Source organism: Anolis sagrei, chromosome 4 (assembly GCF_037176765.1).
Source record: "Anolis sagrei isolate rAnoSag1 chromosome 4, rAnoSag1.mat, whole genome shotgun sequence".
NCBI lineage: Eukaryota > Metazoa > Chordata > Lepidosauria > Squamata > Dactyloidae > Anolis > Anolis sagrei.
Window position 1 is genome coordinate 64,800,124 of NC_090024.1, and position 102,890 is coordinate 64,903,013.

The 102,890-nt window shown below is 40.2% G+C and overlaps 2 protein-coding genes across 6 annotated transcripts; one reads left to right on the top strand and one right to left on the bottom strand.

Annotated features, from left to right (window-relative positions):
* The first annotated feature begins 647 nt into the window (after positions 1-647).
* RALBP1 (ralA binding protein 1) lies at positions 648-25,832 on the top strand. 2 transcript variants are annotated; one of them, XM_060775042.2, is made up of 10 exons: positions 648-913; positions 7,449-7,745; positions 9,889-10,347; positions 12,665-13,014; positions 17,806-17,967; positions 19,007-19,138; positions 20,391-20,498; positions 21,027-21,148; positions 21,574-21,694; positions 23,081-25,832. In XM_060775042.2, exons 2-10 carry the CDS (start codon positions 7,502-7,504, stop codon positions 23,363-23,365), a joined length of 1,983 nt encoding a protein of 660 aa, XP_060631025.2. In that variant the 5' UTR covers positions 648-913; positions 7,449-7,501; the 3' UTR covers positions 23,366-25,832. The 2 variants fall into 2 exon arrangements, with proteins under 2 accessions (XP_060631025.2, XP_060631026.2); XM_060775043.2 differs by lacking the exon at positions 648-913 and adding an exon at positions 1,106-1,187.
* A 3,541-nt stretch (positions 25,833-29,373) lies between these two features.
* PPP4R1 (protein phosphatase 4 regulatory subunit 1) lies at positions 29,374-73,899 on the bottom strand. 4 transcript variants are annotated; one of them, XM_060775039.2, is made up of 20 exons: positions 73,665-73,899; positions 73,182-73,226; positions 56,801-56,885; positions 56,041-56,147; positions 54,942-55,084; positions 54,035-54,181; positions 52,975-53,082; positions 52,241-52,306; positions 50,521-50,679; positions 48,365-48,495; positions 47,234-47,760; positions 37,437-37,612; positions 37,157-37,255; positions 36,205-36,390; positions 35,409-35,570; positions 34,526-34,626; positions 32,887-33,007; positions 32,655-32,789; positions 31,645-31,786; positions 29,374-30,481 (listed from the first exon to the last, which is right to left on the bottom strand). In XM_060775039.2, the coding sequence occupies exons 1-20, from the start codon at positions 73,669-73,671 to the stop codon at positions 30,318-30,320; spliced, it is 2,811 nt and encodes a 936-aa protein (XP_060631022.2). In that variant the 5' UTR covers positions 73,672-73,899; the 3' UTR covers positions 29,374-30,317. The 4 variants fall into 4 exon arrangements, with proteins under 4 accessions (XP_060631022.2, XP_060631021.2, XP_067323567.1 ...); XM_060775038.2 differs by having other exon boundaries at positions 56,801-56,936; XM_067467466.1 differs by lacking the exon at positions 73,665-73,899 and adding an exon at positions 73,366-73,563 and having other exon boundaries at positions 56,801-56,936.
* Between the last annotated feature and the right edge of the window lie 28,991 nt (positions 73,900-102,890).

Here is a 102,890-nt window from a genome sequence, read left to right on the forward strand (position 1 = left end):
ATTAAATATTTGGTAAATTACATTCAAGCAATAGCCACACTGTAGAACGGATGCAGCCTGGCATTACTTGAACATCTAGGACTCAAGGCTATAGAACCCTGGGAGTTGTAGTTTGTCATCAGCATTCTTTGGCAGAGAAGGAGACTTTAGACCTTTGAAAACTACAAACCTCACGATTCTACAGTATGGCAATTAAAGTGGTGTCAAATGACATTAAAACGTACCCTCTGCCATGTATACATTTCGACAGCTTACTTAGGAATAGACCCCACATATAATAATAATGAGCAAACCTGGGCCCTCCAGGTGCTTTGGACTTCAACTCCCACCATTCCTAACAGCCTCAGGCCCCTTCCAATGGAAGGGGCCTGAGGCTGTTAGGAATGGTGGGAGTTGAAGTCCAAAGCACCTTGGAGAGCCCAAGTTTGCCCCTGCCTATACTTATGGCTCCAACAGAAACCCCACTGCACTCCCTGCCTTGTTAAGACTTCCTTTCCCAAGATGCATCACAAGGGAGAAAGGGGGGGGCGGGGCGTAGGGCAACACGGAGCCACACTTCATTCGTTATGTAAGCATAGGAAGAGCAGGAGGAGGAAGTGCGCATGCGCACTTGTGCCCCCTCCAACCTTTTCTGGCCTCCTCTCGAAGGGCTCACTTCTCGGGTTCTTCCGACAGCTCCTCCCCACGCGCATGCGCCGCCTGATTCCGGCCTCTGCCCGGAAAAGCCGGAAGGAGTCCGCGCATGCGCCTCGGAGCCGCCGCCGCCGCCCCCTGCTCGCCTCGCGCCAGGCTTACTCCACAGGCGACGGCGGGATGGGGCCTGAAGGCGGGCCGCCCTGACGCCGGAAGGGAGCAGAGCCGTCCTGCGTCAGCGACGACGGGACCCCCGCCTCCTCCTCCTCTTCTTCCTCAGGTCGGTGCTAAGGCTCCCCACTTCCCCCCGCCGCTTTCTTTCCCACCGGGGTTTAAACCACTCCCTCCCCTCACTCCCACCCCCCCCCCCCCGAGAATGTGGGCGGCCGTTGATCCGCCGCTGAGGCGCCCCCTGTACTGCGCACGCGCAAGAGGAGGGCCTCGCGCCCTCTAGCGCCCTGGCGGGGAATTGAATCACTCTGAACCCCTCGCAGGGTTTCCATTCCAACTCTTGTCTTTTTCCCACCAACTTCCCAATGTCAGCTGGTTTCATGGTGAGTAGAACATGCAGTGATAATAAATGAAATTTACCAGCCTGCTTCTGTTTCGTAATACACCAATCCTGTTGCCTGCCAATAGGCAATAGTAGGGCTTCAAGGGGGTTAGGATGGCAGTGGTATTGGCCATCATCCCAGCAACCTGTATGTGAACAGAACTAGATGTATTTGGTAGATTTTGAAATTTTGGACAACGGGTATGATATTTTCGGTATGGTTTTTAGCGTTAGTCTCCTTTGGGAGAGAAGATACGTATTTTATATATATTTATTTTATTAATATTTATTTTATTAATATTTATTTATTTATTTATTTTATATATATATTTTATATATATATTTTATATATATATATATTTTATATATATATATAAAATATATATATAAAATAAATAAATTTTATATATATATATATTTTATATATATATATATATATATATATATATATATATATATATATATATATATATATAAAATATATATATATATAAAATTTATTTATTTTATATATATATTTTATATATATATATAAAATATATATATATATAAAATATATATATAAAATATATATATAAAATAAATAAATAAATAAATAAATAAATAAATAAATAAATAAATAAATAAATAAATAAATAAATAAATAAATAAATAAATAAATGTAATGTTCGTTTGTGGGATTAACATAACTCAAAAACCACTGGACGAATTCACACCAAATTTGGACACAATTCACCTATCAGGCCAACAAGTGACCATCACTCATAAAAACACAGCAGAAGGGACTTAAAAAGCCAAAAAAGCAAAAAGGAGAGACTTTAGACCTTAGAAAACTACAAACCTCACGATTCTACAGTATGGCAAGTAAAGTGGTGTCAAATGACATTGCTACAGCACATGCGCAAAAATGACTTCCCCAGCAAACAAAACACACAATAGCATATCCACACTCTCTTCTAGACTACAACTTCCAGCATCCCATAGACCAGGCCCTTTAGGAGAGGAGGATGATCCACATGCACTGCTTCCAAGATGCAAGCAAGATGCAAGCTTTCTTCACCTTGGATCTCAATCCCTGCATATTTCAAATTTTCTATTCCTGGACTGCAACCCCCAGCAATCCTCCAGATAGATTTGATAGAGATAGATAGGTAGGTAGATAGATCGATCAGGAGGACTGCTGGGAGTTGCAATCCAAGAATAAGTAGAGAAGGAAGAACTGGGAGAAAGAGAAAGGGAAAGAAAAGGGAGAGAAGGAAGGGAAGAGGAAGAGAAGAAAGGAAGGAAGGAAGGAAAGAAAAAGGAAGGGAGGAGAGAAAGAAAAAGGAGAGAAAGAGGGAGGGAAGGTTGGCCACAGTAACACGTGCCAGGTACAGCAAGTAATACATATAATAATAATAATAATAGGAGCCCCAGTGACTCAGTGAGTTAAACCGCTGAGCTGCTGAACTTGCTGATCAAAAGATTGTAGGTTCGAATCCAGGTAGCAGCATGAGCTCCCACTGTTAGCCCCAGCTTCTGCCTACCTAGCAGTTCAAAAACATGCAAATGTGAATAGATCAATAGGTACTGCTAAGGCGGGAAGATAACGGCGCTCCATGGAGTCATGCCGGCCACATGAACTTGGAGGTTTCTACGGACAACGCCGGCTCTTCAGCTTAGAAATTGAGATGAGCACCACCCCCCAGAGTTGGAAACTGTTAGATTTAATGTCAAAGAGAAAACTTTACTAATACCAAACTATGCAGAGAACAATATAATGACAAATTGACAACATGGAGAGAAGGAAAACGTACCAGAAAATCATGAGTCAGACACGACTGGACTTAATGTCAGGGGAAAATCTTTACCTTAATAATAATAATAATAATAATAATAATAATAATATACAACTTTCTGGATCCTATTGCCTTCTAGCCTACTTTCACAACTATTTTATTATTGTTATTGTTGCTGTTGTTATTATTATTATTTAATTGTCTCCTTCCACCATCTCCCCGAAGGGACTTGGAGCGGATCACAAAAGCGCTCAATAATATGATAACACAAAATCTAATAGGTATGTATTTTGTATAGATATGCTTTTTTGCAAGAGGCTTTAATATCACTCCATACTACAGGTGAAGGAGTGGGTTTATATCCATGAAAACACATACTAAAATAAAAACCAGATGTTGTCGCACTCTTCTTTTTCTCCCCTGCTTTCTTTTTGTGCTGCAAGAGACTGAGGGATCAACTACACCAGGTATGCACAAACTTTGGCCCTCCAGGTGTTTTGGACTCCCACAATTCCTAACAGCCTATTGGCTATTAGGAATTGTGGGAGTTAAAGTCCAAAACACCTTGAGGGTCGAAGTTTACCCATGCCTGATTTACACTGTGGAATGAATGCAGTTTGACACCACTTTAACTGCCATGGCTCAATGCTATGCAGACAGTGGTGTGGTAGTTTTACAAGGTCTTTCGCCTTCTCTACCAGAGACTGGTGGTGAAAAATACAAATCCCAAGATTCCATAGCTTTAAGCCATAGCAGTTAAATTGATGTCAGATTGCATTAATTCTATAGAATAGATCAGGCATCGGTAAACTTCAGCCTTCCAGGTGTTTTGAACTTCAACTTCCCGAAATTCCAGTCAGCTTACTGGCTGTTGTGGGACCCCTGCATCTAGAGCAGGGGTCCTAAGGCCCGAGGGCCGGATGTGGCCCTCCAAGGTCACTTACCCGGCCCTCGCTCAGGGTCAACCTAAGTGAAACGACTTGAAAGCACACAACAACAACAATCCTATCTCATCAGCCAAGAGCAGGCCCACACTTCCCAATGAAATACTAATAAATTTATATTTGTTAAAATTGTTCTTCATTTTAATTATTGTATTGTTTTTAAGTGTTTTTGCACTACAAATAAGATATGTGTAGTGTGCATAGGAATTCATTCATGCTTTTTCAAAGTTTGAGGTACTTTGACCTGGCCCTCTGTTCAAAAAGTTTGAGGACCCCTGATCTAGAGGGCCAAAGTTCATGATCTGATTCAACATGGTTCTTCAGCATTGGGCGCACAGTTACATGAGAATAAAGCCTCTTTGAATATACATCATCAGTGTACATTCAAGCCACCTCACCCAGTTTTATCTTCTTACTACTGATGCAAAAATAGATCTCTATCCTATGAACACAACACTTTTTGTTTAAAGGGTTAAAGCAGTGGTTCTCAACCTGTGGGCCCCCAGATGTTTTGGCCTTCAATTCCCAAACTTGCTGGGATTTCTGTGAGTTGTAGGCCAAAATACCTGGGGACCCACAGGTTGAGAACCACTGGGTTAAAGGATAATTAATTCATGTTCTTAATGAAGGCTCAAGTCACTGCACATCTGTACAAACTCTATGTATGCAAGGGACATTTGAACTTGCAGAGTGAAAAAGCTTGGTATAAATAAACCTAATAAGAATAATAACAACTGCACAGAAGACATCAGTGGCAGCTTATGTGGCTAGAAATGTGACATGCATTGTTTTTAATTCCTTGCATCAGTGCTGAGGTCTTCCCAGCATTCCAGGTGCAAACAAACAAAAAAACAAAATGGAAAACTTTTAAGCATTGCCTAGTAACTTTGACTCAGACATCTATTTGCCATCATTTATTGTTCTCAAAAATATTGAGGGAAACCATTGTTCTTCACTTGTTTTGTATGTCTGCCTGTGTGTAGGTGTATATTTGAATATGTACTAATACATATGTTATGGATAGACCCCTCTTGGCCTAGAATCTTGCTGTGATCTTCCCCTTAACTTCTGAGAACTCTTCATTTTATTTCACTTTGCTTCTCTGACTAGGAGTGTGAAAAAGACACAAAATAATACAGAGTGCTGGTGCTGCTGTTAATTACATAGTGGAGGTTAATGAACCTTATGTTTACCGGTTGAGTCATGTGGATGAAGTGAAATGGCTGATCATAGAAAAGAGGTGCTTAGGTTGTGAATTTCACAAGCGATTTGGAAGCAGCAAGGAGGAAGCACCTTCCCCAGTTCTCTTATTCTGTCCCTGTTTCTTCTTGCTTAAAATTCCCTACTTAGCATTTCTTAAGTAGGAAACACATATGTATACCCTGGCATGGTCAGGGCTGTGAAGATTTTGGAGGATTTCTAATTATAACCTATGATAGTTATATTTCATGACTACAAATCTCAAAATTCCCCATGCAGGATGTTCCTTACTTCAAATACAATAATATCTTCCTTCTTTTCTTTTTTTCTCTCTCTTGTATGATTTTGACACTTCTCCCTGATGTGGAAGCAAGTGCTTTGAAAGTTTATGTGATGTCTTTTGTGCATTTTTAGTTGGCCCAGTAATGGGCTCTACTTCACAGAGTAAAATGTGACGCAAAGTGAAATGTAAAATGCTGGTTAACGGTGAATTTTGGGGAAAATCCAATTTTTTTGACTGGGAAGTAACCATACATTTACCTGTGCCTATGGGCAATTGGCACAAGTAGGCAGAGGCATTGGCTCCTTCACGTCCCCCGTTTTGCCCCCAAAAGCTATAAAACTGCCTCCTTACCAAGGTGCAAGGCTTGCCTTAGGTCCGTGGTACTGTGAAACGATCCCCATACTATGTAAGGAATTCCCCCCATAGTATTGTTTGTCTGTGCATCATTTCTCAAATTTGCAGGTATTTTAACAATTCTGAAGAAACCTGAATGAACAGGTTTATTCCAGGTTAAAACGGATTATCCTAGTGTGTCACCCATTTTACCACTGGATCTTTTTTTGCTGATCCAAGCTGTTAATTAGGGAAGAAAGCAGATTGGTATCCCTTGTATCACTTCTGGTTTGTTCTACTCGTGTTGCCTTTGACTCTTCAATGGAGAACCTTTGTAAGACTATTATTAAGAACAGACACAGTGGTTCACATAGAAATTGTGAGTGATCATAATTTTCTTGCTTTGATGCTGGCTTTTGAAATGAAAACCTGTTCAACCAGTGTGTAGGTTACGCTTGATATACTTTTCAATTATGAAGACAGTGTACTTCATATAACCACAAATCACATGGAAAGCAGTGATTGCTCAGGCAAGAACTTCCAATGAGTTTTATAGCTTTGCTTAACAATATTCCATTACAGAAATAAACCGTTCTTGTGCAGGAAATTAACAGAGACTAACAACAACCTCTTGTTTTGTATTCAATATAAGAATTTTCCCTGCTTCAGAATTGATGTAAAGGATATGGTAAAATAGAGTAAGAAGCAGCAGAGTTTGGAAAGTTACTTTATTGAATTGGAAGTGCTTGGAGAAAATAATTTTTTAACATCAATCCTTCAGAAAACATGAGGGATGGTTGTAATTTAATATCTCAAATCTCAAGTATTATTTGGAAGTACTAATACCTATGGGAAAGGGCTGAAGCATATAAAATTGGTGGAAATTCCTGTGGTGTGTTTCCCTGTGTTGAGTGCAAGCAACTGTAGCCTTTTCATCCTACTAGTTTCACCAAAAATACAAGTTAAATTTCCTCCTTCTTTACAAAAGCTTTTATGAAATAGTTTTGACAGTTGAGTAAGCTTGGCCTTTTTATGGATTAAACTGCTTGGCAGAGATTTAATTGAGTAAGTTTGATGAGCAGATGCCTGTAAAATGCTTTCACAAATATATCAAGCTATTGCTATTTTCAACAAAGTGTAGGAAAAATATGTTGACTCTCTTTTCCACTTGCAAACTCTAAAGCAATAAAAAAAGGCAGCCATCAGTTCCAAATGCTGGTTGTGGACTGTGAATGTCAGTGTTATAACCTGCTAACAGATCCAAGACAGAGTATATTGCCATGCAAACCATCTCTCTGGTTCTGATACTGCTCGCCTTCACAAGACAGGACGCTCACTTTGTGCCCTTGCATAATTGTTGTTGACAGTGTGCTGCCAACAGAAGACAATACTTGTATTCAAACATGGGGCAAGCAAAACATGAGCAGACTGGTATGTCTGTGTTATCACATGCAGAAAGCTGAGAACCAAGGAGTTTGTGTAATCATATCTAATCCCCTGAAGAAATTGCACAAAGCTGTTTTTAAATCAATTCTCAAGACTTAAATTTTATTGCATAGTTGCAATACATTATCTGTTGCTAAACCTGAAACTGAATGTGTGTGCAAACAGTAGTCGTTTATTATTTGCAAACAAAGTTCACTGCACATAGTTTGGTACTTGAAAGCATCTACTTGCAAAGTAAGAGTATTTTGTATTGACACCATGTTTTCCTCTTTTTACAGGCATGATGGACAGGTAACAGGATCTTGTTTTGCTGTACCATCAGAGAGCAAGAATGACGGAGTGCTTTCTGCCTCCAACCAGCAGCCCAAGTGAGCACCGGAGGGTGGAGCATGGTGGGAGTCTTGCCCGGACCCCAAGCTCCGAAGAGATCAGCCCAACCAAATTTCCTGGTTTATACCGAACTGGCGAACCTTCACCACCTCATGACAACCTGCATGAACCTCCAGATATAGTGTCTGATGATGAGAAGGAACATGGGAAGAAGAAAGGAAAGTTTAAAAAGAAGGAGAAAAGAAGTAGGTAGTTTTCCCCATATGTATGGCAGTAATGTGCTTTTTATTATTTGCTGTGTGCATTTACAGACCCAGTGTCTGTGTGTCCGTATGCAAAAAGTGTTTGTGATGTATATAGAATAGATTTTCACTTAACCGGCACCCATGCTGATTGGTAGATACTGGATAAATGTAGTTTCCGGTTGCTTGAGAGTTACTATCAAAAATAGGCCTAATACTATATCCTATTCTATACTATAGTGTAAACTCTGTATTGATTTGGTATTAATATTTAAATACATAATTAAAAAACAAATAGGACTAACCTAACTTAATGTAACACAATTTTACTGTATTATGAAAAACAGCTTTGTGAATGCAGTATTATTTCTTTGATTTTTTTTTGCCTGTTGCTTGAATTCTGGTTAAGTGAGAGTCTACTATATCTTGATTTAGATTTCAGTATACACCATCAGTGTGAATGCTTTTAGTGCAAACATTTCTTCTTTAAAGGCTTACTATAAAAATCTACAGCAGGATTTGTCATGTGCTTAGTTAAAGGTACCTCACTTTCTTCTCCAGTTAGTTTCGAATTATAAACATGGGAAAGCTTTCATAACATCTACCACTTTCTCTAAACTATTAAAACAACTCATTGATATTTTTCAAAATTTAAAGCAGTAGCTTTCTTGTTTTACTTCTGGCTTCTGAAATTCTGGAGGTAATTCTGGAATCACGAGTTGTAAGAGAGTTAATATAGATCCCAAACTATGACTGTATGAAAGACAGTGACAGTATCTGGCACAACAGAGGCTTTAAATGTTTGCTGAGTAAAACAACAAACATGAAAACAAACGTGAAATTTAAAGCTCTCAATATCTTTTTGCATCCAGACATGTTTCTAAGAGGCTGTACCACAGTCATATATTTCATAGCTATATGTTATTTATTTCCATATCTACGGTCCACACAGACCTGTTATGCCCTCCTTCAGCTGCATGGCAACCACATTTGGAATCTCATCAGCACTATAGATTTTTCTCCACCCAGTTTAGATATTATGATCAGTAAACATATGTAAAATCTTTTCTGAGCCATCCCAGCCTTTGTCTTAACATAGGTATTCTAATTAAGGAAAGGTGTTGGTTTATTTGAATTGATGAATGTCTTGCTCTTGCCTACAGGAAAGGCAGGGTTTGTTGCAGAAGAAATGTAGTTCATTAGACACTTAAGTATTGGTTTCAGAGGCAGTAAAGTGCATGATAATTTGCAGCAAGAGCAAATATTTGTTTATGACTGTGGAATTAAAATCACATATGCTATTTGCATAACGCAGTGAATACAAATACAGTAGTTGACTATGTATAAGGATAGGACATCAAGTTGGAAAGTGGGTTTTTTTCCTTTATAGGAATTGTACCTGAGTGCAGGACATATTTATACATTGCAATATCTGGTTTTTAAAAAGAATGAGAAATAAGTGATTTTTGTAGTCTTTCATTATAGTAGTAGCTTTGAATAAGCAAGGACTGGGAATGAATCTTTTGTTTTTCAGCTTGGTTTTTAAAACTCTGTTTAAAAGGATATTGATATGAGACTGCAGTGTGTGTGTATGTGGCCAACCCTAGGAACATACACCTCTTTGAAATTGAGGAATAATCTAGATAATTCCCTTTATAAAGAGAAGCAGATCTTTCCCTTTCATGCAAGTCATCTCTTTACAGCATCAGTTTTGTGTTTATTTTGATATGACCTATTCCTAAGGAAACAGTTAACTGAAATCACCCAGACTAATTCCGGGCCTGTTTATTATAAAATAACCGCATGTAATTCAGCGAGACTTTGTTCAGGTCACCTCTGCCTAGGTCTGCATTGGACTTTGGAATGAATATAAACTTCATGATGCAATAAATATCTATATGCAACACTGGGCTATTAATTAAGTGATTCTGCTTGTGGATCACTACTGAAAAGTATGTACCTGCATGGATACATTATTTTTTCTGTGAAAAAATATCCATCAGAACTTGCTCTAAGACTTGATATTGTTTAATTATGCAAAAGGTAAAATGTAATATATTAATAAGTACTATATTAGTGCTTAGCATTACATGCATTTTTCTAGGTGGAGTCAGCACTTTGACAGTTTCCTCTTTTCTCCCAACAGCGGAAGGTTATGCAGCTTTCCAAGAAGACAGTTCTGGAGATGAAGCCGAAAGTCCCTCCAAGTTGAAGCGCTCCAAAGGGATTCATGTTTTCAAGAAGCCAAGTTTCTCCAAAAAGAAGGAAAAAGATTTTAAAATCAAAGAAAAACCAAAAGATGAAAAGCATAAGGAAGACAAGCACAAGGAGGAAAAGCACAAAGAGAAGAAATCGAAAGACTTAACAGCTGCAGATGTTGTCAAACAGTGGAAAGAGAAGAAGAAAAAGAAGAAGCCAACTCAAGAGACGGATGTCCCACCAGTGGATATTCCCAGCTATCGACCTGTGTTTGGAATCCCTTTGGCAGATGCCGCTGAAAGGACCATGCTGTATGATGGGATTCGTCTGCCTGCAGTTTTCCGGGAGTGTATTGATTACGTAGAGAAATATGGCATGAAATGTGAAGGCATCTACAGAGTTTCAGGTATAGTGCTTCTCCTCAGGGTAGATTTGCTTTACCTCCTGACTTTGTAGAACAATGACATTATATTATTCTCCATTTTCACTACATCTAAAACCTAGTATCTATAATTCCCTATAATTTTATTTGTGTCTGTGGTTTCTAAAATCAAATGTGGATTCATGGTTATCTCTAAATTTGACAGTGTAAGGATTACTGACACATAATAAGTATGAGATCAAGACTTGGCACCTTATATGGTTTTAATCTGTTTTATTGTTTATGTGTTTCAATTGCTCATATGTTTAATTGTTTTATAATTTGATGGGGTGTATTTTATTGTTATGTCCATGCGGCATTGAATTTTGCTGAGGTTTGTAAGCCTCCCTGACTCCCCTACGAGGTGAGAAAGGCAGGGTAAAAAAAGGAGTAAATAAAAAAAAATTATGACAGTTGGTGAAATTGATCCTATTTATTAAAACTGTATAAGAAATTCCTTTAGCTAACTCTTCAATGCTATCAGAAAGGATTTTCACAGATCCATTAAAGCTGTGTTTTTCTAGACTAGTCCTTTGTTTTTCAAGCAACTTCCTCAGTTATCTTCCAACTCCTTGATGAACAAAGTATTTAAAATACAGAGGTGGCATTGTTCAGTCTTTGTGATGAAAGGGAAAATTAACACATCCCAGTTTCCAAATGCATTCCTCAAACACTTCTGGAGTGTACTCTGGACTTCAGTGGCAAAAAGTTGATACAAGACTGTATGTCTGTGCAACCAGAATGTTAGGAAACCATTATTTTTTCCCTACTGTTATACTGCATGCTTGTATTTACATTAAGTAAAAACATACCATACGCTAATCATTAAAATGGTGGTTTTGTCAAGTGGCACAGTAGGGAGAATATATTCAAGTGCTCCCTCCAACTCCTTTATTTTGATTTTCTTCCAAGAGGAATTAATCCTCTTTAGATTGTATCTTGAGACACAAGGGAAATGTTGAAGAGCATTTTAGTTGGATTTGAAAAAAAACAATTTAGTAATGTCAAGATAATTAACAGTCACAGAAGTTGTGTGACCTCGGCCCACTTAAAGAAACAATTATTTGAGTCACTTGTTTAATTATACAACTGCATTTTGAATTGTGAATGCCACCTGAGAGACACATCATGCCAGCTATCTAAATTCAATGAACAAGTTGCTTTGTTAAAAAGTAAATGCAAATTCAGAGACAGAGCTGAAAGAAAGAAATGTTTTAAATTACATTGTTGCAAGTAAATATTCCAAGATACCTTGCATGTGAATATCATGTTTATGACACAGAGATGTGAAAACAGTTACCATATTTTTGTGGTATTGTATGTCACAGAACTCTGAAGAAGTTTAATAGTTCATTCACTCGTCAAGGACTCTTTGATATTTGATATTCCTAACCTTTTATCCTTTTAAATGTTGATCTGTGCTACTGCACAAGCACAATAGCAAAAGGGAATATAATAATAAGTTTTGAAAGATGGGCAATGCAAGCATAAGGAGTTGTATGGGCAACAGTCATTCTCATAGAAGAAAGCCGCTGTGTTTAGAACATCCTTTTGTAAATAATCCCATGATATTTACTAGGCTGCATTTTTCCATGCTGCTGAGACTAGAAGCCTGTCCTTCCGCACTGGAAGGAGGAATTGACTGTTTCGCTCTCTATGTCTCCAGCGCATGGATCCCTCTCTTGTGAGCTATCTCAAAGAAATCATTGTAGAAGATACCATGTATGCTGGAAGGATTGAATTTGTGTCCTTCTGAAAGGCATATTTAGTTAGCTATTCTACCAACTTCTTTCATATCAATTCTGATTGAAGTTGACATAGAGGCAACTTTTCTTGGCTAGATTTATACAGAGGAAGCTTGCGTTTTCCTTCCTTTAAGACAGAGAAGAGTTAGCTAATTTTTCCATGACTAAACAGAAATTTGAACCCTGATTTCCTGAAGTCCCAATTCAATTCTCAAACCACCACCATACCATCTCTTTCTTTCCACCACACACACTTTCATTCTTTGACTCCTATGATACTTACTTAAGAGCATATATCACTGAATTTGGTGAGACTTATTTCTTCGTAAATAATATTGTGCTGCTCAGTAAGATTTTAGTACATTTTATGTTTTCTTGGAATTAGATTTTTTTTAAGTATCATTCTTTTGGAACCTCTGTTGATACAGTGGGTTACATACATAAAAAGAAATGTAAATTAATTAGTTAAATAAATGATCACAAACCTGTTGTAAACTTGGCTGCTTTTTTTATTCTCAGAGGTTTTTTTAACAAAACCATTCTGAACATTTTTGAAGGCATTAAATCCAAGGTGGATGAACTAAAAGCAGCGTATGACCGGGAGGAATCCCCCAACCTAGAGGAGTATGAGCCCAACACTGTTGCCAGCTTGTTGAAGCAATATCTGCGTGAACTGCCTGAAAACTTGCTTACCAAAGAGCTGATGCCTCGCTTTGAAGACGCCTGCGGGAAGAGTTCAGAGGCTGAGAAGCTGCAGGAATGCCAGCGTCTCCTGAAAGAGCTACCAGAGTGCAACTTTCTCCTGATCTCCTGGCTGGTTGTGCACATGGACCATGTCATTACAAAGGAGCTGGAAACAAAAATGAATATCCAGAACATTTCCATCGTACTCAGTCCAACTGTTCAGGTACAGTACATGTGCCAGCCAACATGTTTGTTAATAGTAAGAATGCATGTTTACTGACTTCTTTGCCTATTAGACTTTTGGCAGAAAAGGCCTGCAACAACACATGACTCTGTGGAATTGAAACATCCCCCCAGTGCATGAATGCTAATACAGTATATGCTGCTCCCTTTGATAATCCAGTAGCAGAGTTGGTCCAAAGAACTGCTTTATTAATAATTTTAAAAGCCTTTGGCTACATATGCACAAGAAACCTATGCAAAAGACAAAGGCTATAAGTGCACTTACTCAAAACTAACCCATTTCATCACAATAGGATCTATCTCATTTAGATCCCACTGTTTTGGAAAAGTTTGGAATCTTAGGGTTTGTAGTCTGATGGTGCACTACAGCTGTCTAGATGAGAATTCTCAATAGCCCTTCCTAAACTGCAAATCCCAGGATGCCTTCAGATGGACTCCTATTACTTAAATTGGAATGATTGATCTATAATTGTGTATTGTGAACAGGCCACAGTGTAAGATAACTGTAATCTGGAAAGGAGAGAGCTTAGTCGTTTTTAAATACCTGTCTACGTCTGTGGTATTCTCTGTCACGCTTGGTTATTATGTGCTTTCAAGTTCTTTTCAACATATGGCAACCCTAAGGCAACCCTTAGCGTTTGTTGTTTCTAAGGTATTGAATAATTGCCTATGTGTAAAGCCGCCTTAGGGGTTGAGAAGGACGGGGTATAAATATGATAAGTAAATAAATAAGCCCCACCACAGGGTTTTCCTGGCAAGATTTGTTTAGAGGCCATTTTTGTTTTGCTCATGTGTAAGTTGAGGGCAGGTTTGGAGGCCAAAATTACAGATTTTGATATCATCTGTGAATTTATTTATTTATTTTTATTTGGTATGCTTGTATACCGCTAATATCTCAGCCTGTGCGGCGACTCATTGCGGTTTACAACATATTAAAATATACAATTCACTTTAAGCATATAAGATTAAAATTAAGAAAATATATAAAAACATACAAAGTATTGGGCCACCAATACAGATCGGGACATCTCATAGTTAAAATCGTAGTCCAATTCGTTATCCTTGATTGCAATCCATGGTCAGACAGACATCACGTCGAGATCAATTGAAGACTTGCTCGAATATCCAAGTTTTTAGTTTTTTCCTAAATGCCATTAGCGAGGTGGCTGATCTTAATTCAGTAGGGAGGGCATTCCAAAGCCGGGGGGCCACCACAGAAAAAGCCCTATCTCTCGTTCCCACAAGCCGCACCTGTGAAGCAGGTGGGATAGAGAGAAGGGCTTCTCCTGAAGATCTTAGGGTCCTGGTGGGCTGATAGGCCGAGATACGTTCGGATAGGTATGTAGGGCCAGAACCGTTTAGGGCTTTAAAGGTCAAAACCAGCACTTTGAATTGGGCTCGGTAGCTAATCGGTAGCCAGTGGAGCTGGTACAGCAGAGGAGTTGTGTGCTCCCTGCGCCCAGCCCCTGTTAATACCATGGCTGCCGCCCGTTGGACTAGTTGGAGCTTCCGGGCCGTCTTCAAAGGCAACCCCACGTAGAGAGCGTTGCAGTAGTCAAGACGGGATGTAACCAGAGCGTGGACTACCGTGGCCAAGTCAGACTTCCCAAGGTACGGTCGCAGTTGGCGCACGAGACTTAACTGTGCGAATGCTCCCCTGGTCACCGCCGAAACCTGGGGCTCCAGGCTCAGCGATGAGTCCAGGATCACACCCAAACTGCGAACCTGTGTCTTCAGGGGGAGTGCGACCCCGTCTAACACAGGCTGTAACCCTATACCCTGTTCGGCCTTGCGACTGACCAGGAGCACCTCTGTCTTGTCTGGATTCAATTTCAATTTGTTCGCCCCCATCCAGACCGTCACAGCGGCCAAGCACCGGTTCAGGACTTCGACAGCCTCCTTAGTAGCGGGTGGGAAGGAGTGACAGAGTTGGACATCATCTGCGTACAGATGACACCGCACCCCGAAACTCCGGATGATCTCACCCAGCGGCTTCATGTAGATGTTAAACAACATGGGGGACAGTATTGAACCCTGCGGAACCCCACAAGACAAAGGTTGTGGGGTAGAGCAGGAGTCCCCCAGTGACACCTTCTGAGACCGACCCTCGAGGAATGACCGGAGCCACCGCAGAGCAGTACCTCCGAGACCCATTCCCGCGAGGCGTCCCAGAAGGATACCGTGGTCGACGGTATCGAAGGCCGCTGAGAGGTCGAGTAGCACCAACAGGGACACACTCCCCCTGTCGAGCTCCCGACGGAGATCATCCACTAAGGCGACCAAGGCTGTCTCGGTACCATGTCCCGGCCTAAAGCCAGACTGTGCCGGATCTAGATAATCCGTGTCTACCAAGAATGCCTGGAGTTGTGAGGCCACCACACGTTCCATGACTTTGCCCAAAAAGGGAAGATTGGAAACAGGCCGATAGTTTACCAATTGAGTGGGGTCTAGTGATGGCTTCTTCAACAGCGGTTTTATCACAGCTTGCTTTAAGCTGGCTGGAAAAATGCCTTCCCGAAGGGAGGCATTAACCACCACCTTAACCCACTCGGCCAATCCCCCTCTGGCCTCCTTTAGAAGCCAGGATGGGCAGGGGTCTAGGATGCATGTGGTAGCTCTCATTCCTCCAAGTACCTTGTCCACATCCTCAGTTTGAACCAATTGAAATGAATCCATCAAAATCGGACAAGCAGATGCTCGTGTTACATCCTCAGAGACTGCCGTTAATGCGGCGTCCAGACCAGAGCGGATCAAAGCGACTTTGTCTGCGAAGAACCGAGCAAAAGCTTCACAGCGAGCAGCCGAGTCATCAGGGCACCCATCATGTTCATTTGGGATCATGTTCATTTGGGATCAGCACTGGAACATGGCAAAGCACATGAAATGAGAACAAAGCAAGAGTTTCCATGGAAATGATGTGGTTTCCTCTCTCAAGGGAGTAATTGTTTACCTTCCACCCAGCTGTGTTTCAGCATTTTGTAAAGTGCTTCAGCACTAGAGATGTCCTGACAAGCACTTTACATTTTTTGGTCTCAGATTTGAAGCCTGCATGGGATTTATTATGATCAACTGGAGTAGATGTGCTTATTCCAGATTTTCTGGTTTAATGCACACTGTAGTGCACAATAGGATGATAGAACCGCCCAATGTTCTCACTCCACTTAGAAAAGTACTGTATAGTACTGTGAATAGGTTAACTCAGGTTTTGGGGGCAATATTTTGATTAAAATGTTTAATAATCATTATCATCATCATCTTTATTTGTACTCCATCACCATCTCCCCAAAGGGACTCGGGGCAGCTAACATGAGACCAAGCCCAAAATTACAGTACAGCAAAATAAAATACAAAGAAGCAAAAATACCATCAAAATAAATACATGAAATAACAAAATAAAGTAAACAGTTAAAAATAACATGATAAAGAAAAAGAACACAGTGGGCAGGCCAAATGTACTAGGATAAAATTGATAAAACACTGGATGAGATAAGTAGTGGGAGAATGTATTTCTGAGGGAGGAGCTCAAAAGGAACGAACAATGGGGTTAGACCTTCATTAAGTGCAGGGGGAAAGTGCATCATGAAAACTGAAATTGTAGTTGGAACAGAAAAAAAAAATGCAATATATGTTGACTCGCCAAAGGCACATTGGAAGAGCCAAGTTTTTAGGTCTTTCTTAAAAGGTACCAGGGTAGAGGCTTGCCTGATCTCACTAGGTAGTGAGTTCCAAAGCTGAGGGGCCACAACAGAGAAGGCTTTCTCCCTCGTCCCCGCAAGTTGTACTTGTGATAAAGGTGGGGGTGAAAGGAGGTCCTCCCCATAGGATCAGAGAGATCGTGCCGGTTTATGGTAGGATATGCGGTCACGAAGGTAGGCAGGTCCCAAACCGTTCAGGGCTTTGTAGGTGATAACCTGGTGCACCTTGAATTGGGACCAGAAGATGAACGTCAACCAGTGGAGCCCCTTAAACAAGGGGGTAGACCGCTTCCTGTAATTTGCTCCCGTTAGCAGTCTGGCTGCCGAACGTTGGACCAATTGAAGTTTCCGGTCTGTCTTCAAGGGTAGCCCCACGTAGAGTGCATTGCAATAGTTCAATCTAGAGGTAACTAGACCTATACTTAAGTATATACTGTAAATGACAATGTTAGAAATAAGAAGGAAAAAGCTGACAGGCATCTTGAAAGTTTCCTGTTTTGATTTACCCCTACTGTGGAATCGTACAAAATGGCCACTTTATTTTTGGCCTGATCAGAGAGTGTTTGTCCACTTGTCATGTGCAGTTGAACCCCCCCCCCCCCCCAAGTGAACAGAAATATTTCAGATCATTTGAACTATACTCTTGGAGGGGATATACTGCAGAAGGCTACATGCAGAGCACTTCAGGTCAAATCAGAAGCTACAGTGGGGAAAACATATGCCTCTTAAAATGGCTTGCTCCAAGTTTAATTGAATTAAAATTTCTTTGCAGTCTTCAAATGTTACTTGATGAGACCTCAAGCTCGAACAGGATACCATAATCGATTAAGGAATTAGACCTTTACACCTGAGGAAATGTATTTCCATCAGAAGTTGTTCATACAACCAATTTGTTGTAACTTATTTCCCGAGTTATTTCCCATTTCACATAAATGAGTAATACAGCAGTGTCACTAAAAAGTTCAAACAGTAAAGAAAATATTTGTACCTTTTATTTGACACTTAAAATATAGTTGTTGGCACAGTATTTGAACGTTCCTCCTTAAAGTGCTGTTGTCATTGTTATCTCTCACCAGATCAGCAACCGTGTCTTGTACATGTTTTTCACTCATGTCCAAGAATTCTTTGGAAATGCAGTTCTAAAACCAGTGACAAAACCACTTCGCTGGTCTAACATGGCTACAATGCCAGCATTGCCAGAAACACCAGAAAGCATCAAAGAAGAAATTAGAAGACAGGTTGGTCATTCCTTAAATTGATTAGTACAATTATGGACTTGCTAGGTGTTTTTTTTTAATTTTTGTGTCATTTATTTAAGGAGCAATAGATTTATCCTAAGAAGTTTAAAGACAATTTGGATTTTAGAAAATAAAGATCTGAAGCTCATTTCTGCTCCAAAAAGCATGGAATGTTTTAAGTTAAGGCTTAACTTCACTTACTTACAATCTAGCTGCCCTGTACCAGGATTTTTCCTTGATCCTTCAACACTAACTGTATTTCTCTGCAGATTTGGAGCAATACCAGAAATTTGAGAGACAAATTCCACAAATGATTTTGGTTTTATAGGGAACAAGTTTTAGTTCTAATGAAAAATGTGAGACACCTTCACTACAGGGCTTCTCCTGCACCATCTATTTTAAAATGAGTGGTGGAGGAAACTTCAAGGCCTGATTACTGGATAAGTAAGAATAAAAAATAAGAATGATGAATTCTGGTTTCCAAAGACATTGTGATCTCTGTATACTTTGAACCTCTTCTTGAAAAGAAAGAAGCTTTAAAAGCACAATTCAAAAAACTGTTTTAATTAAAATATGGCAAAAATAGAATTTACTTCATTTGAGTAAAAAGAAAAGTGTCTTCAATAAATTGAATGGAAGGTGTGCAAAAGAAAAATGACTTCGTTGATTGTGTTTTTGAAGTAAATTTGATTGAATGAATTGAACATCTATAAATCCACCCTCAAATTATTTTTTCTATATTTCCTATTGAGGTTACATCTGTTTCAAAATGTCTACCACATGCATTTTTCAGAGACATTGTCTCCAAGGTTTCCACAAGTAAAATATTTTTCCTAGTGTTACACATGTTGTGGAATCATGAAGTAGGAGAAAGGAGCAGATTTTTCTGGTCTTTTGAACTATCACATACGATCATTGAAGTTCCATGAGATCTAATTCTGTTGTTGAAGTAGGTGTATTCCATGGAAAAGTGAGAGGAGTGTTTCTAAGGCCAACAAGGTGAATGAAAAAGTTAAATACGGTATATATGTTTTACCAGGAGTTCCTTTTGAACTGTTTGCACCGAGACCTTCAGGTGGGGATCAAAGATTTATCCAAAGAGGAGAGATTGTGGGAAGTGCAGAGAATTTTGACTGCTCTTAAAAGGAAACTGAGAGAAGCTAAAAGACAAGTAAGTCTCTGTATTACTCTTTTGTTGCCAGACAGGAAGAAATGTTTCAAGTCAGAGCAGCACATGTGCTTATGCTTCACCTTGCATCAGGCATAAGAAATGTAAAGCCATGAAATAGCACCAGCTGTTGGCAAGGGTTAAATTGAGAGCCATTGCAGTGTATTTGACTGGGACTTGGAAGCGCTAGGTTCAATGTGATGAGACTACATTGTGAAGGAGGAAGGCTGCACTTACCATTGAGTACTTACTAAAAGAAAAGCAGTGTGTACATATGCAAGTTTAACAATACAGATGGTAGCAAAGAAGAAAAGAGTTGGATGCCATCATGTTCTGTCATATATTAATACTGGAATTTTAATTGTTTGTATGTTTGTTTTGGATTGTTCATTCAAGAATGTTGGGCAAGTGGGCTTACTAACAAAATACCCCCCTCATAAATGTACAGCAGCATGACCCAGCAACAGTAGTCAAAAGTGATAAAAAGAACAAAAACACACAGACCAATGTTATCTCTTCCTTAGGAGGCTTTTATTTATAGCAAAATAATATGGTTGTACTATTTACAAGAACAAGGTTTCCATAACACGAACAAAGTTCTTTACACTTCCTTCTTTGCTTCCATTCTGGGCTTCTTTCTCATGCAGATAAACAACTTCACTCTCACAAAGTTACACAGGAGCTTCACACAATAGCTTTTTACACTCAGCCTTCACACAGTATCTTCCTCTCACACAAGCTTCTCACACCGAGGCCTACTAACACTAAGGCCTTTCTCCCACTGAGACCTCTCACAGACTGAGGGCAACTAGGCTACAGGCACGCCTGCTTATATTGAACTGCAGCTTTTGCTGAATCCTTACATCCATTTAACCCTTTCAGCGCTTGACTCGCATTTTTGTAATTGAAAATACCTAGTTAATTTTTAATATTTCTGACAAAGAATTCATTAAACAGCAATTGTCCTCTAAAAATTGTACTTGCAAAAACAATTTTTCAAATCTCCAATAATTTACTGCCCCCAAAATTAAATGTAGATGTACCTGTTTAGCTGCTATTTGTTCTAGAAAGGGCTGTCAATGATGGATCTTATCAGCTAATGCTGCTCAATGAAGTTTGAAATAACCTCAGATCTTTCTTGATATAGTTACTGACTTTAAAAAAAACCCTGTGTGCTGCTTAAATTATCTTTGTTTTAATTATACAATTCTGTATGGTAGCAGCCATTAATCAATGGGTTTTTTTTTTGATACAGGAGTGTGAAACAAAGATTGCACGAGAGATTGCCAGCCTTTCAAAGGAGGATGTTTCCAAAGAAGAAATGAATGAAAATGAAGAAGTTATTAATATTCTTCTCGCTCAGGTAGCCATTGTCATTGATCATCCAGTATGTCCCCAGTTCCACAGGATACATTCCTGTACTGACCATTCAAACAGGAAACTGAATAATAGTGAACAATTTCTGCTAGAAATTACCACAGAGTCACCTTAGAGGACCTAGAACATTCTTAGAGGAGTTTAAAAAAACAGTTGTGTGCATTCAAGAGGCTAAGACTCAGAAGAAGAAATAATAATGCTTTGTAAAAGTTCTGGCTGCATTAAATACATAAAAGAACAAACAGCACAAGGAACTTCCTCATATGTCAAATGAGTACCTTCCATTAGGAAAATACCCAGTGAGTTGTCTTTGTCCAGCAGGAAATCATAGTTTCTTCTCTTTAGAGCAAGAACCTGTCCATCTCTTCACTTCATACTCTTTTTATCCACTCTGCATCACAAACTCTGTTATGTGTTTTCAGTCAAGTAAGAAAGTAATGAGCAGGTGACTGAATGTAGTGTAATGTTATTTGTAGGCAGGACTTGCACAAGTATTCTTAATTGCCTTCTACAGGAGAATGAGATTTTGACAGAGCAAGAAGAACTGTTGGCGATGGAACAGTTTTTGCGCCGACAAATTGCCACTGAGAAGGAAGAGATAGATCGTCTTAGAGCAGAAATAGCAGAAATGCAAAGGTAAGAAGATCTCTGCCTTGCCCAAGTTTCAGAATTTTAAAATAACATTTTAAAAACAATAATTCAGACTCTTATTCCACTGGATCCCAAGGATGATTACCACATAGCCTTGGTCTGTGTCTGCTGCTTAATTTCTAACACATTGCACTTCAGTTTGAACCTACCTATAATTTAATAATTCTTAATAGTCCCACGTGCAGTTGATTGGAGGCCTCTTGTGTTTTGTGGGTCTGCAAGTTAACCCTAACTCCTGGACTAAATGAAATTAGCTTCTTGAAAAGGAAACCACCTTTCTTTATTACCTGAAAGTGTATGAAGTCACACTTCTGCATATCTGTACTTCAGTATGTTCAGTTGTGTGATGCATTTTGTGAAGATTCTCAAAGGACAGACCAGACCAAGAAATGTTTTCTTCTGCCTTTTAGTCGCCAGCACGGTCGAAGTGAAACTGAAGAATATTCTTCTGAGAGTGAAAGTGAGAGTGAGGATGAGGAGGAGCTGCAGATAATCCTGGAAGATTTGCAAAGGCAGAATGAAGAACTGGAGGTGAGAATGCAGTCTTGACACATGTTATCCATTGAACTTTGTCTACAGTGGGAAAGGCCAGAAAATGGGGATTGGCAACCTAGTGACTTCTTGTGTTTTGGAGTGAAACTTATTATACTACTACTATTATTATTATTATTATACTACATTTCTACTCTGCCTTCTCACCCCAATGGGAGACCCAGGGAGGCTTACAGACCATGGCATACAATGCCGCATTACACATATAATAACACACATGACATATCAATTTAAACAATTAACATATTAATTTAAACATACAGTAATAAGCGTAACATATCAGTTGAACAATTCAAATATAAATACAATCAAAAAGCTTAAAAGTAAACATTCAATCCCAACTGAAGTGGGCTGATGACATATCAATTAAACAATCAAACAATTCAAATAGAAATACAATAAAACAGCTTAAAAGTAAAAATTCAATCCCAATTGAAGTAGGCTTCTTTTGCCAGAAGCAGCAGGCAACAGGCGAGGTGGGGGAAACCCAAAACAAGCACCTGCACAGGTGTTCTAATGTCCGGATGATGGGTGGCGTAGCCGTTAAAGTAACCACGTGGTGAGGCCCTGCCATGGAGGCACCCCATGCAGGGGTTTCAGCAGCCAGCAGCCAGGCAATGGGTGGTGTGGCTGTTAAAGTAGCCACGCGGTAAGGCTGCAGGGGCCATGTTCTCTCTTTGGAGACTGCTGGGTCAGCTGGTTGGAATGAGGGTGTAGCTGCAAGTCTCATGAGTAAGCCCAGGGCTGAGCAGGCACCAAAGCTGGATGGCAAATACTCCTGCAGCAGGGCCCAACAAAGCTCTCCCAGTCCTCTAAGTCAGTCCTTTTATGTTCTCCCCTTGGAGGCTGCTTGGTCAGCTGGCTGGAATGGGGGTGTGGCTGCAGGTCTCTTCATGGGTAAGCCTAAGGCTGAGCAGACAGCAAACTCCCATGATTCCCAGCCTTTGGCCCTACTGCCTTTGGATTGTGCTAGTTTGGATGGTTTGGAGAACAACTTGACTGCCTTTTTTGCATTGGGCATGATCGGAATTTACTGTAAACATTAAAATTGCTGAATAAGCTGACTGTTATTAAAAACATCCCTAGAGTATTTTCTAGTAGATATAAGAGTTTTAATATTTCAATTCAAGGATGGATGCAGGAGAGTCTTTGTATTACTGTTTAATCTACTGTTGTCATACATACCCTGTTCCTTCTGTCACTGAATTATTCATTACTATTTTTTTCATGCTCACACAAATTTATTTTATTTCCCTTCCAAGGAATAGTAGCCCTGAATGATATCCTACTAATGATTTATTAGCCCCATAAGCAGCTGTTCGTAACTGAAGTGATCCCCCCCTCTCCTTTTTGTGTTGGATAAAGATTAAGAACAACCATCTGAACCAAGCGATTCATGAGGAGCGAGAGGCCATCATTGAATTGCGAGTGCAGCTTCGGCTCTTGCAGATGCAGCGAGCCAAATCGGAGCAGCAGGTGCAGGAAGAAGAGGAGGTTGAGAAACGGGGGAGCGTGTCTCAGCCGCTGCCGCCACAGCCACCGAGGGATACTGTCCCAGAGACAAAGGCAGCAGCCAAAGAGCAGCCAAAGGCAGCCAAGGAGCCTGTGAAGCCATCGCCAAGCAAGGACAGAAAGGAAACACCAATTTGATTGGATTCCTAAGGTATTCAGGATACCACCTGGGCAAAGCCAGGACTGTGCAGCTTACTGTAAATCTGAGGCTTTGTATATTCTGTAAATATATTTTGTCTTTTACAGCCAGGAGACATTTTGTCTCCTTGTGGCTTTTGCCTCTCAGGCTCAGGTTCCTTGGAAAGACAAAGCAAACTGAGACGGGGCAGGAGCGTGCGTGTGCAGCACAGCAGTTACTTAGCCATGTCAGACACTCTTCAGGTCACCTTCAATGATTTAGCAATGCTAGTTACTCACTCCAGAGCAGTTGTGGAAATTCTCTCAGGCATTTTCTGCTCAGGGCTGCTTCATACATGGTTTTTCACTGTGCAGATGCGAGGGAAAGGGCATTCCCAGCCTTGAGGTTAGCAGCCATTGGCAACTAGGAATTCTTACAAGGTGAGTGAATGACCTTGACAGGGAGGTAGGATGGATGGAGCAAGCACTTTGTCCTTCCTCTACCATTGTGTCCATGGTAGCAATGCAGGAGGGACAGCCTTCTTCTCCAAGCCCAGTGTGGAAGTCAGGCAGGCCAGCCAGGGGAAGGGCAGGTCACTCTTTTCTCTGCCTGTTCATGTCATGGAGGGCTTTTGGAAAAAAACAGCCCACTAAGAGGTTAGAACCAAGATTCTATTTCTTTCAATTTAATGTGGAATGCAAGTTACTAGGCCCTTAGTAGCCTAACTACTTTTGTAGACTACCCTACAAAACTGTGCATATCCATTATATGCAGACTGTGCTAGTGTGCAGTTTTTGGTGAGCATCCTTAAGAGGCTATACTTGCAGCATCTGAATCCGAATGTATGTACCTATGATTTGTCATGGTCATCCTTTCCCTTGTAGAGGTAAAACGTGTGTAGTAGTTAGTGGCTAAGAATTGGGCATTCCTATCCATAATTATACTGCCTGCTTTGGGAATTTCTTTTGCTCCTTTTTTCTTGCTATTTCCGCTTCTATTCACCCTTGCTTGTGCCTTTTGGTAACAGAGGAGCTTTATAAAATAGATTTATCATGAGCATTAAATGTGTCCTGATCTGTTGGATCTTCAAGTGCAAACGTGTTCTCTTTCCCATTTGACATTTTGAAAGGTCAATGAAATGACACGTAAAACTAAGGTGGAGCAGTTGTCAAGTGTATCCCTACAAATGAAAGTTGTCCACAAATCTCTTGGCAATGCTCTTAATTATCAGATTCACCGAAGAGTGTCAATAAATTAGCCATGAGACTATAAGCACTATATAAGTATATAGAAGACAGTCTATTAATGTGTTTCATTTTTAAAAGTAAATCCTCCATTAGTTTAACATCTTTGGGTAATACTTTGGTGACTGTCCTCCAAAAGCCTGGGGTGAACAAGACCTTAGAGGGCAACCAAGCTTGGGAGGGATTGGAAACTCTCTTTTTTGTGCTGTTTTGAAGGTGCCAAGCATACTTCTAGTGTCCAGAAGAACAGCAGAACTCCAGCTTTCCATCCTATATTGGAGCTGAAGTGACTTTATGGGAATTCATAACTTTTCACTGTAGCATGTACTTCTGAGGAACATTTAAATTCTGGGAGAGCACCTCAGGATTGCCCAGAGGCTTTCCTATGTTTTCACATATTTGGGGATGCCTAAGAGGTACCATATGGGGAAAAGAATGGCCAGCCGCAGTCATTTGATGCTTGTGATGACCTGTGTACTATTTCAAAGTGTGGCTGCTGGGACAAGCCCTCACCGCAAGCTCTGGAGGAACATGGTGGCTTGCCTTGCTTTCTAGGAGGCAGAGGTGACAATGAACCATTGTGACAATTTTTCTGATTTTTCTGGATTATTGCGCCTGGAGGCTCATTACATCATGCTTATGGACACCATAAGCATGTAGTACAGGTTTCTGTATACAACAGTTTATTCAGACAATCTCAAAAAACGGCCAAGGATTCCTGAGCAGGTTTCAGCTACCTTGTCCTTACTTTTGCCATTTTTGTTTTTCAGAGACAGATTTTTACATACTTAACTCTCACAGAAATAGTTATCTCAGTAATAATGAACAGAATTCCACAGGTGCTTATAGCTTATTTCATTTCTAACCTAAATATTTATTTGTTGTAGGGGTTATTTTCTTTGCCTATTGCACTGGGGGAAATCATGGGCCGCAATTTAATTTTTGTACAAATAATGCTTTGAGATGTTGCAGAGAACAGCCTATTGTTTTGTCTTGAATCTTGAAGAAAAAAATTATGGAGATGGTCAGACACTTGTATTCAAGAAGCATTTTCTTGGCCTGTTACATAGATTTTATATATTCTGGCAGTATTAAAACCTTTTGTTTTAAATTCACACTAATTTCTATTTGATTGTTAAACATTTATGTAATCAATGTTCCTCAAGCAAGTCACTTGCTGTCAGTTAACTTCTGTTTTGTCAAGACCATGTTAATCAAGTAAATAAATTCAACAGCATCTGTACATTCTTTTATTTCAATGCAGAAAACTCACAAAAAATACTATTTGATCAAGTGGTAAGAGGGTGGAATTGGGTGCCTGGATTTGCTCTATTGCTTTAAAGCCATTTGCTTTTCTTTCTTTCTTTCCATTTTGGGAGCAACGAGAAATTTCAGATTGCTTCTGGTGTGAAAGAATTGGCTGTCTGCAAGGACGTTGCTCAGGGGAGCCCGGATGTTTGATGTTTTACCATCCTTGTGGGAGGTTTCTCTCACTCCTCATGGGGAGCTGGAGTTGACAGAAGGAGGTCAATCTGCTCTCCCCGGATTCGAACTGCTGACCTCTCAGGTCAGCAATCCTGCTAGCACAATCCATTGCGCCACCGGGGGCCATTTGCTGTAATATATAAATGGAAGGAACTGTCTAAATGTGTGGTCTTGTATACACATTTGAAAGGGTTATGGGATTATATTTAGCTGAATTCGCTGATAAAGATCCCCACAATTGGTAACCCTAATTCAGGCAGTCCCTGGTTTACAAACATCCAATTTACATATGACTCCTAGTTACAAACATTGAGAGGAAATCTACCACTTGGAAGGGAAATACACTCCTGAAAGAGTAATCATGGGAAAAGGTGTCACCAATGATTTTTTTTCACCAGTCCGGGTTTCCATGACGATCCCATTTTTTTCAAAATCCAATTGTCACAGAGACAGAAAGTGAGGCGAAATTTTCTGAACCAGGGGCACTGATAGCAGAACAAACACCACTTCCCTATGCTAGTCAAAACTTAAAAGTGGTTCTCAACCTGAGTCTCCAGGTGTTTTGGCCTATAACTTCCAGAAATCTCAGCCAGTTTACCAGCTGTTAGGATTTCTGGGAGTTGAAGGCCAAAACATCTGGAGACCCACAGGTTGAGAATCACTGCTTTTAAATGTACGTGTTCCAACTTACATACAAATGCATCTTAAGCACAAATGGGATATTAGTAACCTAAGGACTGTCTGTACTGTGAGCATGAGTCAGCTTTCCAGCCAGAGACCTTGTAAGCAGAGGATAAGGCCACAGTATGCACACACAAAACATCCATATCTTCTTCTATTGCCTTGTGATTACTGTTCCAAATATCCTTGGGGAAACAGCTGAGTAGGAGCTGCTTTTCATGAGCCACATCTTCATGATCAAGGTACTTCAGATGATAGCTTCCAATAAAGCTAACTCCCATTCCCTTCAGAAAAGGCCTTGATCACATGGTGTCACTTGTGGCTCCTATGGGAGCTGCTCTTACTGCTGGTGAGCTTTTCAAAGTCCATTTCCAGAAAAGCAGTGATGAAATAGGGACAGGAGAAAGAGACAGATGCATGCATGTGTATTAAATAGATCTGCATAGGATTGGGCTACTGAATGCTACCTTTGTAAGGGAGAGTTACATTGAGTTTTGGGGTTTTTTAGATGCAAAGAAGCTTCATGCATACACCTCAGGTTAGGAGATGGAAGAGGAGTCTTTAAAAACATAGGTAGCCCTCCAGATTTTTCTTTTTGGTCTATTACTCCTCAAAAATCTGGAGGATGAAAGGGGCATGATTTTGTTTTTGCAGGTTGAAGTCCATTTGCTGTAGGCAGCTAGTATATAAGTGGTGGAACAGTATTAAAACAATTCCAGAGAAGCTTTCCAAGCATTAATTTCTCAACCCCATTAAAGATATACAGCATGGTGAGGGAAAATATGTGATAAAATACAGCACTTTTCTGTAGAAGACAGGTAATGGGGAAAACAACTTACATGGGAGAGATTCGTCAAACACATGAATACGATAGATGAGCAAATTTATAACTAGTTATTATTCTGGCTTTTCTGGAATACCATTTTTAAAAATTACAGAAAGCTGCATGGAGTTGAAAATTGATAATTAGATCATACTTGTTCATAAGGGAAGCCTAGTGAATGGTTGTGAGCTCTAACACTGTTGTAGAAATGCAGAACCATTGAGTTCCTTGGAGAGGAGACCACTGCAAACCCCATGAAAAAGCAAGTTATAACTGTAATAAACACACATTTGGAAACAGCCAGCTCCATGGCATTCCTGAAGTTTACAGCTAACAGAACCCCACATTTGAAAACACGTTTTAAAACAGAAAACACTGACAGAAGGCAAAGGAAATAGTACACAAGGCCTCTTAAGATATTGCTGGACTACTAAGTCCACTATCCCTGATAAATGGCATACTAGCTGGCATTATTGGGTGAGAGCTATGATTTCTCCACACTACAATAGGGGCTGATACACTGGTTAGAATAGAACCTCAAGTGGTGGATCCACATATAGTCAAACTCAATTGATTTGATGGCTCTGCATTAGTTTGGATTAACAGTAAGGTTCAAGCCTGTGAAGGTGGAATAGATTTCAAGAGAGCTGAGACATCTCATGCCACAATGTCCCTAACATTGTAAAGTACTTCATATTCCAACCTTTGCCACAATCACCTGAGCATGAGCAATATGTTAACTTTCAACCAGGTTTGTTTCTAATGGTGATTATAGTGAGAGCTTATCCTGAAAATTTGCTTCCTATGTCCAGATTTCCAGGATATAATTTAATCCACAGGTTGATTTTTACCCTGCTCAAAGTTTTCCAGACCAATAGTCTGATCTAAAGATTGTATTTGAATCACTGCAGAGATTAAAAGCATATTGTAGAATCGTAGACTTGGAAGAGACCTCGTGGATCATCCAGTCCAACTCCCAGCCAAGAAGCAGGAAAATTGCAGAGTACCCCCGACAGATGGCCATCCAGCCTCCAAAGAAGGAGCCTCCACCACACTCCAGAACAGAGAGTTCCACTGCTGAACAGCCCTCACAGTTAGGAAGTTCTTCCTCATGTTCAGGTGGAATCTCCTTTCTTGTAGTTTGAAGCCATTGTTCCACGTTCTAGTCTCCAGGGCAGCAGAAAATAAACTTGCTTCCTCCTCCCTATGACTTCTCATATATTTATACATGGCCATCATGTATCCTCTTAGCCTTCTCTCTTATGTGCATGCATTTAATTGAGAGTACAGACCAGTGAATAATGACGCCTTATGAACTTATCTGAAAAGGAATAAGGCAATGTGAAGGCCAGACCACAGTCTTAAGGATTCATAGCAAGGCCTAGTTGGCTATTTTTAATCAATATTTTAATCGTTACTTTGTTAATTAGTCATCACCTCTTTGTACCAAGCTTTCAATGTACCTGCCACATGCTTCCTCTTCCCTAAATTCCGACCTCTGGATTGGATTTTCAGCATAGAGAAAATTGGATTTTCTGACAGCTGCATTGCATTTTCAGTATATGCCACTAGTGGCTAAAATACTTCCTCCTTTGCTTTGGGAGGAACCAGAGCCGGCTGTCTTGTTAGGAAAACATGAGCTGACACCAAAACAGAGTGACACCATCAAGCTAATGTAAACACACAATCTTCGGCACACATAGCATCATGCCAACAGGAAAAGGAGAGACTTGATTAAAAAAAATCATATTTGCAAACTTTTATATGGACATTAAGAGAAGAAGATTTCATTCACTCTTATTAAGAATTTTTTTTATTTGGACGACAGAACATTTTAACACAACAGTTTGAAATCGCATGATTAAAGACTGCAGCACTCCTGAGAGTGGCCGCAGATATGTACATTGTATGATGAAAAAGTTGCACCTCGGAGCTGATCATGATCAAGTTAAAAATACCTGACTTGAAGTACATGTGCTAATAAAAGTTTCCTTCAGGTCATGACCAGCATGAAAAAAAACACATTAGGACACAGGTACTCAGCGGAAATTTCTGCGAATGGGTACAGCAATATGCTGTGTATTAAGGATTAAAATCAAGATTCCAGTTTAGTGTTAGCACTGAGCCCTTAAGGTGAAAAAAACAACAACACCAAATCTCTACTTTTCCCTCATTTACACACACCAAACCTATTCACACTTAAGGATGTGCTCAGCTGCACACAAATTAAGTCTTTTTCAAGGATAAAAACTTTAATTTTTAATACTGGAGGTGTCTCTTGCTTCTTGGTACAAATCCATCCTTTACAGGTTGTGAGAATTTCTGCTATTGGTTCCTAAGGAAAAAAAAGCTTTCTAAGTTAACTCCTCAGGAGGTAACAAATGCCGGTCATATCCCTTCTATACTGAAAATGCTCAGCCAATTCAAGTTTCACATATTCAGGAAGACAGAAGATTTAAGGCTCCGGTGGCAAATACAATCCTCTGAGCAAAGTTTTTTCTAGAGTCAAGATTCAACGTGTAATGTTTGTTTATTTATTATTTTCTCTTGACTCTAAATTCTTGGTCTCAGGTTCAGATAAAATTGAAGTGAAGTGAAAAGTCTGGCAAGAGATTCTGCCCTCCATAAAAAAAAAAGAGGTTTCGGTCATCCATTTTGGGAGCACCTGAGGTTTGCCTGTGATTTTGTAATGCTTTTGGGCTTCTTTTATTAAAACGAAAGTAACATTCAGCATCTTCTTTAGTAAGTTGAAGAGGCCGTGCTCATAGCGTCGTCTGCCATTTTGGTACTGGCAGGATGGATGCTTGCAAAGTACTTCACATCATTGTCATTATCCATTTGGAGGGCCACGATTGTCTGTTCCACTGCTTCTTGATGGGAATTGACACAGATTAGGAAATAATCTGGGCAAAAAGAAGGGGGGAGAGGGAGAAAGGAAGCACCACAAGTAAAATTCGTATCTCGCACGTAAACTGTTAATCAGGTGCACAAAACACAGCAAAGCTATACTAAACAAAGTCAAATGGATTGTACAACTAAAATGCAGCTTACATAGCCTATTATTCTGTTTCCTTCCCTTTGCAATATCCAATAACCCACCCACTTTTCAGAAAGTTGGAGGAGGCTTATAAATAGCATGATCTGTGATACAAAATGTCAAGTGAGGGCCAGGCAGGGGGGAAAGACTGTTGAAAAATTGGACAAAGGAATTTTGCACTAAAAAAACTACCACAGGATACTAGAAGAAAAAAACACACCCCTACTCCTTATACTAAAATTATTCATACCTACAGTTTTGTATAAACATTCAAAAACATTTAACCTAGTGATACCTCAATTAATGTAATTTTATTGACATCTATTTTTATTTTGAAATTTACTAGTAGCTACTGCATTTCCGACCCTTGGCTTATACTTGAGTCAATATATTTTCCCAGTTTTTTGGCTTATATTTGGGTCGGCTTATATCCAAGTATATACGGTATATGTTTGTAGTTAAGACTTGCATGCAATTGGAGCAGAGATGGAAGTTGTGTAGTTTGAGACGTAATTCTTAGACATGTCTGTGTTTATGTATGAGTGTTGTTATGGTATGTTTGTATCTTTTTTCTGCTTAAAAATTAACTGAAATATTGGTGTAAAAAACTAAAGGAAGATCACCAATGACAGAGACTTTTAATTCCAGGTACATTTGACAACTGGCGCCTTTTCAAATAAGCACTGTTTTCAAGAAAGGTGGCCAGTTAGGAGAGGCAGTGTAAAAACAGAACCCAACATCTTGATGTACTAAGATTTCCCTTTTTTTCTTTCCACTAAATCTAATTTCTTGAAAATCTCGCCACTGCTTCAACTTCGGGGGGGAAACCCCATTGTGTTTGCACTTTAAATATTATAGACTAGAAGAAAAGATTTAGCCATCAGAAAATACAGGCTTAAGGGAACAATCATGGCATGAAGTACCTACATTGCCTAAATAGGAACATACAGCAAAACACATGAAGAAAATGTAAATAATGGTTCAAGTGTTTGCAAAGTAAAAATATTCAAAGTCTAAGTAACCACCCACCTTTCTCCAGAAGCGTTTGCCTCAAGGTTTTTGCAAGCAGAACTCTAACATTGGGAACTCTATCTGAGGCCAAGTGCAGTAAATGGGGCAGCAGATGCTCCGCAAACATGTCCATTGGCAAACAATCGTCCTCTATAATAGTCTAAAAAGAAAAGAAAAGAAGTTTCAAATTTCTGCAATATGGAACCCAAGAACAGTCCACAGATAATTGCTGATTAAGACAGCTAAGCGGAAAGCAAAGTCTCAAAATAATATGAACAAAATATGTAGCTATAACCCATGCATAAGGATCACTGCCTTTTTTGTTGTTTATCTGAAACTTCCTTTTCTTGTTTCATCAGATAGTCTTGGACTTTGTATAATTGGCTAACTGTCTTAACAGAATATACACTGGAACTAAAGCAGAACCAGTTTTATCTGCGGTGAGGAACATTGTATGAAGAAGACGAATACAATCCAGTCATAAAAACTCCTGCCTCTCATTTCTTATTAAATAGACCTGTTTGGTGGTTTTTTAAATTTTCAGGTATAATGTTGTTTTGAAAGTAAAGGAGCCTTTGTGGGGTGAGTGGGTTTAATAACAAAAGACCTTCCTCATAAATGTAAAGCAGAGTAACTTAGCAGCATGGCCCCAACACCAGTAACCTAAAGTGATAAAAAGAACAAAAATACACAGACCAATGTTATCTCTTCCTTAAGAAGCTCTTCTTTGTAGTAAAATAATATGGTTGCACTATTTACAAAAACTAGGTTTTCATAACACAAATAAACAAATACATAGTAGGTTTACACACAGCAGCCTTCGTACTGGAGCTTTCTCACACGAGGCTTCTCTCACACAGAGGTTTACCTCACACTCCTCACAATGACACAAGCTTTGGCCCAATAACTCATAACAGGCTTCGGCCTACTTACTCTCCTCAGAATGACACTAGCTTAGGCTCACTGATATCAAACTCCTTGATATTAAGCTGCCATTTAAGAAGAGGAAGGACTCATGGGACTCTTACCTGACATATAAAAACAAATGTCTGGCGACCAGACCATTTAGGACATCTGCAGAATCTTTCAACTAATTCATTCATGATGTCGACCACAAATGTTGACGTTGGATCATTATATAGCTTCTTTACCATTTCACTAACCTAGAAAAAGATGCACAGTGCCCAGAACATTGGTAATTTAATTCAAAAAGAAAAATGCATTACATTTCCTTTAAGTGTAAACTGTTAATGCTCATACCAGCTTGTAGGAGATCCAACGAACAGATGAGACCTTGTCTGCACAAAGGCTGAGAGCAATAGGTCGGAGGTAATCATATATGTCTCTGGCACTGTAGAGATCTAGAAGTAAGATCAGTTGCCTACAAGAATAAAATCAACAAAGGGTCAAAACTAAGAATCACAAGGGTGAACCAACCCGGGGGGGGGGGGGGTATTATGCTATGACAATGAATTAACATTGGTGTTATTTCTCCAAACTTACGTCTACATTTTTTTAAAGAAATATAGGAGATAATGAATCTTTTGGAACCACTATAAGTCAATAGCCTCTGTTGCTTTAGTAAAAATTGCATTACTTTGACTTTGTCATACCAAAGCTCTGGCACCACGAGATGCAGAGCTAACCATAAGAAATGGGGCTACAAAGTGGAGTCCACAACATGTAAGAGCAAACCACAGCCACCCTGCCACGTGCACCTTCTCAAGAGTGACATCAGAGGCACTCAAGTGGCCAGTTTCTGGTCAAAGGACATTTAGCATCATAAATCTGAGCTACATTCCCTGTTTCCCTGAATATAAGACAGGGAAATATAAGACAATTTTTGCTCCAAAAGATGTGTTAGGGTTTATTTTCAGGGGAGATCCCATTTTTCCAAATTGACCGATTGGCGGGGATGAGAGACAGGGCCTTCTCGATGGTGGCCCCCCATCTGTGCAACACACTTCCCAGAGAAATTAGATCAGCTCCATCTATCCTTTCCTTTAGGAAATAGCTCAAATCATGGTTCTGGGACCAGGCACTTGGGTAGCAGGCCAACAAGTAATCGCAAGGATTTGTGAGAACTGATAAGGGACAGGCTATGGAGTGGAACTCTGGATGCTGAACTGGACTTGGATGTGATTATATTGCTCTTAGAAATGTTTTTAATTTGATATTTTATATCTTATTGTTTTAATTTGTGTTACATTATTTTGTTGTGTGTATTGGCATCAAATTGCTGCCGGATGTAAGCTGGCCTGAATCCCCCCTCGGGGGTTGAGAAGGGCGGGATATAAATGTTATAAATAAATAAATAAATAAATATGAACTGCAACTGGGGCTTATTTTTGAAGTAAGGCCTATATTTCATAAAACAAACTAATCTTCAAAAACCCTGAAAAATCATGTCAAGTCTTAATTTTGGAGTAGGCCTTATTTCTGGGGAAATGGAACTCTACTATTTTCTTGTAGGTCCCACGTATTACAATTACAGTCGTACAAGATGCAAGTACATTTTTGCTAACCAGGTCACAACATGTGCAAAAGGAGAAAATTCATGTGGCTACCACCCGAAACAGGCTCTAAAACGCTCCTTGGCTTTTCATGAGGCCCTTTCTTTGCTAATCGCCTTACAAACATGAGGGTCAACATAGAATAATGGCTGCAGTGTGCTGTTGTGCTGAAAGTGGATCTGGGAGACAAAAGACCAAAATCCACCCCTCTTAGCAATAAACCTCATTGCATGCCCTTGCCCAATCGCTAATGCTCTTCTACTAACTCTCTCACGTGTTTGTTGCAATCATAAAAGGAGCACTAGCTAACAGTTTTCAGAAAAATATGATGTCATTTTAATGGTGTAAGATTTAAATGCAACAATTTATTTACAGCTAAAACTTACTCTGCAAGCTCGGCTCGGAAACGCCAGTTTCTGCTGTTATCCGTGACTAAGAATTCCTGAAGCTGATAAAGATATTCTCGCCTTTTGTCAGGGTGAAGAAGCTGGAAATATAATAATGAACAATGCCAGAATCATGCAAAACCCAAAGTACAGTAAAAAATCAAATGTTCAAAAAAGCTCAAAACAGACACTACAGCATGGGTGTCAAACTCATTTTCTTCAAGGGTCACATCAGCCTTATGGTTACCTTCAAAGGGTCATTGAAACCATGGACATAGAATCTGTGGATACAGAGGGCTAACTACAATTTTAATACATGGTGGTCAGTACTCTTTATCTTTCACCCAATGTGGGTCCCCATATCTTACTGAACAACTGCCATGTGGGCTGGGGATTATGGGAATTGTAGCCCATCAGCAGTTGTGGCTCTGAGGTTAGGGAAAGGTCGAAGGACATTTTAAAGTCAGGCATCACGTTCACAAGACTTGTATCTAAATTCAAACTGACTAAACATAACAAACTGCAGTCTTCCAGAAATTACTGTATCACAACTGCCATCAGCTCTAGTGATGTCTAATGATGAGGAAATCAGAAATTAGGAGTTAAAATCCAGCATCTGGTGGGGCACATAAAATGGCACAACAGGCTGGGTCTGACCCATGACTCTTGAGTTTGACACATGTCCACTCCAGCAATTTGGAGGAAATAAAATCATGGGAGAAATTAAATATACCCTCAGTTCAATCACAATCATGAAGTTTTCCTGTCCTTTTTGCTTTTGCTTATTTATTTTGTTGATACATTTTATGACCTAGTAATACCAAACAATGCAGAGAACAATATGATGACAAATGGACTCAATACAGAGAGAAGGAAAGTTTACCTTCAGAAAATCATGCAGATGCTTAAGAACACCAATTCTGACTTCATCCAGGTCCTTTAAGAAACCATTAAAGACTGGAACCAGATCCCCAGCTGTAAGCTGGTCTCCAAGGATGACAGCAAGTTCATGTATTGAGAATGCTAGTGTTCTTCGAACTTTCCACTTGTCAATAAATGAGACAAAAGAGTTAGGATTAGAGTTTGGTGCATGAATATTACAAGCAAACCAAAGACAAATTAATTCAGCATGCCCTCTCTCCTTATGCCTGTTTGTCAGAAGACACTTGTGCTCCTACCAATGCCACGGAAAATCTAGCACCAGAGGCAAGCAGAAGCCTCTCTGTTCCAAAGTTGGTGCTTGAAACACAATCCAGCTCTTCACCACTGCACAACAGAACAGAGGAACAGCCTTTCAATCCGATTTTGTAATTTTGGAAATTTAGAAGTACTGCACTTAACCTGTAACACTGGCAAAAAGCCAGCCTTTTACAAATACTGCTAAGAAAGTTCTTGCAATAAAGAGTTGGCACAGAGCGAAATGTTTTTTTTCTAATCCTTGCTTTTAATTCCTTTACTAGCTAAGTGGATTTACTGTTTGCATATTGCAGAGCATTCCAACAGGAAGAGCGCTGGCTGCCTTAAAGAAATTACATCATAGCAAGCTGTTCCATTAAGCAGTTACAGTGCAGGATAAAGGAAAACTCCACTGCATGCTTTACTACCTAGGAAGAAAGATATAGCACACATCCAAAAATTAATGGACTAAGAAGGGGTTCTTTTCAGAGTTACAGCATTACCTGCATATCGGAGGCGAGAGTCTCATAGGTATCTTTGAGACAGTGCCAGTTCTGTCTACCTAGGGTCAGAGCCACACCTGGAAGGCTATAGGCACAGTGTTTTGCAATTTCAGTATCAACAGTCTGGGCTCGAGAGGGATCTGTCATGGATAAATACTGGTCCAGCAAGGCCTGAGGTACAACGTCCTAAAACGGAAAGCAGAATCTTAAAATATGTTCTGAGAGAATTATTTCATTATACAAAATAAATAAAAACACTGAGAATGAAAGGCAGGAATGACAAACAGGCCCTAGAAGTTATGGATGAAGACAAAAATGACTTGAGTCTCATACAGATTGGACTCCTACAGATTCACTTGGGCAGGGGAAAAAACCAACAACTTTCCCCCCATGTTTTTCTATGTGGAAAATTTGTCTTGGTCAGCCTTCCCAATGGCAAAAAGAATAGGACTAGCAGACCTGTCTCCTGCTGTATCTGCTTACTGATAGCTGCTTCAGGAGAGCTGTCACTTGTCTCCCCACTATCCCCATGGTAGGGAAATTCTCAGCAGTTTCTCACAAAAAGTGGGCCAAGAATAGGACTAGTCCCATCATGGCAAATATACATTCTGCATTATTTATGTATTGCCTTTGATTACTGGTATGTAAGGCAAGAGAGAAACAGAAAGGTCTGCCATAAGAAGGGCATTTCATACTCTCGTTCAAAGAACATGTACATTTTTTACTGAACTCACAACTCAAAGGCTCACAACAGGAGATAACAGGAGTGAGAGCACAAAGATATTAAGGGTGTGTTTTAAATTTCAAAGTGATGCATTTTAAGAGAAAACTACACTAGATATTTAAAGGGGAAAGTGATTAAAATACTACAATCCTATGTTTATATCTTATATTATTAAAACGACAGCAGCAAATTACAAGGTGCCACTTCTGTGATGTGAACAGGAAATACCTGAATTTTGGATTTTTTCTCCTCTTCAGGGCTGAAGCTACTGTTAGTACTTAAATCAGAATCATGATGAATGTAACGAAGAGCAGACTCTACAATGTCCTGTTGTGGGAAATAAGACACGTCTTATAATGTTGGCAAAAAATTAACAAATGTGCGCTAGCCTAGTTACTCAACGGCAAACTACTACTGAATACAAAAATGAAATTGTTGATTTTCTGGCAGTAAAAATTCTGATTAAAACAATTCTCAAGTGATAAATCTTTAACAGTCAAGTACTTACCTCAACAGCATCATTGATTAAAGGCACTGCACTATTCTGAATTAACTGACAGTTCAGCTGGTCTTTGATGTTCAATTCACTCTGGCAATCCACTAACTGGACAATGCCTGTGGCAGCTTCCTCCTGAGGATCTAGACTTGAAGCCCGGAGGGCAGCAGAGAGCACCTCCACTTGTGCTGTTTGCAAAAGAAAGGACACATATGTTAGAAGGCTATTCTACCCATGACCATTATATACATACTTTGCAGTTGTCAAGTGCCACTATCCAGAGATGTTCTGAAGACAAAGAGTATTTCTCCATCAGCTCTAATCAACTAAGTTTCATAAACTAATCTTCAAATTCCATCATCACCTCCTGAGAAAAATGCATAATATCACAAAAGATTACCACTTCACCCGCTTCATAGGAAATCTACAAAACAGGGGCTTTTTTGTTAAGTTCCAGGGTCAGAAAAGCAGATGGCAAAAACAGAACAGCCTGCCTCAGGAGGACGTGCTTGCTCCATCAATGTTTAACATCTACACAAATAACCAGCCACAGCCAGAAGGGACAGAGATTTTCATCTATGCTGACGATCATGCCATCACCAATCAAACAGGGGGCTTTACAAAAGTTGAACAGAAGCTCTCCAAAGCTTTAGGTGCTCTTACCGCCTATTACAGGGAAATCCAGCTGATTCCTAACCCATCTAAAATGCAGACGTGTGCTTTTCACCTTAAGAACAAACAAGCATCTTGGGCACTGAGGATCACCTGGGAAGAAATCCCACTGGAGCATTGCAGCACACCAAAATACCTGGGAGTCACTCTGGACCGTGCCCTGACTTAGAAAAAGCGCTGCTTGAATATCAAGCAAAAAAATGGGTGCTAGAAATAATATCATACGAAAGCTGACTGGCACAACCTGGGGATCACAACCAGATACAGTGAAGACCTCTGCCCTTGCGCTTTGCTATTCTGCTCCTGAGTACGTATGCCCAGAGTGGAATACATCTCACCACGTTAAAACATTTGATGTGGCTCTTAATGAGACATACTGCATTATCACAGGATGTCTATGCCCAACACCACTGGAGAAATTATACTGCTTAGCCAGTATTGCACCGCCGGATATCCGCAGGGAAGTAGCAGCCAGTAATGAAAGAATAAAGGCATTGACATCTCCAGCCCATCCTCTGTTCAGATATCAGCCAGCATGCCAATGACTTAAATCAAGAAATAGCTTCCTAAGATCTACAGTGCAGAAGTTGGGAACTTCAACAGACAAAAGGAGAATCCTCGATCAGAATTGATAAAATGCTAGAAAACAAACATCCCTGTTTGACTGTAGATTTGGCACTATCTTTGATTTTAAGATACTTCACAAATTAAGGTGAGGATGAAGTTAGGAGGAGAACCATGTGTCACCCTGGAGGAAAGGGAAAGTATAAATATAATCAGTAAAAGCAATATTTAATACTTTCTGAAAATGTTGTAGCACACTGCAGTTCTGATGGCTTATGATTCAACCAGCAGTTCCAAGAGCTGTACATTTTAAGGGTTAATACAAAATGGGTTTATATTATTTTTTATTGCTTTGAATATTTTATTTTGTTATTTAAAATATTATTTTTATACTAAGTGCAGTGAATTACAGAAAACAAAGAATTAATATTTTAAACACAAGCTAAAGAATAGCACAAGGCACAGTTCTGTTAGGAATTTAGTGCATATCTGAAAGTCTGTCTCTCAAGGATCACCCTCCCTGGGTCCATCTCTGGTTTCTTGTCTTGCGAGATCTCTCCAATCCTTTGCTATTTTACCAGCCCTCTCTATTTCTCTGCACCTAAGTTTTACTGGTCACAAAGAACTGAAAGTATTACCATATCTTTCTGCCCCCCCCCCCCCCCCGGGTACATCATTTTATGAAGCTACTCTATTTCTGTAACTATAAAGAGGGTGATTTTTCCCAATATTTTAAGATGTTCTGCTTCCCAGCTCTATTTTTTTATTTTGCTTAATTGCTGTAATTTTATAATATTTATATGCAATAAATAAAAACAAGTTCATGGTGAAATCCAATTCCTAGATATAGAATTGAATGAAGATGGGTTTTCTGCCCTTACAAAGTTTAGAAAATGTAAAAAAAGGAAACAAGGTTAAAAAGAATCCCACCTCCAACTGATTTTTAATTCTTGGGAATAAAGGTTTTTCTTGACTTTTTAAAGATGTTAGTGTTTTGAAAGCAAAACTTCTAAACTGCAGAAGACATATAGAGTAATTAACTCACTGCTATTCGAGAACAAGCCAAGTTCATGATAATGTTATGCAAATTTTGTTTGTTTATACTTCCAAGCTATGGAGCTTTGCCTCATTGTGCAGTTTGACTTAATTCTTGTTACTGAACAAATTGCCCACCACAGTTTAAGGCATCAGTGGTTGTCAATAGACAAAGCTGACTGTATGATTCCCCCTCCTGCCATTACAGCGAGCTGTATGAGCACTTGTTAAACCCAACAGAAGTGAAAGCAGCAATTTATGCTAGGCAAAAAAAGAGAGAGACTTTCTGGCTATTTGCCAACTGAGACAGGGGTCATTGTGCTTGGTTATGCTCAGCACTAGGTTTTTTGGGATTTCAAAAAGGCTGAGAAGGTACAAAATCTTCTTTTGAAAAACACAACAACAAAATGTTGAATATAACACTGGAGAAACAGAGACATAAACTAATTGCTGAGTGCACTAGGCTTGCTAGGCACAGCGGAAAAAGTCTTGCGGGCGTGCGAGCTGCATGTGTCACAGAGTCACAGAAAGAACAATAACAGCAATTATACAGTAGATTCTGTAATGAGTTTCCCATACATTACTTCAGCAATCTTTACAGCATGCTTCTGAATGGCAGTTGGTATTGTCATTCCTCAATTGTAGAGACGGGGGGGGGGGGGGGTGTCTGAAAGAAAGTGGCTTGCCAAACAGTGTCTGATGAATTCATGAAAGAATTTGTATTTGAATAGGATTTTGCATCTTACACTCCTCTCATTTTGCTATCAAATGGGTCATGTGTCTAAATGCTCTGCAACAACATGAACCCCTAAAGCTAAAGCATGGATAAGTACCTTCCAGAATCCAGAATCCAATATGCACCACCCCCGCCCCACTTGCCGCCACCTTGAAGGGCCATAAATCCCCCGTGTCCTTCATTTCAGTTCTGAAAATGTAAACTAGAACTTGACATCCTCCAGGGAGCATGGGGGAAAGCATTCCTGCAATATCTGCCCATCTCATACATAACCTGGCTTGTTGGGGGGAAAACCAGGAGTAATAGGCCCAGTACACAAGGATGCCCTTTCTCCATTCCTCATCTAAAACATATCCAAGGGGAGGCAAATGAATTCCTACCAATTTATTTTTATACTAGTTTCCTTGCAGTATTATCTCACTAACTTTTACTGGACTTCATTCCTGTCTCTGACTCTGGGCTGCCAATTGATTATCCTTGTGTTGGCACTAGTATTAATATCAAAATGCAATGTTTTGGCTCAAATCAGTACCAAACAAGCTCATTCTTTTGCAACCTTTTCAGAGGTGTGCAGTCGCACCCAAGCTGCTTTAAATGTCTTAACTTTCTATCCGCTTGGGGGATACTGGTTTGCTTTCCTGTTTAAGCAAGGAACCTCACAGAATTAATGTCCACACTATTGCTTTAAAGGAAGAGTAATGATTTATTAATTGGTCTTGGGCCTATCTCCACCCAGGCACTATCTTGATTTCCCCTCAACAAAATACCTACTTAAAGTTCAAAGGTAACTGGTTGTACTTGAAGTCACTGCGAGTGAATGATTCAGGAGATAACGGACAGATCAAAGATTTCCTTGCTCACTTTCTCTAATAAAGGGGTTTCTGGGCCACCCAGTGTCCAAGGTGATCAGGCCGGAGGCTGAGAGAGCAGGCCTCTCCTATTGAGGCCTGACACATTGCTGAAGGTGCTGGAAACTCCACAGGTTGCCACTAACCAGTGGTAGATCAGAATAGTCGAATGAGTTCCCAGAATAGTGGTGGTTATTGGCTTGAAATGGCTTGTTCAAGCCTGGATCTCACTGGGACGAACTATAGACAAGTCTTGCTTCCAAGATTCCCTGGTGGTAATAACTCTAAACTAAAATAGCTCCCTTTCCCCAGACAAAGGGGCGGGCAAACTTATACAAACTAGGAAAGGTTTTCTTAAGCTCCACCCTCCTAAAGCTAACAGGTAAATGGCTACTCTCAAGCTGTAGGTGAGACATTCTAACAAATGAACTGGGATCTATACAGTTCCATTACAAGGGGTGATGGTGGTTTTCATCAAAACAGAGCTTTCCTTCAGTACATATAACTCAGCAGGATTTGCTTGCTGGAGACCTAATCACTGCTGGGGAACATGCCACTCCTATGGTGTGATATACTATGCCACACTGGCTGTGGCAACTCCACTTTTATATAGAGATGCAGCATGGTGTTTTGAACGCTGGCTTAAAATGCTTGGAGATGAGGATTCAAATCCTCATTCAGCCATGAAAATTCACTAGTTCACATTAGGCAACCGTCCTTTGAATAGATCTTGCCAAGAAGCCCTTCTTTAAGTTCATCATAAGTTAGAACAGTCTTAAAGGCACATAACAAGGAGCTGTGTCTTTGTATGATTTCATCACACAAATAATGGTAGTGTTTCACAGAGGAAATCATGTTGGTACCACAACCAGTAAGAATAAAGAAAAAGCATGGACAAAAAAAGGACAGAACAGTGAGGATAAAGAAAGAAGAACCTGGTATGAACAAGAATAGCCTTTAACTATGCATATGTGTAAAAATTAAAAGAGCTGAAATAATAAGTACAGCGATGAGATCATGTTTAGTAGTTTCAATTCCATCCTAACTCAAACTGAAGTCAAATAATCAAATTGTTTAAGTGGCACAAAAAAGGAACATCCAGCAATAGTTAATCATGACTACTGTACACATCAGTACTCATATATAAGTCGATCTCATGTATAAGTCAAGGATAGGTTTCAGGGACAAAGCTATTGATTTTTTATAACCCACAAATCAGTTGAGGGTCATCCCATGAAGAGGGGAAAGCATCAATGTCATCTCAGAGAGGCAGCCACCCCTGGTCTCTGTTGCCATTTCTTCATCCAGGCATTCAAAAACGCCAGAAGTAGCGCCACAGCAGAAAGAGTGAGGAGACCGATGCTTCTTTCAGATTCTCCTGAGATGGAATAAGCTCTCACATTTTGTCCCTCTAGTCCAGTGGTTCCCAACCTGTGATCTGTGGACCACCAGTGGTCCCCAAGAACTAAAATATGACTGCGGCCTCACCGTTACTGAACCATTGAAACGAGACCAACTAGTCTCACAAAAACTTCTCATAGTGCTGAGGCAACAGGGATGTAAGGAGGGGAGAGGCTGACTACCCACGAAAGGTGCGACAGCAAGCCTCCTGGCTGCTGCTTCTCCTCCTCCCTCCACTGAGCAGAGCCGTTCCATGTGGTACCTGGGCACCTTGGCGCCTTTGTTTTTAGGCCTGTTCTTGGGGTTATTTGGGGTGCTGATTCAAACTGAATTTATACTGAATCTAAAGTTGATCAAAAACTGATCTACAACCCTTTTTGGTACTAATGTTGGAGGGTGGTCGCTGGTCAAATCCTGGTTAAAAAAATGTTGGGAACTACTGATCTAGTCATAGAAGGGGATTGGTTCTGTTTTTGATAAGAGTAAAGATACAGTATGGACAGACACTGCCCCATGGATAAGTCGGTTCAGATTTTCTGAGATTGACTTTTTAACTAACATTTCTAAACTCACACATGAGTATATAGAATAAGTCCAATTCAATAAAAAAGAATGAAACAGTTAAGCTTCTTATTTAACAAAACTTACAATAGGACAAAATGTTTGTAGACTGTCTATAAAATTTAGCAGCCATTCAAAGTGGAAGCTTAAGTTCTGAGAAACCAGTGCTGACTTCTTCAGGTTTAAAAATCCATACAAGGATGTTCTGAACTATCACCCTTATTTTATTTAGTCTTACTACAGATAAAGAAAATGGAGTAATACTTTGAGGTACAGATAAATTATCTATCTATCTATCTATCTATCTATCTATCTAATAATCCTTTATGAGTTACTATACTATTTTATTATTTTTGTTCTGCACATTATAGCTTTACTGATCTGTTGCTAAAATAAGATGTCCATAGATACATAACATCCTTTTTTTAATCACTAGCAACTTCTCTTTCCTGCTTTCCTAAAGTGCTTGCATTTCCTCTGCTTGTTTCCTTCCTGCTTCTCACCGCTCTGTGTTTACAGCCATGAGGCATGCAGTTAAATAAAGAAATACCATCCACAACACAGTTGCCTATGGAGCATTTCAAACACCAAATCACATGTTTCAGATGACTCCTAATAAAATTTAAAGAAAGTATCTAAATTAATTTTGAGCTCTTAGAATTCATTTCACCACCAGAAAAACAATTACATAACAAGGAGGCAAGAAGCTCCCCCATGAAACTTCTGTATCTCTCTATCAGCCTTAGAGAAAAGAAAAAGCAAACCCACACTAAACCAAAAAAAATTGCAATAGGGTCACCTTCAGGTCACCTCCATGACTCAAACAGCGACGTCATTCAGACCTAAACAAACTACCCTGAGTTAACAGAAGAGACACTAATATGAGCTGCACAGGTTCACTATCTAGTAATGCTAATAATTATTCAAATACTCTATTTTCTAGTTCATGCCTTCCTTCAAAAGGTACTATTTGTATTGAAATGAAAACAATTTCAAAAGGCAAGGGTGTTTAATTGGCTATACTTGAAATGAATTGATGGATTAACATTTGTAAACTAGCACAACTAGCAAAGAGAGTAATCCAGGATTAAAGAGACATATTTGGAACTGTTGACAACATGGTATGAACTTGATAACTGAACTTAAACAGGACTTGGGGCATCGGGCTAGTCTGTTTACTTATTAAGTTCATAAAGAGATACACTGAAACCAACATAATCCATAAACATCTTGTTAAAAAATATTGACATGTCAATTATAAAGTTTTTGATTGATGCTAAAGTACATGATATAAACAACCAAACAAGATTCACAAATCTCTTTTTAAAACTGCCAAGAGAAGGAAAAGAGGTTTGTAACCCATTTTTGAGGACAGCTATGTCCAGAAGCAGACACAGATTTATGCAAAGAATCATATTATACCAAATTATTTGCTTCTTCGTACCCACAACCTTTAAAACAAAAACTCTGAGAAGCATAGATATAAATGGCATGTTTCAAAATATCAACAGATATCAAAAACCAACATGCTCATCTTTGGAATTACTATTTATCCAATCACATCTCCCTATATAGTCAATCTCATGCACTGCGGTCAGCAGAGGACGCCCTGCTCTCGGTCTCACCCCGTCTCAAGCACTGCTGGTGGGAACGAGAGAGGGGGCCTTCTCCATGATCGCTCCCCATCTCTGGAACTCCCTCCCTAAAGAAATAAAAACGCCCCCTACCTTCCTCTCCTTTAGGAAACCTCTGAAATTGCACTTATGCTCCTTATCGTATGGAGAGGCCGGATACTAAGATACTTTAATCCACCGGAACGTTGGTGAACCATTTGCACTATATGACAGCTACAATATATTTTTAATAAACACCTCTTTTAGCCATTTCAAACGCAATTTATTTAACTGTTTTTAATTATATATGTTTAATTTTCATTTATGTCTTAGTTTTATTGTCTAGGTTTATTGCTACCTGGTTTCCATTTCAATATTTATTTATTTTCATTATAAGTTTACTATTGTTATTGTGCATTATTTTGTATTATTTCTGCTATTGTTTGTACTTTGTAAGGCATTGAATGTTTGCCTGTCTCTATATGTAAACCGCCCTGAGTCACTTTCAGGAGAGTGGGCAGTCTAGAAATAAATTATTATTATTATTATTATTATTATTATTATTATTATTAACAGAAATATACAGCTTTCAGCTTTTGAATACAGCTGATGAATCAGACTGTAGGGGAGTCGTTCTACCTAAAGCTTTTCCACCATAATGTAATGCTGTGTTTTGACCATAGTTTGATTATTTTGTAGAACAGGTCACCCAATGTTTAAAATAATGAATAAAATGACCATGAAAACTGGTCATTAGTCTGATACTGTGATTTAACACAGAGGGAAGGGACAAAATGTAGTACAGGTGGCAAGATAGACAGAAATAGAACAATTAAGCAACAAATGCTATAGATTATTGGTGTCATTAGGACTTATAAACAGAATAATATATATACTAGGCCTGGGCGGTTTCGTTCGTTAATTTTGTAATTCGTTAAATATTCGTTATATTTAACAATTACAAAATGATTTCAAAATATATTTTCAAACCCGGAAGGGTTTTTCAATAACGAAACGGCATCCTCCATACTTTTTACGAGCTTCCGCCCGTTTCGGAAATGGGATGGAGGATGCTGGGTGCCCTGGGAGCCAATCCGGCGCTCCCAAGCACCCAAGCAGTGCACCGTGGCTGATTGTGATTGGGCGGGCAGCCCTTTAAAAGCGGCTCCGCGTGGCCGCATTGCTCATTGTTGCAGAGGCGAGGGAGAAGAGAAGACGGGAGGTCCGGGAGGGCGGCTTGGATTGGCTTGGCTTGGTTGGCTAAGCTTGGATTCATTCCTTGCATTGATTCATTTGCTTTCATTTTTGCATTCCTTAATTCTGTTGTTGGGAGAGCGAGGGCGGTTTTTGTTAATTTGTTAATTTTCCATTTTTAAATATTTTTGAAAAATACCTTTCTTTTATTCTTAAAAAAAATCAAAAAATATTCTAAAAAAAGAAAAGACCCTTCTGTGGCTGTGTGCTATCGTTTGTCCCTGTCTTGTGGCTGTTTGCTCCACAGCAGGGCGAGCATTTTGTTAATTTTCCATTTTTAAATATTTTTGAAAAATACTTTTCTTTTATTCTTAAAAAAAATCAAAAAGTATTCTAAAAAAAGAAAAGACCCTTGTGTGCCTGTGTGTGCGTTTGTCATTTGTGTAGTTCCAACCAGTGCGCTCCTTTTGCCAACAGAAAGCGCTATAATAAAGTGGTCACTCATTTGTGTAGTTCCAACCAGTGCGCTCCTTTTGCCAACACAAAGTGCTACATAATACAGTGCTTGCTCATCATTTGTGTAGTTCCAACCAGTGCGATTCGATTCGTTATTACTGGTTTTACGAATAACGAAATTTCGTTAATGCTTTTGCGCATGCGCTAACGCGGGCGCCTCTTAACGAAACGATTCGTTATTAGCGCAAACTCCAACAAATTACAAAATTTCGTAAATGCTTTGCGCATGCGCTAACGCGGACGCCATCTTTACGAAGCAATTCGTAAATATTTACGAAATTTCGTAAATACCGAACTATTTTAAGGGAAAATTTTGTAATTATTTTAAATATCGAAACAAAAAAAAACCCAAATACAAATCGATTTTAGAAACAAATTTTTCCGTTGTTACCCAGGCCTAATATATACATAAATAAATGCTTTTGTTCAAGGATATGAATCAACGTTCAGGTAATAAAAAAAGTATCTGTCTTCAACCAATTCAATCTCATTCTGTAGCACTCAAACCACAGCTGTTTCCAAAATTATTTAATTATGGCACTTCAAGATAGAGATTTATCAAAAGGAAGGATGAAAAAATAAAAGAAGAACTCTTCATAATGGGTCACAGATCTTCTTATCTGATCACCTACTTCAAACTATACCTGCAACCAAAACGTTATTTAATACCTTTAACGTCAGGATCATCCATATGAGGCTCCAAATTTTCTATCATTTCTTCTAGCTCTTTCCTTGTAGCCATGGTAATGTTTGAAGAAGTGGATGCAACCACCTTTTGTTCTCTTTTCTGAGTTTCTGAATCAAGTACCTTTGCAGGTTCCTGAAGCTCTAAATCAATATCTATTTTAGGAAGTGGAGTCCTCCAAAAATGGAATGAATTATATAGCTCCTGCTCCGAAAGGGCATTTTCCTTGGAACTTAGTGCAGGTGTTGGTAGCTCTGCTATGCTACAGCAATCCAAACACTGTTCATTCACGCGTTCAGTTTCTTTACATGACTCTGGAGACAAAGTGCAATGTAAGAATGCCTCAGCCTGGGAATCAGTCAATGCAGAGTTACTCTCTTCCTTGTCATTTTTAAGGATCTCTGCAGAATCGGTCACTTCATCCTCATCTTCCTCCTCATCTAAAAGCAGCTCTGTCTGGCTTTGTACATCATGGGTTGGAATTTCTTCTGCGCCCACCATTCTTTCATTGCTGGACCAAAAGAGGAAATGAGAATAATAAGGTATCTCCAATATTGATTATACATATGCCTGGCTAGATCAAAGTGGTCATCCCACATCACAGGTGACACAAAGGGTAAAGGACAAGCCTCACCCATTTACAGAAGGATCTTGGGCCACAGTAAACCGCTTCCTTATTGATGGAAACATTTGTGTTATTAAAGTACTTCCCCAACAAAAAACAATACAATACAAACATAGATGAAAACCTTTACCGGGATTGCTTTTTAAAATTACCAGCCCACCAAACTTTAGGATATTGGGGCCAATACCCACTCTCAGTCATAATAATCCTTGTGGAAGTACTTCAATCAAGCAGAAGAAAGATAATTCTCCATCCCTCTGCAACCCCATGTGCTCCATAAAAACCCATTCTGGAGGATTAGAAAATAGCCTTATGAAGCCAAACACCCTGATGTTAGGCAAGTTTGGATGAAACCCAAGGTACCAAAATCCAACAATGATGGTAACATTAGAATTTGGCAAGTTGGTTTCAAGCCAGAATTTCCTTTGTAATTTCCCTTTGTTGTAGGGCAACATTAAGAACATACTTTTAATACATAATCCATCCATACCTATTCTCCTCAGCAAAATTCTGGTCCTCAGTGTTTTTACATTCCTCTTCTTTAAAAAACTGGCCACTGTTGGACGGGTTTGCAAATGTTGATATAAAAGGCCCCAGGGACTGAAAGGCAGCTTGGCGGACCTAGAAAAACATGTTCCAGAAAGCTCCTTTAAATACAGTGTCTTGTAGAGAAAAAGTGCACATTTTGAAGAAATGCTACAGGGGGTCATGCTCTTAGGAACAGGATCAATATGAAATGTGGCAACACACTGCATTACCTAGTTCACCAGTAAGAACAGCAGCTGCCTCCACAATTATGCCAGGAGGAGATGGGTGCATGTACACTTTATAACCATACCAGTATCACAAGGAAACACAAAGTACAATATTTCATTTTCAATTAAAAGACCAGGAGCAATAGGCTAAACTCTTGTGCCAGCAGGACTGCTGACCGAAAGGTCAGTGGTTCGAATCCAGAAAACAGGATGAGTTCCCATCCATCAGCTCCAGCTGGTTAAGCCACTGGACTGTAAGACGTGTAATCATGCTTCAATGCAATGTAATTTTGATATGTTTGAAATGTTTTAATATGTTTTAATAATTTGAAAGACTATTTTAATTTATATATTTGTGTTTCTTACAGTTTTATAATAATGTGTTCTATTGATATTGTTGTTATCTGAATCTGGCATTGAATTGTTGCCATAGTTTGTAAGCCGCCCTGAGTCCCCTTCGGGGTGAGAAGGGCAGGGTATAAGTACAGTAAATAAATAAAATAATAAATAAATGAGGAAACATGAAAGAAGCCTCCCACAGGAAGGCAAAACATCTGGGTGTCCCCTGGGCACTGTCCTTGCAGATGGCCAATTCTCTCACACCAGAAGCGACTTGCAGTTTCTCAAGTCGCTCCTGACACGAAAAACAATTAAAAGATCTATGAACTCTTGAGAAGACATGCACCCTTTGCCTTCTTCAGAGTAATGATTTTATTGAAAAACACAAAATTTCATTAACATCTCCACTTACAATTCACAAGAGTATGCATACCTATAAAAGTAAATCAGCAAACAACCCTTTGAGGAAGCAGCTATATGACAGGTCAGTATGAAATTCAAAAGATATATTAAATTATGAAAATGGAAGCTTTCAAACAAAGAAAGTAATGGACTGGGAGAACCCAAGCCAAACTGCCAGGAATATATGTTGGTCAAGGAAAAAAATACTTCTGTTATAATTTTTGCCTTTTGCACTATTTGATTCATGATGATTTCATGAAAAAACTATTAGTCCTAATAAAAAAAATACACTATCTCCACAGGCCCAATTGCCTCAAAACACTAGACATTGCAATTATTGATAGAAGTCATGGTTGCTTTCAATAGTTGACTAAGATTTCATGGTACATAATTTGGAATATAATCTAGCACTAGAAGAACTCAACAACAGAGGCAGAATTCTATAGTCTCTCAATTCACTAGGAAATATTTTGTTGTTCACATACCTTCAAACTCTTTTCAACTTATGGCAGTTCTAAAAACACGTCACAAGGTTTCTTGGCAAAATTTGTAGAGATGGGGCTTGCTACTGCCTTCCTCTAAGGTTGAGAGAATGTGGACTTTCCCAAGGACATCCAGTGAACTTCTGTGGCCAAGTGGTTATTCAAACCCTGGTCTCCAGAGTCATGGTCCAATACTCAAACTACTACATCACGGTGGCTTGGGAAATATTTTAGCCCTCACAATTACAGCAATTTATCTTAAAACTCATCATTACTGATTTGGTTTCTAATTGGTCATTGTGTGGTAGTATAAGTTATGCTTTGGTTCCTTTATTTCTCACAAACTTAGAGGGGGAAAGGTAGTGTTTGTCCATTTCAATTCTCTCTATTGGTTCTCAATCTGTGGGTCCCTATGTGTTTTGACCTACAACTCTCAGAAATCCCAGCCAGTTTACCAGCTGTTAGGCTTTATGGGAGTTGAATGCAAAACATCTGGGGACCCACGGGTTGAAAACCATTGCCAAATCCATGGATGCCACTGCCTCTTGGAGAGATTTCCTTCATGATAACATTATCAACAAATAGTCAATGTTAAACATTCTCTAAATAATCAGGATATACATGCTTCAAGAATAATAAAAATGAAAGCTTAACTACTGTCATCTTACCCATCTTGAAGGGTCACTGATAAGATTAATAAAAAGTGTTGATAATTTTGTCCGACGGACTTCCTGTGACGTGGCACATGAAACAGCCATAAAACATTCAGCACATGCCTTTCGTACTCCCCACACATTATCAGCACAAAGCTGAAAAAACCTAGGTAGCTGAAAAACATTAAAAACTGCCATCAGGAGGGATCTAATTTGTTCTTCTTGTTAATCCTAAACTACTAGCGGGAGGGGGATGAAGTCTACCAAACTACATATACCTAGAATTTCACTTGGAAAAACATACATATCCAGGGGTAGCCATTGTACACATACAGCAAAATAAAAACACAATACAAAATGCTAGGTATGTTTTTTGGGATCTGGGTGGTTTGGGTTAGTTTGTTCTTTGTTTAATATTGTATGGTATTTAATGTTTGCCGTTGCTTGTTGTAAACCACCCTGAGTCCCCACGGGGAGATAGGGTGGGATATAAATAAAATTTTATTATTATTATAAAATCCCATCCCTTTTTGCAAACCAAAATGCACAAAATGTATCATAAAAGCTTTAAAACCTCTACTTTTTTCATCAGCAAAAAATGTTAAAAACCATACAGAAAAAATAAAAAAATTAAAATACAATGGCGATGTCAGAGGCCTACATTTTGTATCAGATGTTGTCTCAGCTGTAGTTCAGTTGATCATGTGGTATAAGCAGCTAATGGAGTTGACACTTTATTGTTCTTAATCTTGGTCCCCATATGACCAAGATCCCTCCAGACCAACTGAATTACTATAGACACAACATCTGATACAAAATGTAGGCCTGTGAATCCAGCACCACCACATTTTTTCCTATAAGGTGTTGCAGAGACCATTCCCTTCAGTGAGACAAGCAATAATATAATTTAAACTCTGTATTTGTCACTATCACTGTAATCTTCAACAAACAGAAACTATTCCAGATATACCTGTTTGCATTTGATTTACCATTTATTACCATAGACCTATGCTATGCAGCACATCTTGTATTGTAAGTTTTCAAACCGAAAGTACAATGTGTGTCCAGAGTCACAGTCATCACATAAGTAAGACAAAGTCAAGAGTGAATTCATAAAATTGCCCACTCAGAAATCCTTTAAAAATGAACAGAATGAAATCCTAGGTATGTCAGTCCAGAACTGTATATGCATATAAACATCCTGCACATATTGAGAGGTTAGGAGAAGATAATATAGTATCAATATTTATCCACATCCTGAATATAGCTTATAAAAGCAGCATGCAACAGCATAAGACATTAAAAGGGATCCCACAGAGTTTCTAATTTGCAACAAAAACATTGTATGCCTCAAAGGAATAAAGTCACAAAACAGCTGTAGTTGTTCCAGTTATGATACACCATATCTATTACATTATTCCTTTTATGCTTTAATTATATTTATAATATTCATTTATATGTATACTATTATATTATATTTATAGTAAGTTTCCTTGAATCCAATTCGTAGAAAAAGAGTGGAATGCAAATTGTACAAATAAAAAATATGATCTACTGTAAAAAGCTGCAAAACCATGGTTGTTCAGCCCTACCCTGTCTATCAACTGAATCTATCAACTGTCATGAAATTAAAGGCTATTATAAAAATGCAACACAGTTTAATGCATTTACAACTTGGTGAATTAAGTAATATTGGAGGAAATAATTGTAGAACAATGCTTGAATTTTGACTTACTAGCATTTCTTCAGTGGCTTGCTGTCCAACTACACTACAGATATCACCAAAATTGGCTGCACAGACCTTAAAAACAATGCATCATATTAGCAAAACTTCAGAATATATACAGGAGATCAATAAAATTATTGGAGAAAGTATCCTAAAACATTTAATGATGTGCCATGTTCCTATCTAGTAAATGACATCTCTTACAAAATGACTATAAACAGATATATATGTATTATTTTTTTAAAAAAAAATTAAAACAGAAAATTACATTTTATAGTGTAAGAAATACTGTTTACTTTAAATCAGCTGCAGGAATAAAACAGAATAGCACACCACTAATTTCAGTAGGTTGAGTTTTTTTTAATGAGCTTGGAGATCAGAGCTATTGCCATAAATAAGCAGGCTAAATATGGGAACCACACAATTGTTTAACGAAAGTGGATGAATCCCATTTTTCACACTCAGTAGTGAATTAATTATCATATTTGGGGTCAAAAATGAAACCACTCCCCTGTCCAAACCTCCAGATCAGAAAGAATAATGCATGCATTCATTTATTTGCCTCCCTCATATAAGAACTTAAGGTTAGAATATATAGTTGACACTCAAGCATGCACAATGCGTATACTGGTTGCAAGTGACAGGTGTTCATTCACAAATACACAAGATGGAATTAGTATCTAATGTCTCTATCAGCCATAAGTATTCAGAGTAAAATATCACAATAATGGCAGAAATCATACCTTACGAACATGAAACATCCTGCAATCACAGCACATCTCACAAAATCTAGGAAGAATCAGCCTCTCTGTTATGTCCTTTCCTACCATGGATGCCATTTTACACATTATCTAATAAGAAAGAAAAAAAATAATTCACTATATATTCAGACGATCTACAAAATATTACATGTCTAAACAAACAATAATGCTACAAAAATAGGCTGTGAAATTATATATTGATTTTTTTAAAAATGGCTTATTATGGAAACAAAGATTGGTGATAAAGTTTCATTAGAGACATCTTTTCCCTGTGATAACCGTTTCAAGAGTGAATTTCCTTTCCCAGGAGAAGATTTCTCCCACTTCCTGTTGTCTCAACCCCATTTCTTAACTATGAGTAATTTGTAAATCAGATGTTTGTAACTCAGGGACTGACTGTACAGAACTCCAGGCATGTATTTTGGGGCAGTTTGCTAAGGCAAGCAATTGCACCAAGAACCACTTCCACTGGTATACAAAAAAGCGACTATGACAAAACATTTCTACTATAGAACATATAATTTTTACAATAATATCTACACTGAAATAAAGAGTTATGCAAGAACAACATATTGCTCAATGTTAAGTATTTCCATAAACTGGAACCAACAACAGTCCTTTACCTGATAAACAGTAATCTTAGTAGGGCTCCAGAGGATGGGATCTATATATATAAGGCTCTGTGTGTGTGTACACCCACTGAAATGAGTATGAGAGAAGAAAATGAAAAGAGCCCTTGTCCACCTAACACTGCCTGGAGCAATCATGGCGGAAAAAAGGGTGTGCATACTTTCTCTCTAGAGGAGTGCTACACTAAATAGTTGCCTAAAGACTGTTCCCAGTTCATGAGCCATTAGCTGCCAAATCGCAGTGAATTTCCAGGAGAAAAGCAAACAATGGCTGGCAATGAGGACAAATAAGCTGCTGACCCCCAGTACACAGGGAGAATACACCTACTAGTCTCTCACACCAGAGCGTTTAATAAGTACTGCTCTAAACATACATCAATGCCTGGAGCACGTAACTTAATTCTCCTACTTACTGCCACAGCTTCTGTCTTCACATCATCATTGCTGTCTGGAGCAGTCAATTCTACCAGAACTGGACATACTTTGGTCTCCACATCATATCGCTCAATAAGTTCTTGTTCTAAAAGAACAAGTAATGCTGCCTGGCTTGTTTTTCTCACCTATGATTTAAAAAAAAAACAAAACAGAAGGGACAGTAAAAGAAACTTGTTTTCACCTGCATAATAAATTCTTAAAGCAAATATTTTCTAAAACAACAAGAGATAACTTTATGGATCACATATAAAGTTGAAACTATACAAACATTTACCTAGCGTAAACCCCACTGAACCCAATGGGTCATACTTTAGAATAGAAATGCACAGGAGTGTAGCATGGACCTCTTTACAGTCCTAGCCAGAAAAAAAAATAACAATTTAGTTTAATTTTTTTTAAAAAATTGTATCATCTCCAAAATTATAATTGAGCACAAAACTACTGAAGCCACCAGACCCTACAATATTAATTTAAATTACTCTCTGTGTTATTAGAATGTCATATACAGACAAAAACAAGTGGGGGGAAACAAGGTAAACTACTGTGTTCATACAAAAATTAATAAAGAATTCCAGTGTATCATTGTGTAGTCTTGCAAATCTGCAAAATGAAAGAGCTAGCACCAATTTCAAGGTAAAGCCAAAATGAAGCAGAATTAACTTCCTAGAATAAAGCTGGGCAATCTTTCTGACTCAAAAGATTACACGCATTCATGAGTTAGGGGCTCTGCTCTATGCCAACCTTGCTCCTAGTTCAAAACACAAATATTCATACTGTCCAAACAACTTGTGGAAAACATTTGGTGTGGTGCTCATTTGGAACAAAATGTGACATACAGTCTCTAAATTATCTTCTATTTTTCCAGTAATTTGAAGGAAGTCTCACCTGATTATTCTGGTCTGCAAGGTATCTCACCACAATGGGTAATAAATATTTTGAAAACGCATATGGAATTGAAGGCCTATTTTCTTGACAAAACATAGCAATATGAGGCACCTGTTCCATTAACTCTGCTCGTACTGTTGGCTCTATCAATAAAAATATCAAAATGCATCAGTAAGTGACATATTTATACGGAACAAAATAAATAATAAAACACATATCACGGGTTACAATTCAAATGAGCACTTCTTCTAAAGAGAATATGTTAAGCCCAGAAACTTTGGCTTGGTTTTCAGCTGGGATTTGAACATCCCATGAAATAAGTTCTTCACACAAGCCAAATGAATAGCAGAGCGCCTGTCTGTCTTTTCTGTTGCCTTTGCAAGAGGAAAAATCATGTGCTCATAATGAAAGTAGAGAAAGTGCAGATGTTTCAGGAGAAAGCAGGAGGACTTTTATATCACCTTGTAAAATGTTTTGGACTAGTATAAATCTTTCTTGCCCTCTTTCAAGGCTTATAGAGATTCTAGGGAAGAAGGGACACATGCTGCTTCGCTAATCCTCTGAAGTCCCATCCAAAGCCCTTTTTAAAAATGGCTTTTCTGCATGTGCCAGTAGAGTCGAAGAGTACAGCATTTCATGTTAGATAACGCTTCTGTAGAAGAGGCTAAGTCTGTTTATGCAAAGCACAAAAGTGTGCCAGAACCACCTTCTCCCATACATTCTTTAAATTCAAGAGAGGTGGTAATATTTGTAACCTGCGGATTGGATCTGCCGACACTTCTTGAAATGCCATAATTTTCAAACAAAGAACATTAGAATTCTTCATCAAAAACTTTTCTCTTCTTTTTGCCAACAACTCAGTGCTGTTCCATTTTCTCTAACTGTAACAATTCCTCCATTAGCACATGCCATTTTTCACTTTTCGAACCATCTAATCCTAGCTTAACTCATCTGCATGTATAAAATTGCAAGAGGAAGAAGAAATATTCATTGCTGCATTTATATGTCAATGTCTCTCACACACAGCCACTTCCCTCCTGCCCAAAAGACATTCATAGGAACCATACTTGAAATGGCTCAGATGGCTTTTATCACATACCTGAATCATCTGCTAGCCTACTGACTCTTTCCAACACAGCAATACAATCTCTTTCATCATCACTCACTTCTTTCAAAGTGTCCAACAAACTTCGAGCCACCATTTGCCTGGAATATGAAAAAGTACATTGCTGTTTCATTGAATTTACACTGAATCAGTATATCACTATTGCATCATTATTGTCTTCAAGAACTCTCTCATAAACCCTTTCTGGTTAGGTTAAGAGTGTGTGAGCTTGCCCAGAGTTTTGTGGCAATGTGACCCTGCTTTGTGTTGTCTAAGATTTTGTCCACTAATCCACATAAAACTTACTTCTCAAAAGACAGAAACTTATCTCCATTCTGAGCAAAATACATTCATAGTGTCAGAAAGTCATTCTAATATCAGATGGCAGACCGATCTTTGTAAAAATATGTCACAAGCTTATTTTGCACATGTTAAAAATGTGACAATGAAAGCAGCATTTTTACTCATATGTACCCGTAATATGTATAATTTGGAGGAAAAAATAGTCTCTTCTAATATTACTGTTTTGTAAAAATGATGCAAAACTTTTAACACCTATTTTCTTACAAACTGAAATGCAAAGTAGCCAATGATAAGGGCATATAATTCACCAAATGGAAAAAAATGAACTAGTAAATGAATGTAATTAATAAAATCCCTGTCTTAAAAACAATTTTTGCCCTGTACACAACTTTTAAAAAAAATATAGAACCCTATAAATTATACATTCTGTTCTTTAGGATAAATACCATACCTATTAAAAATATTCTCACTTGCAGCGTACTTGTCCAATCTTCCCAGAGGCGTCAACATTTCATCTTGTGAGACAAAGTCCAGGGCTGAAGGTATAATAATCGCATCAGACTCTGAGCTGTAGTCATCCACACCAACTATCAGAAACATCAGAAACAGTCCTTATGATCACAGTTCTATACTTTAAGACAAAAGGATGCTTAACACTGTTACAAAAGATAGCCAATGCAATAGTCTGCGTTCTTAACACCTCTTTAAAGATTGTGCAAGACCAACCACCAGCATTAGCTGGATTGAACCATTTTTCTTACATGCTGCACTGTATTTGTATATATTGTTCTTCCCAAGCATCGAACGTTTTGCAAAGTTGCAGGATGCACACAACTTGCAACTTTCCTTATGCATATATTAAAGTACTAACTTGCTACTGCTCCATCAGTTAATCAATGAAATCATCAAAGTAAAACATTGAACATTTCAAACAATAAAAATACTAGTAAATGTCTAAAAAAAATTTGGTTCCTTCAAATGCAAAGTCAGGTGGCTTCTTTGACTTAATTAGTAAGCATGGGTTTCCACTGGAACCTCAAACCTGTGGAGACAATGTTTTCATCCCCACTGAACAAAAACACTCCTGAAACTCTGAGGCAGTGATATTGAACACGTTGCCAAATTCTAGGGAAATCAGAATGGATCCCTCATATTTTCTTAAGTTCTGAAAATTCAAATCGTCCACTCTAATTATTTCCTATTCTGAAAGATGGCTTATATAGATTTTACAAAGTTCCTAGAGGTCTAAAAAGATGAACGCCTTCATGTGCAAAGGATTGTTATTGGTTACTTGGGGAAAAATTAAAACTAAATTCTCTAAGAGGATGGGGTCTTTACAAAGTCGCACATGGAGGCAAGGCAGTTTCCTAGCATCCAACAGATGCCCACCTTGCCTTATCGGCACCTGTAGTATTACAATGAATTGGCTATCCCTGACTGCAAATGTGAGAAAACAGGGCTTTAACTTTAAATGTGCTAAAGTATAGAGAAATGCTATTTTGCCTCTGTAGGGAATCATGGTCAACTGGAACTTCAAAATTAAAACTTCAAAATTTCTGGGCAAGTGGCAATTTCTGTTTTTGCTTGTTGCTTGTTGCCTTCATTGGTCTACTGGCATCTTAATCCCTCCCTATCAATATTTGGCCTTAAGGAGGTCCAAGTGTCAAATATCGATAGGGAGGGATTAAGTAGCCACATTGCAAATATTTATTTGTATTGCAAATATATTAACATGACCTGTTTTCAGTTCATATTCCTTCTGGTATCCTTCAGTAGAATCATAGAATCAAAGAGTTGGAAGAGACCTCATGGGCCATCCAGTCCAACCCCCTGCCAAGAAGCAGGAATATTGCATTCAAATCACCCCTCACAAATGGCCATCCAGCCTCTGCTTAAAAGCTTCCAAAGAAGGAGCCTCCACCACACTCCGGGGGCAGAGAGTTCCACTGCTGAACGGCTCTCACAGTCAGGAAGTTCTTCCTAATGTTCAGATGGAATCTCCTCTCTTGTAGTTTGAAGCCATTGTTCCGCGTCCTAGTCTCCAAGGAAGCAGAAAACAAGCTTGCTCCCTCCTCCCTGTGGCTTCCTCTCACATATTTATACATGGCTATCATATCTCCTCTCAGCCTTCTCTTCTTCAGGCTAAACATGCCCAGTTCCCTAAGCCGCTCCTCATAGGGCTTGTTCTCCAGACCCTTGATCATTTTAGTCGCCCTCCTCTGGACACATTCCAGCTTGTCAATATCTCTCTTGAATTGTGGTGCCCAGAATTGGACACAATATTCCAGATGTGGTCTAACCAAAGCAGAATAGAGGGGTAGCATTACTTCCTTAGATCTAGACACTATGCTCCTATTGATGCAGGCCAAAATCCCATTGGCTTTTTTTGCCGCCACATCACATTGTTGGCTCATGTTTAACTTGTTGTCCATGAGGACTCCAAGATCTTTTTCACACGTACTGCTCTCGAGCCAGGCGTCCCCCATTCTGTATCTTTGCATTTCATTTTTCCTGCCAAAGTGGAGTATCTTGCATTTGTCACTGTTGAACTTCATTTTGTTAGTTTTGGCCCATCTCTCTAATCTGTCAAGATCGTTTTGAATCCTGCTCCTGTCCTCTGGAGTATTGGCTATCCCTCCCAATTTGGTGTCGTCTGCAAACTTGATGATCATGCCTTCTAGCCCTTTATCTAAGTCATTAATAAAGATGTTGAACAGGACCGGGCCCAGGACGGAACCCTGCGGCACTCCACTTGTCACTTCTTTCCAAGATGAAGAGGAAGCATTAGTGAGCACTCTCTGTGTTCGTCCACTTAACCAATTACAGATCCACCTCACCGTAGTTTTGCCTAGCCCACATTGGACTAGTTTCCTTGCCAGATGGTCATGGGGGACCTTGTCGAAGGCCTTACTGAAATCCAGGTACGCTACATCCACGGCATTCCCCACATCTACCCAGCTTGTAGCTCTATCGAAGAAAGAGATCAGATTAGTCTGGCATGACTTGTTTTTGATAAATCCATGTTGACTATTAGCGATGACTGCATTTGTTTCTAAGTGTTTGCAGACCGCTTCCTTAACAATCTTTTCCAGAATCTTGCCCGGTATCGACGTGAGGCTGACCGGACGGTAGTTGTTTGGGTCATCCTTTTTTCCCTTCTTGAAGATTGGGACCACATTGACCCTCCTCCAACCTGCTGGAACTTCTCCCGTTCTCCAAGAACTCTCAAAGATGGTTGCCAATGGTTCCGAAATGACTTCCGCTAGTTCCTTCAATACTCTGGGGTGTAGTTGATCTGGCCCTGGGGACTTGAACTCATTAAGAGCGGCCAGGTATTCCTGGACGACTTCTTTCCCAATTTGGTGTTGGATGTCCTCCAATCCCTCATCCACTCTATCTTGCTGAGGTTGAAGACTCTCTTTTTGTGAGAAGACCGAGGCAAAGAAGGCATTAAGTAGTTCTGCCTTTTCCCTATCCCCTGTCAGCATTGCCCCATCTTCTCCTCGAAGAGGTCCTATCACCTCCTTGTTTTTCCTTTTTCTACTGACATAAGAATAGAAGCCCCTTTTATTGTTTTTAATGTCCCTGGCAAGTCTGAGCTCGTTTTTTGCTTTAGCCTTGCGGACCTTTTCCCTACAGGTGTTGGCTATTTGTTTGAATTCTTCTTTGGTGATTTCTCCCTTTTTCCACTTCTTGTGCATGTCTCTTTTGTGTCTTAGCACAGTTAGAAGTTCTTTGGACATCCATTCTGGCTTCTTTGCACTTGTCCTATTTTTTCTCTTTGTTGGCACGGTTTGCAATTGCGCCTTGAGTATTTCACTCTTGAGAAGTTCCCATCCATCCGTAACTCCCTTGTCTTTTAGTATCAGTGTCCACGGAATGCTGCTCAGCGTTTCCTTCATTTTTTGGAAATCAGCTCTCCTAAAGTCCAAAATGCGGGTTTGACTTGTCTTAGTTTCGGCCTTCCTTTGTACCTCAAATTGCAGGAGCACATGGTCACTTGCCCCTAAGGATCCTACCACTTCGACCGCATCGATCAGGTCCTCCGCATTTGTTAGGATGAGATCAAGAGTAGCCAATCCCCTTGTTGCCTCTTCTACCTTCTGGACCATGAAATTGTCTGCAAGGCAAGCGAGGAATTTGTTGGACCTTGTACTCTTGGCCGAGTTTGTTTTTCAGCAAATATCAGGATAGTTGAAATCGCCCATGACTACTACATCTCTTCTCTGTGACTGTTTGGTCAACTGTTGGCAGAAGACTTCATCAAGTTCTTCCTCCTGGCTTGGGGGGGGGGGTCTGTAATAGACGCCTACAACGACATCTTTTTGAGTCCCAGTTCCCTTAATTCTTATCCAGATGATTTCAAGCTGGTTTCCCAGATTGCTGTCTTGAATCTCTTCTGCAGCATAAGAGTTTTTGACATATAAGGCTACTCCGCCTCCTCTCCCCTTTGTTCGGTTTCTGTGAAAGAGGTTATACCCCTCGATATCTACATTCCAGCGATAGGGAGTCATCCCACCAGGTTTCAGTGATCCCTATGATATCATATTTGTGGTGTTGTGCTAAAAGTTGGAGTTCGTCTTGTTTATTTCCCATGCTCTGTGCATTAGTGTAAAGACATGTGAGCCCCTGAGATCTTCCCTTGAGCTGTTTAATTGGGATTATTGTTCTATTGTAGTATTGTTATGACAAGTAACACGTAAAGGGAAAGAGTTTGTTTGTTCCAAAACTGGTCATAGTTTGGAATTAGAATGAAAAGGACAGAACCAAAGTCCTCACTGAAAATCTACAATTCAAGGGAACTGAAAGAAGGAGAGGAGAAATCCCCTTTATATGTATGAATAGAAATTCCAGATGTCAAAGTTATTGCCATAAATGGAGTAAGAGTCTGGGAAAAAGAATCTAAGGAGGGCATAATGTGATCCCACTAACAGAAGAAGAAAAAATTCCAACTGGTAGCAACATATGAGAGTACTAACAGATTTTTTCCCCACCTTTTTATGATGAACCTCTAACAAGAGCATCTGCTACCACTCCACAATGCCTCCATAGCTACTATATACTGGGTCAACATCTTCACTGAGTTACTGACAATAATGCCAAGATTCCTTTCCTGGTGAATCATGGCTAACTTAGACACCATGAGAAATTGGGGTTCTTTGTCCCAACACATCAATTAATGCATAATTATCCAGTACATATTTCATGTTGTTGCTCATTAGCCCAATGTGGAGATTCTTCTACAATTCTTCACAATCCCTTTTTATCTACATAAACCGTTGAAAGAACTATAGCATTGACTGAAAACACCCACTGAAATAAGCAGTATTGATGTGGAATACAGCTTCTCACTGCTATATCTGTTCAGAGTCTTTTTTTCATATTTTAGCTTTTAGTGACTTCATTGTTTTTCTTCTGAAAAGTCTAATATTATAAGAGAGATATTGAGTCTTTATGACTGAAATTAAGTATTCTATTAAAATTACTTTCCTGTACAAGGTTGCATTATTTGAACATAACATTTAAACTGCACTAACTGTAATCCCCAGTACCCTGAAATCATTTTAGCTCAACTACTATACATTGTTGGAAAGCACTCTTCAGATATTCACAAAGCATGTGCCAAAAAAAAGATGACAACTTTATTTGGGGCATTTCGAAGTAAGGAAATTTTAGTGCTCAATTATATCGCTGAGATCAGATGGTGATTATACAAATCACGGAATACTGATGCAGGACTTTCTTTCTTACACTTTGGGGGAGTTTGTTATCTGGCCACCATAGTTTGAAGCAAGATTCAAACTTCATTATATGGTCAGTATAAATGGGGCCTATGACAACAACTCAGGACACACATCTAGATCAACGGCTTCCAATCTTTGGATCTCCAGATGTTAGACATAATCTCCAAGAAGTCCCAGCCAACTTCCCAACTGTCAGGGATTCCAGGAACTGAAATACAAAATATTTGAAGGAACAAAGATTGGGAACCACTAATCTATTTTAATTAAGTTTTAAATGACAAAAAATACAACCAAGTTTTTATCTTGCAAATTTGATTTTCCAGACAACATTATCTATGTAAGTGCAACACATCTAAGCTTAATTACTAACAGTGCTTCATTTCTAAACATTTCTAAAGATTAATTTACAAATGGAAAACTTGCAAGTACCAGTTAGCTCGAAAAAGGAAGAAGAAGAACAGGGTTCCTTCGGGAATTTGTCATCAACGGGATCCACTTCTGCCATCTGTACTATCTCAGTTTACCATTCTGTCTTAATAGGACAATCCAAACTAACAAACACAGCCCTTTTACAATAGTTGTAATTGTAGCTAGTCAGAAAAAGCACCTTCCATTCTTGCATTCTTGCATGTACAAAGGGAAAAGGAGACTATCCCTTCCCTTACCTAACCTCTTCTCCACTTCTCTTCATGCTTTCTTATTTTACCCTACAGCTTTACACTGTAGATGATAACTGACTTCTTGCTACTTACTTATGGTGCACACATCATAATGGGTCTCCCTGACACATTATTTGAGGCATTATTATAAATTACTAAGCTCTCCAAGTCTCTCCATAACCCAGCTGGGACAGGCAATCACAAAACCCTTATATAATATTCCTTTAGCAAAAATTCTTAAACTAGTAGAGTAGAAATTTGAAATTACCTCCCCCCCCCCCCCCCGGTATCATATTACGATAACAATTCATTGCAAGTAACAACTGAATTGTAATGAATTCCTTTTCCAAATAAGAAATACATTACAACTGCTCCTCAACAAAGGACATTATCACTACTTTGACAGTACAAGAGTAATTTCTTTTGTTTTGCTAGGAGTGTGGCATCCCAACAACAGGATAAGAAACACAACTTAGTTCAACTACTGGTTCCTGTTGTACCTCTTAATGGAAATAGTTAACACACATATATATACACTGTGTAAGCAAAATTGAAGAAAGTGTATGTTAGAACTGTAATTAGGAAGTTTGGAATCTGCGGACATGTGTGAGAGCAAGTGAGACTGAGAATAAGGTAGAGACCCCCATTTCAGACTCACATTGACTTTTGGGCTATAATCCAGACATGGGGAAACTTCGGTCCTCCAGGTGTTTTTGACTTCTACTCCCACAATTTCTTATAGCCTACCCTCTCACACGTCCTGTCCTTCCCAGGCCCGTCCCACTCATAGCAAGGCCAGCCCTCTTGGTTGGGCCCACAATGCAGCCCCAAGGCAAAAAAGTTTGCTCATGCCTGTAGTAGGCTGTTAGGAATTATGAGAGTTGAAGTCCTAAACACCTGGAGGGCTGAAGTTTGCCCATGCCTGATATCAAATGAAATATCTATCAAATATTTATTTATCTGAAATAAGCCCCACTGAACACAACGGCGCTTACATCTGAGCTGACGTGATATCATTGTTTACTAGCTTTTTAAAAAGAAAGCAACAGGTCCTGCCTGATCTTGTAAACTATGCAGAGTTAACCCTTGATGCTGCTTAATGAAAGATCGGCAATGAATACCAAGTACTATAGGCTGTATTTCAGGGAACTGGCAAAACCACCTCTGTATAGGTCTTCCCTAAGAAAACTATATGAATTTCAAAAGTAACATGAAGATACATATACCCAACTGCTCAATGGGGATAAGTATATTATTTCATAGTCATGTAATTAAAGCTCTAATGAAGACTGAAGTGAGAGTATAGTCAGTAAAGATGGTGATATTTGTTAGAAAAAGACCAGGTAGAAAACACTTTAGAAGTTGACTTCTTTATCTAACAGTCTTAAGATCATGATATTTATTTGTTCATGAAGTATCCTAGCACGGAAACACCACCACCACCACATGTCTTTCTATATATTTTCTGCAGTATAAAACAGGGTGTCTTCAACTTCTACAGCAGAATATCTGGAGGAGGTAGTGTTTCTTATCTTATAAGCACTGAGCAAATGTCTCTATAAGGTAAACCAGACAATACACTTTAAAAAGAGCATTTAAATGTGATTTTTCCAAACATTAAAAGTACCTCAGTCCATTTTGGGGGAGTATTATTGCTGGAGTCCAGAAGGAGATCTTGCCCTACTATTACCCCATTTGCTTAGTAAAGAAGTCTATGCTGCATGGTTGTATTTCTTTTTTATGTTTTTTAAAAACAAAATTCTTTATTACTTTGCTCCAATTTACTATATTTTTAGTAAGTAATCTATTCCCATGACATGATTAAAATATGAAAACCTCAGTTTAGTCACCTTGACTTCTAGGAAGACTTCAAGCCTTATTTTTAAGTAACATATACAAGTATTTTCTTTTAAATACTATATCACTAGGGGATGAAACTTTAGTGAGCCCTTTTTGTGGCTGTTGTTTTTGGAACGTTGTGATCCACATATATGCAACCTTGCTCTAACACAGGCATATGGGCAAACATCAGCCCCTCATGTGCTCTGGACTTCAACTCCCACAATTCCTAACAGCCAGTAAGTAGGATGGGATTTCTGGGAGTTGATTTCCAAAACACCTGGAGGACCGAAGTTTGCCCATGCTTGCTCTAACATGGAGAAATTTTGAAAAGATTAATAGACAGCATTGTGTTATTGATATTTAAAACAAAGCAAGTTTTAAATGGAGCAACAGAAGGGATAGCTGAACATGTGAATTCAAAGAAATCTTCAAGCAAATGCGTATTCTGTTTAATAGGCTTTAATAATGCTTATTTTCTTAATGCTGCACAAATATGAAATGTCAATATTTGTCCACAAACAATAAAAGCATTCAGTGCTTTGTTATCAACAAATAAACGGAACACCTATCTATTTTGCAAGAATTATTTTTCACTCTTACACTGAAACAAGTTTCAACATTGTCCACAACTCTTAAGGAATTTTATCTACTAACTACATAACCCAGCTTCAGCACTTTACATGCCAAAGCAAAGCAGATCTGTTTCTTGACTCTTGGTGCTTCCCTGGAATATAAATGTGTGTGTGTGTGTGTATGTGTGTATATATTTAACTCAGCTACAGATCTATTCTGCACTGGACAAGGAAAAATGATGTTCTCTTTGATACAATCAAAAGTTTTTCCTATAGAAGTTCACTTGCATAAATGAAAAACACAAACATACTTCAGCAGTATTCCTTGTGAAACACTTTAATTCATATATTGCTCCCATCTACTCAGTGCAGCTTTTGTTCAACCTGACTCAGCACACAAAGGATGGTTTTGAAAGGCAGCAGATTACAGGAGCTGTCTTCATAGACTTGTCAGCAGCCTATGACACTGTAAACTATCGCCTTCTCCTGAGGAAAATTTATAATATCACAAAGGACAACCACCTCACCCACTTCACAGAAAATCTGCTACTAAACATGAGCTTGTTTGTTGAATTCCAGGGCCAGAGAAGCATATGGCGAAAACAGAAGAACGGCCTGCCTCAGGGGAGAGGTGCTTGCTCCATCAATGTTCAACATTTACACAAATGATCAGCCACTGCCAGAAGTGACAGAGAGTTTAATCTATGCTGACGATTGTGCCATCACTGCTCAAGCAGGGAGCTTTGAGATGGTTGAACAAAAAGTCTCCAAAGCTTAAGGTGCTCTTACTGCCTATTACAAGCAAACTTGCTGATTCCTAATCCATCTAAAACACAAACATGTGTTTTTCATCTTAAGAACAGACAAGCATCTCGAACTCTGAGGATTACATGAGAAGGAATCCCCCTAGAGCATTGCAGCACACCCAAATATCTTGGAGTTACCCTGGACCGTTATCTGACCTACAAGAAGCACTGCCTGAATATCAAGCAAAAAGTGGGCACTAGAAACAATATCATACAAAAGCTGACTGGCACAACCTGGGAATCACAACCAAATACAGTAAAGACATCTGCCCTTGCACTTTGCTACTCTGCTGCTGAGTACGCATGCCCAGTGTGGAACACATCTCATCACACTACAACAGTGGATATGGCTCTTAATGAGACATGCCGCATTATCACAGGATGTCTACACCCTACATTCCTGGAGAAATTACACTGTCTAGCCAATATTGCACCACCTGACATCCGCCGGAAAGTAGTAGCCAATAATGAAAGGACCAAAGAAGTGACATCTCCGGCCCATCCCCTGTTCAGATATCAGCCAGCATGTCAATGCCTTCAATCAAGAAATAGTTTTCTAAGATCTACAGTGATACTCACAGGAACACCTCAGCAAGCGAGAGTCCAAAAGTGCAGAGCCAATCTTAAGAAATGGAGCTACAAAGTGGAGTCCACGACATGCGAGTGTGGAGAAGATCAAACCATAGACCACCTATTACAATGCAGCCTGAGCCCTTCCACAGGCACAATGGAAGACCTTCTTATAGCAGCACCAGAGGCACTCCAAGTGGCCAGCTACTGGTCAAAGGATATTTAATAGAATGCCAAGTTTTTAAACTTTGTGTTTTCTCAAATACATCACAATTGTACCCTTGATTTGCTCCTGAAACGATAAATATATATCTACACAGTTGCTTTCTAAAGCATAAGAAACTAGATGTTATCATAGTTGCTGCTTATGGAAGTGATAATACTAAATGACAATATTTAAAGAATACTGAGATCAATTTTACTGTGTACTCTGAACTTTTGTGATGATGATGATGATGTTATATCCTGCCACCATCTTCCAGAAGGGACTCAGTGTAGCTTACAAACCAGCGCATAGTAGTGCCATTAGAACACATAAAATACAAATAAGCAGCTGAGAGGGAAAAGGAAGGGGCCTGAGGCTGTTAGGAATTGTGAAAGTTGAAGTCCAAAACATCTGGAGGGCTGAAGTTTGCCCATGCCTACTCTAAAACATCATGTAACATATTTATATTCTCCAGAAAATGGTCAATAGCATCCCTGCGATTGTAATAAGCAAAATAACATCTGCTTTACTTTGTTTGTAGGTTACACGAGATTGTAAGACCTCCAATTTTGTCAATATGAATTTAGATCACCACAAAATGTTGTGTATATAGTTTAATGCTCAAATACAGAGCACTAAAGTAAAATACAGTATCTCCTAACAGACTAGCTTAATAACAAGCTATTCAGTTTGCTGGCTTTGTGAGTAAGTGTCTTAGGTATGGCCAGCTTAAGGCCCCATCTCAATCCTGAAAGCTGTGAGTACAAATCAGGTCTTTTGATGACCCATTTCCTTCTACTGAAGGGCTAAGACAGCTGCACTACTCCAGGAACATACAGGTCACAAAGTTCAGGATGAAGCATGCAAGAACAAAAAATAAAGTGTTCTCATTTGAAGAACTTTGGCAAAAAGCAGACTTTGACAGGAAGTGAAGCTACTACAGAATTCAAGCACTCCAATAGCTTGTTGAAAAATGCTCCTCTTTGATAAAACTTTCCCACTATAACCCTAATCATCCTGAAAGTAAAGACACTAGAAGTCTTATATCAAGTATCACTTTCTATGGCCAGCAAAAGAAAAGAGACTCAACCTAATGAATTTTAATTTGTGAACAGCTGTAGAGTGGTGAATGCTACAACACTTCATAAAATCATCAAATAACTATTGTCTCTAACCTCATTGACTGGGAAGACTTTAAATAAGCCTTTCTCAATCTTCATACCTTGGAGGAATCTTTGCAATAATTTTCAGATTTCAGGCAACTCTTGAATAAAGCTCATTGTTTTTGTAGTTTTCCCCAGTCACAATCTCTCACATAACCTCTAGAACCCTTTTATAAAATTCTAACTGAGAAACCCTGCTTAAAGGCTTTGAAAAAGTATTTATATTTTACACAACAGTTCAACCTATAGTCCATTAGGAAGCTTTCCTCCCATTATCACCAGCAAGCAGGTCAGTTAGAAATGTTATATTGTCCACATTTGGAAGATTCCAGCTTCCAAAATGTGACTTACTCCAGGTATTTGGGATTAAAAATCCCATTCATCACAGCTAACATGGCCAAAAATCAGGGACAATAGCAGCTGCAATACAGGATTTTTCAAGGTGCTAAGGTAAGGAAAGGTTGGTATGCTGGGCATTATACTACTCTGTCATCTCACTTCTCCATTAATGAGTTTCTATTTTAATAGAATCTCATGTTCAAAGTCTCTTTTAGATTTAGCTGTTATTTTATTAATGTCTTAATTCCATACAGTTCCTTTTTCTGCAACTTACTTATGACAGTCTGAACCATCATTAACATCTGGATAGACTGTCATTACACTTGTTTTATTTATTATTTATTTACTTCATTTTTACCCCACCTTTCTTACTCCGCAGGGGACTCAAGGTGGCTTACAAACTCAATGCCGCATGGACATAACAATAAAACATACCCCATCAAATTATAAAATAGTTAAAACATACGAACAATTAAAACACATAAACAATAAAATAGATACATAAAGTGCCAAACCTTGATCTCATACTTATCCATAGTCATTTTTCAAAATCCATAGTCATTATTCAAGCTGTTGAAGTCTAATTCCGTAATATCCTATTTGCCAAACGCCTGTGTACAAAGCCAGGTCATAAGCTTTTTTCCAGGAGGGATGTGGTCTGCCTGATGTCACTAGGGAGGAAGTTCCACAGCTGAGGGGCCGCCACTGAGAAGGCTCTGTCCCTCGTCCCCGCCAATCATGCTTGCGAAGAGGGTAGGGCCAAAAGCAGGGCCTCTCCAGCTCTTGTTGGCTCATAAAGGGAAATGCTTTTGGATAGGTATGTTGGGCCAGAACTGTTTAGGGCTTTATAGGCCAAAGCCAGCACTTTGAATTGAGCCCGGGAGCAAACTGGCAGCCAGTGGAACTGACATAACAGGGCAGTTGTATGCTCCCTGTATACAACTGCTACCATCTTTTGTGGAAGTCGTTACCAGAAGTTAGTTGTTACCAGAAGGCTGGATTCTTTTAATATATTTGTGTTATGGCAACAATTTTATGCTTATATTTTGTTTTGTTAATCTTATGGTTATGTTGTTTTTTACTTTGTATGTTTTGTGCTGTTACCTGGGAACCACTCTGAATCCCCTCGGGGAGATGGAGCGGTATATAAATAAAGTGTTATTATTATTATTAATACATTATGAACTCATTTATTTGATGTCTATCTTTCCTTTCTCGTAATATAAGTCACATAGCAGCCACTGTCTTGGCAATCTTCAAAACACATTATTCAGAAACAAAAGTATACTTCTATCTATGTGTATGATGTCAGGAGTGACTGGAATTTTATTCACCCAGTGAAATTCTACCTTCCTCTTCCTATAGCCCAGGCATGAGAAAACTTCGGTCCTCCAGGTGTTTTGGACTTCAACTCCCATAATTCCAAACAGCCTACTGGCTGTTAGGAATTGTAGAAGCTGAAGTCCAAAACACCTGGAGGGCCAAAGACTGCCCATGCCTGCTATAGTTTCTGCTTTTTCTATTTTCCCTATTTTGAAAGTGTGGGAAGACAGAGAGAAGGAAAGCCATCCTTCCCCTTTCACTATGAGAAGCTCTTCCACGCACAGCAGAGGCTACTTAGAGCCCATCAGTTTTAAAGCCACTGCCACATGGTCAAGTTTTAACAACATTTTTTCACTGAGGAAAACTATTTAATCTATTTTCATCCCTGTCTAAACATGAATACAGTCTTGCCCAATAGTTGTACCAGACTCAACTACATGACTTGCAACAATAAACTGCCCAAAACAAAGAGACACACAAAAGTCAATTTCCACACAACATTATTAAGCGAAGTGTAATGACACAAAAAAGTAGGAAGTACAGTATTATAATACGATGTGTCTCTCAATATTATGGCACACTATTATCGAGAGCTTCGCCAAAGAAAGTACAGGCAGTCCCCAAGTTACAAATGTTCTTACTTTTGACTCCTAGTTACAAACAAGGGTGATACAACAGAAATTAGGTGGGAATCTACCCCTCAGAAGGGAAAGCCACTCATGTAAGAGTTATCATGGGGGAAAGGTGTATCCACTGAAGCTTTATCACCAATCCTTATTTCCACGACAACCCAATACAGCCTGGAAAACTCACTGCAACCCAGTGATTTCGGCCATGAAAGCCTTTAACAAGTAAAGGTAAAGGTTTCCCCTTGACATTAAGTCTAGACATGTCCAGCTCTGGGGGGTGGTGCTCATCTCCATTTCTAAGCTGAAGAGCTGGTGTTGTCTGTAGACACCTCCAAGGTCATGTGGCCAGCATGACTGCCTGGAGCACCGTTACCTTTCTGCAGAAGCGCTACCTATTGATCTACTCACATTAGCATGTTTTCGAATTGCTAGGATGGCAGAAGCTGGGGATAACAGCGGGAAGTCACCCTGCTCCCCGGATTCGAACCACCAAACTTTCGGTCAGCAAGTTCAGCAGCTCAGTGGTTTAATCTGCTGCACCATCAAGGGGGCCATATACAATAGTTTCAAACAAATATTTATTATACATTATATATACATTAGTTTCCAATAAACCTCACAACCTCTGAGGATGCCTGCTATAGATGTGGGCAAAATGTCAGGAGATAATGCTTCTGAAGCATGGCCATGAAGCCCGGAAAACTCAAAGCAATGCAGTGATTCCGGCCAAAGCCTTCAAAAACAAATATAATAATAATAATAATAACCTTTCCTTATGCTATCCAAAACTACATTTTAAAAAACAACCGAGTTACCAGTCTTGTTTGTAACCCAGAGGCTGCCTGCACAGGACAATACCGTCCCTATTACATGACTGTTGCCACAAGCATCTTGCACAAAACTTGACCTAAATCTCACTCCTTAAGACTAGTAGCAGCCCTCACTGGCAGCACAACCGACCCATCAAACTCATGGCCTTTCCCATTTCCACTCAGGGAAATAAAAAGAAAATGAAAAGAGGCGGGGGGCATACAAAACAGTGAGAGGAAGAACTTTATAAATCAAGCCAGGCCTGTGCCTGAGTGAAGTTACCAGTCTTGTTTGTAACCCAGAGGCCGCCTGCACAGGACAACACCATCCCTATTACAGTAGAGTCTTGCTTATCCAACATAATCGGGCCGGCAGAATGTTGGATAAGCAAAAATGTTGCATAATAAGGAGGGATTAAGGAAAAACCTTTTAAAAATCATTTATGGTTTTACAAATTAAGCACCAAAACATCATGTTTTACAACAAATCGAAAGAAAAAGCAGTTCAATACATGGAAAAATTGAAAGCAAAAGCAGTTCAATACATGGTATTGTTATGTAGTAATTACTGGATTTACAAATTTAGCACCAAAACATTGCAATGTATTGAAACAGCTGTGGATCCGGGCGCAAGGCAGATTGCATTGGATAATACAGAACGCTGGATGAGCGAAGGTGGCAAAAGTATGATAGCTGTGACCCAATCCCGAGATAGGGCAGCGAGTGAGAGACGCAGGTGCGACAGAGTCATGGCAAGATAGTTTGCCAGAAAAAGGGGGGGACAGAAGGGGGGGGCAACAAACAGCCAAGCATAGTGCTTAAGGCTATCCGGATATCGTATGCAAACACATTCAAATACGTAACGTCTTCACTTCTCTAATTCTGACCCACATCACAAAACTAGCATTGGTCCCGGCTATCATACTTTTCCTAGTTGGATATACAAGACTCTACTAGGTGACAGTATGATAGCTGGGTCCAGAAGCTCCGAGCATTACACACATTCTGCAACGACTGTTGTGAATAAGGAAAGGGACCACGTGAGGGTAGAAGGACAGAAAGGAGGGGAGGGTTAGGATAAGTTTTAGGGAAATGTTTAGGGAAAGGTTTAGGGTTTGGATCAAGTTTAGGATAAGGTAGGGTAAGCTTTAGGGTTAGGATTAGGGGTTAGGCTTAGGATAAGGTAGGGTAAGGGTTTTCATTAGAGTTAGGATTAGGGGTTAGGCTTAGGATAAGGTTTAGGATAAGGTAGGGTAAGATTTAGTGTAAGCTTTAGGGTTAGGGTTTGTGGTTAGGCTTACGGTAAGGTTTAGGATAAGGTAGGGTAAGCTTTAGGGTTAGGGTTTGTGTTAGGGTTAGGATTTGGGGTTAGGCTTAGGGTAAGCTTTAGGATATGGTAGAGTAAGCTTTAGGATAAGCTTTAGGTTTAGGGTTTGTGTTAGAGTAAGGGTTAGAGGTTAGGCTTAGGGTAAGCTTTAGGATAAGGTAGGGTAAGCTTTAAGGGTTAGGGTTTGTGTTAGAGTAAGGGTTAGGGGTTAGGCTTAGGGTATGGTTTAGGATAAGGTAGGGTAAGCTTTGAGGTTAGTGTTTGTGTTAGGGTTAGGATTAGGGTAAGATTTAGGGTTTGGGTAAGGGTTTGGGTTTTACCATTAAAGAACTCTTACATTCCTTCTATAATATCGCGTTGTGCAAACAGCGCTTCTGAAGGAGTGAAGTGGAAACACTGTCACGCTCCTAGCTTCCGGACCCAGCTATCATACTATTACCTTCTATTGTACACAAGCATTTTGCACAAAACTTGACCTAAACCCCCTCCTTAAGACTAGCAGCAGCCCTTGCTGACAGCACAACCGACCCATCAAACTCATGGCTTTCCCCATTTCCTCTCAGCAGCCTTCAGGGGAATCAAAAAGCAAACGAATGGGAGGTGCGGGAAGGAAAGAAACATACAAAGAGGCGCGGGGGAGAACTTTATAAACCAAGCCAGGCCTGTGTTGGAGTGAAGGCGCTGCTTAAAAGCATGGCTGCTTCCTCCCACAATGCAACCCGGGCCTCCATCCTCCTGGGCAATGTCAAGACCTCTCTCTCTGTGTGTCTCTCTCTATTTCTCCCCGCCTTGGGAATGAGGAAAGGAGAGGAAAGGGAGGTGGTCGATAGAAGCCGGTACTCACATCCGTCTATCTCCTCCTGCAGGTCCTCCTGAAGCAGCGACAGATCTGGATTTGGGGGAGAGGGAAAGAGGAAGGGTGTTACATCAAAACAATACGGCAGGAATATAAGCTGCAGCTGAGGGAGGGAAGGGGCTTCCTTTCCCGGCCTCGCCCTCTTTGTCTCCGAGGGGCGTGAAGGCCTCACCTTTTCCTCGCGCTGAGGGGGAATCGAAGGGCGAGGCCTACCGTGGGCCAAGGCGTCCCACAAGCCCTTCCTTCCCTCCCTCCTTTGTACACTACATGTATGTGTGTGTCCCCCCGCAACCGTGTCCCCGACGCAGGCGCGGAGAGAAGGAAGGAAGGGAAGCAGGAAGAGAAGGAAGGAAGGAGGCACCCCTTCCTCAGGCCGGTCTCCTGTGAAGAGTAGACTTCCCTCTTTTCCTGGTGCTTCTTTTGAGGAAGGAAGGAGGGAGGGAAGGGGAGAGGGAGGCGCGCGCAACCTACCCGCCATGTTTCCTGAGGCCTCCCCGCTTGGGGTCGACCATGGAGGGGAGGCTGAGGCGGAGAGAGGCCTTCTAGGCCCAAGCGGTGCTTCCGGGCGTCCCCGGGAGAGTCTCCCGCGAAGGCAGGCGCCCGAGAGAGAGGGAGAGGCGGGCAGAGAGACAGGGAGGGAGGGGTTTGGGCCGGACACCAACGCCACCGCTGCTGCTGCCCCCGCCTTCGCCTCTGCCGGGGAGGGAACCAGGGCGAGCCCCGGCAGCCCGAAGGAAGAGAGGGAGGGACAGAGAGAGAGAGTAAAGAAAGGAAGGCAGGCCTCCGCGGGCCTCTCAAGGCCGGCTCTGCAGAGGACTAGAAGCAATACCTTGCCCCCGCTTGCCACGCCAGGCCTCCTTTTGCTCTGTTCTTTTCGCCACTGCTCTTTTGCCTGGCCCCGAAGTTTCCAAAAAGGAAGAGAATGACAGGTTGACATATCTTCAGCCTTCTTTGCCAAAGGGGTTCCTAAAACCATCAGAAATATATATTTTCTGATGGTCTTTGGAGACCCCTCTGAAACCTCCTTGCAACCCCTCCAGGCCTCCTTCCCAGCTCCTTCCCTGAATTCAGATTTTTACATTCCTCTTCTGGCTTTTGCTCTGTTCATTTCACCACTGCTCTTTTGCCTGGCCCCCAAGTCTCCTCCTGGCACCGATTTTCCTACTTTGGCTGTTTAGTTTCTTCCTCTGTTCAACTACTTGACTTATGTGTCAAACTCAATATTGAATCACTGGGTTGCTGTAGATTTTTTCGGGTTATATGGCCATGTTCTCGAGGCATTCTCTCCTGACGTTTCGCCTGTATCTATGGCAAGCATCCTCAGAGGTAGTGAGGTCTCTTGAAACTAGGAAAATGGGTTTATATATCTGTGGAATGACCAGAGTGGGACAAAGAACCCTTGTCTGCTGGAGCTAGGTGTGAATGTTACAACTGACCACCTTGATTAGCATTTGATGGCCTGGCAGTTTTTTGGTGTGGCTTGCTAGTGCCTGAGGGAATTTTTTTGTTCAGAGCAGAGGAGTGCTTTTGGTGGGAAGATTCACCATCTGTTTCCAAAAAGGAAGAGAAGGACAGGTTGACATATCTTCAGTCTTCTTTGCCAAAGGGGTTCCTAAAACCATCAGAAATATATATTTTCTGATGGTCTTTGGAGACCCCTCTGAAACCTCCTTGCAACCCCTCCAGGTCTCCTTCCCAGCTCCTGCCCTGAATTCAGATTTTTACATTCCTCTTCTGGCTTTTGCTCTGTTCATTTCACCACTTCTCTTTTGCCTGGCCCCGAAGTCTCCTCCTGGCACCGATTTTCCTACTTCGGTTGTTTAGTTTCTTCCTCTGTTCAACTATTTGACTTATGTGTCAAACTCAAGGTCGAATCACTGGATTGTTGTAGGTTTTTTCGGGCTATATGGCCATGTTCTGGAGGCATTCTCTCCTGATGTTTCGCCTGCATCTATGGCAAGCATCCTCAGAGGTAGTGAGGTTGAATCCTTTTCCCCTGCCCTGTCATTTTTATGCTTGGGCAGAACTGCAACTCCCATGTTCCTCATCAGGACTAGAACTGATGACCGTTGTAGTACAGTCACATCCAGTTTGTTCTGTTTGTTTATTTATTTATTTATTTACGGCGCTTATATGCCGCCCTTCTCACCCCGAAGGGGACTCAGAGCGGCTTACAATATATATTTTCATACAATATATTATATTATTAGCAAAGTACAATATCAGTATATATTACTATATTGCACTATACCATTATATTGTAATATTATTAGTAATATTACATGTAATTAAATATATAATTATAATTATAATATTGAATTATTATTACTAGTATTATATTGTATTACATTATAATATTATAAATATTATATATATATACAATATACTATATTATATTATTAGTAAAGACAAGATGGCAGTGTCTTCTGCTCCCCTCTGTCTTCTCTCTGGCCAGAGCAGTCATTGGTGCCAGAAGGGGGAGGGGCCTCTGAAGTGATGATATAGGCAGAAGACAAGATGGCAGTGTCTTCTGCTCCCCTCTGTCTTCTCTCTGGCCAGAGCAGTCGTTGGTGCCAGAAGGGGGAGGGGCCTCTGAAGTTTACTTAGGATAGGCAAAGGGAAAGGTTTCCCTTTGACATTAAGTCTAGTCAAGTCCAAATCTCTGGAGTGGTGCTCATCTCCATTTCGAAGCTGAAGAGCCGGCATTGTCTGTAGACACCTCCAAAGTCATGTGACCAGCATAACTGCATGGAGCACCGTTACCTTATTTATTTATTTACAGCTTTTATATTCCGCCCTTCTCACCCCGCAGGGGACTCAGGGCAGATTACAGTGTACACATATATGGCAAACATTCAATGCCAATTTTTTTACATACAATCATACACAGAGGCTATTTAACTTTTTCTCGCCGCCAGGGGAGCTGTCGCTTTCATCGTCCATCTGCGACGCTGATGAAGCACTTCCACATTCCCCGCATGCTTCACCGCAGGAATGCTTTGCTGGAGTCTTCTTTTTATGGCCTCATAAATCAGTTAATATTAGCTTCCCCACACTTTAAGGTGGTACCTAATTTTCCTACTTGACAGATGCAACTGTGTAGCCTGGTTGTAGTCCGGGTTGGAGTGGGTTTCCAACCATTGTGTAGCCTGTTGTTGACCTTTGCAACTTTTCGGGTTGCAAAGGTCAACAACAGGCTACACAATGGTTGGAAACCCACTCCAACCCGGACTGGCTTCGAACTCATGATCTTTTGGTCAGAGTGATCTTAATGCAGCTGACACTCAGCCAGCTGCACCACAATCCTGCGCCACAGAAGCGGTACTTACTGATGTACTCACCTTCGCATGTTTTCAAACTGCTAAGTTGGCAGATGCTGGGCCTGACAGCAGGAGCTCACCCACTCTCTGGATTTGAAACACCAAGCTTTCAGTCAGCAAGTTCAGCAGCTCAGTGGTTTAACCCACTGCGCCACCATAGTTGGAATAATGGGGATTTAATTTAAATCAGGCAAGGGCAAACTTCGGCCCTCCAGGTGTTTTGGACTTCAACTCCCACAAATTCCTAACAGCCGAAGTTTGCCCATGCCTGCTCTATAAGCTAGGTCGCATTACACCCACCCACCCCCAAGATGGATGGATGGTATCCTTGAAGTGACTGGCTTGACTCTGGAGGAGCTGGGGATGGAGACGGCCAACAGGGAGCTCTGGCTTGGGCTGGTCCATGAGGTCATGAAGAGTTGGAAGCGACTGAATGAATAAACAACAATTACATCCCCCCCCCCCCAACCGTGGGAGAAATAAGATTGAATACTGTGAAAGCTACCCACTTGCATGGCTATTAGCCTCCTCCCAGTAGACTCAAATCAAAGGAAAGTTTCTTGAGAACCACCACTCCTCTTGGCATCCCCGCAGCAACAGCAGGAGAATCCCTCTGGGCAACTAAACCAGGAAATCCCAACTGGATGGCCCCCATGAGGGTCTTCCTCCAGGGACAAACCAAGAATGGGGCAACTTGGAAGTCCCTGAACAGATTCAGAAGTGGTGTTGGGAGATCAGAAGACAACCTGGCAAAATGGCATGAATTAGAACAGTGGTTTTCAACTTGTGGGTCCCCAGATGTTTTGGCCTACAACTCCCAGAAATCCCAGCCAGTTTACCAGCTGTTTGGATTTCTGGGAGTTGAAAGCCAAAACATCTGGCGACCCACAGGTTGAGAACCACTGATCTAGAAGAATCGTCCACCTTGTGCTACTGTGGAGCAGAACAAACAACTCAGCATCTCTATGCTTGCCCACAATGCCCTGCCTCATGCACAGAGGAAGAACTGTTTAAAACCGTAGTTCCCAACCTTTTTTTCACCAGGGCCCACTTAGACCAGGGACCACTTTCCAACATCAATACCAAAAGGGTTATGATCAGTTTTTGGTCAACTTTAGATTCAGTTTGGTTATTTGGGGTGCTGATTCAGAAAATTGCATTGGATAGACCGCATTGTATCTAGTTTCTTATACCAAACAAATACCATCCAGTAGTTGCCATCTGCTCGCTCACAGAAAACCATATTTAATAATCTACAGCTGATGTGGTCGTAGTAATCTTTTGTGGGTAATCAGCCTCTCCCCTCCAGACATCCCCGTTGCCTTGGCACCATAAGAGGATTTCGTGAGACCAGTCACTCTCGCTGCGTGGTTCTGAGGCAACTGCGTAGTAATGTGAAGCCGCGGACCATATTCTCATTCACTGATGGTCCATAGACCACAGATTGGGAACTGCTGGTTTAAAGCTATAGACAATGCAGTTGCTGTTGCCTATTTTTGGTCTAAAATTACTTAGCTGCTTGTGTTCCCTCTGTTTTGGTGATTCTCAATCTGTGGGTCTCAGATGTTTTGGCTTTCAACTCCCAGAAATCCTAACAGCTGGTAAATTGGTTGGAGTTGTAAGCCAAAACACCTGGGGACCCGCAGGTTGCGAGCCACTCCTCTATTTTATCAGTTTTATACTTGTTTGTTTATGCAATACTTTTGACACAAAATAAACAAACCTTTTCCCCAACCTCAGAGCCACAAATTCTGTTGGGTTGCCATTCCGCTTATAGGCAGTCCTCAAGTTACAAACCTCTGACTTACAAATGACAACAGGAAATGAGAGGCATCTATCCCTCTAAAGGGAAATTTACTCCTGAAAGAGTTATCATGGGGAAAAGATGTCTTCACTGAAACTTTGTCACCAATCCTTTCATCCACAACAAGCCAAATTTTTCAAAATCCAATTATCACAGGGACAGAAGGTGAGGTGAAATCTTCTGAACAGTGGCACAGACAACAAAACAAACACCATAGGAGTGCTAATCCTTCCCTATGCTAGCCAAAGATAGATAGGCTGGAGTTACGCTTAAAAATGTACCTGTTCCAACTTACAAACAAATTCAATTTAAGAACAAGCCTAGAGAATCTATTTGTTCATAGCTAGGGGACTGCCTGTATTCCCAATCCGCAAGGCAGATAATCAAAAGCAATGGGAGTTGTCATTCAATAACATCTGAGTATCCAAATTGGATCAAAGATAAAGAACATATCTCCTTTACGAACCATCACGAAGTTTAAGATCACCAGGAGAGGCCCTGCTCTCAATCCCACCACCATCGCAAATGTGATTGGTGGGGACGAGGGACAGGGCCTTCTCAGCAGTGGCCCCTCGCCTGTGGAATTCCCTCCCCAGGGACATCAGATTGGCCACCTCCCTCCTGTCCTTTAGAAGGAGACTCAAGACTTGGTTGTGGGACCCAGCGTTTGATCATTGAATAGCGGCAAGTGAGAAGACGACATAAGCAATTTGAAGTGACAATGAACTGACCCGGACTTTGTTTTTAACTGGCATGTTTTTAACTGTTTAATGTTGCTTTAATGAATTTGTTGAATGTTTTTATGATTGTGATGGCACTGATGAATCCTACGAGTTGTAGGTTTACAAAGTCTTTAGCCTTCTTGGCCAAAGAGTACTCATGCCTCACCAAACTACAAATCCTAGTATTCCATAGCATTGAGCCATGTCAGTTAAAGTGGGGTCAAACTGCATTGATTGTATGGTGTAGAAACATCCCTTGAAGTCTCTCAGGCCCCATCTACACAAATTATTCAATGTAGTTCAAAGTTGGCTTCAAACTACAGCAGCCAAATTTTAAAATCTCTCCAAAGGCCTTAATGCGCATCAGTGGTTTGTATAATCATCATCCAGCCTCAAAACTGGTTCCAGGATTTCTTATGTAATTATCTGCACAGTGAAACCACTTCCTTCAGTACTGGTTTGAAAATGGTCAGTGTAGGTGTGCCCTCATTCATAAGGTTGCATAAGTTGATTTGAAGGCAGTTAACAACAACAAAAATGTTTCTTCTCACTAACACCCTTCTGTATCCTACAACAACCTTGCTTGATACTGTCCTGTTGTCTCTTAACTTCACCTTTGTTATTTCACTTCACGCTTAGAGGGCCACAGCAGCACCTTTTCACCAACTTTGACTACATTAACAAGCCTGCAACAATCTGTGGAATCTGCAAAATTGAACTTACTGTTTGAATTGTTTCTGAAACACTGTTTTATAGGTTGACAAACGGGCTCTGAGGTCTGTGGCATAGCCAGAGGCGGATCCGATGATTGTGATGTCATTCTATAAAGAACTTCCTCCCCAGAGTAATAATTGTAGAGTTGGTGTCACAATCAAGCAGGCAATAGTATTTGTGGATGAATACCATCTGTTTGTGACCTCATGTATGTATTACTTTATATACTTCTTTATAAGTCAACCTCATAAATAAGTCAGGGGTGGGCTTTGGGACCAAAAATATGCATTTTGATATGACCCATGGATAAGTCAAGGGTCATTCTGCGGAGAAGGGAAAGTGCCAATAATATTTTGGGCCAGCCACCACTGGTCATTGTCACAGTTTTGCTGCCCAGGCCCTCAAAAAGTCCAGAAGCAGGAGCACAGCAGAGAGAGGGAGTTGGTGTTTCTTATAGGTTCTTCTGGAATGGACTAGGCTCATCCCTTTTGCCTCTCTACTCAGATACAGCATAAACTTAAATATTTTTCCACAAAAATACTGGCACCATCTATTTGGAATTGGAATTTTAGTCTCAAGCTGCAAAATTATTAGACTTTCAACAAATAATTTTAGCTAATACAGTAGGCCCTTTGTATCTACTGGAGCTCAGCTCCATGGTACTCAAATACCATTGTATGCGTAGTTGCATTCATTATCTCAATGAGTAAAAACTGTCCAGCAGATGCAAGAGTAGACAGAAACTTTGCAGATTGGAGGAGAGGTCCCTCCAGAATTTGTTTGCATTCTTAAAGTGTCGCAAATGAACCTGTTCAAACTTTGCCACAACCAAATTATGGCAACAATTCAAAGAGAATTCTGCATAGGATAAGAATGATGTGTATAATTGGGCGCATCTACACGTTTAAAATTAATGCATTGTAACATCACTTTAACTGCCATGACTCAATGGTATGGAATATTGGCAATTATAGTTTTGTACCGTCTTTACTTTCACTGCCAAAGAGTGATGTGGACTCACCAAACCACAGCTTGCAGTATTGCATAGCATTGAGCCATGGCAATTTCAAGTGGCGTCAAACTACATTAATTATGCAGTGTAGATACATATCTAGTGAAAAAGAAGGCATGCCTCAGTAGCAAAGCAGATTGTTCCAGATACAATCTCTCATAGCAAGAATTTTAGGATGTATTGTTTAGTGAGGCTGGAGGCTCCATCCATATTGCCATATCATGCCATTTGAAGCTATAGTCACTGTAAACCCATACAATGCAGCTTCCAAGTGGAATTATGTGGCAGTGTAGATGGGGCTGTAAAGCTCTCTGGCTGAGAATTCTAAATGTCCTTCACAAATGGCAAGTCCTAGAGTTCCATAGGATGTTGCCATGGCAGTTAATGTGGAATAAAAAATACTTTTACAATGTTGTATGTTATGGCCCTGAGAAAATATGCCCATAGAATCACAGAATTGGAAGAGACCTTGTGGACCATCCAGCCCAACCCCCTGCCAAGGAGCAGGAAAATCGCATTCAAAGTGATGTCACTTAGAGGTGACCATCGCATATTCTCTTTTGTCTTTTTCTTCCTAACGTTGTCTATTCTGCTTAAAAAAAAACTTTACATCTGAGAATAAAACATTGTACATCTATTCAGTTTTTCTGTGTGATTATTTCTGTATAATACATTCTATAATAAGTTTATTTGTATGTGTGGAGATATTCAGTGTGCCTTTACGTTAAATAAGGTAGGATGAAAAGAACACATGCTATTGATGAGGATTTATGTGAAAATACCTACCCAAGCAACCTTTTTGTGGGTAAACCTAAAATTTACAGTCAGTTTCAAGAAGGAACTGGTGATGGTTATAGTCCTTGACACCCAAGGCCACGCAGGTATGAGCTGCAGAGAAATGTGGTATATAGAGCACCTTGCAACAGATGGCTTTTGCAGCTGTAATAAATTGAGTTAGAGGCAAGGTCACATTGAAGGGGCTAAAGTATAAAGAAAAAGTAACGTTTTGCTGTCCGGACAGTATGTGGTACTCAGAACATCTGTGTTAACAATAATTGTCAGAAGGAATTGAGATAATCGGTGATTTTATGTTTGACTAGTCATCAAACATGCATTAATAATATGTTCAGTACACTGAATGTGACATGATGTGCAAGGGTGTTAAGGAAAGAGGTGTGTCAAAGTAATGCTTTTGACAAAAACAATTTCCACCCCAAAGGCATAAACTCAACAACATTTTTTAAAAAAATGATTTTTAGTTTTGTTCCAACAAATGTATTGAACTGAGTTTTGTCACCATTATTTGCAGAAACGCACGAGCAGCAATCATTCTTACCAATTGAAGGGTTGGCAGTTTAAAGTCATGTATAAATATGTGAGGGGAAGTCATAGGGAGGAGGAAGCAAGCTTGCTTTCTTCTGCCCTGGAGACTAGGACACGGAGCAATGGCTTCAAACTACAAGAAAGGAGATTCCACCTGAACATTAGGAAGAACTTCCTAACTGTGAGAGCTGTTCAGCAGTGGAACTCTCTGCCCTGGAGTGTGGTGGAGGCGCCTTCTATGAAGAAGGGAGTCTATGATCAAGGCTCTTTGTCGTAGAGGATGGAGCTACAGCACCCCCCTGTAGCCGGAATTGAGCACAACCTCCAGGATGCCGAAACTGACATAATACTTCTATCTGTTGTCTGTCCTGTCTGTTTAATGGCATTGAATGTTTGCTGTGTATGTGTTCTGTGATCCGCTCTGAGTCCCCTTCAGGGCAAGAAGGGCGGAATATAAATGCTGTAAATAATAATAATAATAATAACAATAATAATAATTAATAATAATGGTTTCAATAATAATAACAATAATAATAATTAATAATAATGGTTTCAATCAAGCTTCTATATAATTATATTTACAATATCTTTTTGGACCATATCACTTTAAAATTGACTGGAATTACTGGATTTGAAACTGTTGGCTACAGTCCAATATAACTAGGCATGTTTAGCTGTGAACCATTATCAGAATTCAGACATTAAGCATCCTGTCCGCAAATAAGAAATGTTTGGAATTTTAAAATAATTTTTTTAAAAACATGCACATTGTGGTATGTCGTATATTTGTATGCTCTTGGTTCAGCAGCAGTAAACCAACTACTTTCTTCTGTTTCTGTTCTTTCATTCCTTCTGTTTTTACTATTATTATGAACTGTCATCCTTCTTGGCTTCTGTGTTGATGGGCAATGGAAGCATGTTCACTGAGGTAGCTCTGGAAAGAATTAACCATCATAAGTCTTCATCTTGCTTTCATTATTTGCTACAAGAAACCAGGAATGAGGATTGCAATATTTTGTTAGATTAATAAATTGGTTAGATTAATTAATCTGAAACCCTTTGAGGTTAAAATGTGCCTCATATTAAAAGACAGCACATTTTAAAAACAGCATTAAAATTCAACTTCTGGCCAACATGTTTGCATTTTTAATTGTGTAGTGGCTAGAGAAGTTTTATCTGTTTCCCACACAAGCGGTGTTACCACAACTCACTTACTCAGTTAGCTCTTCGCTTTAGTTTCATAGGAGATGGGCAGGCTGTTTTTCTCTAAGGTAGGCCAGCATGCTTCTGGTTATCATTACAGTGCAAAGATAAAACTTCATTTCCAGGTTAAACACAGATGACTAAATCAATTCCACTTTCTACTTCTGTATGTTCATCAAGGAACCAAGGAGAGAAAAGTTCAGAAATAGGCAGCTGCTTTGAAAATTAACATGAACATAAGCATTAGGTAAATATGCTTAGCAGGATCTTAGAAATAATTCACAAAAGCAGCTTATAGGCCAGACTGAAAGGTGGAGAAGGAAGGATGAGAACTCACAGTGGGATTCAGGGGCATAGCTGAGACCAGTCCTGGTTCTTTACTACCCCGATGATGATTAATTCCTTTGGAGGCTGAACAGCTCCCATAGGAAATAAATGTACTGACTTACTTTGGTAGTTCTGTGAAGGTCTGGCCATGCTTCATAATCATAAATCTTCATCTTGCTTCCATTATTTTGCAAAGTGATTTCTTTTAGTTTCTTTTAACATAGTGCTGCCTTTTGAGTTAAGCAAAAGGAAAAAGAGAAATACTTCAGTCTCCAATAGCTCGCATTCCTAGTCAATGGTGAGGAAAGCTGAGAGTTGTAGTTTGGAAATATCTGAAGTGTGAATATGATTTCCACTCCTGATCATACTTCTTTTAATTTTTTAAAATTTATTTCATATGTCACCTCTGTTTATTCTTGTATTTCCCAATGGTTTCTCTTCAGATATCCTTATGGCCTAGGGCAGCTTAATAAATTAATAATTGCTGTAATGTAGACAGTGGAAAAACTGCTACTGATAGATTAAGAAGTTTTATGTAAAATAATGATTACGCCCATGCCAGAATCAAAAGACTAGCTGTGTGCTTTGGATTGTGGTATAATGTAAAATAAACCATGTGTAGTTCACATTTGATCAGCCCACACATTGTCTTGCCAGAGAAAAATATGCCATACAAGTGAAAAATAAAAAACAAGTAGTTTATTCTTCATAATTCAGAACAACATATTTACAATCATGTGATCAGTTGCGTTGACTCATATAATGTCCTTTTATGAGAGATTTAGAATGGTCTTTCTTTGTGGAAAATCTTCCTCCAGCAGCTCATGAAACAAGAACACACTCCAAACTCTTTCTCTGCTTCACTCTTCTAAACCATCTCTCTCTGAGGCATCTGCATAGCTCAAGCCTGAACAAAAATGTAACAGTATCCAAAAATCCCAGGCTTAGCCATCTTCCTGGGCATTGCCTGACCAATCAGCTTCATTTATCTTATTTTATAGTTGACACACGCACACTCACTGATTCCTTGCATGCTCCAACATGGATGACTTCGGAAATGACCCCAGATTGATCAGCTAGAAGGATAGGTGACAGGACTGTTGCAAGATAGGTGGCTACTGACTTGAGAATCCCATGGAGGACACAGATGGGCAGTGAGATGTGTTGTCATGCCCCATTAAGACCCTTACTATTCACCCCTAGTTAAGCCCTTTTTAGTTAGAGGGATTAATATCTTATGTACAGTTTCTTGGGGGGGGAGGGTCAGTCTAGGCCGCTTCTTTGCACTTGAAGTCTCCCATCGCCCTGCCCCTTTAAGAATCCCCTCGGGCTCAAGCAAGGCACTTCCGATTCTTGGAAGAGTCAGCCTTTTCCTGGCCGGAAGGTGAACGGAGAGAAAAGCCAGAAGGTCTATAAATAGCAAGTCCAGTCAGAGCTGTATTCAAGTCCAGTCAAAGCTGAAATCCAGTCAGAGTTAAATATTGAGACCATCTCAGAAACAGCTGAACACTATACAAGAAAGAGACAATAAGAAGAAATAAAGATTAAAGAGCCTCAATTCGGCCAAAACTGTGTCTATCTCTCGAAGCCTTTACCTCTCCTCATAAAGACTTTGTAGTGAGGCTCAGGAGGAGAGAAAGTCTAAAATTCTTGTCAGTTAATAAATTCTTGTTTGATTCAACTGTATAGTCGCCGATCTGTTCCCTGCTCAGCCAGTTCACCTTCCAAGTAGTTATGATAGCGTGGGGGCAGAACATGCATCATACCATATGACAAGCTGCAATGCTGGTTTGCCTACATTATGCAATGAAGATCAAAGAGAAACAGAAGTCAGTAGTATATACATCTAAGTAGAAATGTGTAAATTATGCTGCTAAGGTTTGATAAGCAGGCTCTAACAAAGTTATCCATAGAGCCCTGAAGTTTCTTGTGCTGGCTGCTGCCTTATCAGTCTCTATATAAATAAATCCGCCATTTCTTTCACAGTATATAGCTATTGTATTTCACCTAATAAGTTACACTTTTCTCCCTTTCAGGAGGTGGGAGTGGGGTGCGGTACAAATTACTGTACATAATGGGATTACAATGCAAACCCTTTTGAGTTGATATGGAAAGCTACCAGGACACCAAAAGCAGCAGCATTGACTGTGCTGTTGGTGGGGGGGGGGGGGGGGGAGGAGGATGGGATGCTATTCCAAGTTCTTCTTTTGAGACAAAAAAGGAGTAAACTTTAAAAAAACAATAATTTTAACACAAGAAATAATGAGTGTTGTAGTGTAATACAATAATTATTTCCACGTTCTCATTTTAGCCCTAAGTACAACTTGTGGCTATGTTGAGGACAAGATCCTCAACAATTATGCAAACATGTAGGAACAAACATGTAGGAACAAAACAAAGCAAGCAGCTCGGAAAGTCAGTAAGGGACAAGTAAATAAAGCGCCCCCCCCCCCCCCGTCTTTCCTCATCTCCTTACCCAAATGCCAGATTGCATATGGTCTGCTCTCCACATTTAGGGATCTTAAGGGCACAGGATATTATAAGAAACACTAGATTAAACATATTTATTATATAAAATTATCCTCATTATATCAGCCAATAAATATGTCCCCAGTCTGTACTGAGGCAACAATAAATCGAATCTTTGGAGATTATTGTTTCTTTACCTGTAATATAATTTGCTACAATTACACAGCTAATATTGAAACCTGCGTTAGCAGAAATCATTATAATAAAATGTAATTGCAGAGCGTTCTTTACTTGACCAACCAAAATATTTAAATGTATTTAAGTCCATTTAGATTTTGTTGGCGAATTGCTCACATATTGTGGTTACAAATATATTTGTTATCCATTTGTTTCTGCAGAATCCATTTATTAAATGCTTACACAGAACATCTCTATACTGGGAAAGGAAAGCGCATAAAATAGGGGGGGAAACCTTCAGTGCAAGAGTTGAAGTTTAAATTGTTGATTGGGAGCCTATCCACATGTTTCATAACCATTTTTTTAGTAATACGCCTGAAGACAATTATACCTAAATAATTATATTTCATAGCTCCATAAAATTGTGTGAATTGTTACCATCCAACTATCTCAGTTGAGAAAGGACATTCTGATTTAAGATAGGCTGTTTGACTTACATATGAATAATTTGCAGTTTGTTGATGAAGGACAAATCAAACTTTCCTTACTGCAGACAAACCAAACTGCTACAGAAGGCTGGGATAAGAAACTGGGATGATAAAGATTGTTTTTCTTCTGCTTTGAAAACACTGAAATATGACAAATTCCTTAGAAATGTTTCCCTGACCACAGCTCTTTGAATGCATGCAAACAGTTATGGTGGTTCCTGGAACACAATGGGCCAGAGACTGTTTATAACACAAATACTTGTCTGTACATTTTCTTCTTTGTATCACTGTAAATTTATACATGAAATATTGTCCTTACATTTCCTTTATCTTGTTTGACCCTGTTTTTGTGACCAAGGGCCTTTCCACACAGCCATATAACCCAGAATATCAAGGCAGATAATCCACAATATCTGCTTTGAACTGGATTGTTTGAATCCACATTGTCATATAACCCAGTTCAAAGCAGATAATGTGAGATTTTATACAACTGTGTGGAAGGGGCCCAAGTCATTTATTTAACCAATTTAATATCATCACTGTACTTTTCTCTTGCTCAAAGCAATGTTTATGTCCCATTTATTGATTATTTTTTTCTTTGCTCCACACAGGATCAGTAAGCATCATTACTTTTATAGACCCAATTATGCAGTTCAACTATTCAATGCTGATTGTTAAAACAAATGTAGAATTACAAAGGAACAAGCTGTGAACACCCATCTTCACAAACCTGATGGGGCACATCTTTACAGGGAGGTTATGTTCTGCCTTGTAAAATTAGTAAGGAAACACAAAGTCATGTGGAAGAAAGTGATGCTACTATACTTTGAGTTTTGTTTTGTTTTTGTTTTTTGGTAGACTATGCATCCCATGCTGTCTTACTGAAGCTCACATTGTCACATAAGGTATCGATAATGGCTTAATTTGAGGAGTAGCAGAATTACGTATGGAAATTAACTTTGGTTAACAAAAAAGTGTGAGTGTTTTGCTTCAGTCAAGATAAAACTTCTATGATAATCCTTTCTTCTGGCCTTGAGATTTCCAGTTCAGATTGATACACCTCACAGAAATGAGCCTGGAATCCTGTGAAAAGGTGAATTTTAAAAATGTGTCCACTGTTTTCATTTTTCTCGTCTGTTAATTGGTATGTGATCATTGTTTACCTGCCATAACATTTTGAGCAGGCATTTTGGACACAAATCCTCAGATTTCTCCCTCTATTTCTTTCACTATTAATCCACTGAACATTTACAAGCAACACATTTCCACTGTTGAAGGAAATATAAAGTCTGTCTAATTATACTGTCTTCTGTTAGAAGCCTAAAATGTGGATTAATCCAGAATTATGCTTGTGGTCATTGTACCTATGCATTTTGGAGGAGGGTCTGTCTCCGGGGGCAAAGCAAGAATGGGCAACTTGGAAGTCCCTGAACAGACTCAGAAGTAGAGTGGGCAGATCAGAAGACAACCTGGCAAAATGGCACAACCTAGAAGAATCTTCCACCTTGTGCGACTGTGGAGCAGAACAAACCACTCTGCATCTGTATGTTTGCACACAATGCCCTGCTTCGTGCACAGAGGAAGAATTATTTAAAGCTACACACAATGCGGTCGCTGTTGCCCGTTTATGGTCTAAAATTATTTAGCCGCTTGTGTTCTATTTTATCAGTTTAATAATTGTTTTAATTATGCAATGCTTTTGACACAAAATAAATAAATTGTACATACCGTATTTATGCCCTTCCCCCCATGCTTTTCTCTCTCTACTGCATCAACAGCAGTGCTCATCATCAATCAATGCAAAATCAATCAAATAAAAAAGAAAACCTCTCAACCCTCAAGGTCGGAATATTTGTCTGAGCTCTCATTACATACATGTGGAAACTGGAATTAATGGATTAGCCATAAAGCTTTATTACAGTAATAAAATAGTTCTTAGAGCATTTGCACAAGGCGTGAGAGCTACACCCTCAGCTCACAGTTCCACTTTCAGGGTATTTGCATATGATAAATGTGGCAGACCGTGGAAGGGGAGGATACATAGGCAATAGTGAGGAATGTAGAGAATGGTGCTTCAGCAACATCTTGAGGGATTGTCCACCCCTTCTGTATGTTTACTGAAATAATGTCAACTGAGTTCAGTGGTGCTTAATCCCAAATACAGGTAACCCTGGGTCACAACCTTAGGATGCAGCACCAAAGGAGTTAAACATGTGACTTCATCTGATTTCAGAAGCTGAGCAGGATTGGCCCCAATTAAGATAAAGATATGTCAGAGGTCTCTTGTCTGCTCTAAGAGAGCCTCATGCTACCAGTCAGTGTTGACAGTATTGAAGTGGTTGAACAAAGTAATTCACTGTATAAGGCAGGTTCCTATGATCCTCCTTGAAGCTGAACTGGTTCACACGAAACAAGGGTGTGTGTGTGTAATGAAAAAGAATGATTGTTTATTCATTTCATATATTTGTAGAGTTGTGAAGGATCCCAAGGGGCATCTAGTCCAACCTCATGCCTAGCTAAAGCACCCCTACCAGACGGCTGTTTAGTTTTGGTTTAAATAACTCATTTAAAAGATTTCACTTTTAGCATCAGGAAGTTTTTCCCAATGTCTTTCTTAAAATTTCCTACCACAATGACAGAGCAATCCTGCACATATCTTCCCTTAAATTCTCATGGTTTTATCTCTTTTTACATATTAAATAGTTTTAATATTGTTAATAGTTTAACTCCATTTCAGTATTGATTTTTGTATATTTTAACTATGTTGCTATTATTTTAATCTGTAAGCCTCTTTGAGGCCCAATCTTGGGGAAAAGTCAGGGTATAAAAATTAATAGTAAGTATGGAACTTTATTATAGCAATGTATAGCTCCACTGCCTCCAACCCCCCTCTCCCCATTCCCTACTGCTTTCCACTATAGTGTTTGAGTTTTACCTCTTGTTTTTTGTCTGCTTTCAAGTTGTTTCTGTCTTATGGCAACTCTGTCACAAGGTTTTCTGGGGCTCATAATGTGTGTCTTGCCTGGGGTTAGGTTTTCATGGTCAAGTGGAGATCTGAACTCTATTCTCTATTGGCTACAGTTACTGTTCTGGAGTTTAGACGTGGGACAAGGTGTTTTACCTTGCGTGGTCAAGCTACAGACATGAAACAATAGGACCAGAGGTAGATAACCAACAACTGCCCACAACTGCTTAGCTAAAAAAAATGTTGTGCATCTGCCACCAACCTGTGCCAGTCGAACAAGCCAAAAGATTATCCAATCTGTCACCTTCTTCATAGATTCTGAAGAGGCAGAAAAATATATAAGGAGCTGCAATATTCACAATGTACTCTTTAGTGCCGGCATCCAGGGCAGATTGCCCCCATCACCTTGACCTTCAGCCACCACAGGCAGGAAGAAGACAGCTACATTTCTGAAGTTTCGCAGAAGTGTGGGGTTCCTGTTGGTGTATCGTCCACCCCGAGATCCAGCAGCTTCCCTGTCTGAGTTAGCGGAGGTGGTCTCTAATTCGGCCTTGGTCTCCCAGCGCCTGGTGGTGCTGGGAGACTTGAACATCCACGCCGAGACCACTTTATCTGGCGCAGCTCAGGACTTTATGGCCACCATGACGGCCATAGGACTGTCACAGATAATATCCGGCCCCACGCATCAAGCTGGGCACACTCTCGACCTTGTCTTTGTGGCGGACGACGAATTGATCAGATTGGAAGATCAAAACATCCTTCCAGTGTCATGGTCTGACCATCATCTGATCACATTTAGACTTACTGCGACCCTAAACCTCCGCAGGGGTGGAGGACAAATTAAGATGGTCCGCCCTAGGAGACTGATGGATCCGGATGGATTCCTGAGGAATCTTAGGGTTCTTCCTGCCTTGGAGCCTGGCGATTCTATCGACGCCTTGGTAACTCTCTATAACGGGGAGATGACCAGGGCGTTAGATATGATCGCACCCGAACGCCCCATCTCGTTGCGTCGTGACAGGCCATCTCCTTGGTTCACCGAGGAGCTGGCTGTGATGAAGCACACGAGAAGGGGGCTAGAGCGCAAATGGAGGAAATCTCGAGTTGTATCTGATCGAACACGGGCTAGAGCCTCTCTTAAGGCATACTCCGTGGCCATACGGGCGGCCAGGAAGTCATTCACGACCGCTCGTATAGCATCTGCAGCAAATAGATCATCGGAGCTGTTTCGGGTCGTGGGAGAGCTCCTCCACCCACCTGCGGTGGAGGAGGTCCCTGACGACCCCGCAGCTCGGTGTCGCGATTTCGCACACCATTTTGCAGATAAAGTCGCCCAGATACGCCTCGAGCTCGACTCCAATTCCATCGCAGTGCCTGAAGAGGTGACGGAGGTACCTGCTTGTCCAATTTCGTGGGATTCTTTTAGGCTTGTTCTTCCTGAAACCGTAGAGGAGGTTCTTGGGGCTGTGAGGGCGACCACCTCACCTCTAGACCCATGCCCATCTTGGCTCATTAAATCAGCCAGGGAGGGGTTGGTTGACTGGTTTGTATTGATTATCAATACATCGTTGGAGCAAGGGATTTTTCCATCTGGTTTGAAACAGGCAGTGGTTCGTCCACTCCTCAAAAAAGCTTCCCTTGACTCCACGGTGCTGAATAACTACAGACCAGTCTCCAACCTCCCTTTCCTGGGTAAGGTGCTGGAGCGGGTGGTCGCCTCGCAGCTCCAGGGCTTCTTAGACGATACCAACTACCTAGATCAGGCACAGTCTGGTTTCAGGCCTGGTCATGGCACCGAGACAGCCTTGGTCGCCTTGGTGGATGACCTCCGTAGAGAGCTGGACAGGGGGAGTGTGACCCTGTTGGTTCTCCTGGACATCTCAGCGGCTTTCGATACCATCGATCATGGTATCCTCCTGGGTCGTCTCTCTGGGATGGGCCTTGGGGGCACGGTTCTGTCGTGGCTCCGGTCCTTCCTGGAGGGACGTACCCAGTTGGTGAAGCTGGGAGACGCCTGCTCGGACCCCTGGCCTTTGACCTGTGGGGTCCCGCAAGGATCTATCTTGTCGCCCATGCTCTTCAACATCTACATGAAACCGCTGGGAGAGGTCATCCGGAGTTTTGGAGTTGGGTGCCATCTCTATGCGGATGACACACAACTCTACTACTCCTTTCCACCTAATTCCAAGGAGGCTTCTCGGGTGCTGGACGAGTGCCGCTGTGTCGATCTGGATGAGGAAGAACAAGCTGAAGATCAATCCCGACAAGACAGAGGTCCTCCTGGTCGATCGTAAACCGGATCGGGGTATAGGGTGGCAACCTGTGTTGGACGGGGTTACACTCCCCCTGAAGCCACAGGTCCGCAGTTTGGGTGTCCTCTTGGATTCTTCGCTCACACTTGAGGCCCAGGTGTCGGCGGTATCCGGGAGGGCCTTTGCGCAACTGAGACTTGTGCGCCAGCTGCGACCGTACCTCGTGAAGGCGGATCTGGCCGGGGTGGTCCACGCCTTGGTCACCTCTAGAATGGATTACTGCAATGCGCTCTACGTGGGGCTGCCCTTGAAGACGGCTCGGAAACTACAATTGGTCCAGCGGGCAGCAGCCAGGATGCTAACTGGAGCTCATTATCAAGAGAGGTCAACCCTCTTGTTCAAGGAGCTCCACTGGCTGCCATTTATTTTCCGAGCCCAATTCAAGGTGCAGGTGCTCACCTACAAAGCCCTGAACGGTTTGGGACCACCCTACCTGCGTGACCGCATTTCCATCTACGAACCCACACGCTCGCTCCGGTCATCTGGGGAGGCCCTGCTCGTGATCCCACCTACGTCGCAAGCGCGCTTGGTGGGGACGCGGGACAGGGCCTTCTCTGTGGCGGCCCCCCGACTTTGGAATGCCCTTCCAAAAGAGCTTCGTCAGGCCCCTACTCTGGCAGTTTTCAGAAGGAACCTAAAAACTTGGCTGTTCCGATGTGCCTTCGCAGATTAGGAATCCCCATCCCAAGTCCTAGATGCACTTTAGCACAACTAATGTTGCTGCACACCGCACTTTTAATCCTACGTTCCTCCTGCCATCTCAGCACTTTTAACCCTGTACCCCATTGCGCTGGCCGAACCAGTTTTAATAGTGTCTTGATGTATTGTCATTGTGGTTATTTTGCTTAATTGTTTGATTTGCTTTGTTTATTGCTGTGTTATGTTTTCTATTGTATTGTGTTTTGTGGCTTCGGCCCGTGTAAGCCGCATCGAGTCCTTCGGGAGATGCTAGCGGGGTACAAATAAAGTTAATAATAATAATAATAATAAGGTCAAAGATGAGGATTAACAGTTTTGGAGATTTTTTTGTATCACTACAGTTTGGAAAGGCATTTTGGCACAGGGCCATTGAGACACAGTGCAACTATCCTGACAGTAAAGAATGCAGTTGTAAGTTATGCAAACTACTCATTAGGTTAAGTGGGGAGAGCATTTTTATTTTCTGTGTGTTGTGAAGGAGCTGCTTTGTTCTGGAATGGGGTGTAGTTCTAAAACAACTCAAGACTCCAACTTACCACTTACCACTTGCTATTTCGAGGTTTTCTTTTAGCAGACTCACTGTTTCACGGGTTTTTGAAAATATTAATATAAAATATAAAATATTTATTTTCCAGTGGAGGCCAGGAACCCCGGAAGTGCGGCGGGGAAGGCCTACCTCCCTTGCCTGCTGCTACCTGCGTGGCTCTGGAGGCTCTGCAGGGATCTGCAAAGGCCAGGGAGGGAGGCAGGCACCCTTGGGATGAGCCGGGAGGCTGGTAAGGCAGCGCGGGTAAGAAAATATTATATAAAATAATGTATAAATATTAAAATTAATATGGTGTCCCTACTTTGCGGATTTTCACTTATTGCGGGAGGCCCTGGAACAGAACCCCCCGCAATAAGTGAGGGAACACTGTATACTTTGTTGCTATAGTATAAGTTTTACTGGTGATAAATAACCCAGTGGATTATATACTGCAGGGAAGCATTCCACCCCTTTCACTGATGGGGGTTCACACAACTTATTCTATCTAGGCTATCCATGGCCAGCACTCAATTCCTTATGGTTCAGTTCAGGAGCCTTGGATTCCAATGCATTCTTCACTAGGTGGGGCCAACTGAAGGCTTGTGAACAAAATCAATGTGCACAAGCATGATCTCTTTCTCCCTGCTCTCAATAGGTATGAGAATTTAGGGAGTAAAAGGAAAATTCACTCTCAGTTCCTTTCTCAGCTTACATATTTTTTCCTAGGTTGTGGCAGAGGCCTCAACCCCCAAATATGAGCAAGACGTTAACCAACAGAATGATGTCAAGTTGATAGTCCAACCAAGAGGCAAACAACAGCAGGATAACACAACAGAGGAGCTGAGTGTCTGATATTTGGTTTGCAACCCTGGAATAGACACTCAGCTCCTCTGTTGTGTTATCCTGCTGTTGTTTGCCTCTTGGTTGGACTATCAACTTGACATCATCCTTAGTACAAGGTTAAATCAGAATGCATAAGCCAAGGTCCAGGGTAAGTCCAGAGTTCAGGAATACAAGGTAGCAAAAGTCTATTGTCATAGCTTCTAGCACTGATGTTGCAGCCAGCAACAAGATGCCATGCTTGACATCCTTAAATCCTACATTCTCATGTGTTACCTGTTGCTGGCTCATTTCTCAGCTAATCTTGAGGACCTGTGCAGCTGAGACATCTTTTTGCAGGTCCACAAAAGCTGGAACAGTTAACACTCCCTCAGCCTGAACTTGCTTGTATTTGTTCTGCAGGCTGAGAAGTAGTAGCTACTTTCATGGTCTCTACTTCAAAGCTTGGCTGAGAGAGCTACTGGGCACAACAGGGCTCCAGATGTACCCTGAGCCTTCAACCAACATCTCATCAACTTCATTTTCCAAGCTATCTACACCTTGAAACCTGCTATTCTAATGTTAGAAACTATCTGACAAAGTCGCGAATCTAATCTAATATTGATATTGGGAGCAAAGCAGGACCATGTTTAGTACTTAAATGAGAGACTGCCAGAGAATATTTATTTCAGAGAAGATACTGGCCAAACCACATCTAAATATTCCTTGCCTAACAAAGCCCTATGGAATGAATGGGGTTGCCACAAGCTGACAGGCAACTTGAAGGCACATACACACACATGCTGCATTTAGCTTGAAAACTCATCTGCCCGAAGGCAGTGATCCAACTCACTACTTGAGGTAGGATAGACCAGGAGGGAAGACGGGTCATCATTGTGTTCTAAAATGTAGAGATTATAATGGGGATGAGAAGTAAAAACATCACATGGAGAGACAGTGAGTCAGCTATTTTTGTGCTGTTTCCAATCCAGTCTGTCTGTCTGTCTTATAACTGCAGATTGAATGCTACAGTGGGAAGTTATTGAGAAGGCGAGGCAATCTGTGACATAATCTAGGGAGAATGTGCTGATTTGCTGTATACAACTGAAAGCTGACAGCATGACATTAATCTTGAGGGGCAGAATGATGGAATGGCCTTGATCTATAAGGATTTAAATTTTCTGGTGGGATACCCTATTCAACACAACTTTGGACCAGTTGAGATTTTATTGTAATAACATTCGCTTTGGTGCCCCGAAGTCCCCTGCACTATCTGATGAAAGATATCACTGAGGGCTCCAAGTCTTGTGGTTATATGTGACTTCAATATACACACCAAGGTCAGCTTTTCTGGGGAAGCTCAAACTTTCTGGACACTCTTGCAATAATCATTGTGCCTCAGTATCAAGGCCAATGCATGTAGCAAGACAAATAGTAAACGTGTTCTGTATAGGTTTAAGGGACAATAACCAATGGATGGGAAAGCCAGGAAGGGCTCATAAATGGCTCATTGGCTGAACAAATCTGATTAATCGTTTACTCTAGACCTTGAAAGTTGCAAAGACTAATAGATCAAATCGGTTTCCAAAGGTCTCTTGGGACATTTTTTTTCCAGTTTTAGCTGGTATTAAAATAGGGAGACGACTTGGCCATTAATATCACCTCAGGCATTGCTGACTCAGTCACAGCTATATAGTTCTTTATCCTAGTGTTTTGAGAAGCTGAAGGCTATGCTGCAGCTGAGTCAAAAGCTAAAGTACAGATAGGGCAAAGCATTGTTTTATTTATTTCTGTCCCATGTTCTTGCCAACATGGTATCTACGATTGAATATAAGCAGGAAAGCACTTCAAGGTGTGTTATGTGACCATAAAGATTATAAAGAAATCTTACAGAATGTCCATCTTCTCAGGGCGAACCAGCAAAGGTGATTAGTGATTAAAAGTCTTTCTTCTGTAAAATCAGAAAATTAGCTGGAGACCCTGGTGGCGCGATGGGTTAAACACTTGTGCCAGCAGAACTGAAGACTAACAGGTCGGAGGTTTGAATCTGGAGAGAGCGTGGATGAGCTCCCTCTGTCAGGGAGCTCATCATAGAAGCCTCCCACAAGGATGGTAAAACATCAAAAACATCTGGGCGTCCCTGGACAACATCTTTGCAGATGGCCAATTCTCTCACACCAGAAGCAACTTTTCTCAAGTCACTCCTGACACCAAAAAGAAAAAAATAGCTGAAACTCTCCAATGCATGTGGACTATTTAGCCTTTTACAAATAAACTTGCTCATGCCCATTCTTACATGGATGCTTACATGGATTCCCATACTCAATGGCATCCCACTGACTCATATGAAGGATTAGTGATGCAAAAGCACCCAGGAGACAAAATAAGTAAATACCCACAAGTATGCATGATTTTTGTAAATCACAAGAATTTAGCCAGGGAAAGGGGGGGGGGGGGTGGTTGGTTACCTCTGTTGAGTCTGTCTTTTCTTTCTTTGTGCAGACTGTACACATTCCTGGCTATATCAAAAATTATCTACAGTGCAATCTAATGGATATTTACTTGGATGTGCTGCTGCTCTGAATTCAAAGGGACTCTCTCCAAGTGAGTGTGTGAAGGTCTGCAGCCTTGGAACAGCTTTGAAATGGGGTCCATCTGCAATGTAAAATTAAAGCAATTTGACACCACTTTCAAAGCTAAGGCTCCATTCTATGAAATGTTGGGAGCTATAGTTTGGTGAGACACCAGCACTCTTTGGAAAAGGAAACATTGCAAAAGTACAATTTTCAGGATTCCATAGGCATGGCAGTTGAAGTAGTGTCAAACTGCTTTAATTCTACAATGTAGATGTACTCATGGATAGCTTCAAGCTACTCCCATCTTGCCTTTAACATTTTCTGGATGATATGAGAAATAATGAGAGAAAACGGAAGACCATGCTTATATACGCACTTGTAAAATGCCATGAAGGCGGTATGGTGATTGCAGGATAAAGAGCAGGCTTTAACTGGTCCTGCTCTGTGTAAATATTCCAGCTGAATAAAGATTATCTGCAGACTCTTTTCTGGGTAAATCCCATTGTGTACCAAGTTATTTATCAGTTGCCTTTGAAGTCCCAGGGTGTGTCTACTCTGTCGAAATAATGCAGTTTGACACTTTAATGCATGGCTCAGTGCTACAGAGTCATAGGAGTTGTAGTTTTACCAGATCTTTAACCTTCTCTGTTGGAGTGCTGGTTCCTCACCAAACTACAACTCCCAGAAATCGATATGATACCCCTCGGTCTGCCACACCTCAATGCTATGAAATCCCAGGAGTTGTAGTTTCATAAGGTTTTTAGCATTTTCTGCCTGAGTGCTAGTGCCTTACCTACACTACATACTACAACTCCCATGTTTCCATAGCATTGAGCCATGACAGGTGAAGAGGTGTCAAACTGCATTAATTCTACAATATAGATGCACCCCAAGTCTTAGGGAAGAAACTTAAGTGTGAGGAATATGTATTCTTTAAAAATATGAAATTGAGTGGAACCTCATCACAGTGAATGCATCTATACCAGGCATGGTCAAACTTTGGCCCTCCAGGTGTTTTGGACTACAACTCCCATAATTCCTAGGCTGTTAGTAATTGTGGGAGTTGAAATCCAAAACACCTGGAGGGTCAAAGTTTGCACATGCTTGACCTAAACTGTAAAATGAAGCTTTCCAAGCATTTCATGTTGGAGACACATGATTCGTGTTGGTAACACATGCATCATTTTGTGACACAGTAATTCAATTTTACTGGCAAACCAGAGGTTAAACCAACCTCTTATAGGAGATACGGATACATACATAAATTATAATAACGAAATGTTAAGGGTGTTACCCACAGGTCTGGGACAATCAGCTTGACAGGGTCAAAGGACTCCTGGCTCAACAGCAGTACATGTGAAAAAGATCTTGAAGTCCTTGTGGACATGTTAAACATGAACCAACAATGTGATGCTGCAGCTAAAAAAGCCAATGGGATTTTGGCCTGCATAAATAGTATAGTGCCTAGATTCAGGGAAGTCATGCTATCTCTCTATTCTGCTTTGGTTAGATCTCATCTGGAATACTGTGTCCAATTCTGGGTACCACACTTGAAAAGAGATATTGGTAAGCTGGAATGTGTCTAGAGGAGGGTGACTAAAAATGATCAAGGGTCTGGAGAACAAGCCCTATGAAGAGCGGCTTAAAGAGCTGGGCATATTTAGCCTGCAGAAGACTGAGAGAAGACATGATAGCCATGTATAGATATGTGAGGGGAAGTCATTGGGGGGGGGGGGGAGCTTGTTTTCTGCTGCCATGGAGACTAGGATGCAATGGAGCAATGGCTTCAAACTACAGGAACGGAGATTCCACCTGAACATTAGGAATAACTTCCTAACTGTGAGAGCTGTTCAGCAGTGGAACTCTCTACCCCGAAGTGTGGTGGAGGCTTTTAAACAGGCTGGATGGCCATCTGTTGTGGACGTTTTGAACGCGATTGTCCTGCTTCTTGACAGGGGTTGGATAGGGTGGCCCATGAGGTCTCTTCCAACTCTACGATTCTATGAAAGGACAGGCAATAATGGACACAAGTATTTATTGTATCAACAGAGGGAAAATTATACAAAAGGCTCAGAAAAACACAAAATCACACACATGTGTGATTTTGTAGGAAGAACAAATGGCGCTCTGCTCTCTGTTAGATAATTTTGTAGTTCACCATATCTCCAGCAGCTTGCATTATCTCATCACCTTCTGGCCAATGAGAAATATACACCTCTTTCTCTTTAACATCTATGGTCAAAGGACATGATATTTGCTCAACTTGCACAATTTTCTGTTACCTAAGTAAGGGGATATCACACAAAAAGCATTTTCTGTCCAAGGAACTGACAGATTTCAGAGCAAAGGGCTCTTTGGGGTTGGAAACTTACACCATCTATTCTTAATCAGTCAGGCCTAGCAAACAGGAGACCAAGAGCTTCCATTTTCAATTTAAGGCTCTCATGGGGACAAAACATATCTCATTTATACATATTTTTTAAAATATGAATTGCAAAATAATAACATACTTTTCCAAGATTTGTGTCATTTCTTGGTAGTGTTCACGTAACACACTTGTACCGTGCAGCTGATATGCAAAAGTGTCACAACAGTTTGCAACACTCTGCCATTTATTTATTTATTTATTTATTTATTTTACTACATTTATATGCCGCCTTTCTCATCCCGAAGGGGACTCAGAGCAGCTTACAAGATATATATACACATATATATACACACACAATGTATTACATTATTAGCATAGCACAATATCAGTATTATATATTACTACATTGTCTTATACCATTATATTGCAATATTATTAGTAATATTACATGTAATATAAAATATAAAATATATAATTATAATATTGTATTATTATTATATTTGAACTGCCAAGGCCCAGTGCCTTGGCAGTTCATAGGTATTGTTGTTGCTTCTGTAAAAATGGAAAAATTAGCTTGACATCTCAGTGACCCGTGTGGATTATTTTGTCTTTTGAAAATAAAATCACCTGTGCCTATTCTTCAATGGATGCCATTGTTTGTATTTGTAGCTGTGAATGCAGATCTTGTGGATCCTGTGCAAAAGTGTAGACTGATGTTGTTTATTCGTTCAGTCGCTTCCGGACAAGCCCACACCAGAGCTCCTTGTCAGCCATCACCACCCCCAGCTCCTTCAGAGTCAAGACAGTTACTTCAAGGATACCATCCATCTATCTTGCCCTTGGTCAGCTCCTCTTCCTTTTTCCTTACAAATTCCCCAGCATCATTCTCTTCTCCAAGCTTTCCTTTCTTCTCATGATGCGGCCAAAGTACTTAATCTTTGCCTCTACTATCCTTCCCTCCAATGAGCAGTCGGGCTTTATTTCCTGAAGTATAGACTGGTTGAATCTTCTTGCGGTCCAAGGCACTCTCAGAATTTTCCTCCAGCAAAACCGTCTAGACTGATATAAATATACATATAGTGAATGTGAAAGTAATGTGTGTTAAGTACAGATACCCACTGCTATATCACTGAGTATACAATAGCTAAAAAAGAGTCTTTAACAGTCTTCAAACATCATGTCTCCTCAACATTTTCCCACACTCAACTGCATCTGATTGACTCATATGAAGCATTAGGGATGCAAAAGCACCCAGGAGACAAAAGAATGCATTCTGTAAAATAAGTAAATACCCACAAGTATGCATGATTCCTGTAGATCACAGAATACAGCACATTTTTGGTATCTCTGCTGAATCTGGCTTTTTTCTTTCTTTGTGCAGACTGTACACATTCCTGGCTACAACCAGAATTATCTACAGTGCAATATACAGGCAGTTCCTGAGTTACAAACATCCGGCTTACAAATCCTCATAGTTACAAACGGGGTTGAGACAACAGGAAGTGAGAGAAATTGCCCCTGGGGAAGGAAATTAACTCCTGAAAGGGTTATCATGGGGAAAAGTATCCCAGCTGATCCTTCATCACCAATTTTTGTTTCCACAACAAGCCAATTTTGTCAAAATTCTATTATCACAGGGACAGAAAGTGAGGTGACATCTTCTGAGCAAGGGCACAGACAGCAAAACAAACACCACAGGGGTGTTAACTCTTCCATATGCTACCCAAAGTGCTCTCTCTCTCTCTCTCCACACACACACATACACAGATCGCTGGAGTTATACTTAAAAATGCACCTGTTCCGACTTACATACAAATTCAGCTTAAGAAGAAACCTACATATCTGGAAGGCGAGCCAAAGAAGTGAATGATAAATAGTCCCAAGAGGAATGTATGGGCAAACACAACAGAAGGGTAAATAAGTAATGTTATAGGCACCACAGTGACTAGGCATGGAAGTCAAGGTGCTGGCTGCATGAGTGTGTGATAAGGGTAAACTTTGTGTAGGATGTGGGCAAGAGGGATGTCTTACATGTTGTAGTGTGAATGTCATGTGTGTCAGATGTACTGTACAAAAGTGGTTATCACTTTTGTAATTTTTAATAAAAATATTATTTTTAAAATAAAGAAACCTACAGAACCTATTTTGTTCATAACTTGGAAACTGCCTGTATTTTAGTTTTACAAAGTCTTCAGCTTTATCTGGAATGTGTCCAGAGGAAGGCAACTAAAATGATCAAGGGTCTGAAGAACAAGCCCTATGAGGAGGGGTGTAAAGAGCTGGGCATGTTTAGCCTGAAGAATAGAAGGGAGAGGAGATATGATAGCCATGTATAAATATGTGAGGGGAAGTCATAGGGAGGAGAGAGCAAGCTTGTTTTCTGCTGCCCTGGAGACTAGGACGCGGAACAATGGCTTCAAACTTCAGGAAAGGAGATTCCACCTGAACATGAGGAAGAACTTCCTAACTTTGAGAGCTGTTCAGCAGTGGAACCCTCTGCCCCAGAGTGTGGAGGAGGCTCCTTCTTCAGAGGCTTTTAAACAGAGGCTGGATGACCATCTGTCTGGGGTGCTTTGAATGTGATTTTCCTGCTTCTTGGCAGGGGTTGGACTGGATAGCCCAAGAGGTCTCTTCCAACTCTATGATTACTAATTAACATAGCACTGTTCTACCCCTACACTATCTTAACTACTTGGAAGGTGAACTGGCTGTGCAGGAAACAGATCCGACACCATATAGTTGAATCAAACAAGAATGTATTAACTGCCAAGAATTGTAGACTTTCTTCTTGAGTCTCACTACAAAGTCTTTATGAGGAGAGGTAAAGTCTTTTGAGAGATAGACACAGTTCTGGCCAAATTGAGGCTCTTGAATCTTTATTTCTTCTTATTGTATCTTTCTTTTATGCTGTTCAACTGTCTCTAAATGCCTCATCACACTAGAGCATGGATCCACTTTAAATCCAATTGCTGCTTCCCGCAGAATTCTGGTGTTTGTAGTTTAGTGAGGCCAAGAACTTGTTTCACTGAGCAGTTTAACCTGTGGGCCGTGGACCACTAGTGGGCTGTGAGGGAAAAAATCTGGTCTGCGAGCTTCCTTCCTTTTTATTTTATTTCCACTCCTTTTCGCACCACCTGCCACTCTTCCCTGTCACTGACCCTGGCATATGTTCTGTATCAGAAACTAGAGCTGATGTGGTCTATCCAATGCAATTTTCTGAATCAGCATCCCAAACCGAATCTAAAGTTGACCAAAAGCTGATTTGTAACTCTTTTGGTATTGATGTTGGAGAGTGGTCACTGATCAAAGTGGTCCTTGGTCAAAAAAAGATTGGGAACCACTGTTCTAGTGTGACGAGGTCTTAAGATGGTCTTAATATTTAACTCCAACTGGACTTGAATACAACTCATACAGCTCCGACTGGATAGGCTGTTAGGATTGTGGGAGTTTTAATTCATTTTAATTATTGTATTGTTTATAACAAGGGTCCTCAAACTTTTTAAACAGAGGGCCGGGTCACAGTTCCTCAAACTGTTGGAGGGCCAGATTATAATTTGAAAAAAAATAATGAATGAATTCCTATGCACACTGCACATATCTTATTTGTATTGCAAATAACACTTTAAAACAATACAATAATTAAAATGAAGAACAATTTTAACAAATATAAATGTATTAGTATTTCAATGGGAAGTGTGGGCCTGCTTTTATTTATTTATTTACTTACTTTATTTCTATACCGCTTTTCTCAGCCCTCAGGCGACTTTTGGCTGATGAGATAGGATTGGTGCTGTTGTGTGCTTTCAAGTAGTTTCACTTAGATTGACCCTGTGTGAGGGCCAGGTAAATGACCTCGGAGGGCTGCATCTGGCC

Bases quoted from the DNA above. Each gene is read 5' to 3' on its own strand.
- RALBP1 (XM_060775042.2), top strand. From the start codon at position 7,502: ATGACGGAGTGCTTTCTGCCTCCAACCAGCAGCCCAAGTGAGCACCGG. The intron at 13,015-17,805 runs GTACAGTACATG...ATCTCTCACCAG, and splicing joins TACTCAGTCCAACTGTTCAG to ATCAGCAACCGTGTCTTGTA. The intron at 20,499-21,026 runs GTAGCCATTGTC...TGCCTTCTACAG, and splicing joins TTAATATTCTTCTCGCTCAG to GAGAATGAGATTTTGACAGA.
- PPP4R1 (XM_060775038.2), bottom strand. The intron at 48,496-50,520 runs GTAAGATGACAG...ATGTTTTTCTAG, and splicing joins TCAGTGACCCTTCAAGATGG to GTCCGCCAAGCTGCCTTTCA. The intron at 34,627-35,408 runs GTAAACTTTCCT...TTATATTTCCAG, and splicing joins ATCTGCATGATTTTCTGAAG to CTTCTTCACCCTGACAAAAG.